At 48.7% G+C, this 143114-nt stretch overlaps 3 protein-coding genes and 1 long non-coding RNA gene across 12 annotated transcripts; 3 read left to right on the top strand and 1 right to left on the bottom strand.

The window, feature by feature from the left end:
• Positions 1-56992: 56992 nt before the first annotated feature.
• LOC137456853 (rho guanine nucleotide exchange factor 17-like) lies at positions 56993-62735 on the top strand. 9 transcript variants are annotated; one of them, XR_010991129.1, is made up of 8 exons: positions 57107-57202; positions 57387-57633; positions 58475-58561; positions 58974-59041; positions 60144-60291; positions 60957-61131; positions 61748-62140; positions 62574-62735. XR_010991129.1 is itself a non-coding variant. In XM_068168522.1 (8 exons), the coding sequence occupies exons 4-8, from the start codon at positions 59031-59033 to the stop codon at positions 62690-62692; spliced, it is 588 nt and encodes a 195-aa protein (XP_068024623.1). In that variant the 5' UTR covers positions 57107-57202; positions 57387-57633; positions 58475-58561; positions 58974-59030; the 3' UTR covers positions 62693-62735. The 9 variants fall into 9 exon arrangements, 3 of the variants coding, with proteins under 3 accessions (XP_068024623.1, XP_068024624.1, XP_068024625.1); XR_010991128.1 differs by having other exon boundaries at positions 58974-59068; positions 60841-61131; positions 62006-62140; XR_010991127.1 differs by having other exon boundaries at positions 58974-59068; positions 60838-61131; positions 62006-62140.
• A 3096-nt stretch (positions 62736-65831) lies between these two features.
• LOC137456871 (serologically defined colon cancer antigen 8 homolog) lies at positions 65832-74934 on the top strand. Its single transcript, XM_068168551.1, has 8 exons — positions 65832-66326; positions 66905-67033; positions 67429-67698; positions 67839-68071; positions 68599-68733; positions 70141-70218; positions 74271-74357; positions 74728-74934. Exons 1-6 carry the CDS (start codon positions 65832-65834, stop codon positions 70163-70165), a joined length of 1287 nt encoding a protein of 428 aa, XP_068024652.1. The 3' UTR covers positions 70166-70218; positions 74271-74357; positions 74728-74934.
• A 132-nt stretch (positions 74935-75066) lies between these two features.
• Positions 75067-81290, top strand: LOC137456848 (uncharacterized). Its single transcript, XR_010991125.1, has 3 exons — positions 75067-75171; positions 78037-78095; positions 80496-81290. It is a non-coding gene; the product is annotated as an uncharacterized lncRNA (long non-coding RNA).
• A 1625-nt stretch (positions 81291-82915) lies between these two features.
• On the bottom strand, positions 82916-98841 carry LOC137456870 (uncharacterized). The gene is made up of 13 exons (XM_068168550.1): positions 98691-98841; positions 97528-97594; positions 96872-96936; positions 94829-94856; positions 93437-93705; positions 92738-92777; positions 91946-92007; positions 90630-90722; positions 90134-90194; positions 88125-89482; positions 86580-86643; positions 84750-84826; positions 82916-83524 (listed from the first exon to the last, which is right to left on the bottom strand). Exons 1-13 carry the CDS (start codon positions 98760-98762, stop codon positions 83363-83365), a joined length of 2418 nt encoding a protein of 805 aa, XP_068024651.1. The 5' UTR covers positions 98763-98841; the 3' UTR covers positions 82916-83362.
• Positions 98842-143114: the final 44273 nt, after the last annotated feature.

Here is a 143114-nt window from a genome sequence, read left to right as displayed (position 1 = left end):
CAAACCTCCCAAATGCTTCCCTAAACCACCCACCTTCTGGGCAGGATTTCACCAAAGCCTGGTTCAATCCACACACCAAATCCTTACCAAATCCCCACAAAACCTCCCAAATCCTGAACAAAACCTCCCAATGTCCGATGGAGGAACTTGGACAAAGCCTGGCCCAAATGAGATCAAAACTGCCCAAATCCTTCACCAAACCTCCCAAAGTCCCAAAGAGGAACTTGGCCAAATCCTGACAAATTCCACCCAAAAGGTCCTCAATCCTATCAAAAACCCCAACAACCTGACCCAATCATGACAAAATCTCCCCAAAACCTCCCAAATCCACCACAACTTGACCCAAACCTCCCAAATTCTGGGCACGATGTGACCAAACCCTGCTTCAATCCAGAGACCGAATCCTCAGCAAACCCCCCCTAAACCTCCCAACTCCTGACCACAACCTCCCAAAGCACCGGGTAGGAAGTTGTCCAAAGCCTGACCTAATCCCCCCTAAATCTCCTCAATCCTGCACCAACCCCCAGATCTTGACCAAAACTTCCCAAATCCTTCCCCAAACCTCCCAAAGTCCCAGGGAGGAAGTTGGCCAAATCCAAACCAATTCCCCTCAACACTTCCTCAATCCTGTCCCAACCCCCCACAATCTGACCCAAACCTCTCAAATTCTGGCCAGGATTTGACCATAGCCTGCTTCCATCCACAGACCAAATTCTCACCAAATCCCCACAAACACCTCCCAGATCCTGCCCTAAAACCACCCAAACTCCTAGGGAAGAACTTCCCAAGTCCTAGCGCAAGCCAGGACAACTCCTGACCAGATCCTGCCCAACAACTTCCAAAGCCTAACACATACCCCCTAAAACCTCCCAAATCCTGCACCAACCCCCCACAACCTGACCAAAACCTCCCAAAGTCCCAGGGAAGAACTTGGCCAACTCCTGGCAAGAGCCAGAACAAATCCTGTCCAAATCCTTCCCCAAACCTCCCAAAGTCCCAGGAAGGAAGCTGGCCAAATTCAGACCAAATTACCCCCAACACTTCATCAATCCTATCCCAAACCTCCAACAACCTGACCAAATTCTCACAACCTCTAACCAAGACCTTCCAAACCTGGCCACAACCTGACCAATGCCTGATAAGTTCCCCCCAACACCCCCCAAATCCTGCACCAACCCCCCACAACCTGACCCAAACCTCCCAAATCCTCAAGAAAACCTCACAAATTCTGGGCATGATGTGACCAAACCCTGTTTCAATCCAGAGATTGAATTCTCAGCTACCCCCCACAAAACGTCCCAAATCCTGAACCAAAACCGCTCCCAGAACCTCCTACATCCTGTACAGAACTTGGCCAAATCCTGGCCTGAAATGAGACCAAAACCTCCCAAATCCTGAACCAAACCTCCCAAAGAGGAACTTGGCCAAATCCTGACCAAGTCCCCCCAACACTTCCTCAGTCCTTTCCCAACCCTCCACAACCTGACCACAACCTCCCAGACCCTGGGCACCGAGTCCTCCAAATCCTTCTTCCTAGAGCTGAGAGTCCTGCTAAGGATTACTAAAGCTAATAGCCCTGCTGCTGAGAATGAATGCTGCTAATGATCCTGCTGGGAGGCATCAACACCATGGCTGCAGTGGGGTTGTTGCTGTTGCTGTTGTTGCTGTTGTTATAACAGCAATAACTAAGAGAGCTAAAAGTCCTAATAATAATAACTAATAGAGGTAATAGTACTGGTAATGATTAATATGTTAGCTACAATCAGGCTAATAATGATAAATAACATGGCTAAGAGTCTTACTACTACTAATAATAAAACTAATAATCATGCTAATCATAAAGATCAGAGCTAATATTCCGGCTAATATAAATCAAGGGAGCTAATTATTCTGCTGATACTGAGAAATACTATGGGAAATACAGGGACCCAATCCTGACAAAATCTCCACAAAAATCTCCCAAATCCTGCACCAATCCCCCACAACTTGACCCAAACCTCCCAAATCCTCAACAAAACCTCCCAAATTCTGGGCACGATGTGACCAAACCCTGCTTCAATCCAGAGACCAAATCACAGCAAACCCCCCCAAATCCTCCCAAATCCTGACCAAAACCTCCCAAAGCACCGGGTAGGAAGTTGTCCAAAGCCTGACCTAATCCCCCCTAAATCTCCTCAATCCTGCACCAACCCCCAAATCTTGACCAAAACTTCCCAAATCCTTCCCCAAACCTCCCAAAGTTCCAGGGAGGAACTTGGCCAAATCCAGACCAATTCCACTCAACACTTCCTCAATCCTTTCCCAACCCCCCCCCAACCTGACCCAAATTTCCCAAATCCTGAACAAAACCTCCCAAATCCTTCCCCTAATCTACCGAAGTCCTAGGGACGAACTTGGCCAAGTCCTGGCCCAAGCCAGAACAACTCCTCACCAGATCCTGCCCAACACCTCCCAAAGTCTTAGGGAAAAACTTGGCCAAAGCCTAACAAATTCCCCACAAAGCCTCCTAAATCCTGACCAAAACCTCCCAGTGTCCCAGGAAGGAAGCTGGCCAAATCCTGAACAAATGCACCCCAAACCTTCTCAAACCTGCCCCAACCCCCCAAAACCTCCCAAGCTCTAACCAAGACCTCCCAAACCTGCCCACAACCTGACCAACTCCTGACAAATTCCCCCCAAAACCTCCCAAACCCTGCACCAGCCCCCCACAACCTGACCCAAACCTGCCAAATACCCAGGGAGGAACTTGGTCAAATCCAGGCCAAATTCGCAACAAAACCTACCAAATCCTGCACCAACCCCCCACCAAACCTTCCAAAGACCCAGGTAGGAACTTGGCCAAATAACAATTAATAGAGCTAATAATCCTGCCAATAGCTATAAATTATATGGCTAACAATCTTAACTATGGCAATAACTAATCATAGAGCTTATCGTCCTATTACGACTAATAACTAATAGTGCTAATAATACCAATTATAATTAATGGAGCTAATAATTCTGCTAACAGTAATAAATAGAGCTAATAATCCTGCTAATAGTGATAAATAATATGGCTAAAGTCTTAATACTACTACTAATAATAATACTACTAATACCTAACAGAGCTAAAAGTCCTCCTAATAATAACTAATAGAGCTAACATTCCTGCTGGGGATTAATACTAGAGCTAGAATCAGGCTAAGAATGAGAAACAATATGGCTAAGAGTCTGAGAAATAATAAGAAGAACAAAGAATTAGGGCCAATATTCCTGCTAATAATAAATAATGGAGTTAATATCCCTGCTAATATTGATAAATACTATGGCTAATAATCTGACTTATGGTAATATTTAGTAATAGACCTAATAACACCACTAATGCTAATGTTTAAAAGAGCTAAGAATCCTGCTAACATTGATGAATAATATGGCTAAGCATCTTAATAATGGAAATAATTAATAATAGAGCTAAGAATTCCATGAATATTGAGTAATGGTGCTAATAGCCCTGTGAATAATTAATAACAGAGCTAATACTCCTCTTAACAACTAATAACACAGCAAGTAGTAATACTAATACTTTAAAGAGATAATAATAATTAATGCACCTAATAGTCCTGCTAATACTGATAAATAATGTGCCTAATAGTCTAAATAAGAATAATAAATAATAGAGCTAAAAGACTTCCTAATAATAACTAAGAGAGATAAATACTAATAGAGCTATCAGTCCTGCTAGGGATTAATTATACAGCTATAGTCCTAATAATGGTGACAATTAAGAACAGAGCTGGTAGTAGCTACAGAAAACAATTGACAGAGTTAATAACCCAGCTGATAAAAATAGATAATGTGGCCAATAATCCTGCTAATAATGATAAACAATGTGGCTAACAGTTACAGTCTCAGTAGTAGGAGTAATAGTTAATAATAATAATAATAATAATAATAACAACAACAACAACAACAATAATAAAGCAGATAATAGTGATGTTAATGACAATAGGGCTAATTCTGCTAATAATTAATATCAAGGGATTCCCCCAAAGACCCAGAGGACCTCACAGCCACTAAGAGCTGTCTCCAGACCAAGCCCAGGCCAAACCCTTCCCAAAACCTCCCAAAGTCCTAGGGAGGACTCGGCCAAAGCAGAACAAATCTTCCCCAAACCTCCCAAATCCTCAGCTGAACCTCACCAAATCCTGACCAAAACTCCCAAAACCTTCTGAACCCTTCCCCAGTCCCCCACAACCTGACCTGAACCTCCCAACCTCTAACCAAGACCTCCCAAACGTGCCCACAACCTGACCAACTCCTGACAAATTCCACCCACAACCTCCCAAATCCTGCACCAACCCCCCACAACCTGACCCACACCTCCCAAATCCTCAACAAAACCTCCCAATGTCCTAGGGAGGAACTTGGCCAAAGCCTGACAAATTTCTCCCAAGGCCTCCTAAATCCTGACCAGAACCTCCAAATGTCCCAGGGAGGAGGCTGGCCAAATCCAGAGCAAACCCACCCCAAACCTTCTCATACCTCTCCCAACCCCCCAAAACCTCCCAACCTCTAACCAAGTCCTCCCAAACCTGCCCACAACTTCACCAACTCCTGACAAATTGCCCCCAAATCCTCCCAAATCCTGAACAAAACCTCACAAGGTCTTAGGGAGGAACTTGGCCAAATCCTGGCCCAAGACAGAACAAATCCTGAGCAAAAAAAACCCTTCCCCAAACCTCCCATAGTCCTAGGGAGGAACTTGTCCATAGCCAGACAAATTCCCCCCAAAACTTCCTCAATCCTGCACCAACCCCCAACAACCTGACCAAAACCTCCCAAGCTCTAACCAGGACCTCCCAAATTTGGACACAACCTGACCCAAACCTGCCAAATCCACCCCCAAACCTCCTCAATCCTTTCACAACCCCCCAAGACCTAACCAAAGCCTCTCAACCTCTAACCAAGACCTCCCAAACCTGCCCACAACCTAACCAAATCCAGACAAATGCCCCCAAAAAGCTTACAAACCTCACAAATCCTGAACAAAACCTCCCAATGCTCAAGGGAGGAACTTGGCCAAATCCTGACAAATTCCCGCCAAAACCTCCCAGATCCTGCTCCAACCCCCCAAAACCTGACCCAAACCTCCCAAGCTCTAACCAAGTTCCCCCAAACCTGGCCACAACCTGACCAAATCCTGACTAATTGCCCACAAAAACCTCCCAAATCCTGCTCCAACCCCCCAAAACCTGACCAAAACCTCCCAAATCCTGAATAAAACCTCCCAATATCCTAGAGTAGAACTTGGCCAAGTCCTGGCTCAATCCAGAACAACTCCTCACCAAATACTGCCCCAAAACTCCCAAAGTCCAAAACGAGGAAATTGGCCAAAGCCTGACAAATTCCCCCCAATACTTCCTCAATCCTTTCCCAACCCCCCAAAACCTGACCCACAACTCCCAACCCCTAACAAAGACCTCCCCAAACCAGGCACACCCTGAACAAATCCTGAAAAATTCCCCCCAAAACCTCCCTAATCCTGCACCAAGCCCCCACAGCCTGACCCAAACATCCCAAATCCTCAACAAAACTGCCCAAATCTTTCCCTAAAACTTCCAAATTTTGGGCAGGATGTGACCAAACCTTGCTTCAATCCAGAGACCAAATCCTTACCAAATCCCAACAATACCTCCAATTCTGCCCCAAACAGACCAATATCCTAGGGAGGAACTTGGCTAAAGCCTGACAAATTTCCCCCAAAACATACCAAATCCTGGACAGAACTTGGCCAAAACCTGCCCCAACCCACACCAAAACCTCCCAAAGCCTCCTGACTCCTGCCCAAAACTTCCCAAAGTCCCAGGGAGGAACTTGGCCAAATCCTGACCAATTCCCCCCAACACTTCCTCAGTCCTTTCCCAACCCTCCACAACCTGACCACAACCTCCCAGACCCTGGGCACGGAGTCCTCCAAATCCTTCTTCCTAGAGCTGAGAGTCCTGCTAAGGATTACTAAAGCTAATAGCCCTGCTGCTGAGAATGAATGCTGCTGATGATCCTGCTGGGAGGCATCAACACCATGGCAGCAGTGGGGTTGGTGGTGGTGGTGGTGGTGGTGGTGTTGTTATTGTTATTATTATTATTATTATTATTATTATTATTATTATTATTATTATTATTATTATTATGAGCTAAAAGTCCTCCTAATAATTACTAATAGAGCTAAGAATCCTGCTAATATTAAGTAATGGCACTAACAATCCTGCCTATAATTAATAACAGAGCTAACAGTCCTGCTACCAATACTTAGATGAGCTAATAATCCTCTTAATTACTAATAAAAGACCTAATAGTCCTGCTAAGAATAATTAATACAGATAATCAGACTGCTAATACTGATAAATAATATGGCTAATAATCTAAGTAATGTTACTAATTAACAATAGAGCTTGTAGTCCTGCTAAGAATGATAAATAATATGGCTAATAGTCTAAATAATTATAACACCAATAACTAATACAGCTAAAAGTCCTCCTAATAATAACTAACAGAGCTAATAGTACTGGTAATGAGTAATACTGGAGCTACAATCAGGCTAATGATGATAAATAACATGGCTAAGAGTCTTACTACTAATAATAATAAAACTTAGCACTAATAATCATACTATTCATAAAGAACAGAGCTAATATTCCTGCTAATAACTATTAAGGGAGCTAATAATCCTGCTTATATTGATAAACACGATGGCTAATAGCCTTAATAATGGTAATAATAATGGAGCTAATAGTCCTGCAAATAATAATCAATAGAGCTAATAATCCTGCTAATACTGATAAATAATATGGCTAATAATCTAAATAATGTTAATAATTAACAATAGATCTTATAGTCCTGCTAATAATGATAAATAATATGGTTAATAGTCTAAATAACTATAACAGCAATAAGTGATAGAGCTAAAAGTCCTGCTAATGGTTAATAGAGTTAAGAGTCCTGGGAATAAAAATAAATATAGTTAATAATCCTGTTCAGAATTAATAATAGAGTTAATACAGCAGCTAAGAAGAAATCATAGAGCTAATAATAGTGCTAATAACAATTAATGAAGTTAATAATCCTGCTAATACCTATAAATAATATGGCTAAGGATTCCAACTATGACTATAATTAATAATAGAGCTAATCATACTGATAATAATTAATAGAGCTAATAATCCGGCAAATACCTATAAATAATGTTGCTAATAATATTAACTATGGAATAATTAATAATAGACCTAATAATACAGCTAATAACAATTAATTGAGCTAATAATCCTGCTAATATCTGTAAATATTATGGCTAATAATCTTAACTATGGCAATAATTAATGAGAGCTAATAATCCTCCTGATAATGATTAATATCTCCCAAATTATTATCTCCCAAAGTTCCAGGGAAGAACTTGGACAAAGCCTGGAAAATTTCCCCCAAAACCTCCCAAATCCTGCACCAATCCCCCACAACCTCACCCAAACCTCCCAAATCCTTCCCTAAACCTCCCAAATTTTGGACAGAAGTTAGCCAAAGATTGGTTCAATCCAGCGACTCTCCAAATCTCACAACCACCTCCCAAAGTCCCAGGGAAGAACTTCACAAAGTCTTGGCCCAAGCCAGAACAAATCCTGGCAAATCCTGCCCCAACCCTCCCAAAGTCCCAAAGAGGAAGTTGGCCAAAGCCTCTCCAAATCCCAACGAAACCTCCCAAATCCTGCCCAAACCTCCCAATGTCCTATGGAGGAACTTGGAAAAGCCTGACAAATTCCCCCCAAACCTACCAAATGCTGTACAGAACTTGGCCAAATCCTGGCCCAAATGAGATCAAAACTGCCCAAATCCTTCACCAAACCTCCCAAAGTCCCAAAGAGGAACTTGGCCAAATCCTGACAAATTCCACCCAAAAGGTCCTCAATCCTATCAAAAACCCCAACAACCTGACCCAATCCTGACAAAATCTCCCCAAAACCTCCCACATCCTGCACAAATCCCGTACAACGTGACCCAAACCACCCAAAATCAGAACAAAACCTCCCAAATTCTAAGCATGATGTGACCAAACCCTGCTTCAATCCAGAGATTAAATCTTTACCAAATCCCCCCCCAAACCACCCAAATCCTGACCAAAACCTGCCAAAGTCCAAGAGAGGAACCTGGACAATTCCTCACCAAAACCCCCAAAACTTGCAGAATCCTTCCCCAACCACCCACAACCTATCCCAAAACTCCCAAATTCCTAGGGAAGAACTTGGACGAGTCCAGGCCCAAGCTAGGACAAATCCTACCCAAAACCTGCCCAAAACCTACCAAAGTCCCAGGGAGGAAGCTGACCAAATCCAGACCAAATCCCCCAAGACATGCTCCTTCCCCCACCCCCCACAGCATGACCCAAAACCTCCTAGATCCAGCACAGAACTTGGTCAAATCCTGCCGAAACCAGACCAAAACCTCCCAAATCCTTCCCCAAAACCTCCAAACCTCTAACCAAGACCTCCAAAGCCAGGGCACAACCTGACCAACGCCTGAAAAATTCCCCCCAAAACCTCCCAAACCCTGCACCAACCCCCCACAGCCAGACCCAAACCTCCCAAATCCAGAACAAAAACTCCCAAAGTTGTAGGGAAAAATTTGGCCAAAGACTAACCAATTTCCCCCAAAGCCTCCTAAATCTTGACCAAAACCTCCCAATGTCCCAGGGAGGAAGCTGGCCAAATCCTGAAAAAATCCAAACCAAACCTTCTCACACCTGCCCCAACCCCCCAAAACCTACCAACCTATAACCAAGACCTCCCAGACCTGCCCACAACCTGACCAACTCCTGACAAATTCTCCCCAAAAAACCTCCCAAATCCTGTACCAACCCCCCACAACCTGACCCAAACCTCCCAATGTCCCTGGGAGGAACTTGGTCAAATAAAAATTAATAGACCTGATAATCCTGCTAATTCTAATTAGTAGAGCTAATAATCCTGCTAATAGTTATAAATTATAACTATCTTAACTCTGACAATAACTAATAATAGAGCATATCATCCTATTACTACTAATAACTAATAGTGCTAAGAATACCAATTATAATTAATGGAGCTAATAATTCTGCTAACAGTAATAAATGGAGTTAATAATCCTGCTAATAGTGATAAATAATATGGCTAAAGTCTTAATACTACTACTAATAATACTACTACTAATAACTAACAGAGCTAAAAGTCCTCCTAATAATAACTAATAGAGCTAACATTCCTGCTGGGGATATATATACTATATAGATACTATATATATATATTATACTATACTATATATATATATTATACTATATACTATTATATATATTATACTAGAGCTATAATCAGGCTAAGAATGAGAAACAATATGGCTAAGAGTCTGAGAAATAAGAAGAAGAACAAAGAATTAGAGCTAATATTCCTGATAATAAGAAGTAATGGAGTTAATATTCCTGCTAATACTGATAAATACTATGGCTAATAATCTGACTTATGGTAATAGTTAATAACAGACCTAATAACACCACTAATGCTAATGTTTAAAAGAGCTAAGAATCCTGCTAACATGGATGAATAATATGGCTAAGCATCTTAATAATGGAAATAATTAATAATAGAGATAAGAATCCCATTAATATTGAGTAATGGTGCTAATAACACTGTTAATAATTAATGACAGAGCTAATACTCCTCTTAACAACTAATTACACAGCGAACAGTAATACTAATACTTAAAAGAGCTAATAATAATTAATGCACCTAATAGTCCTGCTAATACTGATAAATAATGTGCCTAATAGTCTTAATAAGATAATAAATAATAGAGCTAAAAGACTTCCTAATAATAACTAAGAGAGATAATTACTAATAGAGCTAACAGTCCTGCTAGGGATTAATTGTAGAGCTGTAGTCCTAATAGTGGTAATAATTAAGAACAGAGCTGGTAGTAGCTACAGAAAACAATTGACAGAGCTAATAACCCTGCTGATGAAAACAGATAATGTGGCCAATAATCCTGCTAATAATGATAAACAAAACCTCCCAAAGTTCTATGGAGGAACTTGGCCAAAGCCTGGCCAATGCAGAGCAAATCTTGCCCCAAACCTCCCAAATCCTCAGCTGAACCTCACCAAATCCTGACCAAAACTCCCAAAACCTTCTGAACCCTTCCCCAGTCCCCCACAACCTGACCTGAACCTCCCAACCTCTAACCAAGATCTCCCAAACCTGCCCACAACCTGACCACATCGTGACAAATTCCACCCAAAACCTCCCAAATCCTGCACCAACCCCCCACAACCTGACCCAAACCTCCCAAATCCTCAACAAAACCTCCCAATGTCCTAGGGAGGAACTTGGCCAAAGCCTGACAAATTTCTCCCAAGGCCTCCTAAATCCTGAAAAAAACCTCCCAATGTCCCAGGGAGTAAGCTGGCCAAATCCAGATCAAACCCACCCCAAACCTTCTCATACCTCTCCCAACCCCCCAAAACCTCCCAACCTCTAACCAAGTCCTCCCAAACCTGGGCGCCACCTGACCAATTCCTGACAATTCCCCTCAAAACCTCCCAAGTCCTGCACCAACCCCCCACAACCTGACCCAAACCTCCCAAATCCTCAACAAAACCTCCCAAAGTTCCAGCAAAGAACTTGGCCAAAGCCTGCTTCAATCCACAGACCAAATCCTCACCAAATTTCCCCAAGACCTCTCAAACCCTGAGCACAACTTGGAAAACTCTCACCAAAACTTCCCAAATCCTGAACAAAACCTCCCAAATACAGGACAGAACCTGGACAAATCCGGGTCCAAACCACACCAAAACCTCCCCAATCCTTCCCTAAACCCCCCAAATTCTGGGCAGGATGTGACCAAACCCTGCTTCAATCCAGAGACTAAATCCCCACCAAACCTCCCAAATCCTGCCCAAAACCTCCCAAAGGCCAAGAGCAGAAACCTGGACAATCCCTCACCAAAACCCCCAAAACTTCCACAATCCTTCCACAACCCCCCACAACCTGTCCCAAAACTCCCAAACCTGATCAAGTCCTGACTAATTCCCCCCAAAACCCACCAAATGCTGTAAAGAACTTAGCCAAAACCTCCCAAATCCTGCACCAATCCCCCACAACCTCACCCAAACCTCCCAAATCCTTACCCAATCCTCCCAAATACCCAGGGAGGAACTTGGTCAAATCCAGCCCAAATTCCCTCCAAAAACCTCCCAAATCCTGCACCAACTCCCCTTAACCTGACCCAAACCTTCCAAAGTCCCAGGGAGGAACTTGGCCAAATAATAATTAATAGTGCTAATAATCCTGCTAATCCCTATAAATAATCTGGCTAATAATCTTAACTATGGCAATAATTAATACTAGAGCCAATAATACTGCAAATATTAATAGATCTAAAAATCCTGCTAATACCTATAAATAATGTGGTGAATAATCTTAACTATGACACTCATTAAGAATAGAACTAATAATACTGCTAATTCTAATTAGTAGAGCTAAGAATCCTGCTAATAGTTATAAATTATATGGCTAATAATCACAACTATGGCAATAACCAATAATAGATCTTTTCATCCTATTACTACTAAGACCTAATAGTGCTAAGAGTAGGAATTATAATTAATGGAGCTAATAATTCTGCTAACAGCAATTCATGGAGCTAATAATCCTGCTAATAGTGATAAATAATATGGCTAAGAGTCTTAATACTACAACTAATAATACTAATACTAACAACTAAGAGAGCTAAAAGTCCTCCTAATAATAACTAATAGAGCTAACATTCCTGCTGGGGATTAATACTAGAGCTAGAATCAGGCTAAGAAAAACAATATAGCTAAGAGTCTGAGAAATATTAATAAGAACAAAGAATAGTTAATAATAGACCTAATAACACCACTGATGCTAATGTTTAAAAGAGCTAAGAGTCCTGCTAACATTGATGAATAATATGGCTAAGCATCTTAATAATGGAAAGAATTCATAATAGAGCTAAGAATCCCACAAACATTGAGTAATGGTGCTAATAATCCTGTTAATAATTAATAACAGAGCTAATACTCCTCTTAATAACTAATAATACATCTAATAGTAATACTAATAGTAATCCATTAAAGAGCTAATAATAATTAAAGCAACTCAAATTCCTGCTAATACTGATAAATAATGTGGCTAACAATCTTAATAAGAATAAGAAATAATAGAGCTAAAAGGCTTCCAAATAATCACCAATACAGCTAATAACTAATAGAGCTAATAGTCCTGCTAGGGATTAATTATAGAGCTATAGTCCTAAAAGTGGTAATTAATAATAGAGGTGGTAGTCGTGTTGAAAGTAACTGATAGAGCTAATAGCCTGCTAATAATGATAAATAATGAGGCCAATAATCCTACTAGTAATGATAACCAATGTGGCTAATAGTGATAGTAATAACAACAACAACAACAACAAAGCAGCTAATTGTGCTGCTAATAACCATAGGGCTAATAATCCTGCTAATAATTACTATCAGGGGATCCCCCCAGAGGACCTCACAGCCTCCCAGAGATGTCTCCAGACCAAGCCATGACCAAAACCTTCCAAATATTGAGCAGAACCTGACCCAAGCTAGACCAAAACCTCCCAAATCCTTCCCAAACCCTTCCCAACATCCGAGGGAAGAACTTGGCCAAATCCTCACCAATTCCCCCCAACACTTCCTCAATCCTGCCCCAACCCCCCACAACCTCACCAAAACCTCCCAAATCCTCAGCTCAACCTCACCAAACCCTCACCCAGTCCACACCAAAACCTCCCAAAACCTCCTCAAGCCTTTCCCAACCTCCCAGCCCCTCACCAAAAGCATCAAACACTTCCCAAAGCCTCAGCACAACTTGCCCAAGTCCTGGCCCAAGCCTGACCACAGCCTGCTCAAAACCTCCCAAATCCTCAGCTCAGCCTGACCTAATCCTGACCCAAGCCAGACCCAAACCTCCCAAATCCTTCTCAAACCCTTCCCAAAACCTCCCAAAGTCCTAGGGAGGAACCTGGCCAAAGCCTGGCCAATGCAGAGCAAATCTTGCCCCAAACCTCCCAAATCCTCAGCTGAACCTCACCAAATCCTGACCAAAACTCCCAAAACCTTCTGAACCCTTCCCCAACGCCCCAGAACCTGAACCGAACCTCCCAACCTCTAACCAAGACCTCCCAAACCTGCCCACAACCTGAAACCAATCCTGACAAATTCCCCCCAAAACCTCCCAAATCCTGCACCAACGCCCCACAACCTGACCCAAACTACCCAAATCCTGCCCAACACCTCCCAAAGTCCTAGTGAAGAATTTGGCCAATTCCTGCCCAAGCCAGAACAACTCCTGACTAAATCCCGCCCCAAACCTCCCAAACTCCTAGAGAGAAAGTTGGCCAAATCCAGACTTGCTGAATCCTTCCCCAACCCCCCACCACCTGACCCAAACCTCCCAAACTCTGAGCTGAAGGTCCCAAAGACATAGGGCCGAATCCTGGTCGAATCCTGACAAATTCCTAACAATGCTTCCTCAATCCTGTCCCAACCCCCAACAACCTGACCCAAACCTCCCAACCCCTAACCAAGACCTCCCAAACCTGGACACAACCTGACCGAATCCTGACTAATTCCCCCAAAAACCTCCCAAATCCTGCACCAACCCCCCACAACCTGACCAAAACCTCCCAAATCCTGACCCAAACCTCCCAAAGTCCCAGGGAGGAACTTGGCCAAAGCCTGACCAATTCCCCCCAACACTTCCTCAATCCTTTCCCAACCCTCCACAACCTGACCACAACCTCCCAGATCCTGGGCACGGAGTCCTCCAAATCCTTCTTCCTAGAGCTGAGAGTCCTGCTAAGGATTACTAAAGCTAATAGCCCTGCTGCTGAGAATGAATGCTGCTAATGATCCTGCTGGGAGGCATCAACACCATGGCTGCAGTGGGGTTGGGGGTCTTGGTGGTGTTGTTGTTGTTGTTGTTATTATTAGTAGTAGTATTATTGTTATTATTATTATTATTATTATTATTATTATTATTATTATTATTATTATTATTAAGAGCAAAAAGTACTCCTAACAATTACTAATAGAGCTAAGAATCCTGCTAATATTAAGTAATGGCACTAACAATCCTGCCTATAATTAATAACAGAGCTAACAGTCCTGCTACCAATATTTAGATGAGCTAATAATCCTCTTAATAACTAATAAAAGACCTAATAGACCTGCTAAGAATAATTAACAGAGCTAACAATACTGCTAATACTGATAAATAATATGGCTAATAATCTAAATAATGTTAATAATTAGCAATAGAGCTTATAGTCCCGCTAAGAATGATAAGTAATATGGCTAATAGTCTAAATAATTATAACAGCAGTAACTAAGAGAGCTAAAAGTCCTCCTAATAATAACTAATAGAGCTAATAGTACTGGTAATGATTAACACTGGAGCTATAATCAGGTTAATAATGATAAATAACATGGCTAAGAGTCTTACTACTACTAACAATAAAACTTAGTGCTAATAATCATGGTAATCATAAAGATCAGAGCTAATATTCCTGCTAATAACAATCAAGGGAGCTAATAATTCTGCTTCTATTGAGAAATACTATGGCTAATAGCCTTAATAATGGTAAATATAATGGAGCTAATAGTCCTGCTAATAACAACAACTAATAGAGCTAACAATCCTGCTAATATTGATAAATAACATGACTAATAATCCAAATATGGCTAATAATTAATAGTAGATCTAAGAGCAAAGCTAATCATAACTAAGAGAGCTAAAAGCCTTGCTAATGGTTAATAGAATTAAGAGTCCAGGGAATAAAAATCAATGTAGCTAATAATACTCTTTGCAATTAATAATAGAGCTAATACCTGCTAAGAAGAATAAATAATAGAGCTAATAATATTCCTAATAACAAGTAATGGAGCTAATAATCCTGCTAATACTTATAAATAATATGGCCAATGGTCTCAACTATGACCATAATTAATAATAGAGCTAATTATACTGTTAATAATAATTAATGAGCTAATAATCTGGCAAATATCTAAAAACAATGCGGCTAATAATATTAACTATGGAAATAATTAATAATAGACCTAATAATACAGCTAATAATTATTCATTGAGCTAATAATCCTGCTAATACCTATAAATATTAAGGCTAATAATCTTAACTATGGCAATAATTAGAAGAGAGCTAATAATCCTCCTGATAATGATTAATATCTCCCAAATTAATATCTCCCACAGAAGAACTTGGACAAAGCCTGGATTCCCCCAAAACCTCCCAAATCCTGCACCAACCCCCCACAACCTCACCCAAACCTCCCAAAATCCTGAGCAAAACCTCCCAAATTCTGGCCAGGGTTTGACCAAACCCAGCTTCAATCCACAGACCAAATCCTGCACCAGATCCCCCCAAAACTTCACAAATCCTGCCCTAAACTTCTCCCAAAACCTCCCAGATCCTGGAAAGAACTTAGACAAATGCTGACCAAAACCAGACCAAACCTCCTTCCTCAAACCTCCCCAAGTCCCAGGGAACAAATTGGCCAAATCCTGACCACATTCCCCCCAAAACACCCTGAATACTTGCACCAACCCCCCACAACCGGACCCAAGCCTCCCAATTCCTGAACAAAACCTCCCAAAGTCCCCGGGAAGAACTTGGCCAAAGCCTGCTTCAATCCAGAGACCAAACCCTCACCAAATCTACCCAACACCTCCCAAACCCTGGGCACAACTTGGCCAATTCCTGGACCAACCCACACCAAAACCTCCCAAATCCTCTCAAAACCTTCCTAAGTCCTAAGGGAAGAACTTGGCCAAATCCAGACAAGTTCTCCCCAAAACCTCCCAAATCCTTCCCCAAAACCTCCCAAAGTCCTAGGAAAGAACTTGGCCAAGTCCGGGCCCAAGCCAGATCAATCATGCCCACATCCTTCCCCAAACCTCCCAAAATCCTAGGGAAGAACTTGGCCAAAGCCTGACAAACTCCCCCAAAAACATCCTCAATCCTGCACCAACCCCCCACAACCTGACCCAAACCTCCCAAATCCTGCCCCAAATCTCCCATAGTCCTAGGGAGGAACTTGGCCAATTCCTGGTCCAAGCCAGAACAACTCCTGACCAAATACTGCCAAAATCCACCACAAGTCCCAGGGAAGACCTCGGCCAAACCCTGACAAATTCCCACCAAAACAAACCGCCAAAGACCTGACCAAAACCTCCCAACTCCTTACCCAATCCTTCCAAACACCCAGGGAGGAACTTGGTCAAATCCTAACAAATTCCCCCCAAAACCTCCCAAATCCTGCACCAACCCCCCACAACCTGACCCAAACCTCCCAAATCCTGCCCCAAATCTCCCATAGTCCTAGGGAGGAACTTGGCCAAGTCCTGGTCCAAGCCAGAACAACTCCTGACCAAATACTGCCAAAATCCACCACAAGTCCCAGGGAAGACCTCGGCCAAACCCTGACAAATTCCCACCAAAACAAACCGCCAAAGACCTGACCAAAACCTCCCAACTCCTTACCCAATCCTTCCAAACACCCAGGGAGGAACTTGGTCAAATCCTAACAAATTCCCCCCAAAACCTCCCAAATCCTGCACCAATCCCCCACAACCTGACCCAAACCTCCCAAATCCTCAACAAAACCTCCCAAAGTCCTAGGGAGGAACTTGGCCAAATCCTGGACCAAGCCAAACAAATCCTGACCACATCCTTCTCCAAACCTCCCCAAGTCCTACAGAGGACCTTGTCCACAGCTAGACAAATTCCCCGCACAACCTGACCCAACCCTTCCAAGCTCTAACCAAGACCTCCCAAACCTGGGCACAACCTGACCCAGTCCTGACAAATCCTGACAAAAAATCTCCCAAATCCTTCCCCTAACCTCCCAAAGTTTTAGGGAGGAACTTGGCCGAGTCCTGGCCCAAGCCAGAACAACTCCTGACCAAATCCTGCCCCAAACCTCCCAAAGTCCCTGGTAAGAACTTGGCCAAAGCCTGAACAAATCTGCCCAAACCTACCAAATGCTGCACAGAACTTGGCCAAATCCTGGTCCAAACCAGACCGAAACCTCCCAAATCCTTTCCCAAAACCTCCTAAAGTCCTAGGGAAGAACTTGGCCAAAGCCTGACAAATTCCCCCCAAAACCCCCTCAATCCTGTCCCAACCCCCCAAAAACTGACCCAAACCTCCCAAGTTCTAACCAAGACCTCCCAAACCTGGGCACAACTGGACCCAACCCTGACAAATTCCCCCCAAAACTTCCCAAATCCTGCACCAATGCCCCACAACCTGCCCCAAACCTCCCAAACCTTGGGCAAGATGTGGACAAATCCTGCACCAACCCACAACATATCCTCACCAAATAATGACAAAAACCTCCCAAAGTTCTATGGAAGAACCCAAATCCTCAACAAATTGCTCCCAAAGCTTCCTCAATCCTGTCCCAACCCTCCAAAACCTCCCAAGCTCTAACCAAGACCTCCCTGCCTCTAACCAAGACCTCCCAAACCTGCCCACAACCTGAACCAATCCTGACAAATTCCCCCCAAAACTTCCCAAATCCTGCACCAACCCCCCACAACCTGACCCAAACCTCTGAAATCCTGAACATAACCTCCCAATGTGCTAGGGAAAAACTTGGCCAAATCCTGTCTCAAGCCAGAACAACTCCTGACCAAACCCTGCCCAAAACCTCCCAAATCCTGCCCCAAATGCCCCATAGTCCTAGGGAGGAACTTGGTCAAATCCTGGTCCAAGCCAGAACAACTCCTGACCAAATCCTGCCAAATACCCGCCAAAAGTCCCAGGGAAGACCTCGGCCAAACCCTCAATCCTCCACCAACCCCCAAAGACCTAACCAAAACCTCCCAAATCCTTACCCAATCCTCCCAAACTCCCAGGGAGGAACTTGGTCAAATCCTAACAAATTTCCCCCTAAACCTCCAGAATCCTGCACCAATCCCTCACAACCTGACCCAAACCTCCCAATTCCTCAACAAAACCTCCCAAAGTCCTAGGCAGGAACTTCTCCATAGCCTGACAAATTCCCCCCAAAACCTCCCAAATCCTGCACCAACACCCCAAAGCCTGACAAAACCCTCCCAAACCCTCCAAACCCTGCCCAAACTCCTAGGGAAGAACCTCCCATGTCCTGGCCCAAGCCAGAACAACTCCTGACCAGATCCTGCCCAACACCTCACAAAGTCCTAGGGAACAACCTGGCCAAAGCCTAACAAATTCCCCCAAAGCCTGCTAAATCCTGACCAAAACCTCCCAATGTCCCAGGGAGGAAGCTGGCCAAATCCTGAGCAGATCCACCCCAAACCTTCTCATACCTGTCCCAACCAACCAAAACCTCCCAACCTCTAACCAAGACCTGAAACCTGCCCACAACCTGACCAACTCCTGACAAATTCCCACCAAAACTTCCTCAATCCTGCACCAACCCCCCACAACCTGACCCAAACCTCCCAAAGTCCCAGGGAGGAACTTGGCCAAATAATAATTAATAGAGTTAATAATCCTGCTAATTCTAATTAGTAGAGCTAATAATCCTGCTAATAGTGATAAATAATATGGCTAAGAGTCTTCATACTACTGCTGCTAACAATAATAATACTAATAACTAACAGAGCTAAAAGTCCTCCTAATAATAACTAATAGAGCTAACATTCCTGCTGGGGATTAATACTAGAGCTAGAATCAGGCTAAGAAAAACAATATAGCTAAGAGTCTGAGAAATATTAATAAGAACAAAGAATAGTTAATAATAGACCTAATAACACCACTGATGCTAATGTTTAAAAGAGCTAAGAGTCCTGCTGACATTGATGAATAATATGGCTAAGCATCTTAATAATGGAAAGAATTCATAATAGAGCTAAGAATCCCACAAACATTGAGTAATGGTGCTAATAATCCTGTTAATAATTAATAACAGAGCTAATACTCCTCTTAATAACTAATAATACATCTAATAGTAATACTAATAGTAATCCATTAAAGAGCTAATAATAATTAAAGCAACTCAAATTCCTGCTAATACTGATAAATAATGTGGCTAACAATCTTAATAAGAATAAGAAATAATAGAGCTAAAAGGCTTCCAAATAATCACCAATACAGCTAATAACTAATAGAGCTAATAGTCCTGCTAGGGATTAATTATAGAGCTATAGTCCTAAAAGTGGTAATTAATAATAGAGGTGGTAGTCGTGTTGAAAGTAACTGATAGAGCTAATAGCCTGCTAATAATGATAAATAATGAGGCCAATAATCCTACTAGTAATGATAAACAATGTGGCTAATAGTGATAGTAATAACAACAACAACAACAACAAAGCAGCTAATTGTGCTGCTAATAACCATAGGGCTAATAATCCTGCTAATAATTACTATCAGGGGATCCCCCCAGAGGACCTCACAGCCTCCCAGAGCTGTCTCCAGACCAAGCCATGACCAAAACCTTCCAAATATTGAGCAGAACCTGACCCAAGCCAGACCAAAACCTCCCAAATCCTTCCCAAACCCTTCCCAAAGTCCTAGGGAAGAACTTGGCCAAATCCTCACCAATTCCCCCAACACTTCCTCAATCCTGCCCCAACTCCCCACAACCTCACCAAAACCTCCCAAATCCTCAGCTCAACCTCACCAAACCCTCACCCAGTCCACACCAAAATCTCCCAAAACCTCCTCAAGCCTTTCCCAACCTCCCAGCCCCTCACCAAAAGCATCAAACACTTCCCAAAGCCTCAGCACAACTTGCCCAAGTCCTGGCTCAAGCCTGACCACAGCCTGCACAAAACCTCCCAAATCCTCACCTCAGCCTGACCTAATCCTGACCCAAGCCAGACCCAAACCTCCCAAATCCTTCTCAAACCCTTCCCAAAACCTCCCAAAGTCCTAGGGAGGAACCTGGCCAAAGCCTGGCCCAATGCAGAGCAAATCTTGCCCCAAATCTCCCAAATCCTCAGCTGAACCTCATGAAATCCTGACCAAAACTCCCAAAACCTTCTGAACCCTTCCCCAGTCCCCCAGAACCTGAACCAAACCTCCCAACCTCTAACTAAGACCTTCCAAACCTGGGCACAACCTGACCAACTAATAATATTAACTATGGAAATAATTAATTATAGACCTCATACTACAGCTAATAATAAATAATATGGCTAATAATCCTGCTAATACCGATAAATATTATGGCTAATAATCTTAACTATGGCAATAATTAATAAGAGAGCTAATAATCCTCCTAATAATAATTAGTATCTCCCAAATTAATATCTCCCAAAGTCCCAGGGAAGTACTTGGACAAAGCCTGACAAATTCCCCCCAAAACCTCCCAAATCCTGCACCAACCCCCCACAACCTGATCCAAACCTCCTAAATCCTGAACAAAACCTCCAAAGTCCTAAAGAGGAACTTGGCCAAATGCTGACAAATTCCCCCAAAACCTCCTGTGTTAGGTTAATGCCCATTCTGGGAACAAAAAACCCAAGCAGGGTGGAGGGCTTGAGGGGACTTTGCCCTCCCTGCAGGGCGTTGCCCCCCGGGAAGCTGAGTCTGTTCCACTCCCCCCTCCCTGCCCAGCTAGGCTAGAAAAAGCAGGACATCGTAGCTGTTGGCTCTCCTTTTGGCTCCTGCCTCTGCTGGATGAGAGCCACTGCAGCTGCCCTCCTGCTCCTCTGCCACGTGGTCACACCTGATCCTGCTCCCTGCTGCCTCCTCCTAATTATCCTAGTCATAGTAACTAATGGAGCTAATTATCATGCCTTTAACTAAGGTGGTTAATAATCATAAATATGGCAATAATTAATAAGAGAGTTAATAGCACTGCAAGTAATAATTAACAGAGCTAATAATCCTGCTAATACCTACAAATAATGTGGCTAATAATCTTAAATATGACAATAATAATAGAGCTAATAATACTGGCAATAATTATTAATGGAGCTAATAATTGTGCAAATACTGATAGCTAAGAAGGCTAATAATCTGAACTGTGGCAATAACTAATAATAGAGCTAATAATCCTAATAATGATTAATAGAGCAAATAATACCACTAACATGTCTAGTAACCTTAATTATGCTCATAATTAATAATAGCGGATATAGACCTATTACTAGTAATAACTGATAGTGCTAATAATTGTAATTATAATCAATGATGCAAATAGTTCTGATATCAGCAATTAACAGAGTTAATAATCCTGCTAATAGTAATAAATAATATGGCTAAAGTCTTAATACTACTAATAATAAAAATACTACTAATACCTAACAGAGCTAAAAGTCCTCCTAATAATAACTAATAGAGCTAACATTCCTGCTGGGGATTAATACTAGAGCTATAATCAGGCTAAGAATGAGAAACAATATGGCTAAGAGTCTGAGAAATAAGAAGAAGAACAAAGAATTAGAGCTAATATTCCTGATAATAAGAAGTAATGGAGTTAAGGTTCCTGCTAATACTGATAAATACTATGGCTAATCATCTGACTTATGGTAACAGTTAATAACAGACCTAATAACACCACTAATGCTAATGTTTAAAAGAGCTAAGAATCCTGCTAACATTGATGAATAATATGGCTAAGCATCTTAATAATGGAAAGAATTAATAATAGAGTTAAGAATCCTAATAACATTGAGTAATGGGGCTAATAACCCCGTGAATAATTAATAACAGAGCTAATACTCCTCTTAACAACTAATTACACAGTGAACAGTAATACTAATACTTAGAAGAGCTAATAATATTTAATGCACCTAATAGTCCTGCTAATACTGATAAATAATGTGCCTAATAGTCTTAATAAGATAATAAATAATAGAGCTAAAAGACTTCCTAATAATAACTAAGAGAGATAATTACTAATAGAGCTAACAGTCCTGCTAGGGGTTAATTATAGAGCTATACTCCTAATAGTGGTAATAATTAAGAACAGAGCTGGTAGTAGCTACGGAAAACAATTGACAGAGCTAATAACCCAACTCATAAAAATAGATAATGAGGCTAATAATCCTGCTAATAATGATAAACAATGTGGCTAACAGTTATAGTCTCAGTAGCAGGAGTAATATTTAATAATAATAATAATAATAATAATAATAATAATAATAATAATAATAATAATAATAATAATAATAATAAAGCAGATAACAGCGATGTTAATGACAATAGGGCTAATAATTCTGCTAATAATTAATATCAGGGGATTCCCCCAGAGCACCTCACAGCCACCCAGAGCTGTCTCCAGACCAAGCCCTGGCCAAACCCTTCCCAAAACCTCCCGAAGTCCTAGGCAGGACTCGGCCAAAGCCAAAAAATCTTGCCCCAAACCTCCCAAATCCTCAGCTGAACCTCACCAAATCCTGACCAAAACTCCCAAAACCTTCTGAACCCTTCCCCAGTCCCCCAGAACCTGACCCAAACCTCCCTGCCTCTAACCAAGACCTCCCAAACCTGCCCACAACCTGACCAACTCCTGACAAATTCCCCCCAAAACCTCCCAAATCCTGCACCAACCCCCACAACCCGACCCAAACCTTCCGAAGTCCCAGGGACGAAATTGACCAAATAATAATTAATAGAGCTAATAATCCTGCTAATCCCTATAAATAATATGGCTAATAATGTAAATTATGAGTATAATTACTAATAGAGCTAATTATCCTTGTAATAATAATTAAAGGAGCTAATAATCTGTCTAATAATCTTAACTATGGTAATAATTAATAAGAGAGCTAATAATACTGCTAATAATTATTAATAGATCTAAAAATCCTGCTAATACCTATAAATAATGTGGTGAATAATCTTAACCATGGCACTCATTAATAATAGAGCTAATAATACTGCTAATTCTAATTTGTAGAGCTAATAATCCTGCTAATAGCTATAAAATATATGGCTAATAATCATAACTATGGCAATAACTAATAATAGAGCTTATAATACTGTTACTACTAAGACCTAATAGTGCTAAGAGTAGTAATTATAATTAATGGAGCCAATCATCCTGCTAATAGTGATAAATAATATGGCTAAGAGTCTTCATACTACTACTACTACTACTACTACTCATAACTAGGAGAGCTGAAAGTCCTCCTAATAATAACTAATAGAGCTAACATTCCTGCTGGGGATTAATACTAGAGCTAGAATCAGGCTAAGAAAAACAATATGGCTAAGAGTCTGAGAAATATTAATAAGAACAAAGAATAGTTAATAACAGACCTAATAACACCACTGATGCTAATGTTTAAAAGAGTTAAGAATCCTGCTAACTTTTTAAGTAATGGTGCTAATAATCCTGTTAATAATTAATAACAGAGCTAATACTCCTCTTAATAACTAATAATACAGCTAATAGTAATACTAATAGTAATACTTTAAAGAGCTAATAATAATTAAAGCAACTCAAATTCCTACTAATACTGATAAATGTGGCTAACAATCTTAATAAGAATAATAAATAATAAAAGTATTCTAAATAATAACCAATACAGCTAATAACTAATAGAGCTAATACTCCTGCTAGGGATTAATTATAGAGCTATAGTCCGAAAAATGGTAATAATTAATAATAGAGGTGGTAGTCCTGCTGAAAGTAATTGATAGAGATAATAACCCTGCTAATAATGATAAATAATTAGGCCAATAATCCTAATACTAATGATAAACAATGTGGCTAATAGTGATAGTAATAATAACAACAACAACAACAAAGCAGCTAATTGTGCTGCTAATAACCATAGGGCTAATAATCCTGCTAATAAGAAACATCAGGGGATCCCCACAGAGGACCTCACAGCCTCCCAGAGCTGTCTCCAGACCAAGCCCTGACCAAAACCTTCCAAATATTGAGCAGAACCTGACCCAAGCCAGACCAAAACCTCCCAAATCCTTCCCAAACCCTTCCCAAAGTCCGAGGGAAGAACTTGGCCAAATCCTCACCAATTCCCCCCAACACTTCCTCAATCCTGCCCCAACCCCCCACAACCTCACCAAAACCTCCCAAATCCTCAGCTCAACCTCACCAAACCCTCACCCAATCCACACCAAAACCTCCCAAAACCTCCTCAAGCCTTTCCCAACCTCCCAGCCCCTCACCAAAAGCATCAAACACTTCCCAAAGCCTCAGCACAACTTGCCCAAGTCCTGGCCCAAGCCTGACCACAGCCTGCACAAAACCTCCCAAATCCTCACCTCAGCCTGACCTAATCCTGACCCAACCCAGACCCAAACCTCCCAAATCCTTCTCAAACCCTTCCCAAAACCTCCCAAAGTCCTAGGGAGGAACTTGGCCAAAGCCTGGCCCAATGCAGAGTAATTCTTGCCCCAAACCTCCCAAATCCTCAGCTGAACCTCACCTGACCTGAACCTCCCAACCTCTAACGAAGATCTCCCAAACCTGGCCACAACCTGACCCAATCCTTCCAAAGTCCCAGGGAGGAACTTGGCCAAATAATAATTAATAGAGCTAATAATCCTGCTAATAGTAGTAAATAATATGGCTAATAATCTTAACTATGGCAATAACTAATAATAGAGCTTATAATCCTATTACTACTAAGACCTAATAGTGCTAAGAGTAGTAATTATAATTAATGGAGCCAATCATCCTGCTAATAGTGATAAATAATATGGCTAAGAGTCTTCATACTACTACTACTAATAATAATACTTATAACTAGGAGAGCTGAAAGTCCTCCTAATAATAACTAATAGAGCTAACATTCCTGCTGGGGATTAATATTAGAGCTAGAATCAGGCTAAGAAAAACAATATGGCTAAGAGTCTGACAAATATTAATAAGAACAAAGAATAGTTAATAATAGACCTAATAACACCACTGATGCTAATGTTTAAAAGAGCAAACAATCCTGCTAACATTGATGAATAATATAGCTAAGCATCTTAATAACGGAAATAATTCATAACAGAGCTAAGAATCCTACTAACATTGAGTAATGGTGCTAATAACCCTGTTAATAATTAATAACAGAGCTAATACTCCTCTTAATAACTAATAATACAGCTAATAGTAATACTAGTGGTAATACTTTAAAGAGCTAATAATAATTAAAGCAACTCAAATTCCTGCTAATACTGATAAATAATGTGGCTAACAATCTTAATAAGAATAATAAATAATAGAGCTAAAAGACTTCCAAATAATAACTAATAGAGCTAATAGTCCTGCTAGGGATTAATTATAGAGCTATAGTCCTAAAAATGGTAATAATTAATAATAGAGGTGGTAGTCCTGCTGAAAGTAATTGATAGAGCTAATAACCCTGCTAATAATGATAAATAATTAGGCCAATAATCCTACTACTAATGGTAAACAATGTGGCTAATAGTCACAGTAATAATAACAACAACAACAACAAAGCAGCTAATTGTGCTGCTAATAACCATAGGGCTAATAATCCTGCTAATAATAAATATCAAGGGATCCCTGCAGAGGACCTCACAGCCTCCCAGAGCTGTCTCCAGATCAAGCCCTGACCAAAACCTTCCAAATATTGAGCAGAACCTGACCCAAGCCAGACCAAAACCTCCCAAATCCTGACCAAAACCTCCCAAACCTTGGGCAAGACAAATCCTGCTCCAACCCACAACGTATCCTGACCAAATCCATCCCCAAACCTCCCAAAGTCCCAGAGAGGAAGTTGGCCAAATCCTCAACAAATTTTCCCCAAAGCTTCCTCAATCCCGTCCCACCCCCTAAAACCTCCCAAGCTCTAACCAAAACCTCCCAAACCTGGCCACAAACTCATCCAATCCTGACAAATTCCCCCCAAAACCTCCCAAATCCTGCCCCAAACCTCCCAAAGTCCCAGGGAGGAACTTGGCCAAATCCTCACCAATTCCCCCCAACACTTCCTCAATCCTGCCCCAACCCTCCACAACCTGACCACAACCTCCCAGACCCTGGGCACGGAGTCCTCCAAATCCTTCTTCCTAGAGCTGAGAGTCCTGCTAAGGATTACTAAAGCTAATAGCCCTGCTGCTGAGAATGAATGCTGCTAATGATCCTGCTGGGAGGCATCAACACCATGGCTGGATGATGATGATGATGATGATGATGATGATGATTATTTTGAGCTAAAAGTCTTCCTAATAATAACTAATTCAACTAACAGTCCTGCTGATGATCAGTTCTGGAGCTATAACCAACTAATAGAGCTAACAATCCTGCTAATATTGATAAATAACACGACTAACAATCCAAATATGGCTAACAATTAATAGTAGAGCTAAGAGCCCTGCTAATCATAGCTAATAGAGCTAAAAGTCCTGCTGATGGTTAATAGAGTTAAGAGTCCTGGGAATAAAAATCAATATAGCTAATAATCCTGTTCACAATTAATAAGAGAGCTGATACACCTGCTAAGAATAATTAATAGAGCTAATAATACTGCTAATAATCAAAATTAAAAGAGTTAATAATCCTGCTAAAATATATAAATAATATGGCTAATAATCTTAGCTATGGGAATAATAGTTAATCAAGCTAATAATCCTGCTAATACCTATAACTAAGGTGGCTAATAGTCATAACTATGGCGATAATTAATAATAGACCTAACAATCCAATTATCCTGGCAATAATAATTAATGGAGCTAATAAACCTGCTAATACCTGTAATGACATTGGCTAATACTCTTAACTATGGAAATAATTAAGAATAGAGCTAATATCACTGTAAAAATAATTAATGGAGCTAATAATCCCGCCAATACCTATAACATGGCTAATAATCTTCATTATGGTAATAATTAATAATAGAGTTTATAGTCCTATTACTACTAATAACTAATAGTGCTAGTAATAATATGGAGCTAATAGTTCTGCTAACAGTAATTAATGGAGTTAATAATCAAAAGAGCTAATAATCCTGCTAATACCGATAAATAATATGTCTAACAATCTTAACTATGGCAATAATAAATAATAGAGCTAATGATGCTGCTGATAATAATTAAGAGAGCTAATAATCCGGCAAATACCTATAAATAATGTGGCTAATAATCTTAACTATGCAAGAATTAATAAGAGCACTAATAATAGAGCTAATAATAATTAATGGAGCTAATAATCCTGCTAATACCTATAAATATTATGGCTAATAATCTTAACTATGTCAATACTTACTAGGAGAGCTAATAATCCTGCTAAAAATAATTAGTAGAGCTAATAATACTCCTAACACTAATAATATGTCTAATAATATTAATTATGGCAATCATTAATAATAGATCTTATAGTCCTATTACTACTACTAACTAATAGTGCTAAGGATACCAATTATAATTAATGGAGCTAAAAATTCTGCTAACAGTAATAAATAGAGCTAATAATCCTGCTAATAGTGGTAAATAATATGGCTAAGAGACTTAAAACTACTACTACTAATAATAGTACCAATAACTAACAGAGCTAAAAGTCCTCCTAATAATAACTAATAGAGCTAACATTCCTGCTGGGGATTAATGCTAGAGCTAGAATCAGGCTAAGAATGAGAAACAATATGGCTAAGAGTCTGAGAAATAAGAAGAAGAACAAAGAATTAGAGCTAATATTCCTGCTAATAAGAAGTAATGGAGTTAATGTTCCTGCTAATACTGATAAATACTATGGCTAATAATCTGACCTATGGTAATGGTTAATAACAGACCTAATAACACCACTAATGCTAATGTTTAAAAGAGCTAAGAATCCTGCTAACATTGATGACTAATATGGCTAAGCATCTTAATAATGGAAATAACTAAAAATAGAGCTAAGAATCCCACAAACATTGAGTAATGGTGCTAATAATGCTGTTAATAATTAATAACAGAGCTAATACTTCTCTTAATAACTAATAATACAGCTAATAGTAATACTAATAGTAATACTTTAAAGAGCTAATAATAATTAATGCACCTAATAGTCCTGCTAATACTGATAAATAATGTGGCTGATAGTCTTAATAAGAATAATAAATAATAGAGCTAAAAGTCTTCCTAATAATAACTAACACAGCTAATAACTAAGAGAGCTAACAGTCCTGATAGTGATTAATTATAGAGCAACAGCCCTAATAATGACAATAATTAATAATAGAGCTGGTAGTCCTGCTGGAAATAACTGATAGAGCTAATAACCCTGCTAATAATTATAAATAATGTGGCTAATAATCCTGCTAATAATGACAAACAATGTGGCTAATAGTCATAGGAATAATAATAATAAACAACCAGCTAATTGTGCTGCTAATAACAATAGGGCTAATAATCCTGCTGATAATTAATATCAGGGGATCCCCACAGAGGACCTCACAGCCTCCCAGAGCTGTCTCCAGACCAAGCCCTGACCAAAACCTTCCAAATATTGAGCAGAACCTGACCCAAGCCAGACCAAAACCTCCCAAATCCTTCCCAAACCCTTCCCAAAGTCCTAAGGAGGAACTTGGCCAAGTCCTGGCCCAAGCCAGAACAACTCCTGACCAGATCTTGCCCAAAACCTCCCAAAGTCCCAGGGAAGAATTTGGCCAAAGCCTGACAACTTCCCCCCCAAACCTACTAAATGCTGTACAGAACTTGGCCAAATCCTGGCCCAAACGAGACCAAAACCTCCCAAATCCTACCCAAAACCTCCCAAAGTCCCAAAGAGGAACTTGGCCAAATCCTTACCAAATCCACCCAAAACCTCCAGAATCCTGCCCCAAATCTCCCAAAGACCCAGGCAGGAACTTGGCCAAATCCTGACCAAATCCTTCCCAAAACTTCCTCAAATCCTGCCCCAACTCCCCATAATGTGAACAAAACCTCACAGAGCCCAAGCAGAACTTGTCCAAATCCTGGCCCAACCCACACCAAAACCTCCAAAACCCTCCCAAATCCTTCCCAAATCCTCCCAAATTGTGGCCAGGATTTGACCCAAGCCTGCTTCAATCCAGAGACCAAATCCACACCAAATCCCCCCAAAACCTCCCAGAGTCCTAAGGAAGAACTTGCCCAAGTCCTTGCCCAGTTCAGAACAAGTCCTGACCAAAACTGGGCACAGTCTGGCAGAATCCTGCCCAAATCCCACCAAAACTTCCCAATTCTGCCCAAACCCCACCAAAACCTCTCAATTCTGCCCAAATCCCACCAAAACCTCCCAATTCTGACCAAACCCCACCCTAATCCCACCCAATTCCAGCCCCAGTGCTGCTCCAATTCCATCCCAAATCCTGCTCCAATCCCACCCAATCCCACCCCAATCCTGTCCCAATCCCACCCCAATCCAGCTGCATTCCCAGACCATCCCCAGCCCTTTCCAGCAGCTGCCCTCCCCCCTGCCCATTCCCTGCCTGCCCCCAGCCCAGCTCTCTGTCCTTGCCCCCTGCTCTGGGGGGCCTCAGGGGGTGTCCGCTGGCAGCCGGCAGGGCCCTGCAGCTCTGTCCCCGCCGAAGGGCAGCTGGCAGCTGGCACAGGGCACCAAGGCTGGCCCAAGGGCTTCTTCCCCACGGCTGGAAGCGTGGCTGGGCAGCAGCTCCGGGCTGAAGGTGCCTGTGGGAAGGAGAGGTGCCAGGCTGTGGCCTCCCTCAAGGTCCCCATGGCAGGCTGGCACCTCAGGAGGGCACCTCCCTGGCTTCAGCCGCAACCATGACCCCAGCTGGAGGCCACCTTGCAGCTGTGGTGGCTTCATGTCCTGCTGCCACCCCATGCTGTCCCTCCCTGGCTCCAGCCCCAGCCATGGGACCAGCTGGAGGCCACCTTGCAGCTGTGGTGGCTTCATGTCCTGCTGCCACCCCATGCTGTCCCTCCCTGGCCTCCAGCCCCAACCATGACCCCAGCTTGGGGCCACCCTGCAGCTGTGGTGGCCTGGCTTGATGCTTGGCTGGACAGACACATCTCCAGAGCTGAGCTCCAGGAGCTTGCCTGGTGCTGGGGTGCCAGCCAGAAGGACCTACCTGAGCAGCTGGCACACAGCCTCATGTCCCTGCTGGCCCCTCTGCTGGCCTCTCTCCTGGCCTCTCTCCTGGCCTCTTTGCTTTGGGGGATGAAGGTTCTTCTGCCTCTCCTTCCTGCCCTGGAGGGAGCTGGCAGGGCCCTGCAGCAGGGCTGCTGCAGCTCGGGGGAGGCTCTGCTGGTTCTTCTTCTCAGCCACTAGGCAGAAGGAGCAAGCCCCAGGTGAGGACTGGGCTTGGCACGGGGCAGGCAGAGCCCTAGGCATCAGGTGGGAGGAGGTTGGCAAGCTGAGGGAGATGCCTGCTGGGGGAGCTGGAGGCTCTCTGCCTGCTGCCCAGCTGCTGGCAGCCTCCTGGGGCTGGGGGGACATCTCCAGTGGCACCTGGGGAGGGGGGCACAAGGAATGCTCCTGCCCTCGGGCCAGAGCCTGCCAGGGGCAGGGGACAGCTGGCAATGGCATGGGCAGCAGGACATCTGCCTGGCACCAAGCAACCAGCCCCAGCTGGGGGCAGCAGACTCCTGCAGCCAGGGGATGGCTTGCAAGAGACCCTGGAGATGCTGCTGGCCGACCCAGCACCCCCCCAGCACCCCCAAGCTGTGGCCCTCAGCACCACAGCTCCAGGGCTTGGAGACCCCCCCAGGCCTGGAGCCTTCCCGGGCTGCTTCTGAGCCCAGGGCAGGTCCCAAGGCTTGAGCTGGCTGCCCCTTGGGGAGCAAACCTCACAGGAGGCTTGGTGGGGAGCAAACCTCACAGGAGGCTTGGTGGGGAGCCCTCCTTGCACCTCAGCATGGCCTCCAGCTGCCTCCCCTGCTTCTGTGGCACCTCCTGGCTCCTCAGCTGCCTCACTCCAGGGGCCTGTGCCAGGCTGGGGCCTCCGTGCCCAGCTGCGTGCCGCCGGCAGCAGCAGCTGAGGAGGCCTCCAGCTGCCTGCTTCCAGCTGCTGCAGGAGGTTCTTCAGCTGCTCCTCCTCCAGGGAGCTCCTGCAGACAGGGATCCTCAGCTGCACATCAACCAAGCCCATGGGGATCAACCAAGCCCCTGGGGAGATGAGCCCGTGGGCACCTCAGCAGCCCCCCAGGGAAGCTCAAGCAGGCAGCCAGGGACTTGGGGACACCACCTGGAGCTGTCTCCAGGCCTGCAGACGGAGCCCAGCAGCCTACTCACCAGTGGGCTTCTGGAGCAGGCAGGGCTGGAGCTCCAGGGCTTCTCCATGGGCTTCACATCCTCCCGTGGGGCAGGGCAAGCTCAAGGAGAAGACAGCCCAGGACTCCGTGCCCCCAGCCACGGCCACGGCCCCCTGGGGGCTCTGCATGGGGCAGAGGAGAAGCCACAGCAGCTGTGGGGAGGAGAAGACAAAGAGTGGTGGGGAGAGGAACCTCCCAGGCTTGGCAGGGAGGGTGAGGACCTCCGGGGGGACCTCTGGGGGTCTGCAGGAGGTTCAAGCCCCCCTGGCTGTGCTGCTGGAAGGCTTGGCTGCAGCTCCCCCCCAGGCAGTCCCTCCTCTGCCCCACCCCCAGCGCTGGGAAGTCCTCCGTGGGGAGGGGACCTTGCTGCCCCCTCTGCTCTTCACCTGCCAAGCCCCTGCACGCCAGCTCTCCTCCAAGCCCCTCCATCCCAGCACCTCCACCCCAAGCCCATCTTTCCCTTCCTTGCCCACTCAGGAGCGGGGAAGGGGCGGCTGAGGCGCGGGGTTGGGCGGAGGGAGCGCTGGGGGCTCGGTGGGAGAGGGGAGCGGGGGGCAGCGGCAGGCCCTGGGGGGCGCTGGGACTGGGGGGGGGCACAGGAGTCGGGGTGGGCGCTGGGGGGGCTCCGGAGCTCCTGGAGCAAGGGAAGGCAGCGGCCGAGGCGCCGGCAGTTGGCGGACGTTTGGGCTCCGGGGAGCGTTAGGGCTGAGGCTCCCTGGGCTAGGAGGACTTCGGGGGGGGGTCCCTGTGGCAGGGGGGTCCTGGGAGCTGCCGAAGGCCTTTGGGGGAGAGGCAGAGAGGCGGCCCCGGGCCAGGAGGCTGCTGGCAGCTGGCGAAGGGGCCGGGGGCAGGGGGACGTGGGGGGTCCCTGGGGCGGGGGGAGCCTGCAGCTCCCTGGGGCTGGAGAGCTCTGGGGGCTTGCGAAGGGGCCGGGGGCAGGGGGACCTTGAGGGGCCCTGGCAGAAGGAGTGCTGGGGGGCTGGAGGGTCCCCGGGAGGGCTTGGGAGGCCCTGGGCAAGGGCAGGAGGAGCTGGGCTGTACCGGCAGGAGGGGTCCCGCAGAGCCTGCAGCGGTGGCCTGGCAGCTGCTGAGCACAGGGAGATGCTTTCGCTGCTTCCCCTCCCGACTCGCTGCCTTCGGCTTCCCAGCCGCTTGGCCTCGGAGCTTGCCTTGGAGCAAGTTGGCTGGCTGGAGCCGCTGGAGCTCCCTGCAGGCAGGGCTGAGGGAGAGGAGGGCAGCTGGGACGCTTGGCTGGCAGTTGCTAGGGGCCAGGGAGGTGACCTCACCAACCGCTGCCCCCTGCCCCCCGGCTGCCTGCCTGCCCCCGGCTGCTGCTTGCTCTCCAAGCTGCTCTCGCAGCTCTTCTCAGCTCTTGCACTTGCTGCTTTCCTCCCCAGCCTTGGCAGGACCCTCAGCAGCTGCTGGGGGACCTGCTTCCAGTCCCCCCTGAAGGAGAGCTTTAGCTTGAGGCTGGGGAGAGCCCAGCCCAGGTTTGCTCACAGAGGTGGAGCTGCTCCCATGCTGGGGGGCAGGGGCCGGCAGGGGCCAGGCAGCCCAGCCCCTTCCTCTCCAGCCTGATGCTCCTGGGGCTTGCTGGACACAGCTCAGAGCCCTCTGGCCACCAGCTGGAGGTTAGGCTCTAGCTTCCAATGGACATCTTCAGCTGCTTCTCCTCCTCCTCCTCCTCCACCACCCCTGGCCCCACTCTGGCCACCCTGGCCACCCTCTCCAGGTGTTCCAGGCCAGGCCATGTTTGATGTCCTCCTAGCAGGGGATGCTTCCTCTTGGCCATGCCTCTGGTGGCCATCACTGGGCTGAGGTCAGGGTGGGGCTGGAGGATTGGAGAGCAATGCTGAGCAATGCTCCATCCCACCACCTCCATCCCACCATCTCTCCTCCAACCCCCTGCATCCCACCATCTCTCCTCCAACCCCCTCCATCCCACCACCTCTTCTCCAACCACCTCCATCCCATCACCTCTCCTCCTCAGCTGGAAAAGAGCAGCCAGATGTGTCCTGGAGGGCATGGAGCAGAGTGTGGGCAGCAGCAGGGGCAGGGAAGTTCTGCTGCCCCTCTGCTCTGCCCTGGGCTGCCCAGGTCAGAGCCTGGGAAGTGCTGCAGAGAGTTCAGGGGAGGCTGGGGAGAGGCTGAGGGCCAGAGGAGGACAACAAAGGTGGGAAAGGGTCTGGGGAAGGGTCTGGAGAAGTTGTGAGGAGCAGCTGAGGGCCCTGGGGGATGTTCAGCCTGGAGCAGAGCCCCCCAGGAGCTGCTGGGGCTGGGAGCCCCCCAGGAGCTGCTTGCTGAAGGCCTTGGTGCATGAGGGGGGAGGAGGTTGTGTCAAGGTTGTGATTGAGGAGAAGACAAAAAGGCCAACTCCAAATCAAAGCTTTAGATATTTTCTGTCTTTTGGTGGAGAACAGGGAAAAAAAAACAATAAAAATACAAAGTTGATAGAATTTGGAGCTTCTCTGCCTCTGCTTCAGGGCCTGGGCAGGGGAGGAGTCATAGAATCAATAAGGCTGGAAAAGACCTCAGAGATCATCAAGTCCAAGCTGTCACCCAACACCTCCTGACTGCTAAACCATGGCTCCAAGGGCCACATCCAGTCCCCTCTTGAACACCTTCAGGGATGGGGACTCCACCACCTCCATGGGCAGCACATCCCTATGGCCAATCTCTCTTGCTGGGAAGAACTTTCTCCTCACCTCCAGCCTAAACCTCCCCTGGCACAGCTTGAGACTGTGTCCTCTTGTTCTGGTGCTGGCTGCCTGGGAGAAGAGACCAACCCCCAGCTGGCTACAGCCTCCCTTCAGGGAGTTGGAGAGGGCAAGAAGGTCTCCCCTGAGCCTCCTCCTCTCCAGGCTAAGCAAGCCCAGCTCCCTCAGCCTCTCCTCACAGGGCTGTGCTCCAGACCCCTCCCCAGCTTTGTTGCCCTTCTCTGGACACCTTCCAGCATCTCAATGTCCTTCTTAACCTGAGGGGCCCAGAACTGGACACAGCACTCAAGGTATGGCCTAACCAGTGCTGAGTACAGGGCAGGATGACCTCCCTGCTCCTGCTGGCCACACTCTTCCTGATGCAGGCCAGGATGCCCTTGGCCTTCTGGGCCCCCTGGGCACACTGCAGGCTCATGTTCAGCCTCCTCTCAACCAGTACCCCCAGGTCCCTCTCTGCCTGGCTGCTCTCAGCCACTCTGACCCCAGCCTGGAGCACTGCCTGGGGTTGTTGTGGCCAAGGTGCAGCACCTGGCACTTGGATGTGTTCAATCTGATGCCCTTGGACTCTGCCCATCTGCCCAGCCTGGCAAGGTGCCTCTGCAGAGCTCTCCCAGCCTCTAACAGCTCAACTCCTGCCCCCAGCTTGCTGTCATCTGCACACTGACTGGTGATGGACTCAGTGCCCTCCTCCAGATCATCAATAAAGAGATTGAGCAGGCTGGGGCCCAGCACTGATCCCTGGGGCACACCACTAGTGCCTGGCTGCCAGCTGGCTGTGGCACCATTCACCACCACTCTCTGGGCTCAGCCTCCAGCCAGTTCCTCAGCCAGCACAGAGTGCTGCTGTCCAAGCCAGGGGCTGACAGCTTGGCCAGGAGTTTGCTGTGGGGGACGGTGGCAAAGGCCTTGCTGAAGTCCAGGCAGACCACAGCCACAGCCTGCCCCACATCCCCCAGGCAGTCACCTGAGCAGAGCAGGAGATCAGGTTGGTCAGGCAGGAGCTGCCCTTCCTGAATCCATGCTGGCTGGGCCTGATCCCTTGGCCCTCCTGGAAGTGCTGTGTGATTGCCCTCCAGATGCCCTGTTCCATCCTCTTGCCTGGCACTCAGGTCAGGCTGACAGGCCTGGGATTGCCTGGCTCCTCCTGCTGGCCCTTCTTGTGGCTGGGCATCACCTTGGCAGCTTCCAGTCCCCTGGGACCTCTCCAGTGAGCCAGGGCTGGTGGGAAATGATGGAGAGAGGCTTGGCCAGCTCATCTGCCAGCTCTCTCAGCACCCTAGGATGGATCCCAGCCGCTCCCATGCACTTGTGGGGATCCAAGTGGCTCAGCAGGTCTCTAACTACTTCCTCCTGGATCTCAGGGGCATTATGCTGCTCCCTGACCCCACCTGCCAGCTCAGGAGGCTGTTAGCCTGGAGTCCTCCTGCCTTGCTGCTGAAAATGGACAGCCTGAGGCTGCTGCTGAGCAGGGTCGGAGGTGCTGGAGGTGGAAGGAGCACCTAAAACTGGTGCTGAGGAGGGTTGGAGGTGCTGGAGGTAGAAGGAGAGCCTGAAGCTGGTGCTGAGGAGGGTTGGAGGTGCTGGAGGTAGAAGGAGAGCCTCAGGCTGGGGGGGGAGGGGCTTTGGGGGTCCTGCTCTGCTCCTTCAACCCAGCTGGCAGCCAGGAGGGTCCCTGTGGTCATCTCCTGGGGGGGGTCCCTACAGGGGGGATCTGGTTGAAGCCCCCAGGAGCTGTCCCCTGGGTCTTGGTCCCTGGCAGGCTGTCTGGGAGCTGAGGGCAGGTTTGCCTACAAGCTGCTCCAGGACCTCTTCTCCAACTACTCCAAGGCCCTGCTGCCTGTGGAGGACACTGACAGAGCCCTCAACGTCACCCTGCAGGTCAGCCTCTCACAGACCATCAACATGGTGAGAGCTGGAGCTGGCCCAGGGCCCTCACGACCCCTGCCCAGACCCTGAAACCCATCCCAGACCCCTCAAACCCAACCCAGACCCCTGAAACCCAGCCCAGACCTCTCAAACCCAGCCCAGACCCTGAAACCCAGCCCAGACCTCTCAAACCCAGCCCAGACCCGTGAAACCCACCCCAGATGCCCTCAAACCCAGCCCAGACCCACTCAATCCCAGCCCAGACCTCTCAAACCCAGCCCAGATCCACTCAATCCCAGCCCAGACCTCTCAAACCCAGCCCAGATCCACTCAAACCCAGCCCAGACCTCTCAAACCCAGCCCAGATCCACTCAAACCCAGCCCAGACCTCTCAAACCCAGCCCAGATCCACTCAAACCCAGCCCAGACCTCTCAAACCCAGCCCAGATCCACTCAAACCCAGCCCAGATCCACTCAAACCCAGCCCAGACCTCTCAAACCCAGCCCAGATCCACTCAAACCCAGCCCAGACCTCTCAAACCCAGCCTGGCACCGAGCCGCCCAGCGCCACGCCGGACACTGGCAGGAGGTGGCCACGGTGCTGGATCGCTGCTGCATGTGGCTCTTCCTCGCCATGGTCTTCCTCAGCAGCCTGCTGCTGCTGGCCAGAGCTGCCTGCAGGTCATGGCCTCAGGGACCTGAAGGACCTGATGGCCACAGGGAGCTTGCCCAGGACCTCATCCAGTGGGTGGTAATGGCCACTGAAGCCCCATGAGGGTAGCTTGGGGCCAGCAGCTGTAGGCTTGGAGCTGCACCAGCAGCAGGGAGGAGGAACACAACAGCAGGACCTCAAGCCCCAGCTTCAGGCTTGAGAGGTCTCAGCTGCCCCAATGACCACACCCAGGCTGTGGCTCCAAGTTCTTCCCTTCCCTATGTCCAAGAAACTGGAGCTAAACCCTGGGGCTGTGTCCTACTCCTCCTGCTTGGAGCCAAAGTGCTCCCAGGACCTCCTGGTCCCAGGCGAGCTGAGGCAGCACCCCTGGAACCAGCTGCCATGGAGCTGCTCCCACCTGGAGCCTTGGGGCTGCTCCTGCCTGGAGCCTTGGGGCTGCTCTCCCCTGGAGCCTTGGGGCTGCTCTCCCCTGGAGCCTTGGGGCTGCTCTCCCCTGGAGCCTTGGGGCTGCTCTCCCCTGGAGCGTTGCATCTGCTTCCACCTGGAGCCTTGGGGCTGCTCTCCCCTGGAGCCTTGGGGCTGCTCTCCCCTGGAGCCTTGGGGCTGCTCTCCCCTGGAGCCTTGGGGATGCTCTCCCCTGGAGCCTTGGGGATGCTCTCCCCTGGAGCCTTGGGGCTGCTCTCCCCTGGAGCCTTGGGGCTGCTCCTGCCTAGAGCCTTGGGGCTGCTCCTGCCTGGAGCCTTGGGGCTGCTCCTGCCTGGAGCCTTGGGGCTGCTCCTGCCTGGAGCCTTGGGGCTGCTCTCCCCTGGAGCTTTGGGGCTGCTCCTGCCTAGAGCCTTGGGGCTGCTCTCCCCTGGAGCCTTGGGGCTGCTCTCCCCTGGAGCCTTGGGGCTGCTCCCCCCTGGAGCCTTGGGGCTGCTCCCCCCTGGAGCCTTGGGGCTGCTCCTGCCTGGACCTCCCTGATCCCACCCAGCTCCCAAGCCAGGCTCCTGACTCCCCCCATCCCTCAAAGCAGCTCCCCCTGACCCTTGTTGTCCCTTGGGGGGGCACAGGCCCCCAGAAAGTAATTTTTAAGGTGGAATTTGGAAATTAATATTTATTTTTGCTTCTCACTTTGGGGTCCTTTGAGTTCCATTTGTGACCCCCACATTTGGGAAACACTCCCTCCCCTCCCCATTCCCCCCCAAGACTTCTCTCTCCCTGTCCCCCACTGTCCCCCAAACAAAGGTCCTACCCCTTAAAATGTCCTGAAGCGATTTTGGGACCTTCTGGAGCAGGACCTCCCCACACCAAATCCTTCCCAAACCCTTCCCAAAGTCCCAGGGAAGAACTTGGCCAAATCCTGACCAATTCCCCCCAACACTTCCTCAATCCTGCCCCAACCCCCCACAACCTCACCAAGACCTCCCAAACCTGGCCAAAACCTGACCTAATCCTGACAAATTCCCCCCAAAACCTCCCAAATCCTGCACCAACCCCCCACAGCCTGACCCAAACCTCCCAAATCCTTCCCCAAAAGTACCAAAGTCCTAAGGGAAGAACTTGGCCAAATCCTGACAAATTCCCCCCAAGACTTCCTCAATCCAATCCCAACCCCTGACCCAAACCTCCCAAGCTCTAACCAAGACCTCCCAAACCTGGCTACAAACTGACCAAATCCTGACAAATTCCACCCGAAACCTGCCAAATCCTGCCCCAAACCTCCCAAACTCCCAAAGAGGAACTTGGTCAAACACTGATCAAATCCATCCAAAACCTCCTCAAACCTGTCCCAACCCCCCAAAACGTCCCAAACCTGCCCACAACCTGACCAACTCCTGACAAATTCCCCCCAAAACCTTCCAAATCCTGCACCAACCTCCCACAACCTGACCAAAACCTCCCAAATCCTGATCAAAACCTCTCAACCCTTGGCCAAAACTTGAACCAAGCCTGGCCCAACCCACAGCAATTCCTGACCAAGCCCTGACCAAAACCTCCCAATGTTCCAGGGACAAAGATGACCAAATCCTGAATAAATCCACCCAAAACCTCCTCAATCCTGTCCCAACCCCCCACAACCTGACCTAAACCTCCCAAGCTCTAACCAAGAATTCCCAAACCTGCCCACAACCTGCCCAACACCTGACAAATTCCCCCCAAAACCTCCCAAATCCTGCACCAACTCTCCACAACCTGACCCAAACTCCCAATCCTGAGCACAGCCTCCCCAGTCCTGAGCTCAACTTGGCCAAAATTGGCCAAACCCTGCCCCAACCCACACCAAAACCTCCCAAAGCCTCCTGAGTCCTGCCCCAAACCTCCCAAAGTCCCAGGGAGGAACTTGGCCAAAGCCTGACCAATTGCCCCCAACACTTCCTCAATCCTTTCCCAACCCTCCACAACCTGACCACAACCTCCCAGACCCTGGGCACGGAGTCCTCCAAATCCTTCTTCCTAGAGCTGAGAGTCCTGCTAAGGATTACTAAAGCTAATAGCCCTGCTGCTGAGAATGAATGCTGCTAATGATCCTGCTGGGAGGCATCAACACCATGGCTGCAGTGGGGTTGGGGTTGTTGTTGTTGTTGTTGTTATTATTATTAAGAGCTAAAAGTCCTCCTAATAATAATAGAGCTAACAGTCCTGATGATGAATACTAGAGCTATAACCAGGCTAATAATGATAAATAACATGGCTAACAATCTTAATTGTGGAAATACTTAATAATAGACCTAATAATACCACTAATAGTAATATTTAAGAATCCTGGCAATATTGATAAAAAACATGGCTAATACTCCTAATAACGGAAATCATTGCTAATAGAGCTAAGAGTCCTGCTAATATTGAGTAATGGTGCTAACAATCCTGCCCATAATTAATAATACAGCAAACAGTCCTGCTACTAATCATTAATGGCTCTAATAATCCTAATGATAAATAATATGGCTAATAGTCTTAATAATTGTAACAGCAAAAACTAATGGAGCTAAAAGACCCCCTAATAATAACTAACAGAGCTAACAGCACCAGTAATAATTAATGCTAGAGCTCTAATCAGGCTAATGATGATAAATAACATGGCTAAGAGTCTTACTACTACTAACAATAAAACGTAGCACTAACCATAAAGAACAGAGCTAATATTCCTGCTAATAACAATCAAGGGAGCTAATAATCCTGCTTATATTGATAAGTACTATGGCTAATAGCCTCAATAATGGTAATAATAAAGTAGCTAATATTCCTGCTAATAATAACAACTAATAGAGCTAACAATCCTTCTAATACCTATAAACAATATGGCTAAGCATCTTAACAATGAAATAATTAATAATAGAGCTAATAATAATGCTAAGAATAACTAATAGATCTAAGAATCCTGCTAATACCTATAAAGAATATGGCTAATACTCTTAACTATGGCAATAATTATTAATAGATGTACTAATCCTGCTAATAATAATTAATAGAGCTAAGAATCCTGCTAATACCTATTAAAAATATGGCTAATAATCTTAGTTATGGTAATATTTAATAACAGACCTAATAACAGCACTAATACTAATGCTTAAAAGAGCTAAGAATCCTGCTAATATTGATGAAAAATATGGCTAAGAATCTTAGTAATAGAAACAATTAATAATAGAGCTATGAATCCTACTAACATTGAGTAATGGTGCTAATAATCCTGTAGATAATTAATAAAAGAGCTAATTCTCTGGTTAATGACTAATAATACACCTAATAGCAATACTAGTAGTAGCTGGCAGTCCTGCTGAAAATAATTGATAGAGCTAATAACCCTGCTTATAATAATATATAATGAGGCTAATAATCCTGCTACTACTACTACCGGTCTTAGTAGTAGGAGTAATAGTAATAATAATAATAATAAAGCACCTAATAGTGTGCTAATACCAATAGGGCTAATAATCCTGCTGAGGATTACTATCAGGGGATCCCCCCAGAGGACCTCACAGCCTCCCAGAGCTGTCTCCTGACCAAGCCCTGACCAAAACCTTCCAAATATTGAGCAGAACCTGACCCAAGCCAGACCAAAACCTCCCAAATCCTTCCCAAACCCTTCCCAAAGTCCGAGGGAAGAACTTGGCCAAATCCTGACCAATTCCCCCCAACACTTCCTCTATCCTGCCCCAACCCCCCACAACCTCACCACAACCTCCCAAATCCTCAGATCAACCTCACCAAACCCTCACCCAATCCACACCAAAACCTCCCCAAACCTCCTCAAGCCTTTCCCAACCTCCCAGCCCCTCACCAAAAGCATCAAACACTTCCCAAAGCCTCAGCACAACTTGCCCAAGTCCTGGCCCAAGCCTGACCACAGCCTGCTCAAAACCTCCCAAATCCTCAGCTCAGACCAAAAACCTCCCAAAACCTTCTCAAACCATTCCCAAAACCTCCCAAAGTCCTAGGGAGGAACTTGGCCAAGTCCTGGCCCAAGCTGGAACAAATCCTGACCAAATCCTGCCCAAAACCAAAGCCTGTCCAAATCCCCCCAAAACCTGCACCAACCCCCCACAACCTGACCAAAACCTCCCAAATCCTACCCAAAATGCCCTAAAGACCTAGGAAAGAACTTGGCCAAATCCTGACAAATCCACCCAAAACCTCCTCAATCCTATCCCAACCCCCACCCAACTGGCCCCAAACCTCCCAAACCCTAAACAAAACCTCCTGATGTCCTAGGGAGGAACTTGGCCACTTCTTGACAAATTCCCCCTAAAACCTCCCAAATCTTGCACCAACCCCCCATAACCTGACCCAATACCTCCCAAGCTCTAACCAAGACCTCCCAAACCTGCCCACAACCTGACACAATCCTGACTAATTCCCCCAAAACCTCCCAAATTCTTCCCAAAACCTCCCAAAGTCCCAGGGAGGAACTTGGCCAAGTCCTGGCCCAAGCCAGAACAACTCCTGACTAAATCCTTCCCAAAACCTAAAAAAATCCCAGGGAAGAACTTGGTCCAAATGAGATCAAAACCTCCCAAATCCTTCCCAAAACCTCCCAAAGTCCCAATGAGGAACTTGAACAAATCCTGACAAATTCCCCCCAAAACCTCCCAAAATCCTGAACAAAACCTCCCAAAGTCCTAGGGAAGAACTTGGCCAAGTCCTGGCCCAAGCCAGAACAAATCCTGTCCAAGTCCTTCCCCAAACCTCCCAAAGTCCCAGGGAGGAATTTGGTCAAATCCTGACAAATCCCCACCAAAACTTCCTCAATCCTGCACCAACCCCCCAAAACCTGACCCAAACCTCCCAACCTTTAACCAAGACCTCATAACCCTGCCCACAACCTGGCCAACTCCTGACAAATTTCCCCCAAAACCTCCCAAATCCTGCACCAACCCCCCACAACCTGATCCAAACCTCCGAAATCCTGCCCAAAACCTCCCACACTCCTAGGCCAAACTCCCAAACTTGGCCAAGTCCTGGCCCAAGCCAGAACAACTCCTGAAAAAAATCCTTCCCCAAATCTCCCAAAGTCCTTCTCCTCAATCCTTCCCCACCTCTCCAGAACCTGACCCAAACTCCCAGATCCTGAGCACAGCCTCCCCAGTCCTCAGCTCAACTTGGCCAAACCCTGGTACAACCCGCACCATAACCTCCCAAACCCTCCTGAGTCCTGCCCCAAACCTCCCAAAGCCCTACGGAAGAACTTGACAAATCCTGACCAATTCCTCCCAACACTTCCTCAATCCTGCCCCAACTCCCCACAACCTCACCAAAACCTCCCAAATCCTCAGCTCAACCTCACCAAAACCTGACCCAATCCACACCAAAACCTCCCAAAACCTCCTCAAGCCTTTCCCAACCTCCCAGCCCCTCACCAAAAGCATCAAACACTTCCCAAAGCCTCAGCACAACTTGCCCAAGTCCTGGCCCAAGCCTGACCACAGCCTGCTCCAAACCTCCCAAATCCTCAGCTCAGCCTGACCGAATCCTGACCCAACCCAGACCAAAACCTCCCAAAGTCCTAGGGAGAACATGGCCAAAGCCTGGCCCAATGCAGAACAAATCTTGCCCCAAACCTCCCAAATCCTCAACTGAACCTCACCAAATCCTTACCAAATCCCCACAAAACCTACCAGATCCTGCCCAAAACCTTCCAATGTCCTAGGAGGTACTTGGCCAAAGCCTGACTAATTCCCCCCAAAACCCACCAAACGCAGTACAGAACTTGGCCAAATCCTGGCCCAAACAAGACCAAAACCTCACAAATCCTTCCCAAAATCTCCCAAAGTCCCAAAGAAGAACTTGCCCAAAGCCTGACAAATTCCCCCCAAAACCTCCTCAATCCTGTACCAACCCCCCACAACCTGACCCAAACCTCCCAACCTCTAACCAAATCCTCCCAAACTTAGGTGCAACCTCTCAAGTCCTGACCAATTCCCCCCAAAACCGTCCAAATCCTGCACCAACCCCCCAAAACCTAACCCAAACCTCCCAAATCCTGCACCAACCCCCCAAAACCTAACCCAAACCTCCCAAATCCTGCCCCTAACCTCCCAAAGCCCTAGAGAAGAACTTGGCCAAGTCCTGGCCCAAGCAAGAACAACTCCTGACCAAATCCTGCCCAAAACCTCCCAGAATCCTAGGGAAAAACATCCCAAATCCTGGCAAATTCCCCCCAAACCCTCCCAAATCCTGCCCCAAACCTCCCAAAGTCCCAGGGAGGAACTTGGCCAAAGCCTGACCAATTCCCCCCAACACTTCCTCAATCCTTTCCCAACCCTCCACAACCTGACCACAACCTCCCAGACCCTGGCCACGGAGTCCTCCAAATCCTTCTTCCTAGAGCTGAGAGTCCTGCTAAGGATTACTAAAGCTAATAGCCCTGCTGCTGAGAATGAATGCTGCTAATGATCCTGCTGGGAGGCATCAACACCATGGCTGCAGTGGGGGTGGTGGTGTTGTTTATTATTATTATTATTATTATTATTATTATTATTATTATTATTATTATTATTATTGTACTGAGCTAAAAGTCCTCCTAATAATTACTAATAGAGCTAACAGTCCTACTATTGATTAATACTAGAGCTATAACCAGGCTAATAATGATAAATTAAATGGCTAATAATATTAATAATGCTTATAACTGATAATAGACCTAATAATACCACTAATAGCAATGTTTACTGGAGCTATGAATCCTGCTAATATTGATAAATAATATGGCTAATAATCCTAATAATGGAAATAATTAGAAATAGAACTAAGAATCCTGCTAATATTAAGTAATGGTGCTAACAACCCTGCCTATAATTAATAATGGAGCTTACAGTCCTGCTACTAATACTTAGATGAGCTAATAATCCTCTGTTACAGTTTGAGCTGGGTGCCCCCCTGCAGTGTTTACTTCCTGTGTCCAGAAGTCCAGCCCAGGGGTGGACACAGGAAATTATGTAGTATTTCATACCACAATCCTTTGCACCACTATAAGATCCAGTGCGGAGTCTAGCACTATCTCTTTTCTTCCTCCTCCGTCAGCCAGTAACTGGGGAGATGTCTCCTGGCTGTGGGCCTGGCTATGGGCAGTCTCAGATCTGGCCAGCTGAGACTAGCCTAGCAGTGGGAGGGGGAAGAAGGAGCCCTGGGGGTCTCGGGTGTACCCTCAGGTAGGGATGGGATCTCTCTGGCTCTGCTGTGGGATTTTTCTTTATCACTGTGCTTTTGCTTTTCTGTACAAGTTCACTGCTTGCTGTTTAAACTTTCCATCCCTTGTGCAATCCCTTTGTCTGAGTGTTTATTGTTGCCAGGGGTGGGGAAGGGGGCTGCCTCAACCCAGCACATCCTCTTCATAATTAACAAAGAGTCCTGCTACTAATAGTTAATGGAGCTAAGCATCAAACTAATATCGATTAATAATGTGGCTAATAATCTAAATAATGGCAATAATTCGTAACAGAGCTGATAGTACTGCTAACAATCCTACTAATAATGATAAATATTGTGGCTACAAATCTGAATAATAATAATACTAATGACTAATGGAGCTAAAAGTCCTCCTAATAATAACTCACAGAGCTAATAGGACTGGAAATGGTTCATACTAGAGCTATAATCAGGCTAATAATAATAAATAACATGGCTAACAATCGTAATTATGGAAATTATTAAGAATAGACCCAATAATACCAGTAACAGTAATTTTTAAAAGAGCTAAGAATCATATCATATTCATAAATAATATAGCTAATAATGGAAATAATAATTAATAGAGCTAGGAATCCTGCTAATAGTAAGCAATGGCACTAACAATCCTGACTATAATTAATAATAGAGCTAATAGTCCTGCTACTTATACTTAGATGAGCTAATAATCCTCTTAATAATTAATAAAAGACCTAATAGTCTTGCTACTAATAATTAATGGTGCTAATACTCCTGCTAATACTGATAAATAATATGGCTAATAGTCTTAATAATTGTAACAGCAATAACTAATAGAGCTAAGAGTCCTCCTAATAATAACGAACAGAGGGAATAGTACTGGTAATGATTAATGCTGGAGCTGTAATCAGGCTAATGATGATAAATAACATGGCTAAGAGTCTTACTACTACTAATAATAAAACTTAGTGCTAATAATCATGCTAATCATAAAGATCAGAGCTAATATTCCTGCTAATAACAATCAAGGCAGCTAATAATCCTGCTTATATTGATAAATACCATGGCTAATCACCTCAATAATGGTAATAATAATGGAGCTAATAGTCCTGCTAATAATAACTAATAGAGCTAACAATCCTGCTAATATTGATAAATAACACGACTAATAATCCAAATATGGCTAGCAATTAATAGTAGAGCTAAGAGTCCTGCTAACCATAGCTAATAGAGCTAAAAGCCCTGCTAATGGTTAATAGAGTTAAGAGTCCTGGGAATAAAAATTTATATAGCTAATAATCCTGTTAACAATTAATAACAGAGCTGATATACCTGCTAAGAAGAATTAATAGAGCCAATAATACTGCTAATAATAATTAATAGAGCTAATAACCCTGCTAATAAATATAAATAATGTGGTGGTGTTTATTATTATTATTATTATTATTATTATTGTACTGAGCTAAAAGTCCTCCTAATAATTACTAATAGAGCTAACAGTCCTACTATTGATTAATACTAGAGCTATAACCAGGCTAATAATGATAAATTAAATGGCTAATAATATTAATAATGCTTATAACTGATAATAGACCTAATAATACCACTAATGCTAACGTTTAAAAGAGCTAAGAATCCTGCTAACATTGATGAATAATATGGCTAAGCATCTTAATAATGGAAATAATTAATAATAAATAATAATACAGCTAATAATAATACTAATACTTAAAAGAGCTAACAATAATTATTACAACTCATAGTCCTGCTAATACTGATAAACCTCCCAAATCCTTCCCAAAACCTTCCACAGTCCCAAAGAAGAACTTGCCCAAAGCCTGACAAATTCCCCCCCCAAACCTCCTCAATCCTGCATCAACCCCTCACAACCTGACCCAAACCTCCCAACCTCTAACCAAATCCTCCCAAACTTAGGCACAACCTCCCAAATCCTGACAAATTCCACCCAAAACCTCCCAAGTCCTGCACCAACCCCCAAAACCTAACCCAAACCTCCCAAATCCTGCCCCTAACCTCCCAAAGTCCTAGAGAAGAACTTGGCCAAACTTGGGGGCTAAAAATCTTAACTATGGCAATAATTAATAAGAGAGCTAATTGTCCTGGTAATAATAATTAATGGAGCTAAAAATCCTGCTAATACCTATGGCTAATAATCTTAATGATGGCAGTCATTAAAAATTGATGAATAATATGGCTAAGCATCTTAATAATGGAAAGAATTCATAATAGAGCTGAGAAACCCAGGAGTATTGATTAATGGTGCTAATAATCCTGTTAATAATTAGTAACAGAGCTAATACTCCTCTTAATAACTAATAACACAGTGAATAGTAATACTAGTAGTAATACTTAAAAGTGCGAATAATAATTAATGCAACTAATAGTCCTGCTAATACTGATAAATAATGTGGCTAATAGTCTTAATAAGAATAATAAATAATAGAGCTAAAAGTCTTCCTAATAATAACCAATACAGCTAATAACTAATAGAGCTAACAGTCCTGTTAGGGACTAATTATAGAGCTATACTCCCAATAATGGTAATAATTGCTAATATAGCTGGTAGTCCTGCTGAAAATAATCGATAGAGCTAATAACCCTGCTAATAATTATAAATAATGTGGCACATAATCCTGTTAATAATGATAAACAACCTCCCCAGTCCTGAGCTCAACTTCGCCAAACCCTGGCCCAACCCACACCAAAACCTCCCAAAGCCTCCTGAGTCCTGCCCCAAACCTCCCAAATCCTCAGCTCAACCTCACCAAACCCTCACCCAATCCACACCAAAACCTCCCAAAACCTCCTCAAGCCTTTCCCAACCTCCCAGCCCCTCACCAAAAGCATCAAACACTTCCCAAAGCCTCAGCACAACTTGCCCAAGTCCTGGCCCAAGCCTGACCACAGCCTGCTCAAAACCTCCCAAATCCTCACCTCAGCCTGACCAAATCCTGACCCAACCCAGACTAAAAGCTCCCCAAACCTTCACAAACCCTTCCCAAAACCTCCGAAACTCCCAGGGAAGCACTTGGCCAAGTCATGGCCCAAGCCAGAACAACTCCTGACCAGATGCTTCCCAAAACTTCCCGAACTTCTAGGGAAGAACTTGGTCAAATCCTGAACAAATCCCCCCCCAAATCTCCCAAATCCTGCACCAACCCCCCAACAACCTGACCTAAACCTCCCAAGCTCTAACCAAGACCTCCCAAACCTGGCCACAACCTGACCAAATCCCAACTAATTCCCCCCAAAGCCTCCCAAATCCTGCCCTAATCCTCCCAAACTCCTAGGGAAGAACTTCCCAAGTCCTGGCCCAAGCCAGAACAACTCCTGAGCAGATCCTGCCCAAAACCTCCCAAAGTCCTAGGGAAAAACTTGGACACAGCCTAACAAATTCCCCCTAAAGCCTCCTAAATCCTGACCAAAACCTCCCAATATCCCAGGGAGGAAGATGGCCAAATCCTGAATAAATCCCCAAACCTTCTTATACCTGTCCCAACACCTCAAAACCTCCCAACCTCTAACCAAGACCTCCCAAACCTGCCCACAACCTGACCAACTCCTGACTAATTCCCCACAAAACCTCCCAAATCCTGCACCAACCCCCCAAAACCTGACCTAAACCTCCCAAATCCTCAACAAAACCTCCCAAATTCTGGCCACGATCTGACCAAATCCTGCTTCAATCCAGAGACCAAATCCTCACCAAATCCCCACAAGACCTCCCAAATCCCTGGGCACAACTTGGCTAAATCCTGGCTCAACCCACACCAAATCCTGACCAAATCCTGCCCCAAAACTCCCACCAAATTCCCACCAAAATTTCCTCAGTTCTGCACCAACCCCCCACAACCTGACCAAAACCTCCCAAATCCTACCCAAACACTCCTCAATCCTGTCCCAACCCCCAAAAACCTGACCCAAACCTCTCAACCACTACCCAAGACTTCCCAAACCTGGCCACAAGCTGACCAACTCCTGACAAATTCCCCCCAAAACCTCCCCAATCCTGCACCAATCCCCCACAGCCTGACCCAAACCTCCCAAATCCTTCCCTAAACCTCCCAAATTCCTAGGGAAGAAGTTGGCCAAGTCCTGGCCCAAGCCAGAACAACTCCTGAAAAAATCCTTCCCCAATCCTCCCAAAGTCCTACTCAATCCTTCCCCACCTCTCCAGAATCTGACGCAAACTCCCAGATCCTGAGCACAACCTTCCCAGTCCTGAGCTCAGCTTGAACAAACCCTGGCCCAACCCACACCAAAACCTCCCAAAGCCTCCTGAGTCCTGCCCCAAACCTCCCAAAGCCCTAGGGAAGAACTTGGCCAAGCCCTGGCCCAAGCCAGAACAACTCCTGACCAGATCCTGCCCAAAACCTCCAAAAATCCCACGGAAGAACTTGGACAAAGCCTGATGAATTCCCCCCAAAACTTCCTCAGTCCTTCACCAACCCTCCAGAACCTGACCTAAGCCTCCCAAATCCTTACCCAATCCTCCCAAATACCCAAGGAGGAACTTGGTCAAATCCAGGCCAAATTCCCCCCAAAACCTCCTAAATCCTGCACCAACCCCCCATAACCTGACCCAAACCGCCCAAATCCTTCCCTAAACCTCCCAAATTCTGGGCAGGATGTGACGAAATCCTGCTTCAATCCAGAGACCAAATCCTTCCCAAATCCCCACAAAACCTCCCAAATCCTGAACAAAACCTCCCAATGTCCTACAGAGGAACTTGGCCAAATCCTGACCAATTCCCCCCAAAAATTCCTCAGTCCTATCCCAGCCCCCCAACAACCTGACACAAACCTCCCAAGTTCTAACCAAGACCTCCCAAACCTAGGCACCACCTGACCAACTCCTGACAAATTCCCCCCCAAACCTCCCAAAATCCTGAACAAAACCTCCCAAATTTCTAGAGAAGAACTTGGCCAACTCCTGGCACGAGCCAGAACAACTCCTGACCAAATCCTACCCAACACCTCCCAGACTCCAAGAGAGGAAGTTGGCCAAAGCCAAACCAAATCCCCCAAGGCTTGCTGAATCCAGTCCCAACCTCCTCCAATCTGACCCAAACCTCCCAAATCCTGACCCAAACCTCCCAAATCCTGACCCAAACCTCCCAAATCCTTCTCCTAATCTACCAAAGTCCTAGGGATGAACTTGGCCAACTCCTGGCCCAAGCCAGAACAACTCCTGACCAAATCCTGCCCAAAACCTCCCAAAGTCAAACGGAGGAACTTGGCCAAATCCTTCCCAAATCCCCACAAAACCTCCCAAATCTTGCACCAACCCCCCACAATCTGACCCAAACCTCCCAAATCCTCAACAAAAACTCCCAAATTCTGGGCAGGATTTGGCAAACCCTGCTTCAATCCACAGACCAAAGCCTTCCCAAATCCCCACAAAACCTCCCAAATCCTGCCCAAAACCTCCCAAAGTCTTAGGGAGGAACTTGGCCAAAGCCTGACAAATTCCCCCCCACACCTACCAAATGCTGTACAGAACTTGGCCAAATCCTGGCCCAAACGAGACCAAAACTTCCCAAATCCTTACCCAATCCTCCCAAAGACCCAGGGAGGAAGTTGGCCAAATTCAGACCAAATTGCCCCCAACACTTCTTCCATCCATTCCCAAGCCCCCAACAACCTGACCCAAACCTCCCAAGCTCTAACCAAGACCTTCCAAACCTGGGCACAACCTGACCAAGTCCTGACAAATTCCACCCAAAACCTCCCAAATCCTGCACCAACCCCCCACAACCTGACCCAAACCTCCCAAATCCTGAACAAAACCTCCAAAGTCCCAAAGAGGAACTTGGCCAAATGCTGACAAATTCCCCCAAAACCTCCTGTGTTAGGTTAATGCCAATTCTGGGAACAAAAAACCCAAGCAGGGTGGAGGGCTTGAGGGGACTTTGCCCTCCCTGCAGGGCGTTGCCCCCCAGGAAGCTGAGTCTGTTCCACTCCCCCCTCCCTGCCCAGCTAGGCTAGAAAAAGCAGGACATCGTAGCTGTTGGCTCTCCTTTTGGCTCCTGCCTCTGCTGGATGAGAGCCACTGCAGCTGCCCTCCTGCTCCTCTGCCACGTGGTCACACCTGATCCTTCTCCCTGCTGCCTCCTCAGAGAAAGACTGGTTTTGTATTTGTCCCTTTGTTTGTCCCACTCCCATCCATCCTTCTCCCTTGCCCTTGAGAACCTTTCCTGTTATTGTTACATATATATATATATTGTTTAAAGACAACTCTTTACCTCTCTACTTCCAAGCTGACTCCAAATCATTGCCTGGTGGATTTATCCTTCCTTTTCTCCCCTCTCTGTTGGGAGGGAGGAGGGGGTGGTGCTGAGGGCTGGAGGCCCTCCAGGGGGTGGTGCTGAGGCTGGAGGACACCTGGGGGGTGGTGCTGAGGGTGGAGGTCCCCTGGGTGGGGGTGCTGAGGCTTGGAGGCCCTCCAGGAGATGGTGCTGAGGGCTGGAGGCCTTCTCCCTGATCTCCAGCAGCTGCTTTCTTCTTCCTTGCCCAGGTTGACCTCTCCCACTTGTCCCCAGAGGAGCGCTGGAGGTGAGTCTGGGCTGGAGGAAGTCACCCAGTGCTTGAAGCTCCCCCCTGGAGCTGCTCCTCCCAGGAGAGGACAAACCCCCAGCCCTGGGGGCTGCTGCCACAGGGGAGGCCTCAGCTGCCTTGGACTTGCTTTGACCTCCTCTGCTTGGAAATGTCCCAGGGAGGTTGGAGAAGAGGACCTCTGAGGGTCTCTTCCCACTTTGCCAAGTGGATTCTCCAGGCTGGAGGAGGCTTCACCTCCCTGGGGCTCTGGAGGACCAGGAGGAGGCTTCACCTCCCTGGGGCTCTGGACCAGCTGCTGGGTGGCATAGGTTGAACCATGCTCTTCACCTTGGAAGTCCTCACAGCTCAAAGCCACCACTGGTGGTGGTTGGGCCATGGCCTCTGGCAAGACCAAAGCCACCTGAGGACAGCCTCAGGTGGATCATCTTCTCTGCCTTTGTGGTGAGGTTATGAAATTTATGACTATGAATTTATGAATTATGAAAAATATTATTTTATTAATTACCAAACTATTAATAACCGATTAATCACCAACTTATATACATGTTCTAGTGCACGTTCGTGAAATAGATTCCACAACTGGCTTAGTGTTATGATTAGAACGTAATTGAACTATCTAGAAACCCTTTCTATATTTATATAAGGAAGGGTGCAGTTCTGCCGCTTGGCCACTAGATGGAGACTCGGCGGGACGCGGGCGGCTTCTGGCTACACACAGCAATATTATAATCTGTCTATGCGTCAGCGCTTACTCTGCTAGACGCGGATCCTTTGAACCGAGTGCTACTGGGTGGAAAGCACGTGGACGATATTCAATTCCCTTCAGACAACAGGGATCGGTCCTGGTCGGGGTCGGTCCGTGGGGTCGGCCCTCAGGAGTCGGCTCGCACGGCAGGGCGGGACGACGGTGGCCGGTAGGTGGGCTCGAACGAGGGAAGCAGGCGAAGCTACGGGGGTCGGCCCAACCACGGCGAGTCTCAGGGCTGATGCAAACAGCCTCGGGGAGAGAATGCGGCTGCGTTAGGCGGCGGATTCTCTTTACCGAGCTTAAAGGAGTAACAGGACTCTCAGAGTGGTCCCGGTTCGATGCTAGGCATACGTGGACTCGGTTATCAATCGAGTCCCTTCTCCCCGGTAACTGGGCAGATCTTACCCTCGGGGGTCAGTCCAGTCCTCCGGTGGCACGATGGGCTCTCCCGGTCGGCACGGCTGGCTGCAGCAACGTTGAGCTCCTCAGGCTCAGCAAAGGTCCTCCCTCTGTGCTTCTTCACTACGCAGACGCTTCCAGCATGCGTGCATGTATAACAGAAGCTAATAACAATAAGCTCAATGGCGAAGGCTGCAGCTCGAGAGTTGCTCTCTCGAGCTAGCACAGAGACAAAGTAAATGAGGGGGCAACGTGTTCACCAACTGGGGTGATACTTATAGATTCCTCGAGGCTGGGCTTGACCAATGGGCACTCTCATAAGCAACTGGCTTCAGCCTATAGAAAGCGTGAAGCGAGGCTTATGCCCATACTTGGTGTCAGCACGAGCGCTGCATGCGCTGGGTGCGTGCAAGCCTGGCTAATGCCTTGGCTTTTGTCTTCCTCCTGGAGGAGGGGGAACTTGCCCACATGCTGGGACAAGATTCAGTATCGGGGCATAATGTGCCTTCACCACAGCCTTCCTCTGGAGGGGTCTCCTCTGTGTTCTCCTTCCAGCTCTTTGCTTCCTTGGCCAAGCTCTGAGGCTGTCACCACCCAAACCTTCTTGGGTGTCCTGGTGCTCTTCCCAAGCTGTTGGAGGGTGGCAGGAGAAGATCCAGCAAGAGGTGTCTGGGGTCTCCCAAACCCTTTCCTTCTGTCCCTGCAGATGGTGACCCTCTTCCAGATGTGGGTGGTGCCCCTCTACTTCACCATCAAGCTCAACTTGACTTCGAGAATGACACACAAGAGACTCAGTAAGTTTCTTGTATTATGCTTCTATTCTGGCGCGCCTGACACAGGTAGAATCATTTCAAAAGACCTGTGTGTCTTCAGAGAGTTTTGGGCAAGCTTTTATACAAAGAGTTATCTGTCTATAATGACAGGGGTCCAGATGCTTCCTATCTATACAAAGCTTATCTATCCAGATGCTTCCTATCTATACAAAGCTTATCTATCTAAAAGAGCAGAAGTATACATATCATGTAGGTGTCCTTTATCTTATACAAAAGATCATCTTGTCCAAGACTAACAGAAGTAAATCACTGAAAAATCCTGCTATTCCTTATCTATCCAAAGGCTGTCTGCCAACCCCTCTCCCCCTCCCTGCATTCCAGCATTTCAGCTAACAAGCAGAAAATTCTTATCAACTCTGTTATTCTGTTAATGAGACTTTTCTGTTCATCAAACTGGTGGAGGTTCCTGGTCATCTGGGTCCTCTTCTCAGCTGTCACAGCTTTTGTCACCTTCAGGGCAACCAGGAAACCTCTGGTACAGACAACCCCCAGGTGGGAACAGGGCTCCTGAGCCTCTGGAGGAGGGCAGCTCCTCACCCTCAAGGTTAACCCGGCTGGAGGACCTCTCTCCCCCACCTCCTCTGCCTTGAACTGTGGGGGTGTTGGACCACCTGCTGGTGGCCAGCCTGAGACCTGAGGGACCTGGAGAGCTACCCTTGGGGGGCTGGTGGCATCACCAAGGGCATTCCTGGCATGGAATCCAGGTGCTTGGGGCATCTGGAGATGCCAAGGTTTGGGGCTGGGAAGTGAAGGCCATGAGCAGCCCCTGGCAGCTGCAGGCCTGGGGCTTGAATGAGGAGCTTGAAGCTCTGATGGCCCTGGGAAGTGACCTGGCATGAGGGCACTGAGGCCAAGGGCTGAGACCTGCCCCTGGGGCACAGCAAGCCCAGGAAGGCTCCAGGCTGGGGGCAGAGGGGCTGGGAAGTGCCTGGGGGGAAAGGCCCTGGGGGGGTTGGTGGCAGAGGCTGGAGAGGAGCCAGGGGGTGCCCAGGTGGGCAAGGAGGGCAGCAGCAGCCTGGGCTGGAGCAGCAATGGGGTGGGCAGCAGGAGCAGGGCAGGGATTGTGCCCCTGGGCTGGGCACTGGGGAGCCCACAGCTGCAAGCCTGGGGGCAGGGTTGGAACCTCCCTGTCAGGAGGACCTTGAGGGCTGGAGCAGGACCAGAGAAGGGCAAGGAAGCTGGGGAGGGGTCTGGGGAAGGAGGAGAAGGCTGTGGAGAAGTTGTGAGGAGCAGCTGAGGGCCCTGGGGGGGTTGAGGCTGCAGCAGAGGAGGCTGAGGGGAGACCTTGTGGCTCTCTGCAGCTCCCTGAGAGCAGCTTGCAGCCAGCTGGGGCTCAAGGGCTGCTCCTGAGGGCTGGGCCAAGAGGAGATGGCCTCAGGTTGTGGCAGGGCAGGTTGAGCTTGGCCCTGAGGAGCAATTTGTGCCCCTTGAGGGGTGCCCAGGCCTGTGGCAGCTGCCCAGGGCAGTGGTGGAGTCCCCATGGCTGGAGGGGTTGGGAAGCTGTGGTGCTGAGGGCCCTGGGGTGGTGGTGCTGGGACAGTGCTGGGGCCATGCTTGGCCTCCATCACCTTCAAGGTGTTCTCCAACCCAGACCATTCCATGACTGTATGAAGCCTGTGACCTTCAGCTTGTCCTCCCCTCACCTCCATCCTCTACCTCAGTTGTCCCTCCTGGCTCCTTCCAGGACCTTCTGGAGCTGGTCTCCTTCAGGAGAAGCAGAAGCAGTTCTACTCTAGGGGGTGGGTGGTGAAATGGATTGTCTTCATGCTGGCTCCTGACCTCCTTGGGTTCCTTCTCCTCCTCAGGTTGGTCTACAAATGGTTCCTCCTGATCTACAAGATCAGCTATGCCACAGGCATCGTGGGCTACATGGCTGTGATGTTCACCCTCTTTGGCCTCAACTTGTTGTTCAGGTGAGGACATCTCAGGTGGCTTCCAGCTCCTGGGAGGGGCTGGGAGGCGAAGGACCTCAAGCAGGAGAAGATAGTGGCCATGGCTTCATGGCAATAGCCCTTGGCTTGGACAGCTGCTGGAGGAGGTCATTCTGGGCATGGCCTTTCCTCCCTGGGAGGGCCAGGGGGGAGGTATTAGGTCCTCAAGGGATGGTCTTCTGGCTGGAGCTGCTGCTCCTCCAGGCTTGATCTTCTCCTGGGTGGACCTGATGCTCCTCAAGGCCTGATCTTCTCCTGGCTGGAGCTGCTGCTCCTCCAGGCTTGATCTTCTCCTGGGTGGACCTGCTGCTCCTCAAGGCCTGCTCTTCTCCTGGCCAGAGCTGCTGCTCCTCAAGGCTTGATCTTCTCCTGGCTGGACCTGCTGCTCCTCAAGGCCTGCTCTTCTCCTGGCCAGAGCTCCTGCTCCTCAAGGCTTGACCATCTCCTGGCTGGAGATGTTAGGGCCTCAAGGCTTGACCATCTCCTGGCTGGAGATGTTGGGGCCTCAAGGCTTGGGGCTTTAAGGGTTGACATTCTCCTGGCTGGAGATGTTAGGGCCTCAAGGGTTGACCTTCTCCTGGCTGGAGATGTTGGGGCCTCAAGGGAATTCTCCTCTGTCCCTTGGGACTCAGCTTTGGTCACGCCACAGCCACTGCAGAGGAGGGCAGGGAAGCTGGGGAAGGGCCTGGAGAACAAATCTTATGGGGATCGACTGAGGGAGCTGTGGATGGTTAGTTTGGAGAAGAGGAGGCAGAGGGGGAACCTCACTGCTCTTCACAGCTCCCTGAAAGGACATTGTGGAGAGGCTGGGGGTGGTCTCTTCTCACAGGTAATGAAGTGATAGTAGGAAGAGGGAATGCATAGAATAGACTAGAATGGATTAGACTAGGCTAGACTAGACTAGAACTAACCAGGTTGGGAAATGACCTTTGAGATCATGAAGTCACCGTGTCCAGAGAAGGGCAAGAAAGCTGGTGAGGGGTTTGGAGCACCAGCTCTATGAGGAGAATCTGAGGGAGCTGGGGTTGATTAGCCTGGAGAAGAGGAGGCTCAGAGGAATCCCTTATTGCTGTCTAGAACTGTCCGAAGGGAGGCTGTAACCAGGTGGGCATTGGTGTCTTCTCCCAGGTAACCAGCACCAGGATAGCAGCACAAGAAGCAATCCCTGTCCTTCAGCATGGCCTTCCCCCTACAAGGTGGAGCTCAGCACCACCAAATCTGATGGCAGCCAGTCCTTCCCCTTCGAGTTCCCCAATGCGATGCCAGGCTCTGCTTTGAGCAAGCCTTTGAGGATGCCAAGAAGAAGCTGGGTAAGAGCAGGGACCGGGGGAGTGGATGTGGCAGTGGGCTCAGCATCACAAGCCAGGATAGGCAGGCCTCCATCCATCTCACTTCCTCATCCTCCAAAGTTGTTTTATTTTCCCATCTTCCAGCAAAATCTGCCTGGACCCAGAGTTCCTCAATGTCATCTCCACCATGAAGATGAGGAGCGGGATGCAGGCACTTGGTGCTGGTGCTTGGGTTCAAGCATCCTACAGGACCTGCAAGTCCCTTCCTGGAGGTGGTCAAGGCCAGGTTGGTTGAGGCCTTGAGCCACCTTAGAACGTCAATAGAGGAGAGATGTGGAGGTGGTGGAGCTGGTGCAGAGGAGGGCAGGGATGCTGGGGAAGGGCCTGGTGAACTAATGTGATGGAGATGGTCTGAGGGAGCTGTGGATGGTTAGTTTGGAGAAGAGGAGGCAGAGGGGGAACCTCACTGCTCTTCACAGCTCCCTGAAAGGACATTGTGGAGAGGTTGGGGGTGGTTTCTTACAGGTAATGAAGTGATAGAACCAAGAGGGAATGAATAGAATAGAATAGAATAGAATAGAGCAGGTTGGAAAAGACCTTTGAGATCTTGAAGTCATCTTGTCCAGAGAAGGGGACAAAAGCTGGTGAGGGGTTTGGAGCACCAGCCCTATGAGGAGAATCTGAGGGAGCTGGGGTTGATTAGCCTGGAGAAGAGGAGGCTCAGAGGAATCCCTTATTTCTGTCTTGAACTGCCCGAAGGGAGGTTGTAACCAGGTGGGCATTGGTGTCTTGTCCCAGGTAACCAGCACCAGGATAGCAGCGCAAGAAGCAATCCCTGTCCTTCAGCATGGCCTTCCCCCTACAAGGTGCAGCTCAGCACCACCAAAGCTGATGGCACCCACTCCTTCCCCTTCGAGTTCCCCAAGCCCAATGCCCTGCTCAGCTCAGAGCAAGCCTTTGAGGATGCCAAGAAGAAGCTGGGTAAGAGCAGGGACCGGGGGAGTGGATGTGGCAGTGGGCTCAGCATCACAAGCCAGGCTAGGCAGGCCTCCATCCATCTCACTTCCTCATTCTCCAATGTGTTTTTTTTTTTCCCAGATTCCAGCAAAAACTGCCTGGACCCAGAGTTCCTCAAGGCCATCCCCAGCATGAAGATGAGGAGCGGGATGCAGGCACTTGGTGCTGGTGTTGGGTTCAAGCATCCTACAGGACCTGTAAGTCCCTCCCTGGAGGTGGTCAAGGCCAGGTTGGCTGAGGCCTTGAGCCACCTTGACACCTCAATAGAGGAGAAATGTGGAGGTGCAGGAGCCAGTGCAGAGGAGGGTAAGGAGGCTGGGGAAGGGCCTGGAGAATAAATCTGATGAAGAGCAACTGAAGGAGCTGGGGGTGGTTAGTTTGGAGAAGAGGAGGCTGAGGGGAGACCTCTTTGCTCTCTGAGGGTCTTTTCCAAGCCAGATGGTTCTGTGATTCTGTCCCCCATTCCTTCCTCCTTCCTCCTCCTGCACAGATGAAGAGCTCCCCAGCTGCACGGAGGCCTCTGTGGAGACCACGAGCTCAGAGGAAGAGCCAGAAGCTGGCTTCATGCCCATCACTGGCCGCTCTGGGCAGAGCCGGCGCGGCGAGAGCCCTGCGGAGGGGCGAGCCCTGCGCCGCTCGAGCCGCGGCTCCTTCACCTGGGGCAGCCTGGAGGACCTCCTCAGCCTGGACCCTGAAGGCCATGAGAGCTCCATGTGGTTGGGCTGTGAGGATGGCTGGTGTGTATCCTGTGAGGACAGGCTGAGAGAGTTGGGGCTGTTGGGGCTGAGTCTGGGGAAGAGAAGGCTCCGAGGAGACCTTCTTGTGGCCTTCCGGTATCTGAAGGGGGCTCCAAGACACCTGGGGAGGGACTTTTTAGGGTGTCAGGGAGTGATAGGACTGGGAGGCTGGATCCAAGCTAGAGGAGGGGAGATTTAGATTAGACATTAGGAAGAAGTTCTTCCCCATGAGGGTGGTGAGAGAGTGGAACACGTTGCCCAGGGAGGTGGTGGAAGCCTCATGCCTGGAGGTTTTTAAGGCCAGGCTGGATGTGGCTGTGAGCAGCCTGCTCTGGTGTGAGGTGTCCCTGCCCAAGGCAGGGGGGATGGAACTGGCTGATCCTTGAGGTCCCTTCCAACCCTGACAATTCTGTGATTCTGTGAATGGGAGAGAGGCTGTGGGGAGACCTAAGAGTGACCTTACAGTATCTGAAGGCGGCTACAAGAAGGGTGGAGCGAGACTGCAAAGGCCTGCAGTGACAGGAGAAGAGGCAATGGCTTCAAACTGGAGCAGAGCAGATTTAGATTGGATGTTAGGAACAAGTTCTGCGCCATGAGGGTGGTGGAACACTGGAACAGGTTGCCCTGGGAGATGGTTGAGGTCCCATCCCTGGAGATATTCAAGGTGAGGCTGGACAGAGCCCTGGGCGACCTGAGCTACTTGAGGATGTCCCTGCTAACTGCAGAGGGGGTTGAACTGCATGACCTTTGGAGGTCCCTTCCATCCCAGACCATGGATGGGGTATGGGCCCCTCCCCACCCCCATCCCAGGTGAGCCTCCAGCTTTGCTCTTCTCCTGCAGCATCCACGTGTAGCAGTCCTCGGACAACATCCGTAACGGGGAGAGCAGCGTGAAGATGCAACACGCTGCTGCTGTCATGTGCATCTTGTAAGTGATGAGCAAGAAGCTCTTTTGGCTCTAGGATGTGCCTAGCAGGGTGCTTCGGGGTGGGGGGTGGGGGGGCAAGCAGGACTTTCACCCTGTTGATAGGGCAAGGGGCAAGGGATGTAAACTACAGCACAGGAGGCTGCACCTCAGGCCGAGGAGGAACTTCTTGATTGTGAGGGTGACAGAGCCCTGGAGCAGGCTGCCCAGAGAGGTTGTGGAGTCTCCTTCTCTGGAGACTTCCAAGCCCCATCTGGATGTGTTCCTGTGCAACCTGTGCTGGATTCTATGGTGCTGCTCTGGCAGGGGGGCTGGACTCGCTGATCTCCAGAGGCCCCTCCCAACCCCTAGCATCCTGTGGTCCTGTGATCCTGGGACTCTTCATCTGGTTGCCAACGAGTTCTTCTCCCTGCAGGTACCTGGATAACCAAGTTATTGTCTCCTTGGCCAATGGGGAGCCTGTTGTGTACCAATGGGAGGCAGGTGAGGCTGGTCTGGAGACATCCAAAGGTACTGGTGGGGTTAAAGGCAGCCCCAAAGGGATAGTTGTTGGGTGGGTGGCATGGGCAGCCCCTTGTTGAGGGATGCCTGAGGTGCTGGTGGCTTCCCTGCTTGCATAGTATCATAGAATCATACAATCCTATTGGGTTGGAAGAGACCTTAAAGGTCATCTAGATCCAAGCCCCTGCCATGGGCAGGGACACCTCCCACCAGCCCAGGTTGCTCGAGGCCTCATCCAACCTGGCCTTGAACACCTCCAGGGCTGGGGCAGGGAAGGGGCAGCAGGTTGAGGGAGGTGATGCTCCCCCTCTAGTCCAGTCTGGTGAGACCACACCTGGAGCACTGTGTCCAGTTCCAGAGCCTCTATTCCAGGAAGGATCTGGAGGTGCTGGAGGGTGTCCAGAGAAGATCCACGAGGAGGAGCAGAGGGCTGGAGCTCCTCTTCTAAGAAGACAGCCTGAGGGAGTTGGGGCTGTGCAGTCTGGAGAAGAGAAGGCTCTGAGGAGGCCTTCTTGTGGCCTTCCAGTATCTGAAGGAAAGCTGGGGAGGGACTTTTGAGGGTGTCAGGAAGTGGTAGGACAGGAGGGGATGAAGCAAAACTAGAAGTGGGTAGATTCAGATTGGATGTTAGGAAGAAGTTCTTCCCCAGGAGGGTGGTGAGAGCCTGGCACAGGTTGCCCAGGGAGGTGGCAGAAGCCTCATGCCTGGAGGTTTCTAAGGCCAGGCTGGAGGTGGCTGTGAGCAGCCTGCTCTAGTGTGAGGTGTCCCTGGCCATGGCAGGGGGGATGGAACTGGCTGATCCTTGAGGTCCCTTCCAACCCTGACAATTCTATGATTCTATGACATCCCTTGAAGGGTTCTGGAGACCCAAAACTGGAGTCAGGTGGAGGTGTGCCTCCTCCTTCTGGTCCCTGCCTACCAGCTTGCATCCCCTGGTGTCTTCAGCTCATGTCCCCTTTTGCTGAGGACCTGGAGGTGGACATCTCCGCCCCCCACAACATGGGATGGTCCTAATGGCTTGGTGAAGATGGAGATTTCTTTGGCAGACTTTTGACTACCAAGCCCACTCCCACCACCCTCACAGGCTGCTTCTGGGACCCCCAAAACTCCAAATGCCTGTCCCTGGGCTCCCCAGGGATCCTCATCACCGAGATGGTGGCAGTGGCCGGGAAGCTGTGGTGCGGCTGCCACAGCCAAGTCATCGTCCTCAGCACACCACCTTGGCACAAGAGGTACAGTGGGCAGCAGTGGGAGGTCTGGAGGGGTGGTGGTGACCATTAGTCTGTAGAAGAGAAGACTGAGAGGGGATTTGATAAATGGTTTTCAATACCTGAGGGCTGGGGGTCAAGAGGGAGGGGACAGGCTCTGCTCAGCTGCACCCTGGGATAGAGAGGGGCAATGGGTGTAAACTGCAGCACAGGAGGTTCCACCTCAACATGAGGCAGAACCTCCTTAACTGTGAGGGTCACACAGCCCTGGCACAGGCTGCCCAGAGAGGCTGTGGAGTCTCCTTCTCTGGAGTCTTCCAAGCCCCATCTGGATGTGTTCCTGTGTGACCTGTGCTGGATTCTATGGTGCTGCTCTGGCAGCGGGGCTGGACTCGACGATCTCCAGAGGTCCCTTCCAACCCCTGGCCTCCTGGGAGCCTGTGATCCTGTGTTTGTTGGCATTGTGGTGGGTTGAAAGTTCCCCCCCCACCCCCAACACTAAATTTGCCAGAGCAGCTCAGTTGGAAGCAAATGAAAAAGCTGATCTTTATTTTCCCGTTTTCCACCCAGCAGTGATTTGTTGACGTTTGACTGCTTTCTGTTCAAGATCTGTGGGGAAATTTTAAAGGCACAGCCTGAAACCCCCCCAGCAGCCTCACTGGCATGGCTGTGCCTCTTGTCACCCCCAGCACACGCTCCAGGTGGGCCAGGACAGCGGGCGCGGCGTCACCTGCATGGTGAGCGCGGGCAGCGGCGTCTGGGTGGCACTGCAGAGCAGTGCCCAGGTCCGGCTCTACCACGCCACCAGCTACGAGCAGTTGGCCGAAGCTGACATCACCCCTCCCGTGCACAAAATGCTGGCTGGTGAGTCCCCAGCTGGAGGCACAGCTCCTGTGGGTGCCCACTGCGGTCGTACCCATCAGGGTCTCCTGTGGATGCCCGTCGCGGTTGCCAGCGGGTTTTGGATGTGGTGCTTGGGGGCTGTGGTTTGAGGGGGTGAACTTTGTAGGAGTAGGGTTCTGGGTTGGACTTGGTTGATGCTCAGGGCCTCACTTCTGCTCCACCACTGTCCAGCGGCCGTGGCCATGATGCCATATTGCACCCCAGGCACTCCCAGACGTCTCTGGGCTTAGCTGTTGCCTCGCAAGGTTTTTCCTCTCTGGGTGCCTGCGCTCGGCTGGTGCCGAGTTGCCCGGCAGCGGCCTTTGGGGGAAGGAAAGTCCTCTTTTGCTTGCCTGTGTCTCATCAGCCATTTGCTCTAAGAGCTGTCAGGCTTTTGAATGAGCTCCAGGCTTTTGAATGGTTTACTGTAGAGGAGTGGGCCACAGAGTTCCACCTCCAGCCTGCCCCGCTTTGGATGTCTGACCTGGCTGCCAAGTTGCAGAGACATGCAGAGCAGTTGCCTCAGATTGGAGGGAAGTTGAGTGAGGGCATCACTGACTGGCATGCAGTCAGCACGGCCCTGCTTCAACTCCCCCAGAATGCAAGCCTAAATGTGAGCAGGCAGGAAAGTCAGGGGAGCCAACTGCACAAAGCCCTCCTGGAAAAGACAGAGGCTTTGGGGAAGGCAAAAAGAGCACTGAAGAGGACCAAGGAGGCAAAGGAGCTGGAAGCTCAGCAAAAGAAGCAAGAGGAAGAGGAAGCTGATGGCATGAAGAAGGCAGCAGTGCTGCAGCAACAAGTGGCTTTGTGCCTGTGTGAGCAGCAGCTGTTGTTGATGCTCCTGCCTTTTTCACAGGAGCCACAAGAGGCTGGCATGGCACTGGCAGCGGCGTCTGGAGGAGAACCCTACTCTCACACCCTGCCTGGGGCTTGCTGGGGAGCGAGGGGAAATTCCTTGGAGCATCTTCCAGTGTGATTCCTCAGTCTTCAGGTGGGTTCAGAAGTCTGGTTGGCTTTTGCCTGTGTTAGTGAGAGAGTGGGAGTCTTTGCCGTGTCATTTGTGGCCAGGTGGAGTGGGAGCAAAGAAGCTGCCTGCTTCTCCTGATGAGGCCAAGGCAGTTCCTGTGAGGTAGAAAAGGTGTAGGGTCTAAGGGTCAGCAGATGCCATTTGGGGGTGTGCCTGGGTTGGTTTGTTTGGAGCCTCTGGACTTTCTTTCCTGGGCTTTAGCAAGCCAGTGGACAGTCATGGAAAATGGTCTTTCTTCCTCTCTGTGTGTCCCTTTCACCCTTTGTTTCCTCTGGAGGGCTTTCATGTCTCCACAGCTTGACAGTGTCCTGTCATGGCCGATGGCTGTGCATGGACATCTCCTGGGCTGGGTCTGCTGCCGTAGAACTAACTCTGGATTTTGCTTTGTCCCTCCCAGCCACTCGTGACAACACAACCAGATGTGCGTGGGCTTCTGCCTGGACATCTCCTGCTCTTTCACCACTGGGAACTGATGTCTATTTTTTATTTGTTGGCACTGATGTCATTTTGATTTGAGCTGACCACAGGTTGTCAGCCACAATAAACTATTTTACCCTGAGAGGAGGTGGCTGTGTGTTTCCATCGACATGCCAGGAGCCTAAACCAGTCCTGCTGCTGGAGACACCTGGGTATCCCCGGCAGGAAATCCAGCTCCTCTTCCCCTGCTCTCAGAATGAGGCTCAAGCTCTCCTTCTTCTGGCGTGGTTTGGTGCTGTTGTTCTGGTGGTGTGGTTTGGTTTTTTGGCTTTAGTGGTGTGGTTCTGGTGGTGTGGTTTGGCATTGTGGCTTGTGGAGAGGGTCCGGTGGAGTGGTTTGGTGGTGAGTTTTTTGTGTTGTGGTTCTTGTGGTGAGATTCTGGTGGTGTGGTTCTAGCCTAATGGTGTAGGTCTGGTGGTGTGGGAGTGGGAGGAGTGGCAGTGGTGGCTGTGGTGGTGGCAGAGCCCGCAGCAAGCTGCCCGTGTGCTGCTGCCGATCACCACGCAGAGGGTCCTGAGGTTCCTGCGGCACAGGACGGCCCGGGTGAGCCCCATGCCCTGTGGGAGCGGCAGAGATGAGCTGCAGCCTGAGGGCCAGGAGCGTGCCAGCAGCAGCCAGCAGAAGCAGCGGGCCTGGGGCAGAGGCTCACACTGTCTTCGCTGCAGGGGGAAGACAGGACATCTCACACAGCAGATTTGCCCCCAGCAGGGCTGTATTCCCTAAGAAAAGGTAGAAAAGGGGTCAAAAAAAGGCCATGAATTCCCAAGCCTAGTGGTTCAGCCACCTCTGCCAGGCACAGCCCTTGGACGTTCAACCACCTTTAGGCCCATGAGACGTCGTACATCAGGTGACATCCAGGAGGTCACCTCCACAATGTTCAGGCCTTTGAAGCCACCAGCAGTCTCCAAAGCCTTGATAAAAAAACACCCAAACCAACCAGATTTGGCATCAAGGAACACATCCGAGCTAGTGGCAATGGTCGAGGCTCTGCTTTCCTCTTCTGCAGCTGAGGAAACCCAGCTTGCACAAACCCGGTCACAGCAGTTCACCATTTCCTCTCCTAACCCCCAGCAAATGCTCCCTGGCCTCCCTTCCCCTTGACCTCCCTCCACCAGTGACACAACCTCCTTTAAAGCCAAGCCTGTCCTGGGCTACAGCCCTGGATTCTGCCCTTCTGCTCTGCTCTGCTCCGCTCTGCTGAGACCCCAGCTGCAGTGCTGGCTCCTGCTCTGGGGGTCTCGGCACAGGAGCTGCTGGAGCAGGGCTGGAGTAGGCCATGAAGGTGATCAGAGGCTGTTCAGTGGCAGCATTAGCCTCAGAAATCTCTTTGCCTTCCTGCAGCGCTTCCTACGTGCCCATACAGGGCAGTGGCTGCCCTGCAGCTCCAAAGGGAGACCTCCAGCTCCTTCCTTAGCAGCACCAGTGCCAAGAGCTGCAAAGTGCTCTCCATCAGGCCTGGATCTCCTCGGCTGTGACACCCCTGAGCTGGGATGAGTCAGTAACTGCTGCCACTTGTACAGGGACCTGTGGAGGCTGCTCCAGAGGAGAAGACAGGAATGAGTTGAGGACTACTGTGTGGACAGGCTGAGAGAGTTGGGTTGTTCAGGCTGGTGAAAGCTATGGGAAAAGGCTCCTGAGGAGCCCCCCCCCCCCAAAATGGCAGAACACCGACGGTGCAGGGCGTGCCGGAAGGGATGCCGAGGTGTGGGGGGATGCTCTGAGAGGCATCGGCAGGGCTCCAGGGACAGCGCAAAGGGCCGAGGAAGGAGCTGGGTTGAGCCACTGGCCTCTGCTGCTGGTCTCAGCCAGGGTCCTGCTGATGTCACAGCTGGGTTCCTGAATTGTGGCACCTTGGCAACCGTCTGTGTACTCGGTACCTGGCGGTGCTGAGTGTGCTAGGCGAGTGCGTTGGTGGTGTGCTTTGGTGGTTTGGTTCTTCTGGTGTGGTTCTGGGACTGTGGTTTTGGTTGTTTGGGTTCGGAGGAGTGGTTTTGGGTCTTTGGGTTTGGTGGAGTGGTTCTGGTCTTTGGTTTTGGTGGAGTGGTTTAGGTGGTGTGGGTCTGGTGGAGTGGTTTAGGTGGTGTGGGTCTGGTGGAGTGGTTTTGGTGGTGTGGGTTTGGTGGCTTTGGTGCTGTAGGTGTGGTGGTGAGTTGGTGGTGGTGTGTTTTTGGTGGAGTGGTTCAGGTGTTTGGGTTTGGTGGAGTGGTTGTGGAGGTGTGGTTTGGTGGAGTGGTTGTGGTTTGGTGGTGGTGGTGAGGTTTGTTCTGCGTGGGTCTGGTGGTGTGGGAGTGGGAGGAGTGGCAGTGGTGGCTGTGGTGGTGGCAGAGCCCGCAGCAAGCTGCCCGTGTGCTGCTGCCGATCACCATGAAGAGGGTCCTGAGGTTCCTGCGGCGCAGGACGGCCCGGGTGAGCCCCATGCCCTGTGGGAGCGGCAGAGATGAGCTGCAGCCTGAGGGCCAGGAGCATGCCAGCAGCAGCCAGCACAAGCAGCGCAGGTAGTGGGGCTGGGGCAGAGGCAGGCAGGCGCTGGGTGGCAGCCTCCGGGGCTCTCGTCCTGCCCCGCGGCTTGTGGCTCCTCCTCCTCTGCAGGAGCTCCCTCTGGGCCGGGCGGGTGAGAAGGGTCTGTGAGCAGGGCCGTGGTCGGGCCTCCACGGCGCTGTGTTTTCTCTCTTGACAGCTGCAGAGCACGGGCTGTGGAGCCCCGGGAGCAGGGGAAGAGGGCAGAGGTTGCTCCGAGCTGGGCTCTGTGTGCAGCGGGAGCTGCTGGAGAGACGAAGGCTGCCCCTGCTGTGAGCGCAGCAGGCAGCGCTGTGCAGCCGCAAGGAGGCCGTGGGGACGAGGCTGTCAGATGCCCTCTCGGTAGGTTGCTGTGGAGCTGGGAGACCGGGAAGGGTGGTGTGGGGGTGCTGATGATGCTGGGCAAAGATGCTCTGCTAGGCACGGTCCAAGGAGAGCAGGATTCTGTAGACACTGCTTCCTTTGGGGCTGGTTCCTGAGCACCTGGCGACATCTCCCTGGCACGTGGGACAGGTCTGTGTGCTGCAGGAAACCACATTCCCAAGCTGGAAACCAGCTGCGTGTTGGTAGGGGGCTGGCTGGGATCTCAAGGCTTTGCGGTGTGTGTGTCTGCTAAGGGTGCCTCTGGAAGCCAGGTGATTGGGAAGGCACTGGAGGCATCATGGGGCTGTCCAAGCTCACTCTGATTCCCAAACTACATGGTTTTCCTGTAGAGGAGTGCGCCACAGAGCTCCACCCGCACCATGCCCAGCTGTGGATGTCTGAGCAGGCTGCCAAGTTGCAGAGACATGTAGAGCAGTTGTCTCAGATTGAAGAGAAGTTGAGTGAGGGCATCGTGGACAGGAATGCAGTCAGCAAGGGCCTGCTTCAACTCCATGAGGAGAATGTAAACATAAATGTGAGCAGGCTGGAAGGTGAGGTGAGCCAGCTGCATAAAGCACTCCAGGAAAAGACAGAGGCTTTGGGGAAGGCAAAAAGAGCGCTGAAGAGGATGGCGAAGGAGCTGGAAGCTCAGCAAAAGAAGCAAGAGGAAGAGCAAGCTGATAGGATGAAGAAGGCAGCAGTGCTGCAGCACCAAGTGGCTCAGCTGAAAGAGGAGAACCTCTCCCTCCGCCAGCAGCTGAGCAACTTGCAGCAGGGTGGCCAAGAAGGCCAGGTGAGCGATGCCTTTGCGTGTGAGGCCGAGAGAGTAGATGAAGAGGAGAGGGGAGCACTGCCCAGATTTGTTGTGGGGGTGGTGGTGCTGCAGAAGGTTTGGGCCAGCCTTGAGACACACTGCTGCCTCTGTACGTGTGTGTCTGTGTATCTACTGTCAGCGCCCTGGGCTCATGCAGAGCATTTGACGCTGTCCCACACAACATCCTTGTCTGTAGAGTGAAGAGACCTGGCTTTCTAGGGGTGGCCCAGTGGGTGGGGAAGGAATTGTCTAGACAGACTGCAGAGCTGCGGTCAGTGGTTGGTGTCTGGGAGGCGCTGGTTATGCGCACTTGCAGCGCAGAGAGCCAGTGGCATCCTGGAGTGCACCAGAAGCAGTGTGGGCAGCAGCAGCGGGTGAAGGGGAAGGATTCTGCCAGCACAAATCAGACATGGAGCTGCTCAAGCAGCTCCAGGGGAGGACCACAAAGATGATTGGGGCTGCAGCTGTACCCCTGGGAGGACAGGCTGAGACAGTTCTTGATGTGCCTGGATAGAGACACCTTCATTAATAAGCAATGACATTTCTTGTTTCCCTAGAGAAGAGGGGGACAGCTGCCAGGACACCCTGAGCCTGCCCTCAGTCGCCTGCAGCTAACAGAAACCTCCAGTGCTTCTGCCTGTGCCTGCAGTGACCTGAAAGAAGAGCTGAAGGAAGATAGGGACAAGGTATGCAAAGTCTCTGAGGGGCAAAGCAGTAGCCTGGGGGCAGCATCTGGGTGGGCAGGAGTGAGGCAGCTATGCTCTTTGGAGCCTCACTTCTGCTCCACCACTGTCCAGCGGCCGTGGCCATGATGCCATATTGCACCCCAGGCACTCCCAGGCGTCTCTGGGCTTGGCTGTTGCCTCACAAGGTTTTTCCTCTCCGGGTGCCTGCGCTCGGCTGGTGCCGAGTTGCCTGGCAGCAGCCTTTGGGGGAAGGAAAGTCCTCTTTTGCTTGCCTGTGTCTCATCAGCCATTTGCTCTAAGAGCTGTCAGGCTTCTGAATGGCCAAGAAGGACAGGTGAGTGACAGTAGGCATCAGACCCCTGTGCCTAAGGCAGGCTGCTTTTTCCCCACTTCAGATAGGCAAATTGACCATGGAGCTGCAGCTGGAGTCCCAGGCATGCCAGCAGCTCGCAGCCAGGAATCAGGAGCTGCAGCTGGAGTCCCAGGCATGCCAGCAGCTCGCAGCCAGGAATCGGGAGCTGCAGTTGGAGTCCCAGGCATGCCAGCAGCTCGCAGCCAGGAATCAGGAGCTGCAAGGGCTGCTTGTGACTCTTGAAAGGAAGCAGTGTGAGCAGAAGGCACAGGCACGGAGAAGAGAGATGAAGCTTCTGAAGAAGATTGAGCAGGTGAGTTATGTTCCCGTGGGATGTGTGTGGCTGTGGCCCCGTCTGTGAGGTGTCTTCTCTTGGGCATCTGCTTTCTTGGGCAGCCTGGTGGCTTTGGTGCCATGGGGGGAAGCTGTAAAAGGCTACCTCTTCTCTTTTAGTTGGAGGCATCTGCAGGCAATGCCCTGAAACTGCTTGAAGCCTCCAGCTCCTTAAAGATTATAAAGCTGGAGCAGAAGAGTCAAGCTCTGGAGCAGGAGCTGGAGAGGGCCCGGAGAAGGCAGAAGGAGACCGAGCGGCAACTGGCCTTTGAGAAGACAGCTAAAGAGTCCTTTATGGAGTTTTATCAGATGAGCGGGAAAACCATCAGGAGCCTGCAAGTGGATTTAGAACTGTAAGGGCAAATGTTTTCTCTTTGTGCCCACACAAGACACTGGGAACAGTTCTCTTGACAGCCCCTGAGGTACCAGAGCTCCTCCGGCCCATCCGGGGGATGCTGTAGCCAGTTTCTTGTCAGCATTTGCTGTAGGCCTCTCGTCTTCCCGCACGTAGGGTGGGAAAGAGGAGCTCCCTTTCTGCTGCTGCTGTCCTCCCTCTTGGGACAGACAGGCTGGAAAAGGCAGAGGGGACAGAAGAGGAGCCTGTGAGGCAAAACGTCCTCTCTCAGGTGCTGTGCTGACGGTGCATGGCCAGGCTGAGTATGCACTGGGAGGAGAGCAGGAGCCAGGGTCCTCTCCACCTTCTAGCAAAGGTCCCCCAAAGCCAGAGCACAGGTCACTCGGACGCCTAAGCAGGAAGACATGGTGGGGGGGGGCTCAGAAGTCTCTGTTCATAAGTTTAAGAGCAAAATCTCCCACTTGGGGGACAGCTTTGTGCCTGTGTGAGCAGCAGCTGTTGTTGATGCTCCTGCCTTTTCCACAGGAGCCACAAGAGGCTGGCATGGCACTGGCAGCGGCGTCTGGAGGAGAACCCTACTCTCACACCCTGCCTGGGGCTTGCTGGGGAGCGAGGGGAAATTCCTTGGAGCATCTTCCAGTGTGATTCCTCAGTCTTCAGGTGGGTTCAGAAGTCTGGTTGGCTTTTGCCTGTGTTAGTGAAAGAGTGGGAGTCTTTGCCGTGTCGTTTGTGGCCAGGTGGAGTGGGAGCAAAGAAGCTGCCTGCTTCTCCTGATGAGGCCAAGGCAGTTCCTGTGAGGTAGAAAAGGTGTAGGGTCTAAGGGTCAGCAGATGCCATTTGGGAGTTGTGTGTGTTGTGGGCCCCCTTTGGGAACATCCCAGGTGTGGCCTGTGCAGTGGCATCCGGGCCGGCACCCAGCCTAAACCACCACACGTACCCAGCTCTTGGGACCATCGTCTCCTTTGCTAGGGTCAGCAGAGGCCCTCTGCACCCAAAACATTTGAGGTGTCACATCCAGGGTCTCTGGAGAAGCCACACCATCCAAACCCTTGAGGTGTCTCTGAAGCCAAGGCCTTTGGAGCATTTCTGCGCCCAGAGCTTTTGGGGGATCTCACACCTAGGGTCTCTGGGGCATGGTTTTACTCCATACTTTTGGGGTGTCTCACAGCCCTCAGGGTCTGTGGAGCAGATCCACATGCAGATTTTTGGGGTGTCTCACAGCCCTCAGGGTCTGTGGAGCAGATCCACATGCAGATTTTTGGGGTGTCTCACAGCCCTCAGGGTCTGTGGAGCAGATCCACATGCAGATTTTTGGGGTGTCTCACAGCCCTCAGGGTCTGTGGAGCAGATCCACATGCAGATTTTTGGGGTGTCTCACAGCCCTCAGGGTCTGTGGAGCATCTCACACGCAACACTTTTGGGGCATGTCTACATTCAGAGTCTTTGGAGCATCTCTGCGCCCCACACTTTTGGGGTGTCTTAGAGCCTGTGCTCTGGAGCTTCTTCCCCCTAGGCTGCTCTGCCCTTGGGTGCTGCACTCAAGGTGGGTCTCCAAGCCTCAGCACCAAGACCCCGAGCCACCTGCTTCCCAAGGGCTGACAAACCATCCCCTCCCTCAGCCCCTCTCCATCCCGCTCCAGCACCCCGCGAATCCCCTGGCTAGGGGTCCGCATCCCGGCGCCGGGGTGCTGGGGCGGGAGGTGAATTCCTAGGGGAGCGCTCCGAGCCAAGGCGCCCGCGGAGAGCCGGAGGGCGTCGGGCCCGAGCCGTGTAGGGCTGTGAGCTGCGGGGCGGGCTGCTGACGCTGCCGAGGAGGAAAGCAGGCAGTGTCTGTACGCTCGGTGTCATGTACTTCCTAATCCTCCCGGATTCCTCCATCGGGCTGGAGAGGGAGCAGAGGGGGGAGCTGGAGGCCAGCCGGCCGCCTCCCGGACCTCGCAGCCGCCCCGAGCGAGCCAGCGACGGCCACTAGGTTGCTCCTCTCCGTCGTGCCGTCGTGTCACCACCCCCCACCCCGCCCCCCAAACCCTCATCTTGTCCTTCTGTCCCCCCTTCCTTCCCGGGTAGGACACGAGGAAACACGTCATCATGACGCTGCTGGACAGCCAGCAGTCCTACGTGGAGTCCTTGCGCACCTTGATGCAGGTAAGGTGGCAGGGCCGGGGGAGGTGACTCCCTCCCCTCCCCTTGCCTCCCCTCCCCCCGCCCCAAATGCCTCGTGGTGTGTAGCCCTCCCTTGCTTGGCCCCGTCCCCCCGTCCCCCCCAAGTCGCAGCCCTCAAGCTGTGGGTCCCCTGCCAGCACCGAGGTGGCACAGGAGTGGGTTGGGAAGGGGTGGCAGCGCGGGCTGGTGGGGGGCGGTGGGCATCAGGGTGGCAGTGGTGGCAGCAGTGGGGTGTAGGGGTCACATCTGTCCCCCCAAACGAAGCCTGGAACGTTCCTGGTGGGTTGTCACCTGGCAGGTGGTGTGTCCACAAGCCACTTCCAGTGCTTGACGCCAGCCCCCTCCCAAAGCTCTCTTCGGCAACCTCATCTCCTGGTTGCTGATGACCCTGCCATGGTGGGAGACCCTTTACACCCCCAGTACCCATGCCCCCCCCCCATTCTCTGCTCAACTTTACCATCTTCAGCCATGGGCTGAGGCTTCTTCTCCAGTCCTGGGTTGTACATTGTTTTCACTAAGCTGGTTCCAAAGCTCCCCCTGGAGCAACCTGGCCCCAGGGCCCACCCCACGTTTGAGATGTTAATGAAGGTGTTTCAGGTTGATGGTGATCAGTGCCCTGGAGACTTAGGTCAGGCTTGGCTTAGGTGTGGGTTGTCCAACCACATGTCTGCAAGTGGAAACACCGAGAGGAGCAGAGCTCTGCTCTGCTCCCTAGAAAGCAGTGTCTGCAGGACATCTGCTGGGCATGGCCCTGAGGACCTCAATCCCAACCCCCAGCCAGGCTTTTCCCATGGTGGACCCAGAGATGCTCTACCAGATGTTGTTGCAGGAGGGAAGGACCCTTTGAGGCTGCTCCTAGTGCAGATGTTGGCTTGGGGGTGCAAGAGGAGCCCAGCTCTGGGGCTTATCCAGGCAGGGTTTAGGGTCTGGTGGTGCCCCTGATGATCTTGGCGTGGGTGGAGGCTGTCCCTTGGGCTGTGCCCTCCTCTGAGGTGGGACAGGAGGCTGGTTGGAGGGGACAGCCGTGCTGGGGGTCAGTGGTTCCCCACTGGAGGGACTGGGTGGGCATGAATGGAGGCCATGGTGGGCATGAATGGAAGGCCCAAACCCTTGCCCATGGGATATGTCCTGGCACGGTGCAACCAGGGGGATCTGGCTTTCTGGGGAGAGAGTCACAGGGCTCCAGATGCCCCCAGCTCCCCATCTCAGCTGGCACCAGGTGCTTGGATCCATCATGGTGTGGCCTGGTGGCGCGTAGCATGGTGGCTACCGAGGGCAAGGACTACCTTGGAGCATGATCTTCCATCCAAGCCAGATGGTACATGAGCAAGCCCTGCCTGCTCTCCCTGTGTGCTGAGGTGGAAGCTGTCTCTGTGCTCTTCTTGCCCATCTGCTCCTTGCTCCCCTAGTTTCATAGTGGGTGGGATGTGTGGCACAGCCCAGCCCTTCTCCTGATGGAGGAGCTGGGCCACCGTAGGGCAGGTGAAGTGGGTTAGGGGCCTCAGGAAGGGTTTGGCTCTTCTGACTTGGGTCTCCATGAGATATCTACCATCAGCTTGAGCAACCTCATCCTTGGGGTGGAGGTTTGCCAGCTTGGATGGAGATGTTTGAAGCCACTCCAGGTGGGTCCTGTCCTCACTGATCATCTCCATGATCCTTCCAGCATCCTTGAAGGGCACTGGCATCTCGTACAGGTCAGGCTGGGGAGGTGTCAAGGAGGTTCAGAAGACTTTCCCCATCCTGCATTCCTTGCAGATTGCTGAGGGCACCCTCCCTGCCCTTCCCATGGGAAAGGGCTTTCCCAGCAGAGCTTCCCACCCAGCCTTGCAGAGGACCTGCTTTTCCTGCTAGCTCTGAGCCGTTGCCCAAGAGAGGCTGCTGGGTGAAGTGGTCCAGGGTTTGATCCACAGCATCTACCCTGCTGGATCCAAACATCCTAAATCCCACCAGGAATGCACCAGATGTGGCCCCCAAGGTCGTGCTGCCATGACTTCCCAGCTGGGTCAGGCTGTGCTGAGGGCTCCAGAGCTGCACACAGCACTCCAGGTGAGGTCTCCCCGGAGCAGAGCAAAGTGGCAGAATCACCTCTCTGGCTCTGCTGCCACCGCTGCTTTGGATGCAGCCCAGGCTGCCCTTGGCCTTCTGTGCTGCAAGCTCACACTGCCTGCTCCTGGCCAGCTTCTCCCCCGCCAGCACCTCCAGGTCCTTTCCCTCAGGGCTGCTTTCTCTGCCCTCCTCCCCCAGTCTGTATTGATAGTGAGGATTGTTCCAGCCCAGGGCCAGAGCCCTGCACTTGCTCTTGTGGAACCTCCTGAGGTTCACCTGGGCTTCACCTCTCCAGCCTGTCCAGGCCCCTCTGGATGCCATCCTGTCCCTCTGGTGGATCCACAGCCCCACTCAGCTTGGTGCCACCTGCACACTGCTGATGGTGCCTCAATCTCCCTCTCTCTGTCATTGCTAAAAAAATTGAAAGAGCACAGGTCCCAGTACAGACCCCTGAGGGACACCACTTGGCACTGATGACCTAAGTCCAACCCCTCTGCCATGGGCAGGGACATCTTCCAGTAGATCAGGCTCTGCAAAGCACCATCCAACCTCTCCTTGAACACTTGCAGTGATACATTGGAGGCATCCATGCAAGGTGATGATGATCTCTCAGGAGCTGGTGGCCCCTTGGGAGGTTACAAAGACCACGCTGGTGGTGGCCAAAGCTGCAAGGCTGGTTTCTTTGGCAAACCTCTCCTGCATGGAGCTGGTTTCCATCCCCAGCAGCCAGGGCAGCACAGTTGGGGCTTGCTTGGGGGTGCCATGGCATCGCTGATGGGGAGGAGTAACAGCAGGCACCAGGAGAGGTTAGAGGCTGCCCTGCTGGAGAGCAGCTCCATGGAGAAAGACCTTGGAGTGCTGGTGGGCAGCAAGTGCTGCAGGGGACAGCAATGTGCCCTTGTGGCCAAGAGAGCCAATGGGATCCTCGGGTGCAGCAAGAGAAGTGTGGCCAGCAGGGCCAGGGAGGTTCTTCTGCTCTTCTGCTCTGCCCTGGGGAGACCACAGCTGCAATCCTGTGTCCAGTTCTGGGCTCCCCAGTGCAAGAGAGACAGAGAGCTGATGGAGAGAATCCAACAGAGAGCCACAAGGGCACTTGAGCAGGGATGGATGGGTGTAAGAATGGAGAGATGGATGGATTGGTGGACAGAAGGATGGGTGGATGGATGGGTGGATGGATGGATGGATGGAAGGAAGGATGGACAGAAGAATGGAATGATGGATGGATGGATGGGTGGGTGGGTGGATGGATGGAAGGATGGACAGAAGAATGGAATGATGGATGGATGCATGGATGGATGCATGGATGGATAGACAAGATAGAAGAGTGGATGGGTTGGTGGGTGGGTGGATGGATGGATGGATGGATGGATGGATGGATGGATGGACAGAAGGATGGACAGGTGGATGGATGCCAGAAGGATGTGGACAATATAAAATTCCCCAAGTGTGGGGGAAGACAAGATGAGTTTGGGAGCAGTCAGGGAAGAACCTAGAGGTACCCTGGGTTGGGGGTGGATAGGGAGGCTCCAGGTGAAACCTGTGGAAGTCCTACTGTGCCCATGCCTGATGTTGCCATGGCCTTGATGCTTCCCTGTGAGTGGAGCTCTGTGACTTTGCCTTTGTGGCCATGGCACCCATGTCCCCATCCTACTTCAGGCCAAAGCCACGCCTGGGGAAAGTGAGGCTGGGTTGCACTTCCAGTAGTGGCAGGGGCTGGGTACTAACCCCTTAGTGCCTCCTGCTGCTCTGCAGAAGGCAGTGGGTGGGAAGAAGGAGAGCTCCTTCTTCCTCTTCACCGACCTGCTGGTCTGCACCCCGCTGAAGCGCAAGGCGGGGTCCCTGCGCCGCAGCTCCATGAGCCTGTGAGTGCCACCTGGGGGAGGGAGGGCACCCACCAGCTCCTTAGGGTGGTCCTCACCGCTTGGGATGGACTTTGAAGGCGTTTGGGATGTGAGTGCAGCTCAGCCAAGCCTCCCTCTGCTTCCCAGGCACACGTCGGCCAGCGTGATCGACACCGCCAGCAAGGACAAACCGCTCTGGAAGCTGCCCCTGGAGGAAGTGGGACATTGTCAAAGGTCTGCCCCTGCCTGCTGGAGTGTCCCATCCCAGCATAAACCCAGTGCTCAGAGATCACCAACCCCAATGCCAGAGGAGGATTGGGGCAGCCTCTGAAGGATGCCTGGGGATGGATGAGGGCAGTGTCGTGTGGTGGCCATGACGCTGGCCCCTGGCACCCTTACCAGGATGTCCTCTGGGAGAGAGAGAACCTCTGAAAGGGCTGAAGGCCACGAGTGTGCACTCAGACCCCCAAGATCCCACCAGCCTGAAAGCCAAAGTGGGGTTGGACAGCTTCTGAAGGATGCAGGGGGATGGATGGGGTCATAACCAGGCATGTGGCTGGTTGTAGCCCATCCCTGAGACCTGAAATGTTGTCCCCCTCCTCAGAGCCTGCATGATGTGATCAAGGACCAGATGGCTGCCATATATCGGGAGCTGGAGGAGAAGCAAACTCTGTCCTTCACCATGACCTTCCCCCCAGTGAGGTGGAGCTCAGCACCACCAAATCTGATGGCACTGAGGCCATTGTCTTCGGGTTTCCCAAGCCTGATGCCCAGCTCAGCTCGGAGCAAGTCTTTGAGGATGCCAAGAAGAAGCTGGGTAAGAGCAGGGACCGGGGGAGTGGATGTGGCAGTGGGCTCAGCATCACAAGCCAGGATAGGCAGGCCTCCATCCATCTCACTTCCTCATTCTCCAATGTATTGTTTTTCCCATCTTCCAGCAAAAACTGCCTGGACCCAGAGTTCCTCAAGGCCATCCCCACCATGAAGATGAGGAGCGGGATGCAGGCACTTGGTGCTGGTGCTTGGGTTCAAGCATCCTACAGGACCTGTAAGTCCCTCCCTGGAGGTGGTCAAGGCCAGGTTGGCTGAGGCCTTGAGCCACCTTAGCACCTCAATAGAGGAGAGTTGTGGAGGTGTAGGAGCCAGTGCAGAGGAGGGCAGGGAAGCTGGGGTAGGGTGTGGAGAATAAATCTTATGGGGATCGACTGAGGGAGCTGTGGATGGTTAGTTTGGAGAAGAGAAGGCAGGGGGGGAACCTCACTGCTCTTCACAGCTCCCTGAAAGGACACTGTGGAGAGCTTGGGGGTGGTCTCTTCTCACAGGTTATGAAGTGATAGAACCAAGAGGGAATGAATAGAATAGAGTTAACTGGACTAGACTAGAGCTAACCAGGTTGGAAAAGACCTTTGAGATCATGAAGTCACCGTGTCCAGACGAGGGCAAGAACTCTGGTGAGGGGTTTGGAGCACCAGCCCTATGAGGAGAATCTGATGCAGCTGGGGTAGATTAGCCTGGAGAAGAGGAGGCTCAGAGGAGCCCCTTATTGCTGTCTAGACCTGCCTGAAGGGAGATTATAGGCAGGTGGGCATTGGTGTCTTGTCCCAGGTAACCAGCACCAGGATAGCAGCGCAGGAAGCAATCCCTTTCCTTCAGCATGGCCTTCCCCCTACAAGGTGGAGCTCAGCACCACCAAAGCTGATGGCAGCCAGTCCTTCCCCTTCGAGTTCTCCAATGTGATGCCCCCACCCTGATATTTTTGGTCTTGTTTTTCAGACCATATACAATCTGCCACTGCTATGTGTGTGTGAATTGATTGGAGTGGAATGATTGGGTGCTAAATAAAGCATATTCTGTGAACTCTTAAGTATCTCTCAATTCCCCCTCTATCTACGGTGCCTCTTACACTGAAGATGGCCCTGTTTATGGCAGTCTCAATCAAGGTATTTCAGGTTAGCTTCATGTCAAGAAGATAAGATAGAATAGAATAGAATAGAATAGAGTAGAGTAGAATAGAGTAGAATAGACAAGACAAGGTTGGAAAAGACCTTTGAGATCATTGAGTCCAACACCATCTAACCAACTAAACCATGGCACCAAGCACCCCATCCAGTCTCTTCTTAAACACCTCCAGTGATGGTGACTCCATCACCTCCCTGGGCAGCACATTCCAATGGCCAACCTCTCTTTCTGGGAAGAACTTCTCCCTAACATCCAGCCTCAACCTCCCCTGGCACAGCTTGAGACCGAGCAGTTTTTATTTAACATGAGCATGTTTGCCTTATCTGGGCTTAAGCAAAGCTTAAGATCTTGAACTGCAGGAAAAAAAGGCCCCAAGAATAAAACCTTAACCAACTTTTTCATGTGGGGTTTGCACAAATTCAACCAAGCCAACACTCAAGGCCAGGGTGGAGCAACCTGGTCTAGTGGAAAGCATCCCTGCCCATGGCAGAGGGATTTGAAGTAGATGATCTTGAAGTTCCCTTCCAGCCCAGTCCATTCTGTGATTCTATCACTGACAACTACAAAATATCTGCAGACTGGAAGTCAGGGATCTGTTTTGCTGATGGCTGAAATGAGCGATGGCATGAGTAAAAGCTCTTACAAGATATTTGCAGAAAACTGGAAGTAGAGTCAGGAAGAGAACTGAATCACCATCTGCTGCAACTCACAGCCTCTTTCTTTCTCAGCCAGAGAAAAGCTTGCCTGTGCTGAAAGGCACAGTAGTATGTGGTTACTCCTCATTGCAAGAAGTCCTCCTAGCAGCCTAAAATGATTTCCTGCTCAGTCAGTAATGAGAAACTTCCTCTGCATTTGAAGAAACAAATGATTTTCATTTTCACAGTGTGTCTGAGTTTCTTAGCTCTTTGCCTCTCCCAAAACAGAGATTCATAGATTTTGTCAGGCTGGAAGGGACCCTCAAAGGTCATCTTGTCCAACCCTCCTGCCATCAGCAGAAGCTTCTCCAGCTAGCTCAGGCTGCCCAGGGCCACATCAAGTCTGGTCGTGAATGTCTTCAGGGAGGGGGCCTCAACCACATCTCTGGGCAACCTGTTCCAGTATTTTACCACTCTAATTGTGAAGAACTTCCTCCTAATGTCCAGCTTAAATCTACCCTGCTTTAGTTTCAAACCATTGCCCCTTGTCCTATCACTTCAAGCCCGTCTAAACAGTCCCTCCCCAGCCTTCCAGTAGGTCCCCCTCAGATATTGAAATGTTGTTCTAAGGTTTCCCCAGAGCCTTCTCTTCTCCAGGCTGAACAGGCCAAATTCTTTCAGCCTGTCTTCGTGGGAGAGGTGCTCCAGTTCTCTGATCATCTTTGTGGCCTCCTCTGGACCTAGTCCAGCAGGTCCATGTCCCTCTTGTGTTGGAGACACAGGACTCCAGGTGCTGTGTCACCAGAGCAGAGGGGCAGAATCACTGTTCTTGACTTGCTGGCCACGCTTCTTTTGATGTAGCCCAGGATGCCACTGGCCTTCTGGGCTGCACGTGCCCATTGCTGGCTCATGTCCAGCTTCTCACCCACCAGCACCCCCAAGTCCTTTTCTGCAGGGCTGCTCTCAGTCTCATTCTACTCCAGCCTGGACTGGCATCAAGGACTGAGGTGACCTAGGTGCAGGACCTTGCACTTGTCCTTACTGAACCTCATGAGATTCTCCTCAGGCCACCTCCCCAGGTCCCTCTGGATGGCATCCTGTCTTTCACTCTAAGCAGCCACACCACTCAGCTTGGGATCATGTGCAAACCTGCTGAGGATTCACTCAGTGGAGGAAGAAATCTGTGTGTGTTTTCAAAGCAAAACACACTTCTCACACGGCAAGCTGGGGGCAGTCAGTTGTGTGGGTCTGTCAATCTTTGCAGTCTCAGCAGTGTGTCCCTAATAACTAAAACATTTCTCTACTTTGATAAATTCTAGAGGAGTGTTGTTACGAGCAGATGAAGTCCCAGCCTCAAAGGCCACTTAACCAACTACAGGTACCTTTACTTTTACTTCTGTGGGCTGTCTCAGAGTTCTTCTATTTCTCCAGTGACAACATGTAAGCAAAACCTTCACCCTGCTCATCAGGAAAATGAGCCATGTGCTGGTGTCTCTGCTCATCACGGGATTTAAGTGGAGAATCGATCCTGTGCTCAATCTGGGTCATCCATGAGGGAGCAGAACAATTATAGACAGCTTGTTTCCATCCATATGGCTTGCTGAAGCTCAGTCATGGGCTGCCAGGGCTGAAGTAAAGAATTCATTTCATTTATTTTGGAGATTCATAGATTCATAGAATGGTTTGGGTTGGAAAGGACCAGAAAGATCAGCTGGTTTCAAACCCCCTGCTGTGGGCAGGGTTGCCTCTCAACTAGACTTGGTAGCTGAAGGTCTCATCCAACTTGGCCTTGAACACCTGCAGGGAGGGGGCATCCACAACCTCCCTGGGCAACCTGTTCCAGGGTCTCACCGCCCTCACTGTACAGAATTTCTTTCTCATGTCCACTCTAAATTTCCCCTGCTTGTGCTTCAATCCAATTAATCAACTCCATCCAGAGCAACCAAGTGAAAACACAGGCTGCACCAGGAGAGTCTGACTGGTCCTTTCCTGCCCAGCACAAAAGCTGTGTCTTAACAAATTGAAGGTGGCTGTGTTTCTATGAATTTGTATTCTGTTGAGACACTTGGCTGCCTAAAAGCAAGCAAGCTTCAGCCAAAATTTGTCTGTAATTGAAACATTCCCAGCACCAATTTCCTGAGTTCATAGCTTCATAGAATGGGTTGGGTTGGAAGGGACTTTGAAGATCATCTAGTTCCAAACCCTGTGGCACTGGCAGGGACAACTTCCACTAGATCCAGTTGCTCAAGATGATTTCCAAGTATTTCATAAGGACAATTCCCAGTCTCTCTCAGGATGCTTCCAGAGGGTAGAAATATCCTTTTTTTTTGGTTATTTTTTATCTAGCCATTTGTTTTCATTAATTTCACAGGAACAGAATAATCTCTGGACATTCCAGTGTCAAAAGTGAGGGGTAATTTGGCTTGAAAAACCACAGAGAGAAGAAGGGGAACAACACCTTCCACTCTCACCTTGGAGCCCTTCAGCTCATCTCCCGTTCAGGTCCCCCCCAACCTCTCCTCTGGGACCTGCTGAAGGGTTCAGCAGCATGGCCTTCAGCCACCACCTCAGCCAGCAGTGGTGGGGGTGTTGTATCCTTGCCATGTCTTCAGCAAGGCCTGATCCTCCTCTCCACACCCCAAACCCAACAGCTGATGGCACAGCTCATCTTCAGGCCAGGTTTTCCTCCCCACACAGCATCTAAATTAAGCCCAATCTGGAAGAGAGTAAGTGTCTTGCATCCCAAAGAACCTGGAGTCATTATCTAAGTTACTCTTACTCCCATAAAGCATCTTGGATGCTTGGATTCATCCTTGGATTAATTTTCCCTCACTGTCACTCTCCTGAGAATGCGTGTCACAGAATCACAGAACTGTTTGGGTTGGGAAAGACCTCTAAGATCATTGGGTCCAACCAGCAACCTAAGTCCACCTGCACTGAACCATGACCTGAAGTGCCATCCCCATGAGGTTATGTTAGCCTACTCTCTGTGCTGCTACAGCTTAATTATTTGTGCTTTCAGTGGGTTCATTTGCAACTAGTCAGCTTCAGTCACCATTTGGATGGCAGTGTGGACACACTCAAAGCCTTAGATATAAAACCTTTTTTGGCTGGGGAGAGGCCTTGAGCACAGCCCTGCAAGGAGAGGCTGAGGGAGCTGGGGTTGTTTAGCCTGGAGAAGAGGAGGCTCAGGGGAGACCTTATTGCTCTCTACAACTACCTCAAGGGAGGTTGTAGCCAGGAGGGGGTTGGTCTCTTCTCCCAGGCATCCAGCACCAGAACAAGAGGACACAGCCTCAAGCTGTGCCAGGGAAAGTTTAGGCTGGAGGAGAAAGTTCTTCGCAGAAAGAGTAATTGGCTGTTGGAATGTGCTGCCCAGGGAGGTGGTGGGAGTCACTGTGCCTGGAGGTGTTCAAGAGGGGATTGGATGTGCCATTTGAAGCCATGGTTTAGTTGGGTGACAGGTTGGACTTGATGATCTTTGAGGTCTTTTCCAACCTTATTGATTCTATGCTGTGCCAGGGGAAGTTTAGGCTGGAGGTGAGAAGAAAGTTCTTCACAGAGAGAATTCTTAGCCATTGGGATGTGCTTCCCAGGGAGGTGGTGGAGTCCCCATCCCTGGAGGTGTTCAAGAGGGGATTGGATGTGCCATTTGAAGCCATGGTTTAGTTGGGTGACAGGTTGGACTTGATGATCTCTGAGGTCTCTTCCAACTTTATTGATTCAATGATTCTATGATTTTCAAACACCCCAAATGCTAAAGCAAATTTCCTTCCAGGTGGAGCCTGCCACTCAGATGTGTTATGCCTCACTTGATCACAGTGTGAAGGGAAAACGCAGGAAACCGAGGAGAAGGCAGAGCCCTTCATTGCAGGGGGATGAAGAAGAAAGATCATCCAACCACACCACGAGGGCTTCCAAAGCCTGCATTTACCTCAACAGCGAGCAGCTGGCTGCTGAAAATACAGGAAACGTGGAAGCCATTCACGATGATCCCATCAGATTGATGAGTTTGATTCACACTGCAAAAGGAGAGAACATCTGAAGTGGCTTCATGGACCAGGTCTGCAATTACACAGGGAGATCTGCTTGTTCATTCTGAATGGAGTAGGAATGGTTCAAGATTGTATCCTGGCAAAGCAACAAAGGTATAAAATGAGTGAGTATTCAAAAGTGTTCTCCTAGAGGATTTACAGGCTAAGCAAAAGAACCCCAACCCCAAACCCCAGAGATCCATGCTGCTGTGAAGGATCTGTCCTGAAGACATTTTGAAAGGAAGTTGGAGAAGCATTCTCGTGGTATTGATTGCAGCAAAAGTGAATCCCTTGTTTAAAACAACCACCAACTCTGCCACAGTTCCAAATGCCCTTCTGTGCTGGCCTGCAGGCCTCTGGCAGGGTCTAACTGTTCCTCTGTACAGGTTCTAACAGCACTTTTGGAAGGAAATTGTGTTTCATACTTCCACACTTAAGATCCATTTGTTTCCCCAGTCCAAAACTGATCTGTTCAGCACTGTGTACTTCCTACCATGGTAATCACAAAATAAATCTCAGGCTAATTGGCAGCTAATTTACCAGTTTGCCTTAACAACCTCCTTCCAGGTCTTTCATTTTGTCCTCTGAGCCATACCAGCCTACATCTCACACCTTCTGCTAATGTCATGTTGTATCCAGCCTTATTTAAGAGGCCACAAAAATGAGCAAATGGTCTCCTAGGGAGGATTTTTCCTTCTGGTGGTCTATGGGTTGTTTTAGATTCCTCTTGAGTTTTACACTGCCATTGTTACCAACCCTTTGACACACATAGGAGCTGTTGGTTTCCCCACATTCACAGAATGGTTTGGGTTGGAAGTGACCTTAAAGATCATCTAGCTCCAACCCCCTGGCACTGGCAGGGACAGCTTCCACTAGGACCAGTTTGCTCAGGGCCCCATCCAACCTGGCCTTGTGTGCACATGCATCTGAAAAGCAGCTATGAGAAATGAAGCAAAGAAAAACCCCAGAGCTCAAAGAGCCAACCCCTCTTCTAAAAGCAGAAGCAAACTCACCCAGAGGTGGGACAAATGAAGAGTGGATATTCATAGTGATAGAACAAAACTTTTGGAGTGGAAGGGATCTTTAATATCATCCAGTTCCAACCCCTCTGCTGGGAGCAGGGACACCCTCCACTAGACCAGGTTGCTCCAAGCCTCATTCAACTTGGCCATACTTGTGTCAGTTTCACTTTGGTTTTTGTTTCCTGCTGCTAACACCAAAAAAGTGGCACTGGGATAAAATCATCTTCCAACCACCTAAGGGTTTCCAAGGACTGCCTCCTAACCTTCTTCTGATTTCCATTGAGATAACAAACTTTTGCTCTCTTGTTTACACAGGCTTACCCTCTTGCCTGCATTCAGCTTGTGGTGTAGGAGTCTTATCTAGAGTCAGAAACTTATCCAACCCCCAAATCCAGTTTACCTTGAGAACAGAAATACCAGTAATCATCTCTGACTATCTACATCTCTGGGGTATCAAGAAATACTGGGAAATAAATACCTCAACCAATCCAAGGGGAAGGTAGCTTGTGAAGCATATTCCCTACAGTTCATCCATGTCTGAAGCAGGAAGGAAAATGAGCCATAAAGACAAAATGTAGTTGAAGGAAACATACTAAGCATGAGGTATAGAATCACAGAACTTCAGGGATTGGAAGAGATCATCTAGTCCAACTGCCCTGCCACAGCAGGATCACCTAGAGTACATCACACAGGAACAAGAGGGGATTGGATGTGGCACTTGGTGCCATGGTCTAGTCATGAGGTCTGCGGTGACAGGTTGGACTTGATGATCTTTGAGGTCTCTTCCAACCTTGGTGATACTGTAACATGTCTGAGTGGACACATAAAACAACCCCAAAACATACAAATCCTTTCCAACCCCAACCACCCTGTGAATCTAGGAATCCCTGTGTGCCCAGAAATGAAGTAAAGCCAAAAGGAAAAGCTATTTGTTGTTTTCCCTGGAGCTCCCAACGCTGATGAAACTGACTGCATTTGACAACACTCCTTGCCAAAACCACCTCCTTACCCAGGGAAAAAACCCACAGCAATGAACAGATGTGGGACTCTGAGACATCAGTCTCATGGATTTCCTGTATGAACACAGACCCCTGGGAATTCCCAGAGCTGAAACAAAGCATTGAAAGCCAGCAGTTGTTCAAAGCAGGCTTTTATTTAGGACACAAATTGATTTGCAGATACAGAGTTCTCTTAGATAGATTCTTTAGAACAGGTATTTTTTCTTTGCAGATAGAATTCTCTTGGCTATAGATGGAGCAAATCCACTAAAAACTGTCAAATTTTATTGAACAATCAACTTCAGGGAATCAGTTGGGAAATAGCACTTTAAAATGACACACAGTGAGGCATATGACAATACCACTACATTTGGATCAGGCAGGCCTGAGGGGTTTTCCCCCCTCTCCCCCCTCTCTGTTAGTAAAAGTACATCTATAAGGTGTGAAAAGGCAGGAATTCAACAGAAGGGCTTGTTACTTATTACTGAAAGGATAAAAGCTTAGAAAGAGATAATAGAGATAACCCTCTGTGCTTATAAACACTGTGAAGTACAAAGACTCAGGAAAGGAAGCCACACTGCCTGCAGTATCTCACAAGGAAGTGCCCTGCCAGAAAGGATGGGCCAGTTCTTGAGGATTTTTATTAGAGGCAGCCCATGAGTGCTTCCTCAGTGAGTTTTGACCAGGAGGTTGTCCAGGGGTTTGCCAGGCTTTTGGGCTTCTCCATCCACGTAGATTACTTTTCTGGATACTCTGAAGAAAAGGTTTGTTTAGACAAAGTTAAATCACACAAACATAGGCTTGCTGAAATGCCCAGGAACAACAGAATGAAACTTGGTGACCTGTGAGTCTCTGAAACTAAACCAGCAAGGCAAGGGATCTGAACACCTGGACTGTGAACAGCAGCAAGGCTCCTTGTCTGCATTCCCAGGAGAACAAACTTCCCTGGAGAGCAACCTTTCCATCCTCTGCCATTCCAATGTTTAAACAGTTTATCAGCATTACTGAGACATGTCCCTGGAGGATGTGTAGATCTAGAGCTTGGGGATATGGCTTAGTGGTGGACCTGACAGAGCAGGGTAAACCATAGAATTGTTCAGGTGGGAAAAGGCCTCCAAGATCATGGAGCCCAACCATCAACCTAACACCACCATGGCCACCAAACCATGTTCCACAGGGCTATGTGCACGTGCTTCTTGAGCACCTCCAGGGATAGTCAATCCACCAGCTCCCCTGGACAGCCTGTTCCAATGCCTCACCACTCTTTCAGGACAGAAAGTTTTACTAATACCTAACCTAACCCTCCCCTGGCACAGCTTGAGGCCATTTCTTCTCATTCTATCACCTGATACCGGGGAGAAGATGCCAGCTCCCACCTGGGCTCAATGATCTTGAAGTTCTTTTCCAACCTAAATGTTTCTATGAAATATCAAACTGTGAGATGCAATCTTTGAATCTTTTAGCTCACCAAGAGCTAAAAGTTAAAAGACACAAGTGAGAACAGAATTCTTTCTTTGCATATTGCTGAATAAAAGGCATCACTTGTTAGCATCTCCTTTAATCTCTTTTGGTTTGATCTGCCAAGTCTAACAGAATGGCAGAGCCTCTCTCAGCCTTCTCTTCTCCAGCCTAAACAGCCCCAGGCCTCTCAGCCTTTCCTCATCAGACAGATGTTGCAGTCCTTTCATCATCCTCATAGTGTCTGTTGGACTCTCTCCAGCACCTTCCTGTCCCTCTTGAACTGGGGAGCCCAGAACTGGACACAATACTCCAGATGTGGTCTTACCAGGGCAGAGCAGAGGGGCAGGAGAACCTCCCTTGCCCTGCTGGTTACACTCTTCAGATCTGCAGGTTGGATTACCTTGAGCTCTCCCAAGCCTCCATGCTGGTTTTATGCTAGAAGCATGCATGTAAGCAACACCCTGCATACCTTTACTAGTTATTTCTTGTGACCTTTCTGTTCCCATCAGGCACTTACCTTCAGAGAGCCTCTTCCTCGCTTTTGGGACAATTGGTAACACTTCTTTGTAGAGTGGGCACCTGAAACCCCAGATTCTGGTGATAAAAGCAAAACAAACCAAACAACAACAACATAAAGAGTAAGAAAAGGGCAGGAGCAATGCTGGGCAGCTTGGACACAACATTATGTTGTTGTTGACATATTAGCCTCTTAACATCAGCAATATTTCACTGGCATACTTCAGTGAGCAAATTTCCTTCTGCAATGCACCTCATTTCTGGTGAAACTTAGTTCAAATACATTTTATACACTGAACATATGGAAGTGTAAGCTAGGGTTCTCCAAAACAGAATCATAGAATCAGCAAGGTGGGAAAAGACCTAGAGATCATCAAGTCCAACCTGTCACCCAACACCTCATGACTAAACCATGGCTTCACATGCCACGTCCAATCCCCTCTTGAACACCTCCAGGGACGGTGACTCCACCACCTCCCTGGGCAGCACATTCCAATGGTTAACAACTCTCTCTGGGAAGAACTTTCTCCTCACCTCCAGCCTAAACTTCCCCTGGCACAGCTTGAGACTCTTGTTCTGGTGCTGGTTGCCTGGGAGAAGAGACCAACCTCCTCCTGGCTACAACCTCCCTTCAGGTAGTTGTAGAGAGCAGTAAGGTCACCCCTAAGCCTCCTCTTCTCCAGGCAAAACAACCCCAGCTCCCTCAGCCTCTCCTCACAGGGCTGTGCTCCAGATCCCTCCCCAGCCTCGTTGCCCTTCTCTGGTCAAGTTCAAGTGTCTCAATGTCCTTCTTAAATGGAGGGGTCCAGAACTGGACACAGGACTCAAAATGTTTCAAGTCATCCTCTTCAGTATTTATCTGTTAGTTATCCTCATAAAAGAAAAGAAAGGGAAAATAAAACTGGTGATGTTGCTTAGAATAAAAACCAAGCCAAGAACCCCCCCCAACAATGCTGGGGCCTGGAAGGAAGCAATCTACAAAAGCAAAAAGAGGCTCCTGAATTGCACTTCAGCTGCCTTTTAAAGGTCAAGTAGGACTTTTACTCCAAAACATGCATTTAGAATGAAATGGAAAGACCAACATCTAAAATCTGAAACTAATTTAGTTTGGTTTGAGGTTGGTTTGGTTTTTTTAAAGAAAACTCTACTGTCCTGAATTGGCAAAAGCCCTTTTTATCCTGATCATGAACCCAAGTCAGCTAAGCAAGTCAGGCTGTTTCTTCACTCTGGGGGTGGTGAGACACTGGAGCAGGCTGCCCAGGAAGGATGTGGATGCCCTCTCCCTGGAGGCTGCTCCATGCCAGGTTGGATGAGGCCTTGAGCAACCTGGTCTAGTGGAAGGGGTCCCTGCCCACTTCATGGGGTTTGGAACTAGATGATCTTTAAGGTCCCTTCTAACCCAAAGCATTCTATGATTCTAAGTCACAGTAGCTATACAACTCAACTGCAGGTTTAGAGGAAGCTGAAGAATCCCAGCAAAAGCTTTGGCTTATTGAAGTGCAGGATTAGCAATCTCTGGATTCCTGCTGAACATTTAAACACAGAAAAGAGCAGCAAGAGCAAACTTAAAGAAAGAGAAAGCCTACAGATGAGAGGCAACACTTCAGTAGGAAAATTCCTAATTATTTAAAGGAAAGCAAGGCAGCTTGAGTAGCTTAATTAGTACATGCAGTTCAGGAAAGCAATTAGGTGTAAATTAAAGGAACACTTAAATGTACCAAATTATTAGTGAGGAAGAAGAGCTGTCACCTTGACAGTGGTCTGTTGAGATCTGCAGATTTATCCTCAGAAGATTGCTAAAGCACTAACTCATAAAGTCTCTGAAACTAACCTTGCAGGTAAGTACCAGGAAGACAAAGACAATTTTTGTCTGTAGAAGCCTGAAGTCCAGAGTGCTGAAAAGAAAGCAGCAACAGATGACATTGAGAGAAAATAATGATGTATCACTTCCCAGCTTGCCTCAGGAGGAATCACTGGCCAGCTTGGATGGGGCCTTCAGCAACCTGGAGGTGGGAAGTGCCCCTGCCTGGGGCAAGGGAGTTGGAACTAGATGATCTTTAAAAGCTGCTTCTAACCCAAACCAGTCCATGATTCTGCAAGCCAAGGGCCTGAGTCAATAGTTGAATCAATGAGTCAAAGGAGTCAAGTGGATCCCAGTAAAGCTTAACTGGTTTGCCTTGTCCACCTACAGGGTGATTAAAAAGTCAGAAAGACAGCACCTTAATTACAAGGTGCACTACTTGAAGTGAGCTGGGCCAGTGACACAGCCTATTACAATGTGACAAAATCCTGCACTGAGCATTCTAAAGCCACTTGGAAGGTTATTAGAGACAGTGAGCTTCCTCACATGAGCCATGGAGTTGGTTTGGTTGGAAAAGACTTTTAAGATCATCAAGTGCAACCATTCTCTGCCAAGTCTGGAGCTAAATCACATCTCTCAGCACCACATCACCGTGGCTTTTGAACACCTCCATGGATGGGGATTCTACCACCCCTCTCTGCAGCCTGTTCCACTGTTTGAGAGCCCTTTCAGTGAAGAAGTTTCTTCTAATGTCCAACCTAATCCTCCCTTGGTGCAGCTTGAGGCCATTATCCTCTTGTTCTGTCAGTTGTTATCTGGGAATCTGTGACACCCACCTCACTCCAAGCTCCTTTCAGGGAGCTGCAGAGAGCCAAGTCGCCCCTTAACCTCCTCTTCTCCAGACTAGACAACCCTAGTTCCCTCAGTTGCTCACCAGACCTATTCTTCAGCCCCTCCAGCAGCTTTGCTGCCCTTCTCTGGACATGCTCCAGCAATGTCCTTCCTGTAGTGAGAGGCCCAACACTGAACCAAGTGTATCCAAGGCAGTGCTGACTACAGAGGGACAATCACTGCCCTGTTCTCCCTGTCCACACTATTGCTGATCTAGGTCAGGTTGCTGGCCACTTGAGCTCACAAAATAGAGTAGCTGGTGGAGCCAACACTTCCTCAGGCAACAGGGCTGGCAAAGCAGAGAGGAGGAACCATCAGGCCCCCCAGGCGGAGGGACAGAGCCCTGCCACCACTGCCTCCACTCGATTGATTAAGAGACCTGATAGAAGTGAGATCTCAGCAAATAAAACCCCCCAACCCCCCAAAGGTGTAAAACCACCCTGCTGATCAAACAGCAAGGTCAAGTAGCTGGCTCTGACAGGTGGGACTGGCAGACAAGCTGGGGCTGCTGCTGCTGGGGGTGCTCAGAAGGTCCATGCCAACTCTTCTCATACAAATGTTTCCTCCCGGAGAAGCCTGCTGCCGTTTTGGGGAAGGCCAAGAACTTTCTGGCACATCTCTCTGTCGCTTTACTGGTGAGCAGTGGTGGGACTGAAAGTTGCCTCGCCTTTTAACTCCCAGGACCTGAGAGGAAGCTCGAACAGGGGAGCTGACAACAGCATTGACAGTGTCAGACATGGGTATTCCTTCGTATCTCCTGTAAGCCAAAGCCCTCTGCAGCCCAGGCAGTTTTGGGGTAGGACCACCACACAGCTGCTCATAGACCCTGTCAAATGCTCTGTCAAACTCTGTGTCAGACTTCACAGCAACACTGAAACTACTCTTCACCCATCTCCCTGTCTCTTCAGGGTTCTGTGAATCTGACTGAGGTCCCAACAAGGTCAAAGGTTTGGGGCTTCCTTTGGGAGACAGTTCACTGTAGAGCTTTTCAAATGCATCTTCACATTTCTGGGCAGTCTCTGAGAGTCTCTGCTTCGGAGGCAGTGAGGAAAAGGAGTTCCTGCGCTGGAAAGGACTGTTTCTTTCAGGAGTGGCTGGTCTGGGATGTACAAGCAAAGTGTTTGATGCTCTTGCAGGATCACAGCTCGTGAGCCATGCAGAAGCGTTGCGATTGCCATCGGAACTGTCAGGGGATGGACACAGCTCTGAGGCATCCTCACAAGGCAAGGCAGGCTGAGTGCTGCTCTTGCTCACCAAATGCACCTCTGCTGACCCTGAACTGGCAGCAGATGCTACAAAACTGCCTTCTGAGGAACCTTTGTAAGCCAGGTTTTCACTTTGTTTGCATTTTGAGTTCTCTAGTGAGGCAGTCTGCAGCTTATCTTCAACCAGAAAGGTCTCTCCCATTCTAACAATATTGTCAAGAGGCTCTTTGGAGGCATTTTGGCCTTTTCCAAATACCAAATGCTGTTCCAAACTTGAGTCACAGTAGTTCCCTTTGTTTCCATTTGTAGCAATACAAGAGTAAGGGACCAGAGCAGAGGAATCACTAATGGAACAGTTGCCATCAGGAAGTTCTCTGTCCTCACATTCAAAGGTTTTATTCTGGATGTCTTCTCTTCTACTGCTGCATATGCTAGGCAGGGCTTGCTTCATTCTCAAAGGTCTGAACCCTCTCTTGTCTACAGTGATGTTGAGCCTTGACGATCTAGAGCGCCACCTTCTGCCTTTTAAGTGTCCGAACATGTATTTCAGCTGTTTCTTCAGAGAGTGCTTTGTCATGCTCCTTTTGATGATCTCCACCATCATTGGATACAGGTCTGCAAGAGTGAGGTTGCTCCAGGAGCACTCCTCGGCTCCAGACTGCTCCTCTTCTAAGTTGCTGTCACAGGAGGTGTTATGCAGCCCTGGATAAGGTGGATGCCTGGGTATGGTCATTGCAGTTGGTGAAATGGGGATACTAGAAGGCTGTAACTCTAGTGATCTTGAAGAGGAGCATTCATTTGACAGCTCTTCCCTTCTGCAGACAGCAGCCTGGTTGTCTAGTTAAAAAGAAAAACAATTGGAAAAAACCCAACCAACAAGCCAAACAAAAAACCAACACCCACCTCAAAACCCAACCATAAACCTGACAAAAGAATAGAACAGAATAAACCAGGTTGGAAGAGATCTTTGAGATCATCCAGTCCAACCCATCACCCACCACCATTTAATCAACTAAACCATGGCACCAAGCACCTCACCCAGTCTCTCCCTAAACACCTCCAGTGATGGTGACTCCACCACCTCCCTGGGCAGCACATCCCAATGGCCAATCTCTCTTGCTGGGAAGAATTTCTTCCTAACATCCAACCTAAACCTCCCCTGGCACAGCTTGAGACTGTGTCCTCTTGTTCTGGTGCTGGCTGCCTGGGAGAAGAGACCAACCCCCACCTGGCTACAACCTCCCTTCAGGGAGTTGTAGACAGCAATAAGGTCTCCCCTGAGCCTCCTCTTCTCCAGGCTAAACAATTTGCTGCTACCCAACTCATGTTCAACTTCTCATCCAGAACCCAACCTGCAGAGCTTTGCTGTTGGATAAGGACTGCAGCTGTTTTCAGTAAATTAAATAGTTAGTTCTATTAAAACAAATGAATAAAATCCACATTTCCTAGCTAACATGTCTGACCAACACTCAACAGGTTTAATTGTACCACTCAGTTCTGGGCCTGGCAAAGCCAAAGGAAGAGCTACTGACGAAGCCTGAGGTGCTACCTGAAAAACAAAGGGAAAGAAAAGTCAAGACACACAGTCCAGTGTCCCAAGTTTTTCCATGTTAAAGGTAACATCCAAACCTTATTTCACAGATGGCATTGGGTTGGAAGGGACCCTCAAAGGTCATCTTGTCCAACCCCCCTGCAGTCAGCAGGGACACCTCCAACTGACCAGGCTGCCCAGGGCTGCACTGTCTGACCACGAATGCCTCCAGGGATGGGGTCTCAACCACATCCCCGGACAGCCTGTTCCAGTGTTTCACCACTCTCATTGTGAAGAGCTTCCTCTCAATGTCCAACCTAAATCCACCCTGCTCCAGTTCCAAACCTTTGCCCCTCATCCTATCAACACAACCCCCTCTAAACAGTCCCTCCCCAGCCTTTGATGATGATGGATTAATCAGCTAGCAACTTCTGACAGCAGAAAATAAGTTACCGTCATCCACTCCGGAATTCTTCTGCCATAATCTTGCACTATGGGATCCACCTTGACTAGCTCTGGAATTTTCCCATCATGCCCAAACAGATTCTGAGAAGAGAAACAAAACACAGCACAAAAGGATTAAAGCACAGAAGTTACTGACAGCAATGAATTCAAACAGAGTACTTGGAGTTGGATTGAGTTAGTACTGTTCAGATAAGGACATCCCTGCAGAAACCTCGTTTTGGTGGGGATACTGAGTAAAAGAATTCAACACAAGCCCAAATCTGGACAGGATCATCAAGTTCAACCACTAACCCAGCACTGCCAGGCCACCACTAAACAATGTCCCTCAGCACCACATCTCCACAACTTTTCAACCCCTCTAGGGTCGAGGGCTCTACCACTGCCCCGGGCAGCCTGGCCCAGGGCTTGACAACCCTTTTGTGGAAGAAGTTGTTCCTCATGTCCAACCTAAATCCCTCCTGGCACAACTTACACACTTTGAACAGATCCCCTCTCAGCCTTCTCTTCTCAAGACTGAAGAGCCCCAGGTCTCAGAGCAGAGATTTTCCAGTCCCTTCATCATCCTTGTAGCTCTCTGTCGGACACTCTCCAGTAGATATCCATCTGTCTTGAACTGAGGGGCCCAGAACTGGACACAGTATTCCAGATGTGGTCTCACCAGGGCAGAGTAGAGGGGAAGGAGAACCTCCCTTGACCAGCTGGACACACTTTTCTTAATGTACCCCAGGGTGCCACTGGCCTTCTGAGCCACCAGCGCACATTGCTGTCCCACAGATAACATTGCCCACTAGGACTCCAAGGTCTTTCTGCATGGAGCTGCATTCCAGCAGCTCAACCCCTAACCTGTACCGGTACCTGGTGTTGTCCCTCCCCAGATGCAGGACTCTGTACTTGTTCTTCACAAGTTTCCCCTTTGCCCAGATCTCTCTGAATGGCAAAACAGCCTGTGGTATATCAGCCAGGTCTCCCAGTTTGGTATCATCAGGAATCTGGCTGAGGGTTCACTCTGTCCCCTCATTCAGGTCACTGATGATATTGAACAAAACTGAAGCCAGTGCTGATCTCTGGGGAACACCACTGGCCACAGGCCTGCAGCTGGACTCTGTGTGCCACTGATCACAACCCTCTGAACTCTGTTGTTAATTGTCTCATTTGCTATGCTTCCTAAAATATGCATTAAGATGCAGACTAGAGTCTTCTTCTGGCTGTATCAACTCATCAGGGACATGTAAGCTATTCAAACAGTTCAAAGACCTCTGTTAAACCACAAAATTAATCCATATTAGACACCAGAAATCTCTTACCTGGGAGAAAGTGGCTTCATTCTTGCTGCTCACAACAGCCACACTGGTATCATTTTCTCCATCTGCAATTTGAAGCCAACCATGAAGTCAAATTTGGTTGAACCAAACCCAGAAACATTTGTAGACACACTCTTGATTCCAGAAAAGCTTTTCTGCACCCAAACTGCCTTCCTTTAGTACCTTGCCACTCCCATTGAGTCAGGGGATTGGATTTATGATTTGTAGCTTCCTAAACGACTTGAGGGCAACAAACCAATCTCCCTCCCACTTCAATTCTTTAGGAATACAAGGTCCAAACAAACAAACCAACCAAATAATTCTTTCAGAATACAAGGACAAAAAGACCCCAAAGTTCTCAGACGAGTCAAAGTGACGCTGAAGCTGTTGCAAGCACTGCCGAAGGCTCGCTGCTGCAGCTGAATGCAGTACCCCTGTTAGGGGATGCTCAGGGCAGTATCCCTGCTAGGCCACCACAAAATTATGCATTTTTTGGGGAACTACTAATAAAAACTGGTGTCACTTACAAGCTTTGGCCTTCACTGCTCCTCTCTCTCTTTACTAAAAGTGACCATACTCTACATTGCCTTCGCAACACCTAAGGGATCCCAGCGAGATCCACTGCATAGAGCTACCAGTACCTCAGCCTCTTGTTAGAGCCTTTCAGAAAGCAGAGAACAGGAATAGAACACACATGCAATGGAACAGTGAGGAACCAGGCACAAGTTATTGGCAATTTCTTTTCAAGCAGTTCAGACAAACAAAAGGCAGACCAAAACCACATGAAAACCTCACCTAGGTCAGATGTTTCCATGGCAGAGATCTCAGGAGACTCCTTAGAAGCACAGGAAAGGAATGTTAAGGTCTGGCAGCATCAGCCATATTAACTACTTGGTAGAATTGTCTGGTTTCATTACTTGCTCAGGTGTTTTTTGAGATGGTGAAATCACAGTATCACAGTGTCACCAAGGTTGGAAGAGACCTCAAAGATCATTGAGTCCAACCTGTCACCCCAGACCTCATGACTAGACCATGGCACCGAGTGCCACGTCCAATCCCCTCTTGAATTAAGTCAGTCATCCTCCATAACCCATAACCACAGGACACCATCATGATTAACAAACCAGTACACAAATTGGCCTTGATGGGCATCTCACAACTCACTGGAGAAGACCATTTACTTCCCAGCCCTTCTATAGTCAGACTAATAATGCAAGGAGAGGCTATTATACAGCAAGAGCAAAAAAAAAGCAGTTGACAGATGAATTCTAATCAGCAAATCTTTATCAGTATGTACTGGAGAGTGTCTTCCAGTGTATAAGTAAAGATTCTGATCTGCCTACTTTAATCAATCCTTAATTTCCTACTTGCAGAATACAGAATTAACCAGGTTGGAAAAGACCTCAGAGATCATCAAGTCCAACCTATCACCCAACACCATCTGATCAACTAAATCATGGCACTGAGTGCCTCATCCAGGCTCTTCTTAAACACTTCCAGTGATGGAGACTCCACCACCTCCCTGGGCAGCACATTCCAATGGCCAATCTCTCTTTCTGGGAAAAACCTTCTCCTCACCTCCAGCCTAAACCTGCCCTGGTGCAGCTTAAGACTCTGTCCTCTTGTTCTGGTGCTGGCTGCCTGGGAGAAGAGATCAACCCCCACCTGGCTACAACCTCCCTCCAGGCAGCTGTAGAGAGCAAGAAGGTCCTTTATTGTGGAATGTCCATCTTCAAAATCACTGCTCTCTTGCTTTGACATTTCTGAGCATGCATGGGAGAGGGAAAAAAAATAAATCATTTTGATAGGTCACAGATCAATACAATAGAATTGACCAGGTTGGAAAAGACCTTTGAGATCATCAAGTCCAACCTATCACCCAACACCATCTGATCAACTAAATCATGGCACTGAGGGCCTCATCCAGGCTCCTCATAAACACCTCCAGTGATGGTGACTCCACCACCTCCCTGGGCAGCACATCCCAATGGCCAATCTCTCTTGCTGTGAAGAACTTCTTCCTCACCTCCAGCCTAAACCTCCCCTGGCACAGCTTGAGACTGTGTCCTCTTGTTCTGGTGCTGGGTGCCTGGGAGAAGAGACCACCCCCTACCTGGCTACAACCTCCCTTCAGGCAGCTGTAGAGAGCAAGAAGGTCTCCTCTGAGCCTCCTCTTCTCAGGCATTAATTCTTCCTTTGTATATACTTAGTGATTTTGAAATAAAATTAAACAAGTGGAGAACATGCAAAGGGCTAAACCAAAGAACTGACTACAACACTGTTCTGGAACTAGAGCAGACAGAACATAGAGCAGATGAGCTCTGATCAGGGATCTACTGTGTTACAGGTGGCCTTCTTAACCCATAAAGCACCACAGAAAACTTCCCCCTTTTATCAGGTGCCATCACCTGTGGAAAAGGAAGGCAACTGCAAATTTTCTGTGGCAAATGTTGAAAAGGACATGAAAAAGCCTACTGCTGAAGCCTGAAGGTAGAGCCCCAAAACTCTATTGCAGCTTTTCAACAACTTTTGGCAAGGAGGCTTTCCATGATTGCTACAGAATAGAATTAACCAGGTGGGAAGAGACCTTTGAGATCATCCAGTCCAACCTATCACCCAGCACCATCTGCTCAACTAAACCATGGCACCAAGTGCCCCATCCAGGCTCTTCTGGAAAAGAATATGTTACATATTCATTATTATTGTTGCTGTTCTCATATGGGGTTTTGGAGTGGCTCCCCCTAAAAATCAACCACAAAAAAGTAAGCATCCTCAAGAGCTTGGCATAAGCCTGGGATGCTGCAGAATAGAATTAACCAGGTTGGAAGAGACCTTTGCAACCACGACTCACTCAGGAAGATAATCTACAGCACTTAGTTTTCTTACCTGCATTCCTGTGAACTCTTCTTTTACACTGCCATGGGAAAGAGGAAAATGAAATCATCAGAAGAATTTTGGAACAGTAAAGTTAGCCTTAGAATAGTAAAAGTGACTTTCACAGGTGCCTTTGTTTGCTTTGGTGTGTCACAGTTTGGCACCTCCTCAGTGGCTATTCAGTTTCCTTTAGGTTTCCTGTCACCTGCTCAGAAAAGCCACAAATAAATGGTAAAAAGATAGTCTATTGCTGCTAAAAATCACTGCAAGAGCTTAGCTTACAGCTGCTTTGGCCCACATGAGAGGCTAAGGCAGGATTCCAGTCCTTAATGGATTTAGTCTGTAAAGTTATCATCTCCAAGGGCCCTTCCAACTCAAACCATTCTGTGAATAAATGTGTGACAAGAAGTGGAAGAGGAACAGGAAATTCAGCCCCTTCTCTATCTCTCTTAAATACATTGTTTCCCCAAAGTGATTTTCACTCCTCATCCCCTCACTCAGTGGGCTTCAGAGCAGCTTGTCCTAGCCACCAAGGCAAAACTTAGCTTTTCAGGCAGGGAGTAGGAGCAGGGTAACTTCTAAAGAGTCATTGGGAGAAACCCTGGGATTGTGATGAAATGCCCTGCTGAGCATTCCATGGGGGAGTTTAGGAAACAGGGAAGTGACTGCTTGTCTAACATAAACATTCAGAATAGAAACTTAACAGCTTATATGGACACAACATCAATAGAGTTTGGCCTGACCCCACCAGTGCTGAGGCTGCCAAGGTGTTTTTATTATTCTAGCAGTGTCTGACACACAAACATGGATAAAAAATAAATCTAAAGATGAAACCAGGAAGCCCTTTGGAAAAGCTGACTACCTGAACCAAGATAAACTGAGTCGAGTTGTGGTAACCTCTCAAGAATGAGAGAACTGGGTCTGTTCAGGGTGGAAAAGAGCAGACTGAGGGGGCATCTCATCAGTACTTAGAGAATGGGTGTCAGGAGGAGGGGACCCAGCAGGTGAGGAGGGCACCCCCAGCAGGGCGAGGAGGGCAACCCCCCAGCAGGGCGAGGAGGGCAACCCCCCCAGCAGGGCGAGCGGGGCAACCCCCCCAGCAGGGCGAGCAGGGCAACCCCCCCAGCAGGGCGAGCAGGGCAACCCCCCCAGCAGGGCGAGCAGGGCAACCCCCAGCAGGGCGAGCAGGGCAACCCCCCCAGCAGGGCGAGCAGGGCAACCCCCCCAGCAGGGCGAGGAGGGCAACCCCCCCAGCAGGGCGAGCAGGGCAACCCCCCCAGCAGGGTGAGCGGGGCAACCCCCCCAGCAGGGCGAGCGGGGCAACCCCCCCAGCAGGGCGAGCAGGGCAACCCCCCCAGCAGGGCGAGCAGGGCAACCCCCCCAGCAGGGCGAGCAGGGCAACCCCCCCAGCAGGGCGAGCGGGGCAAGCCCCAGCAGGGCGAGCAGGGCAAGCCCCAGCAGGGCGAGCAGGGCATCCCCCCAGCAGGGCGAGGAGGGCACCTGTCTTTTTTTCCAGTGGTGCCCAGTGATAGGACAAGGGGTAATAGGGTAACAGGCAGAAAGTTGAACATCAGAAGTTCCATCTAAACATGAGAGGGAACTTCTTCAATGTCAGGGTGCTGGAGCACTGGAACAGACTGCCCAGATAGCAGGTGGAGTCTCCATCTCCAGAGATATTCCAAGTCCACTGGGACGTGGTCCTCTGTGGCCTTCTTTAGGTGAACCTGCCCTGGCAAGGGGGTTGGACTCCACCTCCAGAGGACCTTTCCAACCCCTACCATGCTGTCATTCTGTGACAATGCTCCAATGTAATCCAAAAGTAGATATCCCCATCAGACAGCATTTTAAGACAGGGTGACTGATTTTTCCAGGTCTGCCAGGGGTGCTAACCAATAGTTATCTATTTCATTCTCTCTCTTCTGATGCTCTGAGCCAATCTGTCCCCAATTGCTTACAGAAGACAGCAAGATGACAATGTACTCCTGCATACACAGCAGATTCAACCATAACTATTGCCACATTTTGACTGCAGAGTAGGACTGCATTATCAGATACCTTAAATACTTCCTTCTTCCATTCTTTGAGCTGCTTGGTTGACACTTGCCCCCACGGCTTTGGTCCTAAAAAAAACCCCACAATGTTGTGTATTTTATGTTTATATCCCCAGAAGCATTTTTGTTTTACATTACCCACACCAAGTATCATTCCAACAAGCACAAATAGGTAGGAAGAATTTCTTACATAGTTAATAAAAACCATTATCAAATCTGGGCAGCTGCCTTTTGCCCTTTCACATTACACTATGAACCAGCTTCATCTAGCTACAGCCTTCCTCTCTCTTTTCATAGCACCACAAAGTTGTTTGGTTGGAAAAGACCTCCAAGATCATCAAGTCCAACCATCAACCTAACACCACCGTGGCCTTTAAACCACATGCCACCTCCACACATCTTGAACTCCTCCAGGGATGGTGACTCCACCACTCCCCTGGACAGCCTGTTTCGAAGCCTGACCACTGTTGCAGGAGAGAGAGAAACTGTTCCTAACATCCAACCTGAACTTGATTGTGTGTATCAAAGTTTATATGCAAAACACCACACCTAAAACTCAGTATCTGTTGCAATTAGATGCCACATAACTGCCAACATCTGCCTGCTTTACTGAGTCTAAATATGCAGCATGCAAATATTAAAGCTTCAAGAAGTTCTTACCATCAGCTGTCTCATAAGTGAGGGTTTCCATGGAAATGAGCAAGTCATCTTCAAAAGGTTGATTGTACTAAGTAAAAAGGAGCATTAGGAGTTAGAAGAAATGATTAAAGCAATGTTTCATTCCTTGCATTTGATGTATTGCTTCTGTTCACAGCCTGGTCAAAGCAAAACTGCAGTTATCTGTGTGTTGTTTGCTTGGCTGAAGGTAGAAGCCAGCAAACTGGAAACCTTTATCCCTGAGGAAGGTGTTCATGTTTTAAGCATCTACAGAAGTCGCTCCACTTCCAGGTATAAGCCTGTCACTGAGAACAACAGGCCTTCAGAAGGGTTTAAAATGTTCTGTAAGTTTCTCCTAAATCCCCTGTGCAGCTGGAAGGAGCACAGACTGCTCATGACTTGGAAATCTCCCATCTCGTCATGGGAAAAACCTTCTAGGATCAGGCTTTGCACCTAGCTATTGGCACACAGGATTGCCCTGAGCAGCAGAGGTGACATCCCTGAAGACATCCTCACACCTGTGGATGGAGATGTGTGGCTGCCACATCTGTAACACAAAACAGCTCTGAAGTGAGGATTTGTGGGGGGAGTCTCTCGCTTGTTCTGTGGTCTCAGTGAAAACACTTGGTGTAATGCTAGCTAACTGGGGTTAAGGGCGCTGTAAAGATGACTTGGAATTATAAGTAAGTCACTTGGTATTGACAGTCACAGATCAGAGTTTCCTGGGTGTTACTGGAGGAGGTGGCTCCTCACCAGCTTGCTCATGCCAAGGCACAAACCTGCCGAGTCTGTGCCACGCTGGGAGGCCTCAAGTGACAGCTAGGAGGAACAGGACGCTGTGACACCACGAGTAAATAATTGGCGACGATAATTCAGCGCCAGTTACTGCGAATTAGTGCACAGAAAGCAAAGGGTCTGTACGGACACACAGGACTTAAGGGTGGTCGAGGAGAAAAGGGACAGAGAGCAGTGCCTAAGGCAGGGGGGGCAGAGGGACACGAAGAGGCGGCCAGGCCTGAACGAGCCAGGCCAGACAGCAGAAACCGCAGGGGACAGGCGTTCCTGAGGCAGACAGGAGGCATGGCAGCACAGACCCGCAGGCACCAGAGAGCTTCCCCGCAGACCCTGCCAACAGTCCGCACCCAACGGCCCAGCGCCGCACTCACCCGCTCCAAAATGCTGCTCATGGTCAGCACAAAGCGCTTGTTGTTCTGCCGCATCCGCCTGTTCAGGTCCATGGCTCACAAGGCACTCCCCACCGGCAGACGGCAGGCACCGGCACATGCAGGCCTCTGCTCCAGCCGCTGCAAGACACATCGGATCGGACCCGTCCCGACCCGCCCCACGCCGATTCAAACACCGCGCCGGGTCACCGCCCTCCCCACCTCTGATTGTACTCCACTCATGTCAGTTCAGTGTCACAGCCTATCCAAGCAAGCAGCGGGGAGATGGTCTCATTCTAATTGGCTGCTCTCTGCTAAGAGCCCACCCTCCTCCTCGCAGTCACCCCGCCTCAAAGTCCTCCCATTGGCTATAGGGCTCGCAGAGGGTTGGGGATTGGACGCCGCCGCTGCTCGGGGCGGGCTCCAGCCGCCGCGTGAGGGCCGGCCGGCTTGTGCTGCTACTCGTGTGTGCGGCGGTGTGTTGGGCCCTGAGGGGAACGGCCCTCCGAGCGGGTAGTTCCTGGGCTAGATGTGGCAGTGCAGGACCCCCGGCAGCAGCCGCTGTGAAGGCAGCCACGGCTGCTAGGAGCGGGGAAGCTCCCTTCGCCCTGCGGGGGGCTGCCTTGGCCTCGTTATAAAAAGCATCTTTCTAATGTCCAACTTCAGTCTACCCCACTGCAGATTCAAACCATTGCCCCTCGCCCTATCGCTACAAGCCCTGCTAAAAGTCCCTCCCCAGCCTTCCTGTAGGTCCCCTTCAGATACTGAAATACAGCTTTAAGGTCTCCCTGGAGCCTTGCCTCCTCCGGGCTGAACATCCCCAACTCTCCCAGCCTGTCCTCACAGGAGAGGTGCTGCAGGCCATCATCTTCATAGCCTCCTCTGGACCCCCCCTCCAGCAGGGTCCATAGCTCTTTGGAGCTACTCTTTAGCTACAGCTACTCCTCCTTACACACTTCTGAGGTTTTTTGCACAGGCTCTGAATCTAAGCATTAGTCACTGCCTTGACACAAGCTGGGCGCTGCAAGGGTTTCTGGAGCTGAGCAGTTGCTTTGTGCTCTCATACTTCCTTCTAGGAAGAGCGAGAGCAGAAGAGCACTCAGAAGAAACACACTAAAAAGCGATGAGTTTGGCATTTCAATAGTCAGTGTGATATTTTGGCTGTGCCTGAAGAGCAACATTTACAGAGCATAGATGTCTAAATCACTTTTCTATATGGTTTCTTCAGAGGTTGCTTGCTGAAAATGATTTACTGTTCCAGATGCCTCCAATACCCCCAGGATATCGACTGGCTGGAGAGGGTTCAGAGCACGACAGTAAAAGTGATCACTTGATCACTTAGTGCAGATGTTTTGATTCACCAAAAAAATAAACCAAAAAAAAAAAAAAAGAAAAAAAGAAAAAAAGAGATGATAAAAAGAGGGAGGAAATCCAGCTCGGGGATGTGCTCAGTGGTGAGATAGAAAGCACACAGCCACACAGCTTGCTCCAAATAGGAATAAACACCACGAATAAACCAAATACACATGGGAGTGTGCAGCAGGGCAAGCAGTGGCACACACAGCTCAGTTTGAGAATAGAATAGAATAGAATAAACCAAACCAGGTTGGAAGAGACCTTCAAGATCATCGTGTCCAACCCATCAACCAATCCAACCCACCCAAACAGCTAACCCATGGCACCAAGCACCCCATCAAGTCTCCTCCTGAACACCTCCAATGATGGTGACTCCAGTTCCAGGAGTTATTCCTCTATAAACCTAACTAAACCAGAGAGAAGTTGAGGTTACGCCTTCAATCAAACAATTCTGCACACACCCACTCAAGAATAGAATAGAATAGAATAGAATAGAATAGAATAGAATAGAATAGAATAGAATAGAATAGAATAGAATAGAATAGAATAGACCAGACCAGACCAGGTTGGAAGAGACCTTCAAGATCATCATGTCCAACCTATCATCCAACACCACCTAATCAACTAACCCATGCAACCAAGCACCCTAATGAGTATCCTCCTAAACACCTCCAATGATGGTGACTCCACCACCTCCCCAGGCAGCCCATTCCAATGGCCAATCACTCTCTCTTTGTAGAACTTCCTCCTAACCTCCAGCCTAAACCTCCCCTGGCGCAACTTGAGACTATGTCCTCTTGTTCTGGTGCTGATTGCCTGGGAGAAGAGACCAACATCTGCCTGTTTACAACCCCCCTTCAGGTAGTTGTAGAGAGCAATAAGGTCACCCCTGAGCCTCCTCTTCTCCAGGCTAAGCAACCCCAGCTCCCTTAGCCTCTCCTCACAGGGCTGTGTTCCAACTTTCTTGCCCTTCTCTGGACACCTTCCAGCAAGTCAACCTCCTTCCTAAACTGAGCGTCCCAGAACTGGACACAGGACTCAAGGTGTGGCCTAACCAGTGCAGTGTATAGGGCAGAATGACCTCCCTGCTCCTGCTGGCCACCATTGCAGAAGATGGCTGTATCCAGCTCTGAGGCGCCCAACACAAGAGAGAGATGGACCTGCTGGGGGGGGGGGGGGGGGGGGGGGGTCCAGAGAAAGCCACAAAGATGATCATTAGGGCAGTGTCAAACTCAGATTAGGAATCCAAACTGACAACTAACCAAACAGCAGTACTGTAAAGGAGGTGATGTGAAGTCTCTAATACTTTTCACTACCTGAATTTAAAAGCAGAAGACAGTATTAGTTGCTATATGTTCTCATGCTCCACAGATCATCAGAGGCTTCATGGAAATCATTTTTTCCTACACAAACACGAGTCCATGCAATGAATAGAAGGCTGCATTAAATACAAATAATTAAAAATATACAGCATTCATAAATGCTCTCTATTTAGGTTTTTTTTTTTGTTTGCCCTTATTTTCCATAGCTGAGCAACTCCACAGAAGGAACACCAAGATTTGACATTGACCTTGATCAGAGGGCTGGAGCAGGTCTCATATGAAGACAAGCTAAGAGAGTTGAGGCTGTTCAGCCTGGAGGAGGCAAGGCTCCAGGGAGACCTTAAAGCTGTGTTCAGTATCTGAAGGGGACCTACAGGAAGGCTGGGGAGGGACTTTTAGAAGGGCTTGTAGGGCTTGAAGGACAATGGTTTGAATCTGCAGTGGGGTAGACTTAAGTTGGACATTAGAAAGAAGTTCTTTAGGATGAGAGTGGTGGAATACTGGAACACGTTGCCTGGGGATGTGGTTGAGGCCCTGTTCCTGGAGACATTGAGGATCAGACTTGATGTGGCCCTGAGCTGCCTAACTGAGTTGGAGATGACCCTGCTGACTGGAGGAGGGTTGGACAAGATGACCTTTGAGGGTCCCTTCCAACCCAATGCAATCTGTGAACCTGTGATCTCTCTGACAGGGGCCACTAGGAGGTGTACTGCAATCAGCACCCATCCCTGTCCTGTGGGAGCAGATAATGTTGTTTGCAAAGATTCAAACACAGAGCTCATTGTGATCAATGCAATTTTGTTACCAGATCCTCAGGAGTGAAAAATAAAACCACATTTACTCAAACAACAAATATTGGCAGGGCTTCTGAAACAGGCCAAGGGCTTATTGAGAAGAATATTGATTGAGCCAAGAAAACATCAAGCAGTTATAAAAGTTTAATCATACTCTCATTCAAGCCTGCCTTCAGTGCCAGGAATTCAAATTCTCCCATCTCCTGGGGACAGAAGATACATTTCCATAATGTTCTGCAACTTCCAACACTTTGCATCTGTCCAGGATAGTGGAATTATTCATTGCAAATGATTTAGCTGTGATTTAGAACTCTTTCTGCTCTGAGCATACAAATGGTGCAGCAACAAGCTGTGATTTTGGGACTGTTTCTCCTTGGCAGTGATTTAACAAAGAGCTGGGCAAACCAGATTCAGCCCAGGAGGTATTTTTTTTTTTTGAAGTGGTCAAAATAAATGTTTGGTCTGCACAATTCACCAACATATGCCTGGTCACTCAAACCAGATGAAGTAATAATGACTCTGCAGCTGGGGGAAAAAGCTGAATTTGGTTAAAAGGATGTGGCTGTGTCCTTAGTGTAAAATGGCTCATCACGTGTGGAGCTGCCTGAGAGAACTTCTCTGAGCAGAGAATCATAGAATCCTGGAATCACAGAATGGTATTAGGTTGGAAGGGATCTTAAAGACCACCTAGTTCCATCCCCCCTACCAATGGCAGGGACAGCTTCCACTGTCACTCAGGTGACTCATGTGACCAGGTCTAGGCTAGGCCATTCAAGACCTCGTCCATCCTGGCCTTGAACACCTCCAGGGAGGGGGCATCCACAACCTTTATTATTAGAATAACCTTTATTAGAATAAACCAAACCAGGTTGGAAGAGACCTTCAAGATCATGTCCAACCCATCAACCAATCCAACCCACCCAAACAGCTAACCCATGGCACCAAGCACCCCATCAAGTCTCCTCCTGAACACCTTCAATGACGGCGACTCCACCACCTCCCCGGGCAGCCCATTCCAATGGGCAATCACTCTTTCTGTATAGAACTTCTTCCTAACATCCAACCTGAACCTCCCCTGGCGCAGCCTGAGACTGTGTCCTCTTGTTCTGGTGCTGGGTGCCTGGGAGAAGAGACCATCATCCACCTGTCTACAACCTCCCTTCAGGTAGTTGTAGAGAGTGATAAGGTCACCCCTGAGTCTCCTCTTCTCCAGGCTGAGCAACCCCAGCTCCCTCAGCCTCTCCTCACAGGGCTGTGTTCCAAACCCCTCACCAACTTTGTTGCTCTTCTCTGGACTCGTTCCAGCAAGTCAACATCCTTCCTAAACTGAGGGGCCCAGAACTGGACACAGTTCCTGGGCACCCTGTGCCAGTGTCTCACCACCATCACTGTAAAGAATTTCTTCCTATTGTCCAGTCTAAATGTACCAGCTTCAGTACATTCCCTCTTGTCCTATTACCACGAACCTTTGTAAATAGTCCCTCTCCATCTCTCCTGTAGCTCCCTTCAGGTCCTGGAAGGCTGCTATAAGATTTCCCCAGAGCTTTCTCTTCTCAGAGCAGTTTCTTTTGGCACAAGTTCTGGGTCTGGTCACAATATGTGGGTATAGAAGCTGGTAATGGTTTAAGAGCACAGAAGCTAGTGCTTGCCAGGAGAGAGGAGGAAATGGATTCTGTGGGCTACAATTGTGAAAATTCATATCTAAGTTAACCTCACTGCTGTGGAGGGAAAAAAAGACAACAGCTATGCCTGTGCTCTCCATCACTTCATCCAGGATTTAGTGTTCTACATCACTGTGTTCCATTAAAGTGAAAGATCCAGGTCACTTTCTGGCCCAATACACCCAAATACTTTATAGAGAAAAAGAAGATAGTGCTTTGCACCTGCTTTCTGCCTCTCTCTTATGATGTGCAAGGTTAAGATTTATTTGCATAGACATTTCTCTGTCTTTAGAAAAGGTCTGGTAGGGTGGACTCAGGTCTATACTGGGAGGTGAGGAGTGAAGCCATTGCAACAAGGAGGTGGGTGCTGGGAGGAAGGAAAGTTGCTGCTGGTCAAGGGATTGTGTCTATCAATACATTTTAAAGGTGGTACCACAGATAGCAGCACATCAGAAAACAAAAGCTGATCAGGAATCATTTACAGACAGAGATTAGGATAACTTTTAGAATGGAAATTAGAGCTGGAGTTCTAGATCTCACTGTGTCTGGTCACTGCACTGAGAGGCTGAGAGAGTTGGGGTTGCTTAACCTGGAGAGGGGGAGGCTCAGGGGAGACCTTATTGCTCTCTACAACTACCTGAAGGGAGGTTGTAGCCAGGTGGGGGTTGGTCTCTTCTCCCAGGCAAGCAGCACCAGAACAAGAGGACACAGTCTCAAGCTGTGCCAGGAGAGGTTTAGGCTGGATGTTAGGGAGAAGTTCTTCAAAGAAAGAGAGATTGGCCATTGGGATGTGCTGCCCAGGGAGTGATGGAGTCACCACCACTAGCGGTGTTTAGGAAGAGACTGGATGGGGTGCTTGGTGCCATGGTTTAGTTGGTTAGATGGTGTTGGGTGATAGGTTGGACTCGATGATCTCGAAGGTCTCTTCCAACCTGGTTAATTCTATTCTATACTGAGGTTACAGTGAAATTGATTCTCAACAAAATCTTCTTGACCTACAAAACCTGAATAAGAAAACAAACCTGAAAAATAAACTTGAGTAAGCTTGCCTTTATCTAAAAAAGAGGGAAAATCAACTTGTGTGTATCCATGGTTTCCTGCACTCTCTTTGGTGTCACAGAAACATGTGGGGATGGATCTGTATCCAAACACTATAATCTCCTAAACTCCACAAACACCAACACCATCTGTGGCAGTTTTTACTGCAAATCATCACATGTGGAATGCTTCTTACAGTCTGATGAGCAGGGCCTTGTCATGGGAATAGTGTCACAAGGCCTCCATGCACCATGGCTTTCATTTCCAGATGTCTCTGCTTTAGATATGTACAAGAAGATGCTTTATTCTCTCTCTCCAGTAAACAGGAAAGTTATCTTCCCAGTGCTCATTGAATGCCAATGCAAAGCAGAAATGAAAGAAGTCAAAATAAGCAGCAGGAGTAGCACATCTGTCAGCAAACAGTTTTCTGCAGCACAAAGCTACTCTCCAGATGCCAGAAAGCCATTTTTATCTCTCAGGGGCTGATTCCCTCTCCCTCAAGCTTCCAGAAATACTTGGGACAAGTAGAAGAAAGTAGAAAGTTGGTTACTAGCTGACCCTGCCGTTAGAGCCTAGCTGTACATGGCACTTTGGGACATAGTTTCGTGGCCATGGTGTTGTTGGGCTGATGGCTGGACTCAATGATCTTAGAGGTCTTTTCCAACCAAAACAATTCTATGATTGTGTAGAACAATAAAAGAACTTTCATTAGAAGAGAAACTTTAACCACCCTGACAATTAGCAAAGCTCACCCCGCTGCACAGAGTGAATGTGAAGGCCATGAGTCTTTCCAAGGTGAAGGTGGTGACAAAATGTTTAACCATTCTCAGTGCCCATCCATCTTAATTCAAACTTACCTCCCTGTGATGATGACACAGGCAGCACAGCTTCTTGAGACAGTCCCAGCTGGCATCTGCATCAATCTTGTCAGGAATGACACTGCTTGAGAGCATATTTTTTCTCCTCCATGCAGGGCTTTGAAGCAGAAGCATTCTGGTGGCATCCCCTTGGATCATCCCTCAGCACTGCCTCTTAACCACTCAAGTATTTTCTAGGTTGGGTCTACAACATCAACTATCACTGACCTTCCTTTTTTCCCTTCCTGGTCTCTATTAAACTAGCAATAAATTTTCCAGGTCAACTTACATGGTACCTTCATGACTGCAACACATTGCCACCATCATATTGTTTCAATGCAAGACTCTGTAGGAGGGTCACACTTGGCAGGTTTCCCTGGTGCCACCTGATTTCACTTGATGAGCAGATGTCAAATTCAGAAGAGTGATCCATGAGGACTTCATCTCAAGCATCTGGGTATTAAACTGGGCTTAAATAGGCCAAGGAAATTTGATTCTCTTACTAAAAAACTTAGACTCTTATGAATAGTCCCAAACACAGGTGGAGTTAGCGTATGGAAATAGTTTTGGAAATGGTCATAGAATCCAAGAATCAATAAGGTTGGAAAAGACCTCAAAGATCATCAAGTCCAACCTCTCACCCAACACCTCATGACTAAATAAACCATGGCTTCAAGTGCCACGTCCAGTCCCCTCTTGAACACCTCCAGGGATGGGGACTCCACCACCTCCCTGGGCAGCACATCCCAATGGCTAACAACTCTCTCTGGGAAGAACTTTCTCCTCACCTTGACCCTAAACCTCCCCTGACACAGCTTGAGACTATGTTCTCTTGTTCTGGTGCTGGTTGCCTGGGAGAAGAGACCAACCCCCACCTGGCTACAACCTCCCTTCAGGTAGCTGCAGGTCTCCCCTGAGCCTCCTCTTCTCCAGGCTAAGCAACCCCAGCTCCCTCAGCCTCTCCTCACAGGGCTTGTAACAAAACCAGTTGGTGTGGGTAGTTAGCAGTTATTTTTTCAGAGCCTGTAACTTTTATTTGTTTATAAGCAAGAAATCCAAACCACAGCTGTTCCCACATAGCCACCTTGCTTAGATTGGAGCATTTTATGTGTCACAAAGCAAGCTCTGAAGGACATCACCCTCTTTGGCTCTAAATACATAAGAAAGTTAAGATGAAGACAAAGTGACTGTTTAAGTGTGAGAAAACGGATATTGACAAAGATGTATTCGTGTGCCAGTGATGAATAACTACAAGAACCTGAAACTCCAACCACCAGCAGCCTCATACATCACTCCTTTTTGTTGAGATGTAAAAGATTCAAATGTCAGAACTAGAATGTCAGAACTGGAATGTCAGAGCTGTTTATAATGTCAAGTGATGCACATTGCATACTCATAGGATATCACCGAATCAATAAGGTTGGAAAAGACCTCAGAGATCATCAAGTCCAACCTAGCACCCTACACCTCATGACTAACTAAACCATGGCTTCAGGTGCCACATCCAATCCCCTCTTGAATACCTCCAGTGATGGTGACTCCAACACCTCCCTGGGCAGCACATTCCAATGGCCAATTACTCTTTCTGGGAAAAACTTTCTCCTAACATCCAGCCTAAACCTCTCCTGGCACAGCTTGAGACTGTGTCCTCTTGTTCTGGTGCTGGCTGCCTGGGAGAAGAGACCAACCCCCACCTGGCTACAACCTCCCTTCAGGTAGTTGTAGAGAGCAATAAGGTCTCCCCTGAGCCTCCTCCTCTCCAGGCTAATCAACCCCAGCTCCCTCAGCCTCTCCTCACAGGGCTGTGCTCAAGACCTCTCCCCAGCCTTGCTGCCCTTCTCTGGACATGTTCAAATGTCTCAGTGTCCTTCTTAAGCTGAGGGGCCGTCTTGAAGAGGGTAGGTTTGGACTGGATATTAGGAAGAAATTCTTGGCAGTGAGAATGGTGAGAGACTGGAGCAGGCTGCCCAGGGAGGATGTGGATGCCTCTTTCCTGGAGGTGTTCAGTGCCAGGTTGGATGAGGTTTAGAGCAACCTGGCCTAGTGGGAGCTGTCCCTGCCCATGGCAGGGGGTTGGAACTAAATGATCATTAAGGTCCTTTCCAAGCCAAACCATTCAATGAATCTATGCCAGAATGTAGGAAATGGATAAAATGTGTTGCAGGACTGAGAGAGAATCAGTCCAAGCAGACCCAGAGAGAACTCTGATTTTCCCTTTGCAGACACTTCATGTAGTTCCATTCAGCTCACAAAATTAATCTTTATAAAGTAAGGTTGAGTTGGTTTCAGCCTAGTTTCCTAGGCAAATGAGACATAGGAGGTCATGCCATCTGCAGATGCCACCTCTGCACTCCCAACAGCTACCAGATTCAGAGCAATCACAACCACGGTTGTGAGAAGGTCACAGTCTCAGAGAGACTGAGTTGCTAACAGCTTTTGCTCAGGTATCTGGGCAGGGCAAAGATTCCCAAATGAGACCTCCTTGTCAGGGAGAGGCAGGAAGATTTAGCTGTTAAACAGTCTGCCTAGCAGGTGCCAGCAATCCCACCAGCAGGAACCAGTCACCACACCTCTTACCTTTTTTCTCATACAGCTGTGGCAAAGAACTCAGTGAAAACACATAGTTGTGAACAGGAGGACATACAGGACAAAGGGCACACATCTCTGGGGAAACAGAATGCTTACCAAATGATTTGGTTTTAGCTGTTCTTTGAACATCTAATTTTACTCTACAAAGATAAGATTTCATTCCAGCCCTCTCTCGTCCTGCCCCGCGGCTTGTGGCTCCTCCTCCTCTGCAGGAGCTCCCTCTGGGCAGGAGGGATGTTGGCACTGCCGTGGCTGGGATGTGGTTTTGTTCTTCAGAAGCAGAGTCCCAGAGCATGGGCTGTGGAGCCCCGGGAGCAGGGGAAGAGGGCAGAGGTTGCTCCGAGCTGGGCTCTGTGTGCAGCGGGAGCTGCTGGAGAGACGAAGGCTGCCCCTGCTGTGAGCGCAGCAGGCAGCGCTGTGCAGCCGCAAGGAGGCCGTGGGGACGAGGCTGTCAGATGCCCTCTCGGTAGGTTGCTGTGGAGCTGGGAGACCGGGAAGGGTGGTGTGGGGGTGCTGATGCTGGGCAAAGATGCTCTGCTAGGCACGGTCCAAGGAGAGCAGGATTCTGCAGACTCTGAGTGGAAACGTAAATGTGAGCAGGCTGGAAGGTGAGGTGAGCCAACTGCACAAAGCGCTCCGGGAAACGAGAGAGGCTTTGGGCAAGGCAAAAAGAGCACTGAAGAGGACGGCGAAGGAGCTGGAAACTGAGCAAAAGAGGCCACGGGTCTTGATATGACTACAGATTCTCTACCACAATAAACTATTTCATCCTGGGAGGAGGTGGCTCTGTGTTTCCATCTACATCATGGGAAACTAAACCAGTTGTGCTGCTGGAGACACCTGGGTATCCCAGGCTCTCACATCACACTATGGGCCCCCCTTGCTTGCCCTCCCTCACTCTCTGCACAGTTTCCTGATATGATTTCATGGTGGGACCCTTGTCCTAGGGACAGTTTTGCCTGATGAGAAATTCCAGGTGGGAAAGGGGAGGAAAACACCCTTAGCTTCATCAAAATGCTGTTAGACGATGGTGAGCCTGCCTGTGTCCCGATGGCCAAGCTGGCCAACAGCATTCTGTCTTGCATCAAGCATTAGTGTGGCCAGCAGGACCAGGGCAGGGATTGCTCCCCCTGTAATCAGCAGTGGTGAGGCAGATCCTTGATTCCTGGGTTAATTTTTGCCCACCCCTCCCCCCCCTACAAGAAGAACATTGAGGTGCTGGAGTATGTCCAGAGAAGGGCAGTGAGGCTAATGAAAGGTCTTGTGAGGAGCATCTGAGGGAACTGGGGTTGTTCTGCTTGGAGAAAAGGAGGCTGAGGGGAGACCTTCTGGCTTTTTACAACTTCCTGAAAGGAGGTTGGAGTCATGTAGGGGCTGGTCTCTTCTCTCCAGTGTCAAGTTTTGGTGAAGACACATTATGATGATGCTGAATCTTGTCCCAGCTTGTGGACAAGTTCCCCCTCCTTCAGGAGGAAGACGAAAGCCAAGGCATTAGCCAGGCCAGCATGCAGCCAGCGCATGCAGTGCTCGTGCTGACACCAAGTATGGGCATAAGCCTAGCTTCACGCTTTCTATAGGCTGAAGCCAGTTGTTTATGAGAGTGCCCTTTGGTGAAGCCCAGCCTTGAGGAATCTATAAGTATCACCCCAGTTGGTAAAGAAGTTGCCCCCTCTTTCACTTTGTCCCTGTGCTTGCTCGAGAGAGCAACTCTCGAGCTGCAGCCTCTGCCATTGAGCTTATTGTTGTTAGCTTCTGTTATACATGCACGCATACTGAAAGCCTCTGCATCGTGAGAAGCACAGAGGGAGGACCTCAGCATCGCTACAGCCAGTCGTACCGACCAGGAGAGCCCACAGTGCCACCGGAGGAGTGGACCCACCCCCGAGGGTAAGATCTGCCCAGTTGCTGGGGAGAAGGGACTTGATCGAGACTGAGTCCACATATGCCTAGCCCCGCCGTAGCGGGAGAGGAGCCGCCACGTGTGCCGCTCTGAGCCCTGTGAACCCCAGGGAGGACTAAAGCATTGTTCGTGCCTATACTGCACCGAATCCGGGACCACTCCGAGAGTCCCGCTGTTCCTTTAAGCTCAGTAAACGAGAATCCGCCGCCTAACGCAGCCGCATTCTCTCCCCGAGGCTGTTTGCATCAGCCCTGAGAATCGCCGTGGTTGGGCTGACCCCATAGCTTTGCTTGCTGCCGCGTCATCCGAGCCCGCCTACCGGCAACTGTCGCCCCACCCTGTCGTGCGAGCCGACTCCGAGGGCTGACCCCACGGGCCGACCCCGACCAGGACCGATCCCTGCTGTCTGGAGGGAATCGACCGAGTCCTGAAGGGAACCTGCTTCCGCGCTAAGTCCAGGTTTCATTATTCCCTCTTCCCTGCTGTGAAGAGAGGAAACCATAACCCAACGCCGCCGTGCAACTCGACTAGGAACCAGTCCAGCGGCAGCCGTCTGCCGGCCCCCCACCTTGCTACAAACAACAGCTACAGAGTATCGTCCACGTGCTTTCCATCCACTAGCACTCGGTTCAAAGTATCCGCGTCCAGCAGAGTAAGCGCTGACGCTTAGAAAGATTGTAATATTGCTGTGTAGAGCCAGAAGCCGCCCGCGTCCCGCCGAGTCGCCATCTAGTGGCCAAGCGGCGGAACTGCACCCTTTGCTATGTAAATATAGAAAGGGTCTATAGATAGTTCAATTAAGTCCTAGTCATAACATTAAGCCACTTGTGGAATGTATTTCACGACCGTGCGCTAGAACATGTATATAAGTTGGTGATTCATCGGTTATTAATCGTTTGATAGTTAATAAAAATAATAATTTATTATTAATATTTCATATTAATAAATTTAATCACCTCTTCACCACACACGTTATAGGATGAGGGGATTGGATGTGGCACTTGATGCCATGGTCTAGTAGTCATGAGGTCTTGGGTGACAGGTTGGACTTGATCTTTGAGGTCTTTTCCAACCTTCATGATTCTATGAGAGGAAATGGCCTCAAGTTGCAGCAGGGGAGGTTTAGACTGGAGATGAGGAAAACATTTCTTCACTGAAAGGGTTCTCAACCACTGGCACGGGCTGCCCAGGGAGATGGTTGAATCCCCATCCCTGGAGGGCTTTAAAAGGCACAGTGCTGTGGTGCTGAGGGCCATGGTTTAGCACCAAACTGGGTAGAATTAGAGCATGGTTGGACTCTATGATCTTAAAGGTCTTTTCCAACCAAAACAATTCTGTGTAATTGCACAGCCCCAGGAGCTGCCACTTGACAGGACATGCAAGAGCTGCAGGGGCTGTGAGAAAGCTATCAGGTCTGCAGTGCTGCTCCTGCTGCTTCCACGTGGTCGATGCCATTTTGGTTGTGTTTAAATCCTCACGTGTGCCACGAGGTATGGGGATCAGTGAGTCATTATGAAATCTGATTTTTATAAGCATCTATTGCAGGTCTGTTGCCCTAGGGAATTCTGGAGTCCCCCCCCTGCCCCTTGTTGTTTCTGGATTTTTCTGTACACAGTGTTTGAATTGTTACTTGTTCCTGCTGGTGAGAGATCTGGCCCACGACCGAATATCTCGAACCTGTAAATAGGTTTTATTTAGTATTTACCATGGGATTTTTATGATTAACAAAGTTATTAACATTTGTGTCAATCGTTGCGCCTATTGGATATCAAATAGCCTTTTCACCGATCATAACACACAAGAGCCACCTTTCTTTCAGATCTCCTACTCCTGGGCCCCAAATCCCCTCAGTCTGGGATGTGGGCTGCAGGGCTGCTCAGCAGTGGTGAGTGATGGACACAAGCTGGAGTGAAGGGGGGACTGTAAAATAAGAATGGGTGAAGCTGAGTGATCACAAGCCTGTGTCTGGCTGAAGCTGTAGAGCTGTGTGGCAGCTCAGCTTCAGCATTCTGGGCCCCTCGGTTTAGGAAGGACATCGAGACACTTGAAGGTGTCCAGAGAAGGGCAACGAGGCTGGGGAGAGGCCTTCAGCACAAGCCCTATAAGGAGAGGCTGAGGGAGCTGGGCTTGCTTAGCCTGGAGAAGAGGAGGCTCAGGGGAGACCTCATTGCTCTCTACAAGTACCTGAAAGGTGGTTGTAGCCAGGAAGGGGTTGGTCTCTTCTTCCAGGCAACCAGCACCAGAACAAGAGGACACAGTCGCAAACTGCACCAGCCTAAGCTCGAGGTGAGGAGAGAGTTGTTAGCCATTGGAATGTGCTGCCCAGGGAGGTGGTGGAGTCACCATTCCTGGAGGTGTTCAAGAGGAGATTGGACGTGGCACTTGGTGCCATGGTCTAGTCATGAGGTCTGTGGTGACAGGTTGGACTCATAGTTTCATAGTTTCATTCAGGGTTGGAAGGGACCACAAGGATCATCTAGTTCTAACCCCCCTGCCATGGGCAAGGACACCCTACACGATCAGGCTGGCCAGAGCCTCATCCAGCCTGGTCTTAAACACCCCCAGGGACGGGGCCTCGACCACCTCCCTGGACAACCCATTCCAGGGCTTCACCACTCTCATGGTGAAGAACCTCCTCCTCACATCTAGCCTGAATCTCCCCACCACACAATGATCCTTGAGGTCTCTTCCAACCTTGGTGATACTGTGTCACTTAGCATCTTCAAGACTTGGCTGCTTTCTCCAAAGTCAAAGTGAATTTCAGGGTAAAGAGAGATTTTTTTCCAGTCCATCATTCTAGGGGGCATCCTTCCTTTGTTGTTTCTTATCCCAAAATTCATGAAAACCAGAGGGCTGGAACCCCTCTACTATGAGGGCAGGCTGAGAGAGTTGGAGTTGTTCAGCCAAGAGAAGGCTCCAGGGAGAACTTAGAGCAGCCTTTCAACACTCAAAGTGACCTATAAGGAAGATGGGGACAGACTTTTTAGCAGGGCCTGCTGTGACCAGGCAAGGGCTGATGGTTTTTCACTGAAAGAGAGGAGATCTAGACTGGATATAATGAAACATTTTGCATTGAGGGTGGTAAAACACTGGTCCAGGCTGCACAGAGAGGTGGTACATGTCCCACCCCTGAACATATTCCAGTTCAGGCTGGATGGGACTCCGAGCAACCTGATCTAGTAGATTACAGAATCACAGTACCAGGTTAGAAGGGACCTCCAGAGATCATCAGGTCCAATCCACCTGCCAAAGCAGGATCACCTAGGGTAGTCTGCACAGGAAGGCATCCAGGTGGGTTTGGAAAGTCTCCAGAGAAGGACACTCCACAACCTCTCTGGGCAGCCAGCTCCAGGGCTCTGGCACCCTCACCATAAAGAAGTTTCTCCTCATGTTGAGCTGAAACCTTCTGTGTTCAAGTTTGTATCCATTGGTCCTTGGCTTATTCCTGTGCAGCACCCAAAAGAGCTTGGCCCCCTCCACTTGACACCCATCCCTCAGATAATGAGAGACACTGATCAGATCCCCTCTTAGCCTTCTCTTCTCCAGACTAAACAGCCAGACTAAACAGCTCTTCACAGGGCAGATGCTCAAGTCTCCTAAGCATCCTCATGGCTTTCCATTGGACTGTCTCGGTCAGGTCTCTGTCTCTCTTGAACTGGGGAGCCCAAAACTGGACACAGGATTGCAGCTGTGGTCTCAGCAGGGCAGTTTTGTATCATCAGGAACTTGCTGAAGGTACTCTCAATCTCCTCATCCAGGTCATTGATAAAGATATTGAACAAAGCTGGGCCCAGTACTGATCCCTGGGGAACACCACTGGCCACAAGCCTCCAAGCTGACTCTGTGTCACTGATGGCAACCCTCTGAAATCTGTTACTGAGCCAGTTTGCAATGCACCAATCATCTGTGCCATATTTCTTGAGCTTTTCTTTGAGGATATTATGACAGTATCAAAACCTTTACCAAAGTCAAGGTGTATGACATCTACTGCTCTTCCCTCATCTACCCATGTGGTCACTATGGTTTCATAGAAGATGTCCCTGCTCAGTGTGAGGACGGAGGAGTAGCTGACCCTTAAATGTCCCCTCCAATGCAAAGCATAGTAAGATTCTGGCTCAGGGCCATCCCAGGCACTGATACAGGCTGGGCAGGGACTGGCTTGAGATCAGCCCTGAAGAAAAGGCCTTGGGGGTGCTGGTGGATGAGAAGCTCAACAGGAACCAGCAGTGAGCACTTGCAGCCCAGAAAGCCAAGCAGAGCCTGGGCTGCATCAAGAGAAGCATAGCCAGCAGGTCGAGGGAGGTGATTCTCCCCCTCTACTCTGCTCTGGTGAGACCCCACCTAGAGTACTGCATCCAGTATTACAGGATGCATTACAGGACAGATCTGGAGGTTCTGGAAGGTGTCCAGAGAAGGGGATGATCAGAGGGCTGAAACTCTTCTGCTATGAGGACAGACTGAGGGAGTTGGGGCTGTTCAGTCTGGAGAAGAGAAGGCTCGGAGGAGACCTTCTTGTGGCCTTCCAGTATCTGAAGGGGGCTACAGGAAAGCTGGGGAGGGACTTTTCAGGGTGTCAGGGAGTGATAGGACTGGGGGGAATGGAACAAAAATAGAAATGGGGAGATTCAGATTGGATGTTAGGAAGAAGTTCTTCCTCATGAGGGTGGTGACACACTGGCACAGGTTGTCCAGGGAGGTGGTGGAAGCCTCATGCCTGGAGGTTTTTAAGGCCAGGCTGGATGTGGCTGTGAGCAACCTGCTGTAGTGTGAGGTGTCCCTGCTCATGGCAGGGGGGTTGGAACTGGCTGATCCTTGAGGTCCCTTCCAACCCTAACAATTCAATGATTCTATGATATTTAGGATTATTCCAGACTATAGCATCTCACCCTACATTTCAAGGTATTGAGGATGATCCTAAATAATGATGGACTTAAAATCTCTCTTTTCTCTGATATTTAATATGAATTTTGAGAAAGCAGCAGTTGAGAGGGTTGAAATTGAGCTGTCACAACCCCCTAGAGCTTCAGACAAATAGGATTATCCTAATTATCTTGACATTTAGAGTGAGAGGCTACAGTCTGAGTCGTTGTGAAAGTCGCTTCATCACCCAAAAGACCAACTTGGGCATATCTCAAGTCAAATTCCTTCTAAATTCAGGAGATTGGCAATACAAAGGAAGATTCAGACCTGCTTGCAGACACTGAACACATCCACCACCTGCAGTTCCTTTCCACCCCACTACCTGCTCAATATGCAACTTGTGCTGCACATGTTGACCAGGGCATGCCCAGGCAGGAAAACTGTTTTCTAAACTTCTGCTCTGTCCAGGGCTTCTCTCCTCATCTGGCTTGGAGAGATTAAAAGTCCACCTCGGTGCTCACCTCTGCAGGTGCTTCCTTCCTTGCTGCAGGGGCCTGCAAGCTGAAGGGGGGTGTGAGCTGGAAGTATCTTTGCATTTGGGGTTGGACTACTTGACCTTTAATGGTCCCTTCCAACCCAGTGCACTTTATGATTGTATGAAATGATGGCTACCAACTCTCTGTAAATCCATGCTTGAGGAGCAGGCCCAAGGTCCTGCCCTGGGGTCACAACAACCCCAAACAAGAGTCCAGGCTTGTGGCAGTGTGACTGAAAAGCTGCCTGGCAGAAAGGGACCTGGGGGTGCTAATGGACAAGCAGCTGAATGGGAGCCAACAGTGTGCCCAGGTGGCCAAGAAAGCCAATGGCCTCCTGGCTGGGATCAGCAATGCTGTGTCCAGCAGGAGCAGGGAGGGGATTGTCCCCTGGGACTCAGCTCTGGTCAGGCTACACCTTGAGTATTGTGTCTAGCTTTGGGCAGCTCAATACAAGAGATATGTGGAGGTGCTGGAGCCAGTGCATAGGAGGGCAAGGAAGCTGGGAAGGGCCTGGAGAATAAATCTGGTGAAGAGCTACTGAAGGAGCTGGGGATGGTTAGTTTGGAGACAAGGAGGCTGAGGGGAGACCTCGTTGATGTCCACGACTACCTGAAAGGACATTGTGGGGAGGCTGCTGCTGGTCTCTTCTCACAGGTGATTAGTGATAGAACCAGGAGGGAAGGGCCTCAAGCTGCAGCAAGGTAGGTTTAGACTGGACAGTAGGAAACATTTCTTCATGGCAAGAGTGGTCAGGCACTGGAATGTGCTGCCCAGGGAGGTGGTTGAGTCCCCAAGCCTGGATGTGTTTCCAGGTGGTTCGGATGTGGTGCTTCGGGATACTGTTTAGGGGTGAACCTTGCAGGGCATCAGTTGGGCTTGATCCTGAGGGTCTTTTCCAACCTGAATGTTTCTGTAATTATATGATAAAAACATCAAACTGACAGTTGCAAAGAATTGGCTTATTTAAGGCGGATTCTACTCCCCAGAGCACCTTGGCCCTTACACATAACTCTTCCCCCCTCACTGCACACTGAATCAAAGCATCTGGTGTCTTCTGAAGCTTTGTAAAAGACTCCAGAGTGACCTTGGCCCCCACACGAGGGGACACACAAGGGGGCCCACGAGGGGACACACAAGGGCATTTCTGGAGGTTCCTTTCAACCCCTAACATCCCGTGATCCTGTGACATTTGAGCAGTTAATTGCACCCCTGCATCTGATGGTGTAAGGGCTCAGCACAGAAAGACATAGACCTGTTGGTGTGAGGCCAGAGGAGGACACAAAAATAATCCAAGAGCAGGATGCCCTCTGCTGTGAGGCCAGGCTGAGAGAGTTGTGGTTGCTCCACCTTGAGAAGAGAAGGCTCTGGGGGGACCCTCTGCTGGCCTGTCAGTACTTAAAGGGGGCCTGCAGGAAAACTGGGAGAGGCTTTTATCAGAGCCTGTTGTGACAGGACAAGGGGTGATGATTTTAAACTAAAAGAGAAGAGATTCAGACTAGACAGAAGGAAGACTTTTTTCTTTTTACAGTGAGGGTGGTGAGACCTTGGCCCAGGTTGCCCAGAGAGGTGGCACATGCCCCATCCCTGGAACCATTCCAGGTCAGCTTGGATGAGGCTCTGAGCAACCTGATCTAGCTGAAGGTGTACCTGCTCACTGCATAGAGGCTGGATTAGATGACCTCTAAAGGTCCTTTCCAACCCAAAGCATTCTTTACTCTAGGATTGTGTAGCTCTGTGATTCTAAGGACATTTTCTTCCTTCCACAGCACTGGTCCCTTAAAAAAGAAAAAAAAAAGACATTATAAAATGAGTTCTGCAAAGCCACTGGGCTGAGCCTGCCTCCTAATTGCCACTGACCCACATATATGTTGGCTCAGACCTCCAGATCTGGTCGATGGTAGGCTGAACATGAGCCTGCAGTGTGCCCAGACAGCCAAGAGGGCCAGTGGCATCCTGGCCTGCATCAGGAACAGTGTGGCCAGCAGGAGCAGGGAGGTCATTCTGCCCCTGTACACTGCACTGGTTAGGCCACACCTTGAGTCCTGTGTCCAGTTCTGGGCCCCTCAGATTAGGAAGGAGGTTGACTTGCTGGAACGAGTCCAGAGAAGGGCAACGAAGTTGGTGAGGGGTTTGGAACACAGCCCTGAGGAGAGGCTGAGGGAGCTGGGGCTGCTCAGCCTGGAGAGGAGGAGGCTCAGGGGAGACCTTATTGCTCTCTCTACAACTACCTGAAGGGAGGTTGTAGACAGGCAGAGGCTGGTCTCTTCTCCCAGGCAGCCAGCACCAGAACAAGAGGACACAGTCTCAGGCTGCACCAGGGGAGGTTCAGGTTGGATGTTAGGAAGAAGTTCTATACAGAGAGAGTGATTGCCCATTGGAATGGGCTGCCCAGGGAGGTGGTGGAGTCACCATCACTGGAGGTGTTTAGGAGGAGACTTGATGGGGTGCTTGGTGCCATGATTTAGCTGATTAGGTGGTGTTGGATGATAGGTTGGACTCGATGATCTTGAAAGTCTCTTCCAACCTGGTCTATTCTGTTCTGTTCTGTTCTGTTCTATTCTATTCTATTCTTTAAACCCAAAATCACCATGAGAGGCTTCTGAGTTAAACAGGACATCAATGAAAAGTCCCAAGTAGTTGGCTGAGTTCTCCCAGGAGTAATTCACCTCCTCTGACACTGCATAGGTCATGGAGTATGGCTATCAGCGACGGAGATTGGAATCAATACGGCTGACCAATCTGATCGAGTATCGTTCCTTTATTGTTCCAGCCTTGCAGGCTGATGGTGCAGGCCTGAGGTGCAGGCCTATGGAGCAGGCCTGTAGTGCAAGTATAGCACTGTAAAGTGTAGAAGAAACAGGAGACAGGAAAGGCAGAAGTGCGTAGCAAGGCACCTGCTACAACTGAGATGAACTGGGAGTGCCCTGTTGGCACAGCTCCATTGGCTGCCTCTGAGTGACCACACATTGCACTAGGACAGATTATTGGTCCAACTGCTAATGACACAACGAGGTTGTTGATGCAGGTGCATGTCCTGTTGTCCCAAGATAACTGTCCATGTTTATAGCTACCAGTGCCTTGTTTTAGTTACAAGCTGCAGGCACAGCACTGTTTTGCTCCACTGCTAGCTGGCTCTGCACTTATGCTGAGCATGGCCAACCACCATGTCAGGCTCTAGGCCTGCACTGCCAGATTGCTCACACTGCTCGTCGCTGGCATTGCCACACTCCCACCCTCTAACAGCTCAACTCCTGCCCCCAGCTTGCTGTCATCTGCACACTGACTGATGATGGACTCAGTGCCCTCCTCCAGATCATCAATAAAGAGATTGAGCAGGCTGGGGCCCAGCACTGATCCCTGGGGCACACCACTAGTGCCTGGCTGCCAGCTGGCTGTGGCACCATTCACCACCACTCTCTGGGCTCAGCCTCCAGCCAGTTCCTCAGCCAGCACAGAGTGCTGCTGTCCAAGCCAGGGGCTGACAGCTTGGCCAGGAGTTTGCTGTGGGGGACGGTGGCAAAGGCCTTGCTGAAGTCCAGGCAGACCACAGCCACAGCCTGCCCCACATCCCCCAGGCAGTCACCTGAGCAGAGCAGGAGATCAGGTTGGTCAGGCAGGAGCTGCCCTTCCTGAATCCATGCTGGCTGGGCCTGAGCCCTTGGCCCTCCTGGAAGTGCTGTGTGATTGCCCTCCAGATGCCCTGTTCCATCCTCTTGCCTGGCACTCAGGTCAGGCTGACAGGCCTGGGATTGCCTGGCTCCTCCTGCTGGCCCTTCTTGTGGATGGGCATCACCTTGGCAGCTTCCAGTCCCCTGGGACCTCTCCAGTGAGCCAGGGCTGGTGGTAAATGATGGAGAGAGGCTTGGCCAGCTCATCTGCCAGCTCTCTCAGCACCCTAGGATGGATCCCAGCCGCTCCCATGCACTTGTGGGGATCCAAGTGGCTCAGCAGGTCTCTAACTCCTTCCTCCTGGATCTCAGGGGCATTATGCTGCTCCCTGACCCCACCTGCCAGCTCAGGAGGCTGTTAGCCTGGAGTCCTCCTGCCTTGCTGCTGAAAATGGACAGCCTGAGGCTGCTGCTGAGCAGGGTTGGAGGTGCTGGAGGTGGAAGGAGAGGCTGAAGCTGGTGCTGAGGAGGGTTGGAGGTGCTGGAGGTAGAAGGAGAGCCTGAAGCTGGTGCTGAGGAGGGTTGGAGGTGCTGCTGGTGGATGGAGAGTGTCAGGCTGGGGGGGGAAGGGTTTTAGGGGTCCTTCTCTGCTCCTTCAACACAGCTGGCAGTCAGGAGGGTCCCTGTGGTCATCTCCTGGGGGGGGTCCCTACAGGGGGGATCTGGTTGAAGCCCCCAGGAGCTGTCCCCTGGGTCTTGGTCCCTGGCAAGCTGTCTGGAAGCTGAGGGCAGGTTTGCCTACAAGCTGCTCCAGGACCTCTTCTCCAACTACTCCAAGGCCCTGCTGCCTGTGGAGGACACTGACAGAGCCCTCAACGTCACCCTGCAGGTCAGCCTCTCGCAGACCATCAACATGGTGAGAGCTGGAGCTGGCCCAGGGCCCTCACAGTCCATGCCCAGACCCTCAAACCCAGCCCAGACCTCCTCAAACCCAGCCCAGATCCACTCAAACCCAGCCCAGATCCACTCAAACCCAGCCCAGACCTCTCAAACCCAGCCCAGATCCACTCAAACCCAGCCCAGACCTCTCAAACCCAGCCCAGATCCACTCAAACCCAGCCCAGACCTCTCAAACCCAGCTCAGATCCACTCAAACCCAGCCCAGACCTCTCAAACCCAGCCTGGCACCGAGCCGCCCAGCGCCACGCCAGACACTGGCAGGAGGTGGCCACGGTGCTGGATCGCTGCTGCATGTGGCTTTTCCTCGCCATGGTCTTCCTCAGCAGCCTGCTGCTGCTGGCCAGAGCTGCCTGCAGGTCATGGCCTCAGGGACCTGATGGCCATAGGGAGCTTGCCCAGGACCTCTTCCAGGGGTGGTAGTGGCCACTGAGGCCCCATGAGGGTGGCTTGGGCCAGCAGCTAGAGGCTTGGAGCTGCACCAGCAGCAGGGAGGAGGAACCCAACAGCAGGACCTGAAGCCCCAGCTTCAGGCTTGAGAGGTCTCAGCTGCCCCAATGACCACACCCAGGCTGTGGCTCCAAGTTCTTCCCTTCCCTATGTCCAAGAAACTGGAGCTAAACCCTGGGGCTGTGTCCTACTCCTCCTGCTTGGAGCCAGAGTGCTCCCAGGACCTCCTGGTCCCAGGCGAGCTGAGGCAGCACCCCTGGAACCAGCTGCCATGGAGCTGCTCCTGCCTGGAGCCTTGGGGCTGCTCCTGCCTGGAGCCTTGGAGCTGCTCCTGCCTGGAGCCATGGGGCTGCTCTCCCCTGGAGCCTTGGGGCTGCTCCTGCCTGGAGCCTTGGAGCTGCTCCTGCCTGGAGCCATGGGGCTGCTCTCCCCTGGAGCCTTGGAGCTGCTCCTGCCTGGAGCCTTGGGGCTGCTCCTGCCTGGAGCCTTGGAGCTGCTCCTGCCTGGAGCCATGGGGCTGCTCCTGCCTGGAGCCTTGGGGCTGCTCTCCCCTGGAGCCTTGGGGCTGCTCTCCCCTGGAGCCTTGGAGCTGCTCCTGCCTGGAGCCTTGGGGCTGTTCCCACCTGGAGCCTTGGAGCTGCTCCTGCCTGGAGCCTTGGGGCTGTTCCCACCTGGAGCCTTGGAGCTGCTCCTGCCTGGAGCCTTGGGGCTGTTCCCACCTGGAGCCTTGGGGCTGCTCCTGCCTGGAGCCTTGGGGCTGTTCCCACCTGGAGCCATGGGGCTGCTCCTACCTGGAGCCATGGGGCTGCTCCTGCCTGGAGCCTTGGGGCTGCTCTCCCCTGGAGCCTTGGAGCTGCTCCTGCCTGGAGCCTTGGGGCTGCTCCTACCTGGAGCCTTGGGGCTGCTCCTGCCTGGAGCCTTGGAGCTGCTCTCCCCTGGAGCCTTGGAGCTGCTCTCCCCTGGAGCCTTGGGGCTGCTCCTGCCTGGAGCCTTGGGGCTGCTCCTGCCTGGAGCCTTGGGGCTGCTCTCCCCTGGAGCCTTGGAGCTGCTCTCCCCTGGAGCCTTGGAGCTGCTCCTGCCTGGAGCCTTGGGGCTGCTCCTGCCTGGAGCCTTGGGGCTGCTCTCCCCTGGAGCCTTGGAGCTGCTCCTGCCTGGAGCCTTGGGGCCGCTCTCCCCTGGAGCCTTGGAGCTGCTCCTGCCTGGAGCCTTGGGGCCGCTCTCCCCTGGAGCCTTGGGGCTGCTCCTGCCTGGAGCCTTGGGGCTGCTCCTGCGTGGACCTCCCTGATCCCACCCAGCCCCCAAACCAGGCTCCTGACTGCCCCCATCCCCCAAAGCAGCTCCCCCTGACCCTTGTTGTCCCTTGGGGGGGCACAGGGCCCCAGAAAGTAATTTTTAAGGTGGAATTTGGAAATAAATGTTTATTTTTGCTTCTCACTTTGGGGTCCTTTGAGTTCCATTTGTGACCCCCACATTTGGGAAACACACCTCCGAATTGTCACCTCCCTCCCCATTCCCCCTCCCAAACTTCTCTCTCCCTGTCCCCCACCCTCCCCCAACCCAAGGTCCTACCCCTTAAAATGTCCTGAAGCGATTTTGGAGCAGAACCTCCCCACACCAAATCCTTCCCAAACCCTTCCAAAAGTCCTAGGGAGGAACTTGGCCAAATCCTGACCAATTCCCCCCAACACTTCCTCAATCCTGCCCCAACCCTCCACAACCTCACCAAAACCTCCCACATCCTGCACCAACCCCCCACAGCCTGACCCAAACCTCCCAAATCCTTCCCTAAACCTCCCAAATTTTGGGCAGGATTTGGCAAACCCTGCTTCAATCCAGAGACCAAATCCTTCCCAAATCCCCACAAAACCTCCCAAATCCTGCCCAAAACCTCCCAAAGACCTATGGAGGAACTTGGCCAATGTCTGACAAATTCCCCCCAAAACCTACCAAATGCTGTACAGAACTTGGCCAAATCCTGGCCCAAATGAGACCAAAACCTCCCAAATCCTTCCCCAAACTTCCCAAAGTCCCAAAGAGGAACTTGGCCAAAGCCTGACAAATTGCCCCCAAAACCTCCCAAGTCCTGCACCAACCTCCCACAACCTGACCAAAATCTCCCAAAGTCTTCCCCAAAACCTCCCAAAGTCCTAGGGAGAAACTTGGCCAGATCCTAAAAAATTCCCCCCAAAACCTCCCAAATCCTGCACCAACCCCCCACAACCTGAACCAAACCTCCCAAATCCTGAACAAAACCTCACAAAGTCCCAGGGAAGAACTTGGCCAAAGTCTGCTCCAATCCAGAGACCAAATCCTCACCAAATCTCCCCAACACCTCCCAAACCCTGGGCACAACTTGGCCAAATCCTGCCCCAACCCACACCAAATCCTGACCAAATTCTGCCCCAAACCTCCCAAAGTCCCAGCGAGGAACTTGGCCAAAGCCTGACCAATTCCCCCCAACACTTCCTCAATCCTTTCCCAACCCTCCACAACCCTCCACAACCTCCCAGATCCTGGGCACCGAGTCCTCCAAATCCTTCTTCCTAGAGCTGAGAGTCCTGCTAAGGATTACTAAAGCTAATAGCCCTGCTGCTGAGAATGAATGGTGCTAATGATCCTGCTGGGAGGGATCAACACCATGGCTGCTGTGGGGGTGGGGTTGTTGTTATTACTATTATTTAGAGCTAAAAGTCCTCCTAATAATAACTAACAGAGCTAACAGTCCAGTTTAAAAGAGCTAAGAATCCTGTAATATTGATAAATAACATAGATAATAGTCTTAATAATGCAAATAATTACTAATAGAGCTAAGAATCCTGCTAATATTAAGTAATGGTGCTAATAATCCTGCCTATAATTAATAATAGAGCTCATATTATAGTTTCATAGCTTCCTAGTTTCATTCAGGGTTGGAAGGGACCACAAGGATCATCTAGTTCCAACCCCCCTGCCATGGGCACGGACACCCCACACTAGATCAGGGTGGCCACAGCCTCAGCCAGCCTGGGCTTAAACACCTCCAGGGACAGAGCCCCAGCCACCTCCCTGGACAACCCATTCCAAGGTTTCACCACTCTCATGGTGAAGAACTTCCTCCTCACATCTAGCCTGAATCTCCCCACCTCCAGCTCCATTCCATTCCCCCTAGTCCTATCACTACCTGAGATCCTGAGAAGTCCTTCCCCAGCCTTCCTGTAGCCCCCTTCAGATACTGGAAGGCCACAATTAGGTCTCCTCGGAGCCTTCTCTTCTGCAGACTGAACAGCCCCAACTCCTTCAGTCTGTCCTCATAGGAGAGGTGCTCCAGCCCTCTGATCATCCTTGTGGCCCTTCTCTGGACACGTTCCAGCACCTCCACATCCCTCTTGTAATAGGGGCTCCAGAACTGGACACAGTACTCCAGGTGGGGTCTCACCAGGGCTGAGTAGAGGGGGAGGATCACCTCCCTCGACCTGCTAGCCACACTTCTCCTGATGCAGCCCAGGATCTGATTGGCTTTGCGGGCTGCAAGTGCACACTGAGAGCTCATGTTGAGCTTTTTGTCCACCAGCACCCCCAAGTCTCTCTCCTCAGGGCTACCCTCCAGCCAGTCACTGCCCAGCCTGGATTTGTGCCTGGGATTGCCTCGACCCAGATGCAGGACCCTGCACTTGCTCTTATTGAACTTCATGAGGTTGGCTTGTGCCCACCTCTCCAGCCTGTCAAGGTCCCTCTGGTTCCTGCCATAACACTTAGATGAGCTAATAATCCTCTTAATAATTCATAATAGATGAAGCTAATAATAATAATGGATAAATACTGATAAATAATGTGCCTAATAGTCTTAATAAGAATAATCAATAATAGATCTAATATTCTTCCTAATAATAACCAATACAGCTAATAACTAATAGAGCTAACAGTCCTGCTAGGGATGAATTATAGAGCTATAGTCCTAATAATGGTAATAATTAACAATAGAGCTGGTAGTCCTGCTGAAAGTAATTGACAGAGCTAATAACCCTGCTAATAATTATAAATAATGTGGCTAATAATCCTGCTAATAGTAATAAACAACGTGTCTAACAGTCATAGCAGCAATTACAATGATAACAATAACAACACCAGTAATGATGATGATGATGATGATAATAATAATAATAATAAACCATCTAATTGTGCTGCTAATAACAATAGGGCTAATAATCCTGCTAATAATTAATATCAGGGGATCCCCACAGAGGACCTCACAGCCTCCCAGAGCTGTCTCCTGACCAAGCCCTGACCAAAACCATCCAAATATTGAGCAGAACCTGACCCAAGCCAGACCAAAACCTCCCAAACCCTTTCCAATCCCTTCCCCAAAGTCCTAGGGAAGAACTTGGACAAATCCTGACCAGTTCCCCCCAACACTTCCTCCATCCTGCCCCAACCCCCCACAACCTCACAAAAACCTCCCAAATCCTCAGCTCAACCTCACCAAACCCTCACCCAATCCACACCAAAACCTCCCAAAACCTCCTCAAGCCTTTCCCAACCTCCCAGCCCCTCACCAAAAGCATCAAACACTTCCCAAAGCCTCAGCACAACTTGCCCAAGTCCTGGCCCAAGCCTGACCACAGCCTGCTCCAAACCTCCCAAATCCTCAGCTCAGCCTGACCTAATCCTGACCCAACCCAGACTAAAAGCTCCCCAAACCTTCACAAACCCTTCCCAAAACCTCCTGAAGTTCTAGGGAAGAACTTGGTCAAATCCTGAACAAATCTCCTCCAGATCTCCCAAATCCTGCACCAACCGCCCAACAACCTGACCTAAACCTCCCAAGCTTTAACCAAGACCTCCCAAACCTGGGCACAACCTGACCAGCTCCTGACAAATTCCCCCCAAAACCTCCCAAATCCTGCCCTAATCCTCCCAAACTCCTAGGGAAGAACTTCCCATGTCCTGGCCCAAGCCAGAACAACTCCTGACCAGATCCTGCCCAAAACCTCCCAAAGTCCTAGGGAGGAAGCTGGCCAAATCCTGAACAAATCCCCAACAAATCCCCAAACCTTCTCATACCTGTCCCAACCCCCCAAAACCTCCCAAGCTCTAACTACGACCTCCAAACCTGCCCACAACCTGACCAACTCCTGACAAATCCCCCCCAAATCTCCCAAATCCTGCACCAACCCCCCACAACCTGACCCAAACCTCCCAAATCCTTCCCTAAACCTCCCAAATTCTGGGCAGGATGTGACCAAACCCAGCTCCAATCCAGAGATTAAATCCTTACCAAATTCCCCCAAAACTGCCAAAGTCCCAATATGGAACTTGACCAAATCCAGACAAATTACCCCGAAAATTTCCTCAATCCTGCACCATCCCCCCAAAACCTGACTAAAACCTCCCAAATCCTTACCCTGTCCTCCCAAAGACCCAGGCAGAAACTTGGTCATATCCAGGCCAAATTCCTCCCAAAACCTCCCAAATCCTGTCCCAAACCCCCATGACCTGACCCAAACCTCCCAAATCCTGATCAAAAAATCCCAACCCTTGGGCACAACTTGAACAAAGCCTGGCCCAACCCACAGCAAATCCTGACCAAGCCCTGACCAAAACCTCCTAATGTCCCAGGGACAAAATGGCCAAATCCTGGACAAATCCACCCAAAACCTCCTCAATCCTATCCCAACCCCCCACAACCTGACCTAAACCTCCCAAGCTCTAACCAAGATCTTCCAAACCTGCCCAGAACCCGATCAACTCCTGACAAATTCCTTCCAAACCCTGCACCAACCCCCCACAACCTGACCTGAACCTCCCAACCCTTCCCTAAACCTCCTAAATTTGGGCAGGATATAACCAAATCCTGCTCCAATCCAGAGACCAAATCCTTACCAAATCCCCACAAAACCTCCCAAATCCTGCCCAAAACCTCCCCATGTCCTACAGAGGAACTTAGCCAAAGCCTGACAAATTCCCCCCCAAACTGACCAAATGCTGTACAGAATTTGGCCAAATCCTGGCCCAAAGAAGAGCAAAACCTCCCAAATCCTTACCAAAACCTCCCAAATCATTACCAAAACCTCCCAATGTCCCAAAGAGAACTTGGCCAAATCCTGACAAATTCCCCCCAAAACCTGCCAAGTCCTGCACCAACCCCCCACAACCTGACCCAAACCTCCCAAATCCTCAACAAAACCTCCCAAACTCCTAGGGAAGAACTTGGCCAAGTCCTGGCCCAAGCCAGAACAACTCCTAAATAAATCCTTCCCCAAACCTCCCAAAGTCCTTCTCCTCAATCCTTCCCCACCTCTCCAGAACCTGACCCAAACTCCCAGATCCTGAGCACAGCCTCCCCAGTCCTCAGCTCAACTTGGCCAAACCCTGCCCCAACCCACACCAAAACCTCCCAAAGCCTCCTGAGTCCTGTCCCAAACCTCCCAAAGTCCCAGGGAAGAACTTGGCCAAATCCTGACCAATTCCCCCCAACACTTCCTCAATCCTGCCCCAACCCCCACAACCCTAATCTTAACCATGCCAATAATTAATAATAGAGCTAATTATCCTGGTCATAATAACTAATGGAGATAATTATCCTGCTAATACCTACAAGTAAGGTTGTTAATAATCATAACTATGGCAATAACTAATAATAGAGCTAATAACACTGTAAATAATAATTAATAGAGCTAATAATCCTGCTAATACCTAGAAATAATGTGGCTAATAATCTTAACTATGGCAATAATTAATAATAGGGCTAACAAACCTGCTAATTATTATTAATGGAGCAAATAATCCTGCTAATACCTAGAACTAAGGTGGCTAACAATCTTAACTATGGCAATAATTAAAAATAGAGCTAATAATCCTGATAATAATAACACATAGAGCTAATAATACTGCTAACATTGATAAATAATATGTCTAATAATCTTAATTATGGTAATAATTTATAATAGAGCTTATAGTCCTATTACTTCTAATAACTAATAGTGCTTATAACAGAAATTATCATTAATGGAGTAATAGTTTTGCTAACAGTAATTAATGGAGCTAGTAAGCCTGCTAATTGTGATAAATAATATGGCTAAAGGTCTTAATACTACTTCTACAAATAATAATACTAATAACTAACAGAGCAAAAAGTCCGCCTAGTAATAACTAATAGAGCTAACATTCCTGCTGGGGATTAATGCTAGAGCTAGAATCAGGCTAAGAATGAGAAACAATATGGCTAAGAGCCTGAGAGATAATAACAAGAACAATGAATTAGAGCAATATTCCTGCTAATAGTAAGTAATGGAGTTAATGTTCCTGCTAACACTGACAAACACTATGGCTAATAATCTGACTTATGGTAATAGTTAATAACAGACCTAATAACACCACCAATGCTAATGTTTAAAAAGCTACGAATCCTGCTAATATTGATGAATAATATGGCTAAGCATCTTAATAAGAATTCCACGTACATTGAGTAATGGTGCTAATAATCCTGTTAGTAATTAATAACAGAGCTAATCCTCCTCTTAATAACTAATAATACAGCTAATAGTAATACTAATGGTAATACTTTAAAGAGCCAATAATAATTAAAGCAACTAAAATTCCTGCTAATACTGATAAACAATGTGCCTAATAGTCTTTAGAAGAATAATCAATAATAGAGCTAAAGGACATCCTAATAACAATCAATAGACCCTATAACTAATAGAGCTAACAGTCCTGCTGAAAACAATTGATAGTTAATGCAGTTAATAATGTGGCTAATAATCCTGCTAATAATGATAAACAAAGTGGCTAACAGTTTTAGTTAATAATGATAACAACAACAACAAAGCAGCTAATCGTGCTGTTAATAACAATAGGGCTAATAATCCCAGTAATGATTAATATCAGGGGATGCCCCAGAGGACCTCACAGCCTCCCAGAGCTGTCTCCTGACCAAGCCATGACCAAAACCTTCCAAATACTGAGCAGAACCTGACCCAAGCCAGACCAAAACCTCCCAAATCCTTCCCAAACCCTTCCCAAAGTCCCAGGGAAGAACTTGGACAAATCCTCACCAATTCCCCCCAACACTTCCTCCATCCTGCCCCAACCCCCCACAACCTCACCAAAACCTCCCACATCCTCAGCTCAACCTCACCAAACCCTCACCCAGTCCACACCAAAACCTCCCAAAACCTCCTCAAGCCTTTCCCAACCTCCCAGCCCCTCACCAAAAGCATCAAACACTTCCCAAAGACTCAGCACAACTTGCCCAAGTCCTGGCCCAAGCCTGACCACAGCCTGTTCCAAACCTCCCAAATCCTCACCTCAGCCTGACCTAATCTTGACCCAACCCAGACCAAAGCCTCCCAAAGTTGTCTCCTGACAAATTCCCCCCAAAACCACCCAAATCCTGCACCAACCCCCCACAACCTGACCCAAACCTACCAAATCTTGAACAAAACCTCCCAAAGTCCCAAGGAGGAACTTGACCAAATCCTGACAAATTCTTCCCAAAACTGCCTCAATCCTATCCCAAACCCCCAACAACCTGACCCAAACCTCCCAACCTCTAAGCAAGACCTCCCAAACCTGCCCACAACCTGATCAACACCTGACAAATCTCCCCCCCAAACCTCCCAAAATCCCAACCAAAACCTCCCAAAGCCCAAGAGAAGAACTTGGCCAAGTCCTGGCCCAAGCCAGAACAACTCCTGACCAAATCCTGAACAAAACCTCCCAAAGTCCCAGGGAAGAATTTGGCCAAATCCTTTCCAAATCCCCACAAAACCTTCCAAATCCTGCACCAACCCCCCACAACCTGATCCAAACCTCCCAAATCCTAATTAAAACCTCCCAAATTCTGGGCAGGATTTGGCAAACCCTGCTTCAATCCAGAGACCAAATCCTTCCCAAATCCCCACCTAACCTCCTAAATCCTACCCCAAACCTCCCAAAGTCTTAGGGAGGAACTTGGCCAAAGCCTGACAAATTCCCCCCAAAACCTACCAAATGCTGTACAGAACTTGGCCAAATCCTGGCCCAAAACGAGACCAAAACCTCCCAAATCCTTACCCAATCCCCCCAAAGACCCAGGGAGGAACTTGGTCAAATCCAGGCCAAATTCCCCCCAAAACCTCCCAAATCCTGCACCAACCCCCCACAGCCTGACCCAAACCTCCCAAATCCTTCCCTAAACCTCCCAAATCCTTCCCCAAAACCTCCCATAGTCCAAAGGAAGAACTGGGCCAAATCCTTACAACTTGCCCCCAAAACCTCCTCACTCCTGTCCCAACCATCCTCTTAATAATTAATAAAAGACCTAAGAGGCCTGATACAGAAAATTAATGAAGCTAATAATCCTACTAATAATGATTAATAATATGGCTAATAATCTAAATAAAGTTAATGATTAACAATAGAGCTTATAGTCCTGCTAATAATGATAAATAATATGGCTACTAGTCTAAATAATTATAACAGTAATAACTAAGAGAGCTAAAAGTTCCCCTAATAATAAATAATACAGGTAATAGTACTGGTAATGATTAATACTGGAGCTACAATCAGGCTAATGATGATAAATAACATGGCTAAGAGTCTTACTACTAATAATAATAAAACTTAGTGCTAATAATCATGCTAATCATAAAGAACAGAGCTAATATTCCTGTGAATAGCAATCAAGGGAGCTAATAATCCTGCTTATATTGATAAATACGATGGCTAATAGCCTTAATTATGGTAAAAATAACGGAGCTACTAGTTCTGCTAATAATAACAACTAATAGAGCTAATAATCCTGATAACACTGATAAATAACACAACTAATTATCCAAATACGGCTAACAATTAATAGTAGAGCTAAGAGCCCTGCTAATCATAACTAATAGAGCTAAAAGTCCTGTGGATGGTTAATAGAGGTAAGAGTCCTGGGAATAAAAATTAATAGAGCTAATAATCCTGTTCAAAATTAATAATAGAGCTAATACACCTGCTAAGAATAATTAATAGAGGTAATAATACTGCTAATAATAATTAATAGAGCTTATAAACCTGCTAACACCAAAACAATATTATGGCTAATAATATTAACTATGGCAAAAATTAATCATAGAGCTAATAATAGTGCGAATAATAATTCATAGAACTAATAATCTTGCTAATACCTATAAATAATACAGCTAAACATCTTAACTATGGCACTAATTATAATAGAGCTAATGATACAGCTAATAATTCTTACTACAGCTAATACCTACAAATAATATGGCTAATAATCCTAACTATGGCAATAATTAATAAGAGAGCTAATTATCTTGCTAATAACAATTAATGGAGTTAATAATCCTGCTAATACCTATTAATAATATGGCTGTTAATTTTATCTATGGCTATAAATAATGATAGATATAATTATGCTGGGAATAATAATTAATGGATGTAATAATCCTGCTAATAGCTATAAATAATATGCCTAATAATCCTAACTATGGTAATAATTAAAAATAGAGCTAATAATCCTGCTAATAATAATTTATAGAGCTAACAATCCTGCTGACATTGATAAATAATATGTGCAATATTCTTAATTATGGTAATAATTAATAATAGAGCTTATCGTCCTATTACTACTAATAAATAATAGTGCTAATGATAGTAATTATCATTAATGGAGCTAATAGTTCTGCTAACAGTAATTAATGGAGCTAATAATCCTGCTAATTGTGATAAAGAATATGGCTAAGAGTCTTAATACTACTACTACTTATAATAATACCAATAACTAACAGAGCTAAAAGTCCTCCTAATAATAAATAATTGAGCTAACATTCCTGCTGGGGATTGATACTAGAGCTAGAATCAGGCTAAGAATGAGAAACAATATGGCTAAGAGCCTGAGAGATAATAAGAAGAACAAAGAATTAGAGCTAAAATTCCTGCTAATAATAAGTAATGGAGTTAAGGTTCCTGCTAATACTGATAAATACTATGGCTAATCATCTGACTTATGGTAATAGTTAATAACAGACCTAATAACACCACTAATGCTAATGTTTAAAAGAGCTAAGAATCCTGCTAACATGGATGAATAATATGGCTAAGCATCTTAATAACGGAAATAATTAATAATAGAGCTAAGAATCCCACAAATATTGAGTAAGGCGCTAATAATCCTGTTAATAATAAATACACCTCTTAATAGCTAATAATAGAGTTAGTAGTCATACTTAAAAGACCTAATAATAATTAATGCACCTAAGAGTTCTGCTAATACTGATAAATAATATGGCTAACAGACTTAATAAGAATAATAAATAATAGAGCTAAAAGACTTCCTAATAATAACTAATAGAGATTACTAATACAGCTAACAGTCCTGCTAGGGATTAATTATGGAGCTATAGTCCGAATAATGGTAATAATTAATAAGAGAGCTGGTAGTCCTGCTGAAATTAATTGATAGATATAATAAACCTGCTAATAATTCTAAATAATCTGGCAAATAAAACTACTAACAATAATCAAGATAATCATCATCATCATTAAAAAAAAACCATCTAATTGTGCTGCTAATAACAATAGGGCTAATAATCCTGCTAATAAGAAACATCAGGGGATCCACCCAGAGGACCTCACAGCCTCCCAGAGCTGTCTCCTGACCAAGCCCTGACCTAAACCTTCCAAATATTGAGCAGAACCTGACCCAAGCCACACCAAAACCTCCCAAGTCCTCAGCTCAACCTCACCAAATCCTCACCCAATCCACAACAAAACCACCCAAACCCTCCTGAAGCCTTTCCCAACCTGAGCAAATCCTGACCCAACAAAGACTAAAACCTTCCATACCCTTCCCAAAACCTCCCAAAGTCCTAGGAAGGAAGTTGGCCAAATTCAGACTAAATTGCCCCCAACACTTCCTCAATCCATTCCCAACCCCCCAACAACCTCACTCAAACCTCCCAAGCTCTAATGAAGGCCTCCCAAACCTGGGCACAACCTGACCAACTCCTGACAAATTCCCCCCAAAACCTCCCAAATCCTGCACCAACCCCCCACAACCTGACCCAAACCTCCCAAATCCTTCCCTAAACCTCCCAAATTCTGGGCAGGATGTGACCAAACCCAGCTCCAATCCAGAGATTAAATCCTTACCAAATTCCCCCAAAACTGCCAAAGTCCCAATATGGAACTTGACCAAATCCAGACAAATTACCCTGAAAATTTCCTCAATCCTGCACCATCCCCCCAAAACCTGACTAAAACCTCCCAAATCCTTACCCAGTCCTCCCAAAGACCCAGGCAGGAACTTGGTCATATCCAGGCCAAATTCCCGCCAAAACCTCCCAAATCCTGCACCAACCCCCCACGACCTGACCCAAACCTCCCCAGTCCTGATCAAAAAATCCCAACCCTTGGGCACAACTTGAACAAAGCCTGGCCCAACCCACAGCAGATCCTGACCAAGCCCTGACCAAAACCTCCCAATGTCCCAGGGACAAAGATGGCCAAATCCTGGACAAATCCACCCAAAACCTCCTCAATCCTATCCCAACCCCTCACAACCTGACCTAAACCTCCCAAGCTCCAATCAAGATCTTCCAAACCTGCCCAGAACCCGATCAACTCCGGACAAATTCCTCCCAAACCCTATGCCAACCCCCCACAACCTGACCCAAAACTCCCAACCCTTCCCTAAACCTCCCAAATTTGGGCAGGATATGACCAAATCCTGCTCCAATCCAGAGACCAAATACTTACCAAATCCTCACAAGACCTCCCAAACCCTGGACACAACTTGGCCAAATCTTGGCTCAACCCACACCAAATCCTGACCAAATCCTGCCCCAAACCACCCACCAAATTCCCACCAAAATATCCTCAGTTCTGCACCAACCCCCCACAACCTGACCAAAACCTCCCAAATCCTACCCAAACCCTCCTCAATCCTGTCCCAACCCCCAAAAACCTGACCCAAACCTCTCAACCACTATCCAAGACTTCTCAAACCTGGCCACAAGCTGAACAACTCCTGACAAATTCCCCCCAAAACCTCCCAAATCCTGCACCAACCCCCCACAACCTGACCCAAACCTCCCAAAATCCCGATCAAAACCTCCCAAACTCCTAGGGAAGAAGTTGGCCAAGTCCTGGCCCAAGCCAGAACAACTCCTGACCAGATCCTGCCCAAAACCTCCAAAAATCCCATGGAAGAACTTGGACAAAGCCTGACGAATTCCTCCCAAAACCTCCTCAATCCTTCACCAACCCTCCAGAACCTGACCTAAGCCTCCCAAATCCTTACCCAATCCTCCCAAAGACCCAGGAAGGAACTTGGCCAAATCCAGGCCAAATTCCCCCCAAAACCTCCTAAATCCTGCACCAACCCCCCATAACCTGACCCAAACCTCACAAATCCTTCCCTAAACCTCCCAAATTCTGGGCAGGATGTGACAAATCCTGCTTCAATCCAGAGACTAAATCCTTCCCAAATCCCCAAAAACCCTTCCAAATCCTGAACAATACCTCCCAATGTCCTACAGAGGAACTTGGCCAAATCCTGACCAATTCCCCCCAAAACTTCCTCAATCCTATTCCAGTCCCCCAACAACCTGACACAAACCTCCCAAGCTCTAACCAAGACCTCCCAAACCTAGGCACCACCTGAACAACTCTTGACAAATTCCCCACCAAACCTCCCAAACTCCTGAACAAAACCTCCCAAATTTCTAGAGAACTTGGCCAACTCCTGTCACGAGCCAGAACAACTCCTGACCAAATCCTACCCAACACCTCCCAGACTCCAAGAGAGGAAGTTGGCCAAAGCCAAACCAAATCCCCCAAGGCTTGCTGAATCCTGTCCCAACCTCCTCCAGTCTGACCCAAACATCCCAAATCCTGAACAAAACCTCCCAAATCCTGACCCAAACCTCCCAAATCCTGACCGAAACCTCCCAAATTCTGACCCAAACCTCCCAAATCCTTCCCCTAATCTACCAAAGTCGTAGGGATGAACTTGGCCAACTCCTGGCCCAAGCCAGAACAACTCCTGACCAAATCCTGCCCAAAACCTCCCAATGACCCAGGGAGGAACTTGGCCAAATCCTTCCCAAATCCCCCCAAAACCTCCCAAATTCTGCCCAAAACCTCCCAAAGTCTTAGGGAGGAACTTGGCCAAAGCCTGACAAATTCCCCCCCAAACCTACCAATTGCTGTACAGAACTTGGCCAAATCCTGGCCCAGACGAGACCAAAACCTCCCAAATCCTTCCCCAATCCTCCCAAAGACCCAGGGAGGAACTTGGTCAAATCCTGCCAAATTCCCCCCAAACCTCCCAAATCCTACACCAACCCCACACAACCTGACCCAAACCTCCCAAATCCTTCCCTAAACCTCCCAAATCCTTCCCCAAAACCTCCCATAGTCCAAAGGAAGAACTGGGCCAAATCCTTACAAATTGCCCCCAAAACCTCCTCACTCCTGTCCCAACCATCCTCTTAATAATTAATAAAAGACCTAAGAGTCCCGATACTAAAAAGTAATGGAGCTAATACTCCTGCTAATATTGATTAATAATATGGGTAATTATATAAGTGATAATAATAATAATAATTAACAATTAATAATTAAGATTAATTAACAGAGCTAATAATCCTGCTAATACTGGTAAATAATATTGCTAATAATCTAAATAAAGTTAATAATTAACAATAGAGCTTATAGTCCTGCTAATAATGATAAATAATATGGCTACTAGTCTAAATAATTATAACAGTAATAACTAAGAGAGCTAAAAGTTCCCCTAATAATAAATAATACAGGTAATAGTACTGGTAATGATTAATACTGGAGCTACAATCAGGCTAATGATGATAAATAACATGGCTAAGAGTCTTACTACTAATAATAATAAAACTTAGTGCTAATAATCATGCTAATCATAAAGAACAGAGCTAATATTCCTGTGAATAGCAATCAAGGGAGCTAATAATCCTTCTTATATTGATAAATACGATGGCTAATAGCCTTAATAATGGTAAAAATAATGGAGCTAGTAGTCCTGCTAATAATAACAACTAATAGAGGTAATAATCCTGATAATATTGATAAATAACACAACTAATTATCCAAATATGGCTAACAATTAATAGTAGAGCTAAGAGTCCTGCTAATCATAACTAGAATAACTTTATTTATTTATTTAGAATAAACCAAACCAGGTTGGAAGAGACCTTCAAGATCATCGTGTCCAACCCATCAACCAATCCAAACCACCCAAACAGCTAACCCATGGCACCAAGCACCCCATCAAGTCTCCTCCTGAACACCTCCAATGACGGCGACTCCACCACCTCCCTGGGCAGCCCATTCCAATGGGCAATCACTCTCTCTGTATAGAACTTCTTCCTAACATCCAACCTGAACCTCCCCTGGCACAGCCTGAGACTGTGTCCGCTTGTTCTGGTACTGGCTGCCTGGGACAAGAGACCATCATCTGCCTGTCTACAACCTCCCTTCAGGTAGTTGTAGAGAGTGATAAGGTCACCCCTGAGTCTCCTCTTCTCCAGGCTGAGCAACCCCAGCTCCCGCAGCCTCTCCTCATAGAGCTTGTGCTCCAAACCCCTCACCAACTTTGTTGCTCTTCTCTGGACTCGTTCCAGCAAGTCAACATCCTTCCTAAACTGAGGGGCCCAGAACTGGACACAGCACTCAAGGTGTGGCCTAACCAGTGCAGTATACAGGGGCAGAATGACCTCCCTGCTCCTGCTGGCCACACTGTTCTTAATGCAGGCCAGGATGCCATTGGCCCTCTTGGCTGCCTGGGCACACTGCAGGCTCATCTTCAGCCTACCATCGACCACTACCCCCAGGTCCCTCTCTGCCTGGCTGCTCTCTAGCCACTCTGACCCCAGCCTGTAGCACTGCATGGGGTTGTTGTGGCCAATGTGCAGAACCCGGCACTTGGATGTGGTAAATCTCATGCCGTTGGATTCTGCCCATCTGTCCAGCCTGTCAAGGTCCCTCTGCAGAGCCTCTCTACCCTCCAGCAGATCAACTCCTGCCCCCAGCTTGCTGTCATCCGCAAATTTACTGATGATGGACTCAAAGCCCTCATCCAGATCATCAATAAAGATGTTAAAGAGCACAGGGCCCAGCACTGATCCTTGGGGCACACCACTGGTGCCTGGCCGCCAGCTGGATGTGGCAACGTTCACTACCACTCTGTGGGCCCAGCCATCCAGCCAGCTCCTAACCCAGCACAGAGTGCTGCTGTCCAAGCCAGGGGCTGACAGCTTGGCCAGCAGTTTGCTATGGGGGACAGTGTCAAAGGCCTTGCTGAGGTCCAGGTAGACTACATCCACAGGCCTCCCCACATCCACCAGGTGGGTCACCTGATCATAGAAGGAGATCAGGTTGGTCAGGCAGGACCTGCCCTTCCTAAATCCATGCTGGCTAGGCCTGATCCCTTGGCCATCCTGTAAGTGCTGTGTGATTGCACTCAGGATGACCTGTTCCATGATCTTGCCTGGCACTGAGGTCAGGCTGACAGGCCTATAATTCCCTGGCTCATCCAACCGGCCCTTCTTATGGATGGGCACCACGTTGGCCAGCTTCCAGTCCTCTGGGACCTTGCCAGTGAGCCAGGACTGCTGGAAAATTATGGAGAGTGGCTTGGCCAGCTCGTCTGCCAGCTCTCTCAGCACCCTAGGATGAATCCCATCTGGTCCCATGGACTTGTGGGGATCCAAGCTGCTAAGGAGAGTTCCAACCACCTCCTCATGGAACATAGGGAAACTGTGCAGCTCCCTGGCTCCTTCTGCCAGCTCTGCAGACCAGCTCTCAGGAAGACGTTCTGCCCTTCTAGTAAAAATTGAGGCAAAGAAGGTGTTAAGTATCTCTGCCTTTTCCTCATCCTTTGTTACAATGTTCCCCTCCGTGTCCACCAAGGAGTGGAGGTTGTCCTTTCCCTTCCTCTTACTATTAGTGTATTTATAGAAGGACTTTTTGTTGTCCTTCACAGTAGAGGCCAGTTTAAGCTCCAAGTGTGCTTTTGCCTCCCTAATTTTCTTCCTACAAGACCTAGCAACATCCTTAAACATTCCATGGGTTGCCTCCCCTCTCTTCCAAAGGTGATACACCCTCTTTTTTTCCCTTAGTTCCATTAAGAGTTCATTAACCATCCAGGCTGGCCGTCTGCCCAGGCGGCTCATCTTCCGGCGCACTGGCACAGCCTGTCCCTGAGCCTTCAACAATTCTTCCTTGAAGTAGGTCCAGCTCTCCTGGACCCCTTTATTATTGAGGGCTTTATCCCAAGGAACCCTCTGAATTAGTTCCTTGAGTAACCCAAAGTCTGCCCTCTGGAAGTCCAGAGTGGAGGTCTTCTTGCTGCCCCTCTTGGCTTGACCAAAAACCGAGAATTCAATTATCTCGTGGTCACTGGACCCCAAACACCCTCTGACCACCACATCACCCACCAGCCCTTCCCTGTTGGTGAAGAGGAGGTCAAGCATAGCCTTGCCCCTGGTAGGCTCTCGCAGCACCTGGGATAAGAAGCTGTCCTCCATGCATTCTAAGAAACTCCTAGACTGTCTTCTCTCTGCTGTGTTGAGATCCCAGCAGATGTCAGGCAGGTTGAAGTCGCCCATGAGAACAAAGTCCGGAGATCTTGAGACAGCCCTAAGCTGCCTATAGAATGCTTCATCAACATCTTCCTTCTGGTTGGGTGGTCTATAACAGACTCCAACCAGGGTGTCTGCCCTGCTGGTCTTCCCTCTAATTCTTACCCACAAGCACTCAACCCGATCGTCCCTAATCTCCATCTCAATGGCATCTAGTGCCTTCCTGATGTACAGGGCCACCCCTCCACCCCTTCTTCCTCGCCTGTCTCTCCTGAAGAGCCTGTAGCCATCAATTGCAGCACTCCAGTCATGTGAGTCGTCCCACCACATCTCTGTGATGGCAGCTACATAGAGCTACTAATAGATCTAAAAGTCCTGTGGATGGTTAATAGAGTTAAGAGCCCTGGGAATAAAACTTAATAGACCTAATAATCCTGTTCAAAATTAATAACAGAGCTAATAGACCTGCTAGGAATAATTAATAGAGGTAATAATACTGAAAATAATAATTAATAGAGCGTATAAACCTGCTAATACCAAAACAATATTATGGCTAATAATATTAACTATGGCAAAAAATAATCATAGAGCTAATAATACTGCTAATAATAATTAATAGAACTAATAATCCTGCTAATACCTATAAATAATACTGCTAAAAATCTTAACTATGGCAATAATTAATAATAGAGCTAATGATACAGCTAATAATAATTAATACAGATAATACCGACAAATAGTAGGGCTAATAATCCTAACTATGGCAATAATTAATAACAGAGCTAATTATCCTGGTAATAACAATTAATGGAGTTAATAATCCTCTTAATTCCTATTAATAATATGGCTAATAATTTTACCTATGGCTATAAACAATAGTAGAGTTAATTATGCTGGGAATAATAATTAATGGATGCAATAATCCTGCTAATAGCTATACATAATATGCCTAATAATCTTAACTAAGTTAATAATTAATAATAGAGCTACTAATACTGCTAATAATAATTTACAGAGCTAACAATCCTGCTGACATTGGTAAACAATATGTGTAATATTCTTAATTATGGTAATAATTAATAATACATCTTATAATCCTATTACTAATGCTAGTGCTAATAATAGGAATTATCATTAATGGAGCTAATAGTTCTGCTAACAGTAATTAATGGAGCTAATAATCCTGCTAATTGTGATAAATAATATGGCTAAGAGTCTTAATATTACTAATAATAATACTACTAATAACTAACAGAGCTAAAAGTTCTCCTAATAATAACTAATAGAGCTAACATTCCTGCTGGGGATTAATACTAGAGCTAGAATCAGGCCAAGAATGATAAACAATATGGCTAAGAGTCTGAGAGATAAGAAGAAGAACAAAGAATTAGAGGTAATATTCCTGCTAATAACAAGTAATGGAGCTAATGTTCCGGCTTATACTGATAAATACTATGGCTAATAATCTGATTTATGGTAATATTTAATAACAGACCTAATAACACCACCAATGCTAATGTTTAAAAGAGCTAAGAATCCTGCTAACATGGATGATTAATATGGCTAAGCACCTTAATAATGGAAATAATTAATAATAGAGCTGAGAATCCCATGAATATTGAGTAATGGCACTAATAATCCTGTTAATAATAAATACACCTCTTAATAGCTAATAATAGAGTTAGTAGTCATACTGAACAGAGCTAATAATAATTAATGCACCTAATAGTTCTGCTAATATGGATAAATAATGTGGCTAATAGACTTAATAAGAATAATAAATAATAGAGCTAAAAGACTTTCTAATCATAACTAACAGAGATAACTACTAATACAGCTAACAGTCCTGCAAGAGACTAATTATAGAGCTGTAGTCCGAATAATGGTAATAATTAATAAGAGAGCTGGTAGTCCTGCTGAAATTAATTGATAGATATAATAAACCTGCTAATAATTATAAATAATCTGGCAAATAAAACTACTAACAATAATCAAGATAATCATCATCATCATCATCATTATCAAAAAACCTCTAATTGTGCTGCTAATAACAATAGGGCTAATAATCCTGCTAATAAGAAACATCAGGGGATCCCCACAGAGGACCTCACAGCCTCCCAGAGCTGTCTCCAGACCAAGCCCTGACCTAAACCTTCCAAATATTGAGCAGAACCTGACCCAAGCCAGACCAAAACCTCCCAAGTTCTTCCCAAACCCTTCCCAAAGTCCTAGGGAAGAACTTGGCCAAATCCTGACCAATTCCCCCCAACACTTCCTCAATCCTCCCCCAACCCCCCAGGACCACACCAAAACCTCCCAAATCCTCAGCTCAACCCCACCAAACCCTTACCCAATACACCAAAACTTCCCAAACCCTCCTGAAGCCTTTCCCAACCTGACCAAATCCTGACCCAACAAAGACCAAAACCGTCCATACCGTTCCCAAAACCTCCCAAAGTCCCAGGAAGGAAGTTGGCCAAATTCAGACCGAATTGCACCCAACACTTCCTCAATCCATTCCCCACCCCCACACAACCTGACCCAAACCTCCCAAAGTCCTAGGGAAGAACTTGGACAAGTCCTGGACCAAGCCAGGTCAAAACCTGTCCAAATCCTTCCCCAAAACCTCCCAAAGTCCCAGGGAGGAAGTTGGCTAAATTCAGACCAAATTGCCCCCAACACTTCCTCCATCCATTCCCAACCCCCCAACAACCTCACCCAAACTTCCCAAGCTCTAACCAAGACCTTCCAAACCTGGCCACAACCTGACCAAGTCCTGACAAATTCCACCCAAAACCTCCCAAATCCTGCACCAACCCCCCACAACCTGACCCAAACCTCCCAAATCCTGAACAAAACCTCCAAAGTCCCAAAGAGGAACTTGGCCAAATGCTGACAAATTCCCCCAAAACCTCCTGTGTTAGGTTAATGCCCATTCTGGGAACAAAAAACCCAAGCAGGGTGGAGGGCTTGAGGGGACTTTACCCTCCCTGCAGGGCATTGCCCCCCTGGGAAGCTGAGTCTGTTCCACTCCCCCCTCCCTGCCCAGCTAGGCTAGAAAAAGCAGGACATCGTAGCTGTTGGCTCTCCTTTTGGCTCCTGCCTCTGCTGGATGAGAGCCACTGCAGCTGCCCTCCTGCTCCTCTGCCACGTGGTCACACCTGATCCTTCTCCCTGCTGCCTTCTCAGAGAAAGACTGGTTTTGTATTTGTCCCTTTTTTTGTCCCACTCCCATCCATCCTTCTCCCTTGCCCTTGTGAACCTTTCCTGTTATTGTTATATATATATATATTGTTTAAAGACAACTCTTTACCTCTCTACTTCCAAGCCGACTCCAAATTATTGCCTGGTGGATTTATCCTTCCTTTTCTCCCCTCTCTGTTGGGAGGGAGGAGGGGGGAGTGGGGGAGAGATTCTCAGCCTTGCCCCCATCTGAGCTCTTAACTCCCAGTTAAGGCTCAAACCACCACACCTCCCAAATCCTGCACCAACCCCCACAGCCTGACCCAAACCTACCACATCCTGAACAAAACCTCCCAAATTCAGGCCAGCATTTCACCAAAGCTTGCTTCAATCCAGAGACCAATTCCTCAGCAAATCCACCCCTAACCTCCCAAATCTTGAACAAAACTTCCTCAATCCTGTCCCAGTCACCCAAAACCTGGCCCAAACCTCCCAAGCTCCAACCAAGCCCTCCAAAACCTGGCCACAACCTCACCAACTCCTCACAAATTATTCCCAAAACTACCCAAATCCTTCCCAAAAACTATCAAAGTCCTAAGAGAAGAACTTGGCCAAATCCAGACAAATTCTCCCCAAAACCTCCCCAATCCTGAACAAACCCTCCCAAAGTCCTAGGAAAGAACTTGGCCAAATCCTCACCAATTCCCCCCAACACTTCCTCAATCCTACCCCAACCCCCCACAATCTCAACACAACCTCCCAAATCCTTAGCTCAACCTCACCAAACCCTCACCCAATCCACAACAAAACCTCCTAAAACCTCCTGAGACCTTTCCCAACCTCCAAGCCGCTCACCAAAAGCATCAAACACTTCCCAAAGCCTCAGCACAACTTGCCCAAGGCCTGGCCCAATCCTGACCACAGCCTGATCAAAACTTCCCAATTAGTGAGCTCAGACCAAAAACTTCCCAAAACCTTCTCAAACCCTTCCCAAAACCTCAAAAAGTCCCAGGGACGAACTTGGACAAAGCCTGACAAATTCCCCCCAAAACCTACCAAATCCTGCACCAACCCCCCACAACCTCACCCAAACCTCTCAAATCCTTCCCTAAACCACCCACATTCTGGGTAGGATTTCACCAAAGCCTGGCCTAATCCAGAGACCAAATCCTTACCAAATCCCCACAAACCCGCCCAAATCCTGCCCAAAACCTCAAAAAGTCCCAGGGAGGAACTTGCCCAAACCCTGACAAATTCCTCCCAAACCAACCAAATGCTGTACAGAACATGGCCAAATCCTGCCTAAACGAGATCAAAATTGTCCAAATCCTTCACCAAACCTCCCAAAGTGGAACTTGGCCAAATCCTGACAAGTTCCACCCAAAAGGTGCTCAATCCTATCAAAAACCCCAACAACCTGACCCAATCCTGACAAAATCTCCCCCAAATCTCCCAAATCCTACCCAAAACCTCCCAACCCCCTACAACCTGACCCAAACTTCCTAATGTCCTAGGGAAGAACTTGGCCAAGTCCTGGACCAAGACAGAACAAAACCGGACCAAATCCTGCCCCAAAATGTCCCAAAGTCCCAGGAAGGAATTTGGCCAAGTCCTGACCAAATTCCCCCCTAAACTTCCTCAATCCTGTCCCAAACCCCCACAACCTGACCAAAACCTCTCAAATCCTACCCAAAACCCACTCAATCCTGATCCAACCACCCACAATCTGACCCAACC

This window comes from Melanerpes formicivorus, unplaced genomic scaffold (assembly GCF_026170545.1).
Source record: "Melanerpes formicivorus ecotype bairdi unplaced genomic scaffold, bMelFor1.0.p_v2 SCAF_141, whole genome shotgun sequence".
Taxonomy (NCBI): domain Eukaryota; kingdom Metazoa; phylum Chordata; class Aves; order Piciformes; family Picidae; genus Melanerpes; species Melanerpes formicivorus.
The sequence above is the reverse complement of the archived record's forward strand: the minus strand, read 5'-3'. Positions and strand labels throughout refer to the sequence as shown.

What these genes read in the sequence shown, in the direction of transcription:
- LOC137456853 (XM_068168522.1), top strand. An exon ending in CGTGCACAAAATGCTGGCTG is followed by an intron (nt 61,132 to 62,005) that starts GTGAGTCCCCAG and finishes CCTTTTTCACAG; the next exon opens with GAGCCACAAGAGGCTGGCAT. An exon ending in TGTGATTCCTCAGTCTTCAG is followed by an intron (nt 62,141 to 62,573) that starts GTGGGTTCAGAA and finishes TGTCCCTCCCAG; the next exon opens with CCACTCGTGACAACACAACC.
- LOC137456870 (XM_068168550.1), bottom strand. Translation starts at nt 98,762, where the DNA reads ATGGACCTGAACAGGCGGATGCGGCAGAACAACAAGCGCTTTGTGCTG. An exon ending in TGAGCAGCATTTTGGAGCGG is followed by an intron (nt 97,595 to 98,690) that starts GTGAGTGCGGCG and finishes CTTTTTACTTAG; the next exon opens with TACAATCAACCTTTTGAAGA. An exon ending in AAGAGTTCACAGGAATGCAG is followed by an intron (nt 93,706 to 94,828) that starts GTAAGAAAACTA and finishes ATGCATGCTCAG; the next exon opens with AAATGTCAAAGCAAGAGAGC.
- LOC137456871 (XM_068168551.1), top strand. Translation starts at nt 65,832, where the DNA reads ATGGGGCTGTCCAAGCTCACTCTGATTCCCAAACTACATGGTTTTCCT. An exon ending in AGGGTGGCCAAGAAGGCCAG is followed by an intron (nt 66,327 to 66,904) that starts GTGAGCGATGCC and finishes TTGTTTCCCTAG; the next exon opens with AGAAGAGGGGGACAGCTGCC. An exon ending in CTGCAAGTGGATTTAGAACT is followed by an intron (nt 68,072 to 68,598) that starts GTAAGGGCAAAT and finishes CCTTTTCCACAG; the next exon opens with GAGCCACAAGAGGCTGGCAT.